The sequence below is a fragment of the Schistocerca piceifrons genome, chromosome 1 (assembly GCF_021461385.2).
Source record: "Schistocerca piceifrons isolate TAMUIC-IGC-003096 chromosome 1, iqSchPice1.1, whole genome shotgun sequence".
NCBI classification, from domain to species: domain Eukaryota; kingdom Metazoa; phylum Arthropoda; class Insecta; order Orthoptera; family Acrididae; genus Schistocerca; species Schistocerca piceifrons.
Genome location: NC_060138.1, coordinates 112,421,720 through 112,565,898, shown reverse-complemented (window position 1 = coordinate 112,565,898; position 144,179 = coordinate 112,421,720). Strand labels below are relative to the sequence as shown.

The window sequence follows — 144,179 nt, the reverse complement described above, 5'->3', positions numbered from 1 at the left end:
CTCCATAAAGATGAATACATATAGTTTTAATACAAACAGTATGGGATTGGAAAAATCAACATTTTGTACCAGTGTCATTTATTACATAAATGAGGAGAACCTTATTATTGTCCAAGCTGAACTCAACAATGTACTATGATGAGCCAGAGTTAACAGGTTAATGTTGACATATTAAGTTTTCTGAGTGTTGTACAGCATAATAATTTAAAATAAATTTTGCCTGAGTGCATTGGACAGGAAACATATACTACGCATTGAAAAATTACCTGGGACACATTCAACTAACTTCAGTTATGAACAGTACCACTCCATAGTACTGTTGGCATGCAGTGATACTGATGGTTTATTCATTATCATTGAAACTGATTATGCAGGTAGAAGTAGTGATGGAGGGAGATTTCGTGCTTCAGGAAACCAAACACTGGATTACAAATGGAAGATCAAAGTTGCCATTGCCTTTGAGATTACCAAATGATGAAAACGAATATGATTGCCCTTAATTCTGGTAGGCGATGAAGCGTTTCCATTATCACGCTACTTGATGTGACCGTACCCACAAAAAACACTTGATAATGCGAAGAGAATTTATTATCATAGAGTAAGCAGAGGTAGAAAATCTGTGTAATGCTCATTTGGAATGCTGACACAGAAGTTCCAAGTCCTATTCGTTTTCGAGCTACAGAAAGAGTGGTGACATAATAAAATTCATGTGCATACCGCATAATTTCATTTGGAAACCTTAAGATACTGCACACAGTTGTGGTCAACAACAGTGCAACAACTGTGGGAAGCCAACTGTCAAAATACGGCCAAGGAAAGACGTTGCACTGCATCCTCATTTTACTGCTTATGAAGTAAGGAATTATTTTGCAAACTACTTTCTGACACATCATGCTTCCCTTCCATGGCACTGGAAGTACTGAATCAACAACAATCAGGAGCTATTACAATTGTCTTCCTTTACAAAATTTTTATGTGTAATATGTATTTCTGAAAAACGTACAAATGAATTTCTGTACATTTTTATTTACGTATTAATACATAATTAAAAACGTTTTAGTATGTGTTTATCACATTTATTGTATAGTTGGTGCTTATAAATCATTGATCACTTTTTCAGTAAAATGGATCCTAAAGTGTAGTGAGTAGAGCGTATTTATTGTACATTAAAATTTTTTATTAATGATGACTTACCTGATAGATTAATCTCCTTGGCTACTTCATGCCATGTTCTCTCTGTCACCTCCTTCCCTGAATCCCTTTCAATTTGTAATTTTATAATTCTGGATATTTCTCCACTTCTTCCATGAATTTCAAATTAAACATTTGTTTGCACATAGTGCAACCCTATGATATGAATACAAGTGAGAGACTGGGAGACTCAGCTACTAGCACATCGGGTCACGTAGTGTTAAGTAGCAGTGACTCTGGGACAGCGCTACCGAAGTATCCCTGTCTTTAATGATCCCACCTAATTGCACATGCCAGGCCTCTTGGTTGCAGAGTAGCTCAGTCACTCAGAGACTAAAGTGTCCCTGTGTGAATAGGGCCATAGTGTTATCATCAAGTGTAGGCTTAAACTAAATTGTGCTATTATGAAAATTTTAGGAACAGTATGCCTATCCTCATTCAAAACAATCTTTCTCTAACTAGATTAGTTTCAGAATTTTTGGACGCTTACAAAACTATTAATATATTTTTGTAAGTTAGTAGCACGAGTGTTATGGATACGTAATTTACTTCATAGCAAATCAGTGTATGTATGTCACAGTTCAGTCAAAATATACTTCACCTCTGTATTTCATTGTACATCAATGCAAAAATATGCATTTTTGAGAATTTTTGGAAGCTACCATTGTCCTTTGCATAATCCATGAGCAATTTGTAACAAATTGGGGTTTGTGATTTGGCTAATGTAGCAGATTTTCTAACTTTGTGTTGCATCTTGCTGTCATTTAAAGAAGAGTGGTCCTGTATGTTATCAGCATTTATTGCAAATTAACTCTGTTTTTGAGTTTGTTAACAACTATAATTAACATAAAAATGTTGTACAAAACTAGTAATTTTTACCACGGGTTTTTGTGTTGCTTCATAAGAAATCTTATTTTGTGTGTCTGCTTCAATTCTTATGGTGAGTTAGCAACAGGTTAAAAGATAATCAGGAGGTTTCATTTAAAGACTTTTGTTCACTGCTTTGTAATACATTGCACCAGACAGAATGCAGCCACACTGTGAATGCTATTCTCAAACACAAACTGAGTTGGTCAACATTCATAAGCAGCTGAAAAATGCCCCGACTACTGTCAAACGATTGACACCTGAAACTTCCTGGCAGATTAAAACTGTGTGCCGGACTGAGACTCGAGCTGCTTGGGATGTTTGCCTTTTCCGGGCAACTGCTCTACCAACTGAGCTACCCAAGCATGACCCATGCCCCATCCTCACAGTTTTAACTCCACCAGTACCTTGTCTCCTAATTTCCAAACTTTACAGAAGCTCTCCTGCGAACTTTGCAGAAATAGCACTTCTGAAAGAAAGGATATTGTAGAGACATGGCTTAGCCACAGCCTTGGGGATGTTTCCAGAATGAGATTTTCACTCTGCAGCAGAGTGTGCGCTGACATGAAACTTCCTGGCAGATTAGAACTGCGTGCCGGACCAAGACTCAAACTCAGGACGTTTGCCTTTCGCGGGCAAGTGCTCTACCAGCTGAGCTACCCAAGCACAAATCATGCCCTGTCCTCACAGATTTAACTCCGCTAGTACCTCGTTCCAGTTTGGAAGGTAGGAGATGAGGTACTGGCAAAGTTAAAGCTGTGAGGATGCGGCATGAGTTGTGCTTGGGTAGCTCAGTTGGTAGAGCACTTGCCCGCAAAAGTCAAACGTCCCGAGATCGAGTCTCGGTCCGGCACACAGTTTTAATCTGACAGGAAGTTTCATATCAGTGCACACTCTGCTGCAGAGTGAAAATCTCATTATGGATTGACACCTGCTGCAAATCAGTGTGTTGGAAGAGCTCCCGAGAGTTATGTACATGTGATACCTGTCCCAGAGGTACATCAAGTACTATCTTTTCCTGTGAATCCTGTCTCCTCTGCAGAAAGTACAGGTTTTGTAATTACATATCCACTTGACTGCATGTGGCATGTCAATGGTAGATCTAGGCATCCTGTACAGGGTGGACCAGGGAGGACTCAGGGTGTTGTACCAATCCCTGTAACCAACAAGTTTGTGGTGCTGTCTTTCGGTGAAGCTGAAACTGAGCGAGTAGTACTCACCTGTTTTGAGCAAACCTGTGTTGTCTGGTGTCAGGAGGAGGCAAAAGAAAAGAGTAGGGGTACATTATTCGATGGCAGTTCAAAGGGATTATGAATGGCGGAACTCCTTTAGGGAAATGGCGGCAAGGAACAGGAAAGGACCCCAGGTGCTTTCAATATGTATGCCTTGGGGCATCATTCAACACGTTTAAGAGGCAGCCGTTGAGGGAACAGGTTGCAACCAACTGCAGATTGTGGCACACATTGGAACAAATGATGCCCATCATCTGGGCTCTGAAGTCATTCCTGGGTCATTCTAACAACTGGCAGAGAAAGTTGAGAGGACCTGCCTTGCGCATGGAGTTCCAATGAAGCTCACAATTAGCAGCATTGTCCCAGAATTGATCATGGCCCTTTGGTTCTGAGTCAAGTGGAAGGACTGAACCAGACACTTTGAAGGTTCTGTGACAACCTAGGCTGTGACTTCCTGGAGTGAGCCATAGGGTGCAGAATTGTAGGATCCCTCTAAATAGGTCAGGTGCACGTCATAGGCTGCTACTCAGGTAGCTGGCTGTGTGTGGGGTGCGCATGAAGGTTTTTTAGATTAGGCGACTCTCCATCCAATCAATATAATGATAGCTGTAGGAAAACCAGAAGTATCAGAGTAAGATCAAAAAAAATGTCTCCCACAGATGAGAGAATCAAAATCCTAATGGTAAACTGCCAAAGCATTTGCATCAAAGTGCCAGAGTTTCAAATGCTCATGAAAAGCAATGAAGCTCACATAATACTAGGTACAGAAAGCTGAGTGAAACCTGAAATTGATAGCAGCATGACTTTAGAGAAACATTTAAGTATATATCAAAACGAGAGGCAAATGGGGAAAGAAGGTGGTGTATTTGTCACAGTAGAAAGAAAACTCAAATCCACTGAGATACACTACTGGCCATTAAAATTGATACACCAAGAAGAAATGCAGATGATAAATGGGTATTCATTGGACAAATGTATTATACTAGAACTGACATGTGATTACATTTTCACACAATTTGGGTGCATAGATCTTGAGATATCAGTACCCAGAACAACCACCTCTGGCCATAATAACGGCCTTGATACGCCTGGGCATTGAGTCAAACAGAGCTTGGATGGCGTGTACAGGTACAGCTGCCCATGCAGCTTCAACACGATATCACAGTTCATCAAGAGTAGTGACTGGTGTATTGTGACGAGCCAGTTGCACAGCCACCATTGACCAGACATTTTCAGTTGGTGAGAGATCTGGAGAATGTGCTGGCCAGGGCAGCAGTTGAACATTTTCTATATCCAGAAAGGCCCATACAGGACCTGCAACATGCGGTCGTGCATTATCCTGCTGAAATGTAGGGTTTCGCAGGGTTCGAATGAACGGTAGAACCACGGGTCATAACACATCTGAAATGTAACGTCCACTGTTCAAAGTGCCGTCAATGCGAATAAGAGGTGACTTAGATGTGTAACCAATGGCACCCCATACCATCGCGCCGGGTGATACGCGAGTACGGCGATGACGAATACATGCCTCCAATGTGCGTTCACCGCGATGTCGCCAAACCTGGATTCATCAAAAAAGAATGACGTTTTGCCATTCGTGCACCCAGGTTCGTCATTAAGTACACCATCACAGGCGCTCCTGTCTGTGATGCAGCGTCAAGGGTCTCCGAGCTGAAAGTCCATGCTGCTGCAAATGTCGTCAAACTGTTCATGCAGATGGTTGTTGTCTTGCAAAAGTCCCCATTTGTTGACTCAGGGTTGAGACGTGGCTGCACGATCTGTTACAACCATGAGGATAAGATGCCTATCATCTCGACTGCTAGTGATAGGAGACCGTTGTGATCCAGCATGGCATTCCGTATTACCCTCCAGAACCCACCGATTCCATATTCTGCTAGCAGTCATATATATATAAAAAAATAGAGGGAAACATTCCATGTGGGAAAAATATATCTAAAAACAAAGATGATGTGACTTACCAAACGAAAGTGCTGGCGGGTCGATAGACACACAAACAAACACAAACAAACATACATACAAAATTCAAGCTTTCGCAACAAACGGTTGCTTCATCAGGAAAGAGGGAAGGAGAGGGAAAGACGAAAGGATGTGGGTTTTAAGGGAGAGGGTAAGGAGTCATTCAAATCCCGAGAGAGAAAAGAGTTACCTTAGGGGGAAAAAAGGACAGGTATACACTCGCACACACACACACACACACACACACACACACATATCTGTCCGCACATACACAGACACAAGCAGAAATTTGTAAAGGCCTGGAGGCAAAGATGTTGTTGAAAGACAGGTGAGGTATGAGCGGCGGCAAATTGCAATTAGAAATTAGCGGAGATTGAGGCCTGGCGGATAACGAGAAGAGAGGATATACTGAAGGGCAAGTTCCCATCTCCGGAGTTCTGACAGGTTGGTGTTAGTGGGAAGTATCCAGGTAACCTGGACAGTGCAACACTATGCCAAGATGTGCTGGCCGTGCACCAAGGCATGTTTAGCCGCAGGGTGATCCTCATTACCAACAAACACTGTCTGCCTATGTCCATTCATGCGAATGGACAGTTTGTTGCTGGTCATTCTCACATAGAAAGCTTCACAGTGTAGGCAGGTCAGTTGGTAAATCATGTCGGTGCTTTCACACGTGGCTCTGCCTTTGATCATGTACATCTTCCGGGTTACAGGACTGGAGTAGGTGGTGGTGGAAGGGTGCATGGGACAGGTTTTACACCAGGGGCGGTTACAAGGGTAGGAGCCAGAGGGTAGGGAAGGTGGTTTGGGGATTTCATAGGGATGAACTAAGAGGTTACGAAGATTAGGTGGACGGCAGAAAGACACTCTTGGTGGAGTGGGGAGGATTTCATGAAGGATGGATCTCATTTCAGGGCAGGATTTGAGGAAGTCATATCCCTGCTGGAGAGCCACATTCAGAGTCTGATCCAGTCCCGGAAAGTATCCTGTCACAAGTGGGGCACTTTTGGGGTTCTTCTGTGGGAGGTTCTGGGTTTGAGGAGATGAGGAAGTGGCTCTGGTTATTTGCTTCTGTACCAGGTCAGGAGGGTAGTTGCGCGATGCAAAAGCTGTTTTCAGGTTGTTGGTGTAATGGTTCAGGGATTCTGGACTGTAGCAGATTCATTTGCCACGAAGACCTAGGCTGTAGGAAAGGAACCGTTTGATGTGGAATGGCTGGCAACTGTCATAATGGAGGTACTGTTGCTTGTTGGTGGGTTTGATGTGGACGGACGTGTGAAGCTGGCCGTTGGACAGGTGGAGGTCAATGTCAAGGAAAGTGACATGGGATTTGGAGTAGGACCAGGTGAATCTGATGGAACCAAAGGAGTTGAGGTTGGAGAGGAAATTCTGGAGTTGTTCTTCACTGTGTCCAGATCATGAAAATGTCATCAATAAATCTGTACCAAACTTTGGGTTGGCAGGCCTGGGTAACCAAGAAGGCTTCCTCTAAGTGACCCATGAATAGGTTGGTGTACGAGGGGGCCATCCTGGTACCCATGGCTGTTCCGTTTAATTGTTGGTATGTCTGGCCTTCGAAAGTGAAGAAGTTGTGGGTCAGGTAATGAGGAAAGAGGTTTTAGATATGGTGGCAGGTGATTGGCTGAAAGGAAGTGCTTCATTGCAGCGAGGCCCTGGACATGCGGAATATTTGTGTATAAGGAAGTGGCATCAATGGTTACAAGGATGGTTTCCGGGGGTAACAGACTGGGTAAGGATTCCAGGCGTTTGAGAAAGTGGTTGGTGTCTTTGATGAAGGATGGGAGACTGCATGTAATGGGTTGAAGGTGTTGATCTACGTAGGCAGAGATACGTTCTGTGGGGGCTTGGTAACCAGTTACAATGGGACGGCCAGGAGGATTGGGTTTGTGAATTTTAGGAAGAAGGTAGAAGGTAGGGGTGCGGGGTGTTGGTGGGGTCAGGAGGTTGATGGAGTCAGGTGAAAGGTTTTGCAGGGGGCCTAAGGTTCTGAGGATTCCTTGAAGCTCCGCCTGGACATCAGAATGGGTTTACCTTGGCAAACTTTGTATGTAGTGTTGTCTGAAAGCTGACGCAGCCCCTCAGCCACATACTCCCGATGATCAAGTGCCACGGTCATGGAACCCTTGTCCGCCAGAAGAATGACGATGGATCGGTCAGCCTTCAGATCACGGATAGCCTGGGCTTCAGCAGTGGTGATGTCGGGAGTAGGATTAAGGTTTTTTAAGAAGGATTGAGAGGCAAGGCTGGAAGTCAGAAATTCCTGGAAAGTTTGGAGAGGGTGATCTTGAGGAAGAGGAGGTGGGTCCCACTGTGACGGAGGACGGAACTGTTCCAGGCAGGGTTCAATTTGAATAATATCTTGGGGAGTTGGATCATTAGGAGTAGGATTAGGATCATTTTTCTTCGTGGCAAAGTGATATTTCCAGCAGAGAGTACGGGTGTAGGACAGTAAATCTTTGACAAGGGCTGTTTGGTTGAATCTGGGAGTGGGGCTGAAGGTGAGGTCTTTGGATAGGACAGAGGTTTCGGATTGGGAGAGGTTTGGAGGAAAGGTTAACTACTGAATTAGGGTGTTGTGGTGCCAGATTGTGTTGATTGGAATTTTGAGGTTTTGGGGGGAGTGGAGCTGGAAGTGGGAGATTGAGTACATAGGAGAGACTGGGTCTGTGTGCAATGAGAGGAGGTTGAGGTTTGCTGGAAAGGTTGTGAAGGGTGAGTGAGTTGCCTTTCCGGAGGTGGGAAACCAAGAGATTGGATTGGCCTTTACAAATGTCTGCTTGTGTCTGTGTATGTGCGGATGGATATGTGTGTGTGTGCGAGTGTATACCTGTCCTTTTTTCCCCCTAGGGTAAATCTTTCCGCTCCCGGGATTGGAATGACTCCTTCGATGTTGTCAAATTGGTGTCCTTTCGTGCCCCTTTCCATGTGTGGAAATAATAAAAAGTTACTTGGAGCCAGGTCAGGTGAGTAAGATTCATGGGGCACAGAACCATGCCATTTTTAGCCAAAAACTGTCTAACAGAGATGACTGTGCATGCTGGTGCGTTGTCATGGTGGAAGAATCAGTCTCCTGTTTACCCAAATCTTCTGTTAAAATACGCTGAACCAAGCTCCAAGATAACCCACTAATCTCTGGCAGTTGATCAATTCTATGTTGATGGTCTGCGAGCACAAGTTCTCAAATTTTGTCAATATTTTCGTCAATTTGGGCAGTTGATGGAAATGCGGAATGAGGTTTGTCATCAATCGACATGTCACCATTTTTAAATCAAGCAAACCATACAGACACTTTAGTTTTTCTCATAGTGCCATCTTCGTAAGCTGTTTTCAACATTAAAACAGTTTCAGCAGCATTTTTACCAAGTAGAAAATAAAATTTCACAGCTGAACATTGTTCACTTAAACTCGCCATATTAAAAAATGCACAAGGTCACCCCACTGCAATGTTATTCCAGTTTTTTTGGTCTCCCCTTGGTTGTAAGCATCCAGCAGAGCAGTTAATAATGGGAAGTAACATCCATGGTATACAGTCACTGTAAGGAAACTTCTAAAGAAACAGAGAGGTGTAAAACATGGCATCGGGCTATAGATAGAGAATGCTGAATGAAATGCATTTGGCTGTCAAGAGAGCAATGTGTGTTGCCTTCAGTGGTTACCATAGCAGAATATTGTCAAATGACATTTTACAAAACCCAAAGAAATCCTGGTCATATGTAATAGCTGTTAGTGGCACCAAATTTAGTGTCCAGTCCCTAGTGAATGAGACAGGAACTAATTCCAGTTTCAAATGTTCCTTTACAAAGGAAAAGTCAGGAGAACTGCCCCAATTTAATCCTCCTCATACAACTGCAAAGATGAATGAAATCAGTATTAGTGTCAGTGGTGTTGAGAAACAGCTGAAATTGTTAAAACTGAACAAAGCTCCAGGCCCCGATGGAATCCCTCTCAAATTCTGTATTGAATTTGTAGGTCCCTTTAACAAAAGACCATTCCCAGTTCTTGGAAAAAGGCACAGGCCACACCTGTCTATGAGAAGGGTAGTAGAAGTGAGCCACAAAACTACTGTCCAGTATCCTTGACACAGGTTTGTTGTAAAGTCTTAGAACATACTCTGAGCTCAAACATAATGAGGTATCTTGAGCAGAATGACCTCCTCGATACCAACCAGTATGGATTTTGAAACATCGATCATGTGAAAAACAACTCCTAGTTTTCTGACATGACATACTGAAGGCCTTGGATCAAGGCAGCCAGGTACATGCAGTGTTTCTTGATTTCCAAAAAACATTTGAACCAGTACCAAACCCATGCTCATTGTTAAAAATATGATCATATGGGGTATCATGTGAAATCTGTGACTGGGTTGTGGACTTTTCAGTAGTAATGACACAGCATGTTATCTTGGATGGAGAGTCATCGTCAGACGTAGAAGTAACTTTGAATGGCCTCAGGGAAGTGTGTTGGGACCATTGCTGTTCATATTGTATATTAATGACCTTGCAGACAATATTAAATGAGGATTTTTCCAGATGATAGAGTTATCTACAATGAACTACTATCTGAGAGAAGCTGCATAAATATCCAGGTAGATCTTGATAAGATTTCAACGTGGTTCAGAGATTGGCAACTTGCTTTAAATTTTCAGAAATGTAAAATTGTGCACTTCATAAAATGAAAAAACATAGTATCCTATGACTATAATATCAATGAGTCATTGTTGGAATTGGCCAACTCATACAAATACCCAGGTGTAAGACTTTTGTAGGAATATGAAATGGAATGATCACAAAAGTTCAGTCGTGGGTAGAGGAGGTGGTTGTTTTTGGTTTATTGGTAGAATATTGGGAAAGTGAAATCACTCCACATAAGAGATTGCTTACAAGTCACTTGTACAATCCATCCTAGAATACTGCTCAAGTGTGTGGGACCTATAGCAGATAGGACTAAAAGGGATATTGAACATATACCAAGAAGGGCGGCATGAATGGTCACAGGTTTGTTTAATCGATGGGAGAGTCTCGCAGAGATACTGAAGGAACTGAACTAGCAGATCTTGGAGACAGATGTAAACTATCCAGAGAAAGTCTATTAACAGAGTTTCAAGAACTGGCTTTAAATGACTGCTATAAGGATATACTACAACTCCCTATGTATTGCTCACATAGGGATCATGAGAATAAGATTACAATAATTACTACATGCACAGAGGCATTGAAGCGATCATTCTTTCCATGCTCCATACATAAATGGAACAGGAAGAAACCCTAAAATTGGTACAATGGGAGTACCTGCTGACACGCATGTCATGGCGGCTTATAGAGTGTAGATGTCGATGTTTACTTTGTTTTGGGTATTAAAATTCATAATTTTGTTTTTCTATGAAAGTGCAGAAAGACAGGTTTCTAATTACAGCAGTGACACTGAAAGTTAAATTTCCGCCTCCAGCACATATGGTTTTTCAAGAAAATTTTCTGTGTTCTCATTTGTGATTTCACATAAATTTTCAGTCAGAATTAGAACAAATTGAGGTACCTACAAATTTAAGTAATGTTTATAAATGTCTTTGCAATTTTCTTTAGGTTCAAATACACTGACAGACAAAAATAACAACACCAAAAAATAATGTAGAGTAATGTAGTTTCAGGAATACATTTGTCTAGGTAACATATTTAAGTTAATGATATCAATATAATGGAAGGAAACATTCCACGTGGGAAAAATTATATATAAAAACAAAGATGAGGTGACTTACCGAACAAAAGCGCTGGCAGGTCGATAGACACACAAACAAACACAAACACACACACAAAATTCAAGCTTTCGCAACCAACTGTTGCCTCATCAGGAAAGAGGGAAGGAGAGGGGAAGACGAAAGGAAGTGGGTTTTAAGGGAGAGGGTAAGGAGTCATTCCAATCCCGGGAGCGGAAAGACTTACCTTAGGGGGAAAAAAGGACAGGTATACACTCGCACACACACACATATCCATCCACACATACAGACACAAGCAGACATATGTCTGCTTGTGTCTGTATGTGTGGATGGATATGTGTGTGTGTGCGAGTGTATACCTGTCCTTTTTTCCCCCTAAGGTAAGTCTTTCCGCTCCCGGGATTGGAATGACTCCTTACCCTCTCCCTTAAAACCCACTTCCTTTCGTCTTCCCCTCTCCTTCCCTCTTTCCTGATGAGGCAACAGTTTGTTGCGAAAGCTTGAATTTTGTGTGTGTGTTTGTGTTTGTTTGTGTGTCTATCGACCTGCCAGCGCTTTTGTTCGGTAAGTCACCTCATCTTTGTTTTTATATATAACATATTTAAGTGATTAACGTTGCAAGCTAACAGGTTAATGTAAGCATGAGATGAGAAATTGGAAATGTAATAAGCTGGTACATTAATAACTAGTGTAACCAACAGAATGTTGAATGCCAGCATGCAAATGTGCATGCATTATGTGGTACAGGTACCAGATGTCCGTGTATATGATGGAGTTCCAAGCATATTGCACTTGATCAGTCACTACACGAACAGTTAATGATGTTTGTGGATGACACTGGAGTTGTCTTCTGACACTGTCCCATACATGCTTGATTGGAGACAGATCTGGTGATTGAGCATGACAGGCAGAGTATGTTGGGTTACAACAGTGGTATGAGGGTGATTGTTGTTATGTTGGAAAATATCTGCTGGAATGCTGTTAATGAATGGAAGCACAACAGGTCAAATCACCACATTAATGAACCAATTTGCATAAGGATGCTGGGAATAACCTGAATGTGTTCCTGCTGTCATATGAAATCATACCCCAGGCCTTAACTCCTGAAGTATGTCCAGTACGTCAAGCATGCAGACAGGTTGGTTGCTGGCCCTCAACTGGCCTCTTTCAGCCATCACTGGCACCAAGGCAGAACCAGCATTCATCAGGAAACACAACAGATCTACACTGTGCCTCCCAATGAGCTCTTGCTTGGCACTACCGAAGTCGCAAATAGCAGTAGTTTGGGGTCAGTGGAATGCACGTTATGGGGCATGTGGCTCAGAGCTGTCCTTAAAGTAATCAATTTGTAATAGTTTGTTGTGTCACTGTGGCGCCAACTGCTGCATAAATTGCTGCTGCAGATGCAGTATGATGAGCTGGAACCATATGCCAAACACAGATATAAACTTCCCCCTAGGTATCACCATGTGGGCCTCTGAAGTCTGGTCTTGGTGCAACTGTACATTCTCATGGTCCCTGCTGCCAGAAATCATGTACAGTGGCTACATTCCTGCCAAGTCTGTCTGCACTATCACAGAAGGGATACCCAGCTTCTTATAACCGTATAACACGACCTCATTCAAACTCAGTGAGGTGTTGATGATGGCATCTTTGTTGCTGTAAAGGCTTGTTTACTAACATCACCTCACCAAACTCTAAGGTAACTAATGTTCATGACTGTCATGGCAAGTATTTAAAGCAAACCTGATTTGCATCATCCTAGTAGTACTACTAGTACCACTCTTAAATGACTGGCTTGAAATCTGAACAGATATCATCTTTCAGATGTAGAAACACACTGTGATATTCGCTATTTTTGGCTTAATTTAAACAGCAAATACGAGTAGTTAATACTTTCAGCCAGAAGGCAAATACTTGTTTGTAAATAATGATTAATGTATAATGAGGCGTCGCATAGCGACGGTGGAATTTTCTAGTGATGTAATTTGTCGTCTTTGGGCGGCAATAAAAACAGAAAAATACGGATAGATATACGATCCTTCACTATTTTGTTCGCTGGAGAACAAATGAAGCCTTGAGCGCTAAGAAGACTTTTACTGTTTTTCTCGAGTAAGACGGACGCAGATTTGTGGCGGTCTGATCTAATTATTTTTACTAAATAAATAAAAACGTGTTCCGTCTAAGTTTTGAGTGAAGTGTAGGAAGAAGAACTGTTGTAACTTACCGTGACGAAGCATGAGCGACTCAAGAGGACAATGGCTATATAAAAGAGCGCTCAATGGACATGATATGGACATAAAAATCTACCGTCATTGTAGTATTAAGCTTAAGACACCAAGATCAGCAGTCTAATGTGTGTGTTACATTGATAAAAAGGAAACTGTTTTATCGTCTTCTTGCATCAGCTTTAATATTGAATTTCTCTTTTGTGTGATGTTACAGTTGTTTTTGTGCCCTTAAGAACTTTCTGGTCCCTTAGGAAATTGTTTTGTCATAACAATAACTTCACAACCGGGTATGATCGTATCTACGATCATGAAGTAATTAGAAAGACGATAACGCAATTTCTTATTCAACAGCACGCTAGTTGTGACTGCCTCAAGCCACGCGAAACTGCAAGTAAAAACTATTCACATCTCATAATGCAATATTTTATGACAATGGTCAATCCATGATTCTTACGCCAATTGTGATTGATAAAACAGTTAGTTAAATCTCAATTTCCAACTTTCCATTGAATAGCAACATCACTTCTATTTTGTAACATCACACTTGGCGCCCGAACAGGGACTTGACCAAAAATTAGTTCAAATTCTTGGAAAATTTTCTATGTGCTTGTGTTAATAAATGTTCTGTCGTTTCATGTACACATCGTCTCTCGGTGAGAATGACGTAAAATATACTGGTCAATAATGCAGTGTAATTACCGAGAGAAAAGAAGAGAAAAGAGACGTGAATTTGCTGAGACAACATAGCGGTATTCAAGCCATCAAAAAGTAAGTCAGAATTTTGCATACGCAGTGTAGTGCTTCAGTAGCAACGTTGCTTTTCCAAGTCGATCCACATCCTTTCTATCTCCTTCCCGCTATAGAAAATCTGCTTTATTTTATCTTTCAAAGTAAAATTCTTCGTAGTCTGATAATAGAAATTATTTCTCCCCATTGTTAGTATAGCTGTATTACATTTTCAACATGGTGGATAGTGTGTGCAATTTGCAGTGAAGAGCATCTTCATTCATTTGTCTGAAACGTTTAGGTTCCATCTTGTCTTCTTGCCAGATAGAATTTCATATGTTGCTCACGCGAGAGCGGTGCTCTTAGCGGACTCACCACGTCACTGACAAACGACGAAAGCCTTGCGTAGCATGGTTTACTGACGAAAATGGCAGATAGTAAACAGAGACAGGTGACAGCAGGAGACGGGAGTGAAGACGTTAATAGTATCCCATACCCTTTACGATCGCGAACGGTAGGTTCCCGTGTGGAAACTGAACTGACCATGTCTGTAACAGGGGAAAGTGACCCTAAAGTCCAAATTCTTCCCGCTGCAGCTACAAATGACCTCGGTGCGTTAATGGAAATGCTGAAACAACAGTTTGACGCAGTAAATGAGACTATAAAAACACAAAATGAGACTGTTAACGCCCGATTAGATGCTGTAAGCGAATCAGTAAAAACACAAAATGAGACTATAAAAACACAAAATGAGACTGTTAACGCCCGATTAGATGCTGTAAGCGAATCATTAAAAACACAGCTAGGCACAATCAAAACAGATCTGCATAAAGAAATTACGGCTGAATTAAATACCCATTTGGGTGAGGTGCAAACCAAGATCAGTGATCAAATTCAGAAAATGCAGAAACAGGTGAAAAGTGAAATAGCTGAAGTATCTGGAACATTAAACACAAAAATTCAGGCAGCTACCAAAGAAATAAACTCAGTTAGAAATGCAGTATCTGACACTGAAGGTGTAGTAGAGGATCTGTCGAGGCAGATAGACTCAATCAATATCGAAGAACAGGTTAAGAGCACCGTGAAAGCACACGCGGAGGCATTGTCGGAACACTACAGTGAATGGATAAAGGGTAAAGATATTTTTATCGAAAAGAAGGTCAGGGAGGAGCTTAGGGAGACTGTCAAGGATGTAACTTATGAAATCTTAGCTGCTCCTGGTAAGTCTGGAGACACAGTGGTTTCTGAATTGGGACAGATTCGGAGGACACTTACACGGGATCTTCCCGAGTGGAAGCAGCAAGTAGTGGACGAAGTCAGAATGCTGAGAAACTGGGTAGAAAATCCGCACACACATACGCAAACTATAGGGAACAACTCTTTAGACGGTGACGAATGTCAGTCAACTCCTTATTGTTCACCGCCTGATTACATGCAAAACAACAGTCCTGTTGAGTCCCGAGTAGGGAAAATAAATGATCCGCCCACAATCGTGAGTTTAATGCAAGAGGAAAGTGTGATTAAGCATCGCACTTTTCCTGTTTTTCATCCGCAGAAGCGAGAAATACACCCCATCGTGTTCCTAAAGAATTTTTCCGGCATATTTCCCAGGAGCTGGACAGACAGACAGCGTATTCAGTTCGTCACTGGCTTTATTTCTGGTGATGCAGCATTATGGGGAACGGAAATGGTAGACACGTGTAGGAATTATGAAGAGTTTGAGAAAATGTTCTTGGCAAAATTTTGGAGTAATGGGGTACAGCAAAGATTAAGGAAGGAGGTGTATGGTGCGGAAATTTTCAATGAGAAGCATGGAAGTCTCCGGCGATACTTCGAGAAGTATCTAGCAAAAATTAAATTCTGGGATTCTCCGATTTCTTCCAAGGACGTAATTATGATTCTCAAAAGCAAACTCCCTGTGTCTATTAGAGAGAAATTAGTAAATGTGTCCGAAGAAGACACGGATGTATTCCTTTCTGTGCTGGATTCCTTAGATTTAATTAGCGAGGATGTGCGCTCCAAGGTTGGCAGCGGCAAATTCTTCCCTGGCAGCCAGCAGAATGCATCGCACGCGGACAACAATGCGCCCAAGGAGAGAGCGAGCTACTGCGACCGCTGTTACCAACCTGCCAGCCGTTATCAAAACGCAAACGGCAATAACTTTAAACGGAAGCAGAAAACCAATTACAGTAATCAGCAGAGATACCACCCAATTTACAACCACCAGGTACAACATCAGTACGGAAACCCATCCTTTAATTCTGCGCCTGAGCAGTATGGAAATTCTCCACAAACGATTGGTAATTTTTCAAATGGACCAGCGTACAATCAAAGTTATAGGTCGAAATATAGCAAGTGGCATGGGCAAGGCGGAGGCCACCCAGCACATCAGAACAACTTTTCACAGAATAGAGGACCGCGGAACAATTTTCAAACGGTACCAAATGCGAACTTTCCTTCACAAGGAAATGATTCTGCCGGCAACCAAAAGATCGGGCGACAGCAGACGTCTCAAGTATTCTATTCACAAGTGAATGCACCCAGTGGATTTTACCCCTCTACACCGGCATTTGTACCACATAACCAGCACCAATATGAAACGGAACAAACACTTAAGGCCATGAATGACAAACAGGTTAAACATCCTGCGGAAAATTAGAGGTAGCGCCTTTCAGCCTCCAAGAGGTCGCTGCGGATTTTGAGTGGGGGCACTAATGAATACTCTGATTCTGAGCATGCTAATGCGATACGGTACGGCTATGAGACCGACTTACGAGATGACCTTGCACGTGACAAAGAAGCTCAAGATATTAACAACATTTATAATGAACAGGTCCAGGCTGCGATTAAGATATCTATTGCCAACATTCCTTTCACAGCAGTTGTTGATACAGGAGCAAACATCAATGTCATGTCACCATGTCTCTTCAGACAGGTGTCTTCTATTTCAAAAGTTTTATCATTGCCGATTCAGGGCTGCTCCATATCGGGAGCGATTGGTCCATTGAAACAGAGAGTTAGTTTACAGACACAGCCTCAACTGCAGATAGAATCTCTTGCGTACTGGAAATTCCCTTGTGTGAACTGTTAATGATAAGTATTGTGTTGAACAGCGCACTGACTACATGGTAACGGCTACTACATGTCATCTTTAAGTATTAAATGCTATGTATGGAAAAATTGTTTATAGTGATGGACATGAACTGATATTTCTTCAACAAGCTGAAGCAGGAAATTGGGGTTGCACCAAGAATTTCAATTTAATTTTAAGTTAGTATTAAGAAAAAAAAAGTGCTTGAGAGGCGATTGCCCGGAGCTATATAAATATGTAAAGGTGAGAAATGGAGAAGGATGCGTAAATAAGCACTTCTCTCAAGGTACAAGAAGATAGATTTATTTTTAGTAATGTAAGTACTTGAAGTTCTGTAGTAAAAGCCCAAATTACCTGCTTAAAAAAAAGGGTACATGTTCAAACAGTCCAGACAGTGGACAGGAGTAGAAGAAATAGCTTAAAGTTCAGTTAAAGCGTGCTGTTAAATGGAAAAACAAGTGGTAACCCGCATGTGTTCACGCAAGGAGACAATAAGCTGTAGTAAACTAAGTAAGGTGAAATACAGTACAAATGGAGGCAAACCATGAAGCATCAATAATGTAGCGTAAGTACTCCACGAGGCCATTAATTGCTATGAAAGTAAACTATTTCCCTGTGATCTGAGCCCAATGTAAAGAGTATATGAGGAATGTTAGCTGACGAATTGATTTCAGTAGAATCAAGTTACTAAATAACCACACAGCAAGCCCCCTGTATCATAAATAAGTCCAAGTAAAGATCTTCAGAAGATTTGTAGTGTAATCTAGCGACCATTCAATACCCTAATTGAAGGCTAATCTAAAGAACAAGCAATGCAGTGATATTTAAACTTAATATTGACTATAACCAGAGTAAGACGTAGAAGTAGCAAAGCATGCTGTAATGAAAGAGGTTGAAATTTATATATGTGCCTATGTTTATTATGATAATTTTATTTACATGCAGATTTTATTGCAAAAATGTCTCCTGAGACACTCCTCTTATGAAATCCATTTTCCTTGTGCCCGTTCCTTTTGATCCTGGTTCATTAACCCAGACCAAGGGTCGACTTGTAAAAGGCACGGGTGCTTCGAAGCAAAGCAGTGCTTATGAGAAATGAGACACGTAGCGTGATGAACTTCGCTAGCTTTGGTAATGTTTGTTATGGACCGGTTGCGTAAACCCAGTGAACTGTCGGTAATTCCATTCATGCAAAAAAATAGTAGACACGCGTTACCCTATTTTTTTTTAACAGAGAACGATTGCTGAGTACATGAAGCGAAGAGGGAGACCTATTGTTATCCAGTCTGCCCTCAAATTTATATAAAAAAAAAAAAAAAGATTCAGCGTTAAATGCGTACTCGTTAAGTAGTAGATATGCTGCGTGGCAGTAGAAAATGATCTTGGGTGCACTAAAGAATAAATGCAACGAGTGTTGCGAAGCCTGTAGTTCTCATAATGAGGAGATGAGCCCTTAAAAGAAAGTTTGAAAGAATATTTTTAGGTTCACTAGTGAAAGTAAACCTTGAGATATAAAGAGTCCATTCATAAAGCAGTTGTTCACTGGACTTAACAAAAGGAGTGACCATTAATTGTAAATATTAGCTCGTAAGTGATCTTTTGTAAATAGTAGAATATAAGTCTTTCTGTACCAATGGAGGAAACCTGCAAAATTAATTGTTTTGTAAATGAACTCCATCGGCGAAGGAACTAAGCACGAATGCTGTGTGAAGATGCACACTAAAGTGCGACGTGCATAATAAAAATAACTGTTCACTGTATACTAGTGGTAGTGTTGTACTGCAAGTGTAAAAAAAGAAGTCAAGGCTACGACAACAGGTGCAACGCAAAGTTCAGTGTTGTTCTAAGTGCAGCGACAGCTAAAACATTCGTCGTCACTTACCTGTGAGCCTCATGGGAGGCAGTTGACAGAGAAGTATGGAGGCAGCGTCAGTGTCCAGCTCCTCCGATGGAAAACGCGCGCGAGGTGTTTGTATCGATGCACTCGTGTGATACGAAGTTCACAAAAAAAAGGAGCAATCTACGACCAGCAGCTCTGATACAGCCTTAGCGCGAACGGATACTGAGTATTGGAGCTCACGCAGCACTGTGCAGCCGCTGTGAGTGGCTGACGTGTGGGTGACGAAACAATCCAAACTTTAAACTGCTAACCGCCATGACTTCCATCGTACATACTGGAGGAAAGACATTTGTACACTTGTGTGACTACATTTTCATATGTAAATTATGCAATTTTCTTGAGTTAAAGTTAAGATGAGTGAGAAGTAGATTGTTAGATTACTCAGACCTTAAAGCCATTAATACCGGCACTCCTGAACACTGCTAAAATGAATTATAATTCTGTCTCTTGATGGACAAAGAAAATGAATGTGCACTATAGGAAGACCCTAAACTCCAGACCAGTCCCGATCCTTAACAAATGTATCCAATAGGTTGTAAGTTATACTAATAATTTTCCACTTCTTCTGTTTCATATTGTAAATAAAAACCCGGGAAGCCACTTGAATTCCTGGCACCACAATGGAAAGGACAGATGTACTGCATGATGAACGCCGTAGACAGCTAACACAGAAAGTGAAAGCATCACGAAGTGTAGTGCTACGTTATTAAACTGTAATTGAACCACAAGGAGTCAACAGATGCTCGAACATTGTCCACTCTAGTTTAGTGAAAATAAGCACTCACTGTACTCATGTATTAGTTGTTAAGCTCAAGAGAAAGTAATTTCTGAATTCTATCCCCTGCAGAGCGAAATGAACGTTCACTTATTGTTATAAGCAAATATGGACCAAACTAAAAAATGCACATAAATGTTAGTCTTGGTATTATGGAATGAAGTGACTGATGAACAAAGAATGAAAAACTTTATTTTGAAAAATGATAAATATCTGATATATGTTTATAAATGTAATTTCAATTTAAGTACATAGTACGCCAGTAACATTATGTAAATGTCACACCAAAAATCACGAATATCTCATGAGGACATGAGGATCGAGGTAATCCTTCGGCATTCCCTCTCTCCTCATGGGAGGCAATGTGATATTCGCTATTTTTGGCTTAATTTAAACAGCAAATACGAGTAGTTAATACTTTCAGCCAGAAGGCAAATACTTGTTTGTAAATAATGATTAATGTATAATGAGGCGTCGCATAGCGACGGTGGAATTTTCTAGTGATGTAATTTGTCGTCTTTGGGCGGCAATAAAAACAGAAAAATACGGATAGATATACGATCCTTCACTATTTTGTTCGCTGGAGAACAAATGAAGCCTTGAGCGCTAAGAAGACTTTTACTGTTTTTCTCGAGTAAGACGGACGCAGATTTGTGGCGGTCTGATCTAATTATTTTTACTAAATAAATAAAAACGTGTTCCGTCTAAGTTTTGAGTGAAGTGTAGGAAGAAGAACTGTTGTAACTTACCGTGACGAAGCATGAGCGACTCAAGAGGACAATGGCTATATAAAAGAGCGCTCAATGGACATGATATGGACATAAAAATCTACCGTCATTGTAGTATTAAGCTTAAGACACCAAGATCAGCAGTATAATGTGTGTGTTACATTGATAAAAAGGAAACTGTTTTATCGTCTTCTTGCATCAGCTTTAATATTGAATTTCTCTTTTGTGTGATGTTACAGTTGTTTTTGTGCCCTTAAGAACTTTCTGGTCCCTTAGGAAATTGTTTTGTCATAACAATAACTTCACAACCGGGTATGATCGTATCTACGATCATGAAGTAATTAGAAAGACGATAACGCAATTTCTTATTCAACAGCACGCTAGTTGTGACTGCCTCAAGCCACGCGAAACTGCAAGTAAAAACTATTCACATCTCATAATGCAATATTTTATGACAATGGTCAATCCATGATTCTTACGCCAATTGTGATTGATAAAACAGTTAGTTAAATCTCAATTTCCAACTTTCCATTGAATAGCAACATCACTTCTATTTTGTAACATCACAACACCTACCAACTTTCATTTATGGTGCACAACTCCTTCTTCGTGATGCAATTCTTTCTCCGTCAGTGTATAATAAATTTGTACTAAGAAATCAATTTATAGAAGACATGCATGACATGCCATTTTTAAGATCTTGCTCTAAATTTCACGCTCATTTTGCAATTAAGTCCTTCTGGCACTTTTATTACAATAAACAGTTTTCTTCATCCAAGTAAAAATTTGAAATGACACATTACTGGACATTGCTTTATTACGAAAAATGTTTAATTTCAAGCCCTCTATTATTTCAGAAAACTATAAATAGTTATCATGACACACCTTGTATAATGCTCTGTTACAATCAAAATAATTTGGAATGAGGAGAAACAAAAATTGTCATAATCCATGGCTCCTGTTTTCCATTGTAGCTTTGAAGAATGCACCAGTCAGATGAATCATGAATGAGTGTGCTAAGGTTAAATACAAGTATACTGAGAATGAATACCACCACGATGACACTTTCATGGAGCAGGAGACTGAAAGAATAGTAATAAATATTGATTTGAAAAATAGTGATGAAGACAGTTATCAGGAACCCAAAATCACTACAACTAGGGAACTGGATGGTAGCTTGACCAAGACCTGCATGGCAAGAGAGGAAACTGATATGACTGATGAACTTACAACTTTGACTTCAGATGCTACTTAGTACTGAATTACTGTAATATGTTTGTATGCGCCATTTAATTTTTAATTTTTTGGATTGCTTTAGTTTACTTTAACATCACTTGTAAACAAAAGGCTAAATATTACACTGCCTTGCACATTGATGAAATATTTGGTGCCAGTAATGCTGCAATGTGGAGTGTTCCATCCCCACTCATTGCTTAGCATTCCCACACATTTCAGTAAACAGACATCAGTGCACTCATACATAATCTGGGTAACACAGTATAATATACTGACTATAATATTGTCAACGGTGCTTTGCGAGACTTTCACTCAGCAAATATACGAATCACAGCATCGAAGTCTAGTTGCCTTGCCAAAATATATTCAATCGTCACGACCCCCAAATCTGTGAGACATTGTTGATCCTTAATTGATCTGACACAGTTTTTAACACAAGCCAGAGTGCTGAATGGCCTTTCTGTTTTAGCTACAGCCTTGAAAGAGTGTAAAAGATGCACATAGCTATATGTTTGTTCAGAAATTAGCTTGAAATTTTAAGCTTATGATTCTTATTCAAGAAGTCTAATTGTTTCAGAGCAAGTACACATAGTTGGAAGTATGAACAGTTTTCAAATATGTAAGTTCTTCTTGTATTCATTGTTAAATAACTTGCAGGAGGTTAGCAACCTGATCATCAATCATCTTCAAGTATTTCCATAAACCCCAAATATTTCATTATAATCTTCACTGTTTCACGTCAGGTTTTCAAGTTAGACACTAGATTGCCAATTATGGCATAAAATTTTTTATCTTGAATAGATCTTCTGTGACTTCATACCTAGTTTCATCATGAAATGATTTCCTCTTCTTAGTGCACACCTCCAGAAATTTAGGATAAGTGTTAAATGCACTGACAACACTTTATATTCAGTGACAGTACTGTCCCAATTTCCATGAAGATATTTTAGTTAATAAGCTGTCAAGGTGTCTCACTTCAGTATCGATGGCAGTATTTCGAGCTTGTAACAATTTGATTCCGTGGTCAATTGGTGCCAAGAACTTTACCCAAATTGATGTCATGATTAAACATTTGAAAGATCCGCTATAACCCAAAGAAACCTGTACTACAGAATGTTTTTCAGCTCACAAATTGAGCTTAATTTATTGTGAGCAGTGGCAATCTTACTCAAGTCAGCTGCAATTGGTCTTACAGCATCAACCTCAGCACTCCAGTGGGTATCAGACATGGAATATGAAGAACTGCCAACATACTTTTTCAGAATATCCCATCATTGTGCACTGCAACTGAACAGGCCGTATAGAAGTTGAATCACTCCAAAAAAGTATCTGCTTCATGACAACTGTCAGCTGCATTTCCACTGCATAAAAGTGATTACAAGCAGACAGAGAGAATTTTGCAAGAGAGCTCCACTGAAGGAAATGTGTCTGATCTCCTTTATAACACCCTCTTATATTCTTATCCATGGCATTCACTGATAGGAATTGAGTGTTTCACAAGTATGGATTGGATTAAATGTTCAATAGTAACTCCTGTTTGTGATTACAATCTATGAATTCCGAACCCATTCATTTTTTTCTTATTTATACTTGTGAACTTCCTTACTGAAGCAAATATAACATAGGATGAATGTGGACTGTTCAGCATCATTTGAATCACAAGTTGCATCAACAGAAATTGAGTAATAGTGCTCATTTTTCCTCTGTTCCAAAATGGCATTCCTGCTGTGATGAGCATAACTAGAAATAAATCCATTCTTAGTATCAATTGACAGATGACACACTTGTAATCCTTTACAGCTTCTTTCCCATCTAAGGCCTGCTAATGTATTTTGTAACAAGGATATTAGAGTGACTCAAGAGTTCTAATGTTCTGAGGAAATTTCTATTATGTGGATCTCCAATTTTGTGAGATGAACCACTGAAAGCCAAATTTCTTTGAGAAAGTAATAATGTAACATCAAGTAACATGGTGGTTCCCATGTAAATTGACTCTTCTACAAACAAATAAAATTTGAACATTACATCTTTACTTCTCACAATTACTATGGCCAATATATAGCTCATTCATGTCATTTCATTTCTTCACTTTTACGATTTACGAGAGGGATCAGGACTGACCCCCCCTCCCCTCATACTTTGCTGCTTAGCCAAGCACATGAATTCCTGTATGGGCTTTCACACACTTTCACAACAGCATACTAAAAGTTTTGATAACAAAACAATTTAACTTGTTTTACTTGGATGGTCCAGAAATGTAAATGTAATCAATCCTGTGTCTGAACCACCTCAGTTCAACAGTTTTTCTTAAAAAAAATTGTTATAAACAGTTTCATGTATGCTGAAATTTTAAGATACTAAGTTGAATTTTAATGGAAAATGTAGTTTAGTATAAAACTATTGTATAAAAGTTTCTATAGAACTTGTTAACTAGTTTACAAGTTATCAATGGTTTACCAAAATTTCACATCACTGAAACAATATATGAAAGTTTCTATACTCTTATGTTCAATATTTTGAAAGTTATTCCAAAAATGATAGATTTCGGTTGTGAATGTGGTGAAGCATAATAGCATCTAGTCTTTATAATCATTTTGTGCCCTAGATATTACAGCACTGTACTCTGGCTATAAAACAACAGAGATAAAGTTAGTTGGGAGAGGCTTTAGAAATTTTTGCAGTATAAGGGTGATTTTCAAGTGCTTATCTAGGTGCTAAAGCTGTCAAAAAGCATTTCATTTGCCATCCACACTGGGGCCATGCATAAGCAGAGCAGAGAGACTGCGTGTTGCTGTCAGTCAGGGAATGAGTATCAATCTGTCAGTGCCTCGCAGTGTAGTGATTTGTGGCAGACTTCAAATGGCTGTATGCAATGGAACTAAATTGTGGTGAGAGAGACTACAGTTGTACTTCATGCACCGTTTATAGAACTGAACTTTTGCATGAATATTTGCCTCGTCCATTCCAGTTTAGTGAGTTTGTGTGTGCTGCTTGTATCAAAATATGCATAGTGAATAGAGCATTAAGCTTCCAACTGTTAGCTAAGCTAAACTATCCTTGACAGGTCCAGCTGATGTTTAATAGAGGCAGACTTTGGAGAATAGGATTTTGATTCCAAACAGTGCTAGATGTTGAGGATAGGAAACAGTGTTCAGTAGCTACTTCCTCATTATGCCATAGTAGCAAGTAAGTTTCTTTTCAGCTATGGAGAGCTGTAAATGTTGACAAGAGAAATGCACATGACAAGTAACTTGTATACAGCTATTTTCAGGTTACCTACCACAGTAGTTCACAGGTCCTTGCTGCATGGTGGACAGTAGGTAGTGGGATAAAACTGAATAGATAAGATATAAATCTAACCCTTGCCCCACCATATGTGGTGCCGAATGACCAGGAATATAGTACAAATAGTGAGTTAAAAAAATGAACTGGGCTAGCATAGAGAATTATACAGATCACGCAAAAATGAGGCAAAAAATGGATAAAATAGTTGAAACAGGCAATAATTTCTTGCAAGTGTCTCAACTTGACTGTGGTTGTCACCTGTAATGACCTTGAACGTTATGAGAAGGAGGAAGAAAACAAGTTGCTGTCATTGCCACCAATGCCAAGAGCTGTGGGAACTGGAGACATTGCCATCACCTGCTGCAGCCCCTGCCCCATTGTTACTGCAGTATGTGATACCAGAACCATTTGGCACTGCCACAGCAGCTGCTGCTGATTCCATCATGTGTCACTTTGCTACACGATACCTGGTGTATCCTTCCAGCATCACATATTAATACAGACAACACAAGTCAAGAAAAGACTACTCATATCATTTGATATTACTTCTAAGCAATTTGGCTAGTCAGGATTACTGACAAGTCAAACAATGCAGGAAAATCCATTACAATGGATTGAAATCCAAATTAAGATGTGGGAATGCCAGACTGGATCCCGTAACTGTGTTCCAAAATTCAGGCTGGCAATAATGAAGTAAAATTACAGATGAGTACTTTAAAATGGAATCCAGTAATGAGGTATTAAAGAAGGAAATGAAATTGGAAATCAGCAGTTTGAACTTTAAAATGGAGCCCTGTAGTAAGCATTGGACTGGACTAATGGAGTTAAAGAGACCAAACTATGAGGCCATCAGCCCCTCCAGCCTATTTGCATCAAGCTAGAAACAGTCCTCAGAGAGAAAGGACACAGAATGCCAACCCTGATGAACCTGATTGCAACCAAGAATCAATAAAGCCAAGAAATGAGAAGCAAATAGAAGTGAGAAAGTGTGAGAAGGAATAAGGTGGGTTAGTGTGCTTGTAACGTCTACGCTCGGGCATACGTTAACTCTTTAAAGCCTGTGCTATGATAAGTTGACGGGCTTCACCTTATAAGAAAGGATTTTAGTAAATATGTTGACCGCGTGTACCTGAATGGAGGCAAAATCAGACTTACGCCCACTCAGAAACAACAATGATATGGCAAACAAGTCTAAAGTGCAACTACACGTTAGGACAGGCAAGAAACATACACAGCAGATGCTACCAATTGTTAATAATACGGTCGCCAGCCTAATTAGGCATTAAGTGAGTTTTTTCCTTGTACAAGTGGATGTACGTACAAGCATAACAACATGCAGTAATACTGCATTATATGGTAAATTTTAGAACCAGAAAAATCTACTGAACTAATATTTTCCCTTTCTGTACTAATTTGGACAAGCTATAAATACACAACATTACACTATAATGATTACTACAAACTGCATTTTGTCTATTGATCTGACTGAAATTGGGCATAGGTTACCCTAGAAATAGCACTTTTGAAACACACAAACTATGTCAATTTTAAGGGTAAAACACTGATAAATTTAGGTTTTATATTGACTTTAACCTTGCAGGTCAAATCAGTTCAGTACACTCCAGAATTTAAATGAATAGAAAAGAAAAGAGTGGAAGGGGGGGGGGGCCTGAAACTGTTATGATCACTGTGTTGCAACTATTAACTATTGGAAACATTAATCACTCAAGATTTACAAAATATGAGTTACTACTCTTTTTGTCTTATTACTTCCTCATTTAACTACCATTATTTTTGTCTCAAATTAATTAAGCTTCATTACTAAACCAGTTCCAAAATTAACTTCCAACTTTGTCAGACCTTTGTTCTTTGCTTATATTTTCATTAACAATAAAGCTCCTTAAAATTCATTCTAGCATAAAAAGGTCTGCAGGAAATTCTTATTAACATAAACTTTAAATCTTCATTTCGGGGCACTCGGATTGCACAACATGTGGAAAGGACCCTGTCTAGGTTAGTGATAAGGATAATTAATTGATAGGACAATTCTGGTAAAAGTTAAGTTGTTATTGAACAGTCAGGAACAAAATTAACACCGGTCCACACGAATACAATTCTAAAGATTCAACCTGTTCGTGTCGGTGCGGCGGTTGACGGGCGGCGAGATGACGAGGCGCACAGACCACATACAATCACAGCCATGGCTCTCAGTGTATCGGCACTTTGCTTCTTCCTAGTGTCGCAATCCCTTTCAATTTAGTGCCTATAGAATATAGCCATGCTGTATAGTCGTCGGAAACGGCACATCCGAGGCTCAATGAAACCACTTTTTCCAGGATAGCCTCCTCGATCAGGAACGTGTTTATCAGACCAATGCCCAACTCCGACTGTATTGCTGAGCCCGTTATGCCGTGCCGCGCCCGTGTGCATTTTCCCGCGCTCGCCTGTCATCCACCCTTTACCGCTCCCCTACAGATAGGGTATTCACCAAAGGTTTTACATTCCACATATCCTAATACATTGCCTACGTATGGACCAGGTGCACAATTACAATTTTAAACATGTTACAATAGATTCAACATGTGTTACACTTCAATTCTGTTATAGCATTTCTTGAAATTTGACATAAATATTAATATTCACATCGAAAGTTGCTTACATTTTCTTTAACATAATGACACGAAAAGAAAAAGAAATGAAATCGAAACATTGCTTACACTAATTTATCGACAATCAGATGAAAAAAAAATTATTATATGTACAGTTGCTGTTACACATGCCCCTGTTTCCAGTAAATTTTTACTAAGTATAAATTTAATGGGAACACTACATTTTACAATTATACAGTGGTTCTGAATCTTTATGTGAATGTCCCAAAAAAAATTTATACCACATACTTTCTTTTCATTCACATTATATAGGTCTATACTTTTTAACATATCAAGAACATTTACTTGTTATTTACTTAAGTGCCTTTTGCACAGTCCAACCTCCCATCACAACGTTATTAAAATAGCAAATTACTAATTTTTACTAAATTTCTCAAAGAAATAGTTTCAAAATCTGGAACACAACCACTTAACTACAAAAGCAAACACAAATATCTATATACACTATGAGACAATTTATTGCTGCTTGCACTGAATGGCAGTCCATTTCCTTATTTACAAAAAAAAAAAAAAAACACACACACAATAGTATTTAGAAAATTACTACACACATTTGCTGCGTATTATTCAGATTTGGGTCCCTCTCAGGGGACACCGCCTTGTAGTAGGCACCTTCAGTGCCGGGCGGGAGGGTTTGCGTGCTTCGGTGAAGTCGAGAGCTATGCCGGCGGTAGCATAGCTACTGGCAGGGTCTCCCAAGCCGGACTGGTCCCGACAGAGGAGCCAGACAAAGTGTGTCCCACAACATAGGGCAGGGAGGGCTCTAGAGGCGTAGTGAAGCCAGCTTCCCTAGAGGAGTAAACCTCATACAAATCCTGGTCCTCCAGTTTGGGGGTTGGGCATGGGGCTAATAACCCCATACTGTAAAAGAAAAGAATATTACGGAAATTCAACAGAAGCCTCGGAAACTGGATGGAAAGCATGTATCACGACCCCGGCAAAGGAAACGGATAAAGGATCTAACAGTAGCATCATGGAATGTGAGGACAATGCTTCAGCCTGGAAAGATGAAAGAAATAGCTAATGAAATTTTAAAATTCAAATATGATATTGTAGGGCTACAGGAAATAAGATGGCAGGGGAATGGGCAGATAGATAAACCTGAGTACTCGTTGGTATATAGTGGACCAGAAGAAAGAACGGGCCAACTTGGAACAGGGTTTATAATAACTAGGGAGGTTAGGAAAAGCCTTCTAGAATTTGAACCCATAAATGAAAGGATGTGCAGACTCAGACTAAAAGGTAAATTTAGGAATATATCAATAGTTAATGCACATGCACCAACAGAGGAAAAAGAGGATATAATTAAAGAACATTTCTACGAAGACTTGGAAAAAGTATACGGTGCAGTACCTAAATATGACCTGATGCTAGTAATAGGAGATTTTAATGCAAAAATAGGGAGGAATGAACATCTGTATGGAGTTTCTGGAAAATATTCACTACATGAAGAAAACAATGAGAATGGAGACTTATTATGCCAATTCGCAGCAAGGAATAATATGATTATTAAAAGTACCTGCTTTCCACATAAAAGGATCCATCTGGGAACCTGGAAGTCTGCAGCCAATGGAGTAGTCAATCAGATTGATCATATTTTAGTGATTGCACGCCACTCCACGTCAGTTACGGATGTACGGAGCTGCAGAGGACCAAACTGTGATTCAGACCACTTTCTGATAAAATCAGTCTTGAGAGAGAAACTGTCACTAACAAATGGCAACAGAATGGGAAAGATGATGAAATGGAATACAGACAAACTGAACATCCCCGATGAAGTAAAAAAATACCAAGCAACACTAAGCAGCAAGTTGAGCAATGAAGAGACCACAGAAGGAGTAGATGGAAGGTGGAACAGGTTTGAAAAAGCCATTAAGGATGCTGCAGAGGAAATAATAGGCATAAGAAGGAACAGAAGAACCCAGGAGTGGTTTGATGAAGATTGCAGGTCAGCAATAGAGGAAAAGAACAGGGCAAGAACAAAAATGCTACAGAGAGAAACCAGAAATAATGTGGAACAATATAGAGAATTAAGGAGAAGAGCTAACAGACTGTGCAAGAGAAAGAAAAGAGAGTGGAATAAGAAGAAATTTCAAGAACTAGAAGAACTAAAGGAACAGAGTGAAATAAGAAAGTTCTATCATGCCATAGGCAAAATGAAGAATAGATTCCAACCAAAAACAATGGCCTGTTCCAGTAAAGATGGGAAAATGATAAGGGAGGAAGAACAGATAGTGGGAAGATGGGCAGAATATTTCAAAGATACACTAAGCACCAGCCTAGAAGGTGAAGAGACAGCTGCACAGGAGGGAAGAGTGGAGCTGGAAGTAGACAATGAAACCAATGAGGCAAGAAAACCAACACTACAAGAGGTCTCCCAGGCTGTGCACAAGTCAAAAAACAATCGAGCCCCTGGGGAAGACAGCATAATTGCTGAATTAATAAAAACTGGTGGTGAGGCTGTAATAAAGGAACTGCACACATTAATATCAGATATATGGGAAACAGAAACTATGCCAGATAATTGGAAAATTGGAATAATAGTCCCCATTTATAAGAAAGGGGACAGAACAGCATGTGAAAACTATAGAGGTGTAACACTCCTAAGTACAGCTTATAAGATCTTCACAAGTATATTAAACGAAAGGATACGGAAGTGTGCAGAAGGCATACTAGGGGAATATCAGTGTGGCTTTCGACCGGGCAGAGGAACAACTGATCAAATATTTGTGATAAGGCAAATGATGGAAAAGTTCTATGAATATGATATAGATCTGCATTTCTTATTCATCGATTTCAAACAAGCCTTTGACAGCATAATTCGGCAAGAACTATACAGAGTACTGAAAGAAGTTGGTATATGTGCTAAATTAATAAGACTAATCAGAATGACAATGACAGAGACAAGAGCAAAAGTAAAGGTCCTTAGCAGAACAAGTGAGAGCTTTGACTTTAATAAAGGTGTGAAGCAAGGGGATAGCCTCTCCACTGTCCTATTCAACATTGCCCTGCATAGTGCAGTAAATAAAATCAACAAAAGAGGCACCATATTTATGAAAACTAGCCAGATATGTGCATACGCTGATGACATTGCTATAGTAGGAAGAAATACCAATACACTCCTAGAAACATACCGGGCAATGGAAACAGAAGCCTTAAAAATTGGCCTCATAGTAAATGTAAACAAAACAAAATATATGGTAATGTCACAATCTGAGGCCAGAAGAACCCCTAAAAACCTAAACATCAATGGGAAATGCTTCAATGGAGTGTCCTCTTTTAACTATTTGGGAGCCCTAATAACAAATGATAACAGTATTGGAAAGGCTATAAGGGAAAGAATACAAGCAGGAAACAGAGCTTACTTTGCAAATATGCAGCTTTTCAAAAGTAGCCTTGTTACAAGAAAAACTAAATTGCTAATATATAATTCCCTAGTCCGCCCAGTTATCACATACGGCTCAGAGGTATGGACATTGACAGAACACGATAAAAATGCTCTAAGAAGCGTTGAGCGGAAAATACTACGCAAAATCTATGGGCCAATAAGGGAGGAAGAAGGCTGGAGAATACGCTACAATGCTGAATTACAGGAGTTAATACAAGGCAGGGACATAGTAAAATTTGTTAAATCACAGCGAATACGATGGCTAGGACACTTGGAGAGAATGGCAGAGGATAGAATGCCAAAGAAAATGATGAAAGGTATGATCCATTCAGTTAGGCGAAAAGGGAGACCTAGAAGAAGATGGATCGATGAGGTAATAATGGATATCAACAATATGGGAGTCCGGGGGTGGAAAAGAGCAGCAAATAACCGAGAAGTGTGGAGGAAGATTGTTGAAGAAGCCAAGGCTCACCAAGGGCTGTAGAGCTACTGAAGAAGAAGAAGATTCAGATTTGGGCAGTCCGTTTCGCATCATTTTACCACATCACCTGTACCACACTTACAATTCTCCATTGACCATTTATCTGCCCTCATTGGTGTTTGGCAGTCCTTTCTTTTATCTGGCTTACAGCATTTATCCTTTCTTTTCAGTCCTTTTCTCCACACCCCTTTACATTTATAGTACATTTGGTAATCTGAAACTCACATAACTACATTAGCACACTGACATTGGTATAAATACATTTACTGCAAATTATTTTCTGAGTGTACTTATGTCACTCACTCCTAGGAACATACAGTTTCAGGTCCACAACATTTCTTACACCTAAAGGTTTTTTGGATTTTGGGTAGATCAGGTAGTAAGCATTATCGTGTGGAATGTTCTGTATTATATACGGCCCATTATAAATATATTTAAATTTGGAAATTTCGTGGTTCATTTCACTGGACTTTTCGTGGATTTTTAAAAGAACATAATCCCCAATTTTAAAATTTGAAACTTTCAGATTTTTATCATGTCTTTTAGATCTAGATTCAGCTTTTTGCTTTCCCCTTTTTCTGACTAATTCTTTCTTTTGACTCAACCCCAAACTTGTACAAGGTGGAAACTCTAGTTTTTCTTCAATTAAACTTTTACTTCTGCTGCCTAACAAAATTTCTTCTGGCGGGAATCCAGTAGTTTCATGATGTAATGTGTTCATGACAGTCTCGAAGTCCGATATAAACTTGCCCCATGCCCTATGGTTATGACTGCAGTACGTTCTACACAATCTTCCGATTTCTCGCATGTACCTTTCAACCGGGTTGCTAGCAGGATGGTAGGCTGCGATATATTTAACCTCTACTTCATTTTGCTCCATCCCTTCTTTCCAAATTTTGGATATGAACTGGGGACCATTGTCAGATAGTACTGCCTTGGGTTTGTCAATGGTTCTGAAGTATTCAACCATCCTACTAAATACAGCTTTTGCTGTTGCTTTTTCCAAGGGGTATAATTTCACAAATTTTGAGAATACTTCCAAAATTACTAAAATATATGCACAATTTCCCGAAGTCTTTGGGGGGGGGGGGGGGTACCATATAAATCTACCGATAATAAGTCTAGGGTGTCTTCAGGTAATGTACTTTGCATTGGACCCCTACTAGTCTTGTTCGGTACTTTGGCCTTTTGACAGACATCACACGACTTAACCCATTCCTTTACCTTCTTACTGATACTACCAGCAATCACTACTACATTATTCAATTTATCCAAACATTTCTTCGGCCCACTATGCCCCAATGCTAAATGAAAATAATCTATGACATCAGTATCAAACTGGTGTGGCCAACATACTCTCCATTCCTCAGTGACCAAATCTTTCCTCCTATATAAAATGCCTTTAAAAATTTTGTAATATTTCTTAATTTGAGGATACTGCACACTGTCAAAATTTACCTTCACAGATTTCCATGTCGGATCCTCATTCTGATGGTATCTCATATTTTTACATATTTGCTCAATTTTCCTTTTTCCTGAAACCTCTTTCATATACCTTATCTGAAAAGTACCCTCTTCACCATTTCCATTGGGCACTTCACTCACACCATTAGGCAATCGAGATAAAGCATCTGCCACATAATTCTCAGTACCCTTAACATAGCAAATATCGTAATCAAAATGTTGCAGGTACAAAGCCCAACGAGTTAGCCTACCATTAAGTAAACGACAATCTTTAAGAAAAGTTAAAGCTTTGTGGTCAGTATGTATGATGAGCTTATGGCCCCACAGATAATTTCTGAACTTCTTTAAGCCCCATGTAATGGCTAAAGCTTCCTTTTCCGATATAGTGTAGTTTCTCTCGTATTTTGTTAGAGTCCTACTTGCAAATGCGATAGTCCTGTGTTCAATTTCTTTGCCATCACAGATTTCTTGGAAAACTTCTATACCAATTCCATAAGCACTGCTGTCAGTACTCATATGGAAAGGTTTTGACAGTATGGGGTGATGCAAAATTTTGTCGTTCAAAAGTTCACTTTTTAAATTTTCAAAATCTTTCGCGCACCCTCCGGTCCACACAAAAGCACTATTTTTCTTAAGTAGATTATTCAAATGAGGACTATTAAAAACTTGCCCCTTGACGAATTTTCTATAGAACCCACATAAACCCAAAAAGGCTTTCAACTGTTTTCTATTTCTAGGAGCTGGACACTGTGCTATTGCACTTAACTTCTCCGGGTCCTTGCCAATACCGGTCGTAGTAATAATGTGCCCCAGAAACTTTATCTCCGATTTCACAAATTCACATTTCTTCCACTTAAGCGTCATGCCACCTGCTTGTAGAGCAATGAAAACTTTATGCAATAATTCACAATGCTCTTGCCATTCTTCTGCAGCAATCAGTAAATCATCTACATAAATGGTTAGCCGGGAACTCAGTTCTCTCCCTAATACAATGTCCAGTGCCCTAATAAATACTGCCACCGAAGTGCTAAGCCCAAATGGTACTACTTTATACTGATAGCATTTCCCGGCAAATAGAAAAGCGGTATATTTACGGGATTCTTTACTCAAAAGAATTTGCCAGTATTCGGCGGTCATGTCCAGACTGGATAAATACTTCACATTATAAAATTTTTGAAGCATTTCGTCCAGATTTTCAGGTCTGTCTATTTCCTTCTTTACAATTTTGTTCAAAGTTCTGGCGTCGATAACTACTCTCACTCCCCCATCCCTTTTGTTCACGATGATAAGGGGACCATTATATTCGCTGCTACTCCATTCGATTACACCCCATTCTATCATTTTATCTATTTCCACTTGAACAGCCTGCCTCTTTGATATGGGTATCGAAAATGGTCTTACAAAGAAAGGTTTATGCTCTATTGTCTCAATCTGGTATTCAAAGTTCTTAACTAGGCCAGGTTTGTCCGAAAATACGGTACTGTTACTATCTAAAACATCAAGCAATTCTGTTTTCTGTTCGGGAGATATTCCCTTCAAATTTTCCACCATTTCTTTAAAATTATGCCCCTGCTTGTCACTCTCATCTATTAACCTCTGGACATGGTACACCTCATACTTGTTTGTCAAACCATCATTCCCTTGGTCGATCTCCAACAATAAAGAATCAATTTCTGAACCGAACACCTTCCCATTTTCCTCAAATTTTAACTCCAAATTCCTAGATGGATTATTAATTTTTATCACTTCCTGGCTACAATCAATAATCACCTTTTCTTTATCTAACCAATCTATTCCCAGAAACATTTCAGTACTCAAGTCTGGCACAACCAAAAAATCGTGTTCAAACTTTTGTCCTTTTATACTAAATTCAACCAAAACCTGGTTCTTTACCAGCTTGCTAGTTTTGCCAGTAGCACCAACAATTTTTACACCCGTCACTGACATAATTACTAGTCCAGGCTTATCACAAATGTGTTCGAAAAACGACTGGGAGATTGCGCTTATCTGAGATCCAGTATCAAGAAGTACTTGCAATTCCACATTATAAATTTCAACTGGTATTACAGTTTGTTTAACCGTCGAATGTTTTTCATTATTGTGATCTTCCCTAAGCAAATCCGGGTCGACGATAACTTCGTCCCAAGATATGGTTTTAACATTCACCCCACATATATCTGGCGGTTTCTTTGGTTCCGGGAGTTCAAAGTCATTAATTACTTGAACTCTTTGTAAAATAGGTTTTGAGCCGTCAGGTGGCTCTTTCTTTCTTTGTTCGGTCTCAACATCTGGATTTTGTTTTGAAACTTCGTCATCATTAGGTACAATATCACAATTAGCTGCATCCCCATTATTTTCACCAGTACCGAAATATTCGCCATCTGAACTATCGTCAGAATCCGACCATTCTGGATCGCTTTCAGGTTCTAACATAAAAGCTTTTCTGAGACAGGCATTAAGTTCTCCCTCTGCATTTTCGTCACGCTTTAATTTTAACCCAGTATCCTCTTTTGGCAAAACGGCCTCATCATCAGCTTTACTCACATCTACTGCTAATTCATATTTCGTGTAATCCTCGTGGACTTCAATTACTTTTAGGTAATCATCTACCCCTTCTCCACGGAGCCTTTCGGTAGCAGCTTGTGCTGTTGGCGGATCATTAACAGAAGTTACTTCCTCGTCAATGCTAAGGATTTCGTCCTCCAATTCCTTCCTATTTTTCACCTTCGTCCTATCGGCAGCACGCGTGACTTTGCGCGGCGCTATTTACTCTCCCCTCCTTAAATTCAGGCCACGTCACCTTATCGACGACCCTTCTATCTCCTTTTCCACTAACTAATTTCTTTGCCTCATACTCCTTCTTAAAATCCTCCCACTCACATTGCTTTAGGCCCTTGTACAGATCGTCGATCTGCACACGCCAATTATTTACTTCCGCTAATTCATTCTCGCCTTTTACTTCATTGCAAACACTGCTAACCGCACCTCTCTGTGTATTCACAGTTTCATCTATTATTTCCTTCGCCATGGAATTATCACTCGTAATATGTTCATCAGCTCTTACGGCTATGTTCGTATCTAATGCTGCCGCATTGCTAGCGGCTTCTCTCTGAACAGCTGTTTTGCTAGGCTGGGCCGTTGCCCTCTGATGCTCCACTCGCCTGGTTAACATGTTGCGCTCTGCGCGGCAACGATGACTCATTTATGTCCGCCGCACCTGACGCTTGTTTCGCAACAACACGTTGCGTCGTTCCATGCCTGTCTCTAACCTGTCTCATAACATTACTATCAGTTCGGTAACTTTTCTTAAATCGGGGCCGGTATATATTGTCCGCTTCCGTTTGGCCCACAACGTTCGCGGAAATCAGTTTCCAGCGTCGTTATTATTTTGCGCGGTATATCCTCTACCGCGACCTGGATAACTTCCTCTTCCTCTGCGTCTACCTCTACCTCTCTGTATCCTATTGACGTGAAACCCTTCGCCGTCATTTCTTTCGTCATTATTACGGTTATTTCAATTACCAAAATTTTGATAATTGGCACGACTTTCGCGCCAATGGTCTTCGTCTTCGACCCTTTCGAGAAATGCTTGGAAGCTGCGATGATTGCTTCCCACGTATCTCTTTGAGTCTTCTGGAAGCTTTTTATATAATTCCCAGATGATTTCTGAATTGGATCTTCTTCCTCTTAAATGCGTCAACTTCCTGTACCAATATTCGCAGAAATCTTTCAAAGAATTCCTGCCCCTGTTATCATGAAGCTTGACCATGATAAACTCGCGCCATAAATGATCCTGTTTTTGTTCGGACCAATATTCTTCCATAAACCTTTGCTTAAATTCTTCGAACGTCATTCGTTCGGTATTAAAATTAATTCCCCAGCGCTTAGCGTCACCTGCTAAGGTGCTAATTACTACGTTTATCTTTTCCTGATCAGACAAGTGTTCAGGAAATATCCTCTCGCAATTTTTGATGAAATCTAACGGATGCCATCCGTTATGTTTCTTGGTGGGATCGAAGCGTTCCTCACCTTCTAATAGCTTCGTAATTGGTGTGCCATTACAGACAACACCAGGTCTATCTTTAATTTTACTCTCAAGATCGAAAATTTTGCCTTGAATTTTCGAAGCATTTTGTTCACATTTTTGTACACATCCGGTAACTTTCTCACCTAAATCTCTTTCAGTGTCTGAAACTGCCCTTTTCAACTGTGAGATTCCGTGGTGACATTCGTTTACGATTTCAGTTTTAAGACCGAAAACTTTTTCGTCTGCTTTTGTTTCAACCAGAGGCTCTAATTTCTCTTGGATGTTGAGAATTTCAACATCAAACCTACTGTTAATGTTGTCAATTTCCCCCTGCATAGTATCCATATTTTTGTTAATGGTGTCAATTTCAAATTTCATAGTATTTACCACAGAACTTAAATTACCCACTTTTTGTTTACTAATTTTAATTCCTTGCTCTTCGACCTGTGCTTTAAGCTGATCATTCTGTGTTTTGAGCTGATGGCTCTGTGTTTTAAGCTGCTCGTCAACGTGTGTTTTAAGCTGATTATTCTGCCCTGAAATTTGTTTGGTTAATTGTTCAAATAAATCGTTCATGCTTAAAATTTTCACACTGTTTTGTTCTACTGAATCGGTGTATTCTGATCCTACTTCAGAAGTTTCTTTCGGTTCTTTCTTTATCTGTGGTGAATCAAACATGTCAGTGGATTCATTCACATACCAACGATCATCTACAAAGCCACCCTCTACTTCCTGTTTTATCCCTTGCTGTGTTCGAGACGATCTCGACATTTCAATCTGTTCGTTAACGTGTTCATGATATTGTATGTACGCCAATTGTCTTCTGCTAACGTCATCTGTTATCTGGCCGCGTAAACTCCTGCTACTGCCAGCCGCATTTTCCATTACGCTCGGCACATCTACCGTGTCTACGTTCCTGTCCATACTGAATGCCAATTACACCTCTCCACTGTACTTGACGTTCACTGCTATTTCCTTTACTGACTATTATTGCAATTCGAGCCACTGAACATCCACTGTTCGGTATTCACTTTAATTTGTGACCAACAACAAACAGAAATCTCCACAAATGATTGACAATGTTCAGTTTCAGCAAGACAAATCAACATCACACACAACCTAAATATTGGTGGTTGCTGTATGCAAGTTGTTTGAGAATCATATAATTTCAAGAAATGGGACTTTCCCTGGCCTCCCAGATCCCCTGAGCTAGCAGTATGCAATTTCTTCTTGTGGGGTTACCTTAAAAATTCAGTGTATCATAGTCCATCAGCTAAATCAGAATTGAAAGCTAAGATCCATGAAGCAATTGTCAGAATTTCTTTTGAAATATTGCTCTGGTCCAAGCATAGTTTATCTAACAGACTGCAGGAATGTTTGTAAAAAAAGTGAAGCTCAGTTGCGAGATATCTCCCAAGAGATAAATTTACATTGTGTGTTCTGAAATAGCATTTCTTCCATGAATAAATTGATTTAAAAACAGTCTTTCAATTTCTTGTTTTTCTGAATCTTTCTGTATTTTGCTGACTCTCACCTTTGTGGGGAGAAATAAGACCATCTTAATAAATCAAGATAACTCAGAAGCTTCATAAAGAAATTTAGACTTTAATTTCTTCCCCCACATGCTGTTTGAAAGTGGAATTGATTAGAAATAGTAAAAATGGTTCTATGAACACTCTGCCAAACCCATAAGTGGTGATTGTAGAGTAGTCATGTAGATGTATGTGTGGGTGTAGATAAGTAAGTCAGCATCTGCAAGGCTGTTGAGGCACTTCAATGAAGCTACTCAGACTGTAAGTGATTCCAGAATCCTCATAAAGTTCTCGGATAATATCAACAGCCTCCATTGCATATATGTTCAATGTATACAATATTTGTCTGTGCAACACTGTTCAATGGTTTGCTCCATCTCAACCCTTCAGGCAAACACTGGCACAATCTATGTATTCCAAAGGCTTGGGAGGACAATGATTCAAACACATGCCCAGACGTCCTTATTTAGGTTTCCAGTGACTTCCCTAAATCACTTCATCAAATTTCAGGATGCTTACTTTGAAAGGACAAAGCCAATTTCCTTCCCCTTCCTTCGCTAAGCTGAGCTTGTGCTCCATCTCTAATGGCCTTGTTGTCAACATGACATTAAACACTAATCTCCTCCCCCTCCTCCTCCTCCTCCTCTTCCAAAGGTTTGGGAGGGGGAAAAGGGGGGGGGGGGGACAACAACTGAGATACATCATAGTACATACATGGAATAATTTCTTGAGGAAATTCAACATTGAAGGATAGTTCTTTCAAAATACAAATACTTATATTTTTATAACTGTTTCACTAGACATGTATTCTTTAATATTGCCAATACTTCATTTTTGTAAAAATAGAGCATGAACAAAATACTATGACATCTACAACAAGTTTAAGGGCTTAATATTATTACAGAAAGAAATCATGTACATGGTACAAGTGTATTTAACAGTCTGCAGATCTTAAAATGATCTTATGAATTAGCTGGTCAAGTTTAACATTGAAATAAAGAATTTTCAATTCAACAACTCTTACTCTAGTAATAGTATCCTCCCAGAATTTAAAATTAATGTTTTAGGGTATGCTGTATTTAATGTTTGCACTATAATACTAAAGAATTTAAAGTGTTAAGTAATTTTGTTTATTAGACCCAAATAAAATATATGTCCTCTCCAGGTCCCAGAGATCACTTGTCATAGGATCCTAAGAATATGACTGATGTAATTTATAGCCTATACAACTTCCAATTGACTGGGAAATCTGTCTTGATAATTATTAGATGTATATGGTGAAACATTACAACAAATAATATCAGTGCTAGATGGAATATTATGATCTCTGTAGTAAAACAGTGTATATGTTAAGGTTCATCTTGTTTTGCATTGTTCTGGTATCTTCACATTTTTAGTGTTGAATAGAATTTGGGCAGAGGGGAGTATGTCCATTCATATTTAATAATAACCACTCAAGTGAAGAAATTAGGTTACATAATTATCATTATAGTCCTGTGGCACCTTTCACAGTAGAGAAGATGAAGCAATTTAGCAGTTGTTCATATCTGTAAAAGGAGGTAAGTGAAATCAGTTTCATTCCTGGCTGGCTTGAACTGTGTGAAAACGGTCATTGGTGCATTATGTAAAAATTAAGAGAGTCATTCTCACCCTTTTCAAGAGTGTGCAGTTTTTAACTTCCCAAATTCATAGTCAGAACATAAAAGGAGTAATAGTTTTCTCCAGGTCAGCTCATCAGAGAAGCCCTCTGCCTCATGCATACCTATCTAAAGTGAGGCAGGTTATTTTTTTCCTAGATCGTAAAACTAACCATAATCATGAAATATGGCACTAGGAGATAACCCATTCATACCTCTCTCACTACTGCGAATCCCTTTCATTTGCTGTGATTAATTGTTCCATTAAGAATCACCCTCAAACTGGGGTCTTTCTGATTTTCAAAATTATTAAATTATTTTTCTCTCACCAAGCAGTCAACAATTTTTGCATCCCCCTCAGTCAACCCAAATCACATGGAAGAAAATTTTACAATGTTAAGGTATAAAGCAACTGCTTGCTGTGCAAAATAAACTGTAGGCAGTTTCAAACAAGAAGATGCAACAAGTCCACTAAAGAGACAGCTTACACTACACTCGTTCATCCTCTGTTAGAATATTGCTGCACGGTGCGGGATCCTCACCAGGTGGGATTGATGGAGGACATCAAAAGGGTGCAAAAAAGGGCAGCTCGTTCTGTATTATCACATAATAGGGGAGAGAGTGTGACAGATATGATACGCGAGTTGGGATGGAAATCATTAAAGGAAAGACGTTTTTCGTCGCGGCGAGATCTATTTACGAAATTTCAGTCACCAACTTCCTCTTCCGAATGCGAAAATATTTTGTTGAGCCCAACCTACATAGGTAGGAATGATCATCAAAATAAAATAAGGGAAATCAGAGCTCGAACAGAAAGGTTTAGGTGTTTGTTTTTCCCACGCGCTGTTCGGGAGTGGAATGGTAGAGATAGTATGATTGTGGTTCGATGAACCCTCTGTCAAGCACTTAAAATGTGAACTGCAGAGTAATCATGTAGATGTAGATGTAGATGTAGAAGAACAAAATAGGTGGAAAGTCACAATAAAAAAAGATCAAGGATTCAGTTCCTTTATTTAGAAATCACATTCACCATTTACAATAGTTTTTAATTCAATTACAAAATTGTAAAAACTGGTAAAGCAATGTGATTGAAATATCATGGTCTTTTATGAGATTTATAACTTCTGAAACCACTGCATTAGTATCTACTTTGCTTCTTGTAAACATTCTCTATCTCATATTTTATTTAGTGTTTGCTGTAGTCACTATAAAGCTGTAAAAATTGACATGGAAATGGCAGTGTAGAAATGGGCTGCAAAAATAAGTATGAGCCCATATTAAATATCTGACAGATGTTTTTTTCTGGTTTTTTGCTTACCAATAATAAATTCCAAGTCACAGATGCAACAGTTGCATTTTTACTGTCTTCCAATAATACTTTTAACACTCCACCCTATTCATCTGCAGTTCATTAAATACACTGCGTAGTAAACTGTCAAGAGTTGTCTGCAGTGCTGAGTACCACTTTTCATATCTGAATAATACTTTCATCTCTCACACTGATACCCAATATTTAAGGCCAAACAACAGACTCTATCCACTCTAAGTATTCAGCAATGCTAGTATACACGGCAGGGACACCTGGCTTCCCACAGAGCACTGATCCAAAAGAACGTAATCCAGCAACACTGAACTGACAGTGAGGTTTGTCAAGCCGAACTTGAAGGGGGCTTCCCAAATCATCCTGAAACAAAATGTAATGAAAAATATGTTCAGTTTTCCAAATCCTGAAATAAATTATCATTTTTGAAAATGAAATATAAGTGGCTCATTACCCCTTGATCTGTTATGTGTTTCTCGATTTGCAGTACAACAGCATCAAAACCCTTAAATCTAGAATTTGGTCAGATGTGATGGAGCAGTTTTGGACTACTTTATTCTATAACTAAATGCAGAAAGTTCTAATATTTCATAAATTATCTTATTTTGTCAATGTGAAAATCTCTCTGCATTTTTACTCCATGCTAACTGTTCTTTAATAAACTGTTGAAAATGCTGTGTCATTATGGGAAACTGATGGAACTATTTTGGATATTTTTCCTCTTTTTCATTTATGAATTTATCGCACGCTATTCACTTCTGATTTTAATACTTTTTGGCAAACTCACATCTTGAGATATACTGTACATAAAAAGCTTTTTTATAAATTTTCATCCATAATACTTATTTTGACATGAAGTTTATAATGGCATTAACATAGTTAATTCCAAAAATATTCACAATAGGTCTCTTCACCCTGTCCAAGGACATAAAGCAACAGACTGGGAATCCTCAATGTAAATTATATGACCAAATTATTAACCCATCCATTTCATAAATCACTTGATTAATTACATTTAGGTTTACACATCTCCTTTAAACCAGTGATAATTAGTTGTAAGTAGTTTTTCCCCCATCTATTATAACTCCCTCTTTCACAATTATATGCGCATATCAGTAAATATCCAGGAAGCAGGACTAAATAAATACTGGTGTGTGTGTGTGTGTGTGTGTGTGTGTGTGTGTGCACGGGTGCAGGCACACACACACACACACACACACACACACACACACACACACACACACACACACACACACAAAATTTACTTCATGAGGTGATCAATGAAACAACATATGTTTTCAACAGATGAACGAAAACATGACTGCATTTATGAGAGCCATCTTACCCTGCAAGAGTCACGGCCACCAGCTTCATCTGCAGCGCATATCAGTGACTCATTAGCTTTGACACCCATGAGAGTCAGTTGTGGGAGTGCTTTTTGGCACTGTAATGCAGGTATTTCAGTGACATCCACATAGCGTGCTGTGCCTGTAGGAAAGAAAGTGAGTAAGTATAACTTAGACGAAATGAATTACAAATTTTAAAGGATGTATTTTTAAAAAATCAACCTATTTTAGCAGGACCTTATGCCCTGTTGTTTAAATATATAGAAATGTATGAGTTGTAGGCTACATCAACTAATATTATCTCAGTGATAAAGTTTATGAAAAGCTATAAAGTCTATTTATCAATCAATTGTAAGTTTACAATAATGTAAACATTTATAGACTTTAATGTTATTTAATGATCCATGTAAAGTATTTATAACAATAAAAATTAATACTAAATTAAATAAAATAATATAAATAAAAATTTATATTAAATTAAATTAATTTACAATAGCTAGAAATAATGATACAATGTTGTTGACACACTAGATGATTAGTAGTCTGAACAATATAAAAACAAGCTGCATGAAGTATAAGATCTATTATTGAAATCTCGAACAATAATTTTTGAGTAAGTTGTACACATGACCAAATAGTTCATTCTCAGCTGCTTCACCAATTATTCAGATACAGCTAAAGGACTCATGAATCAAATCTCTTCTCATCAACATGGCAGAATTATTTAATGAGTATTTGGAGGTAACATTATCACTTATGTGAAATGCTGTCAACATTGTCAATCTGATTGAAACCTCATTCCAAATTGTTAGAGATTCTCTGAATGTCTCAATATCCAAGAAAAACTGATTTCATGTACTAATGTCTTAACAGTGAGCCTCTTTGTTAGTTCCGCCAATGACAAAAGCATTTTATGAACAAAGCTGTCTAGATGAATGGAAAACAAAACTGAGCATCTGTTACATGATGATCAGTTTGACTTTAGGAAAGGTGAAGGCGGTTCTGATGCTGCAGTTGATAATAGGACCAAGACTTATCAAAAATCAAGATGAATTCATATTATTTGTTGACCTAGAAAATGTGTGAAAATTTAAAATGGTGCAAGATGGCTAAATATCTCAGAAAAATACAAGGCCTGTTAAAGAAGTAAGGTTACTTTTCGAATTGCATGGCCAACATAATTCGATTATTGATCTTTTTTTCAGTATGTTGGTACATATGTCCCAAACATATGTTCACAGTTTCAAGTGTACAGGATACTTTATTTGTTTTTGACAGATAGAAAGTTTAGGAGTGTTTTAGTGTGCTCAGGAATTTTCAATTATTATAAAAAATGGAGCAAAGAATCTGCATCAAATTTTGTGTGAAAAATGGAATCAAGTGCTCTAAAACACTTTACATGTTGACAATGGCATACGGTGAGTCTGCTCCAAGTTAAGAAACAAAAATGTTTACAAGTGGTACAAGCTCTTCCACGATGGCCGAGAAGATGCCAATGATGAACCTCGCTCTGGACGCCCCAGCACATCAACAACAGATGATAACATTGAAGCTGTGAAGAAAATCATTTTGGAAAATCATCAAATTACCATAAGAGAAGTTGCTGAGGATGTTGGCATATTAGTTGACTCGTGTCATGTAATTTTTTTGGATATGTTGGGCATGAGACGTGTGTCAGCAAAGTTTGTTCCAAAACTTCTCAATTTTGATCAGAAGAACCGTCTCATGAGCATCACTCAAGAGCTCTTGAATGATGCCAATGATAATCCTGATTTGCTCAAAAGGGTCATAACTTGTGACGAAACATAGGTTTATGGTTATGACATCAAAACCAAAGTCAGACAATCCCAATGGAAACATCCCAGAGAGTCAAAGCATGCCAAGTTCAATCAAATGTCAAAGTTTTACTCACTGTTTTTTTCAGTTACCGAGGTGTAGTGAATCATGATTTTTTTGCCTCAAGGTTGTTTGTTCAATGAGTATTACCTTGATGTTATGTGCCGTTTGCGAGAAGCGATACACAAACACCTCAGGAATTGTGGAAAAACAATTCATGGCTTTTGCATGACAGTGCACCTGCTCATTCATCATTGCTTGTGAGAAATTTTTTGCCAAAAACAACACGACAATCATGCCTCAGCCACTATATTCACCAGATTTGCCCCCCTGTGACTTTTTCCTGTTCCCAAAACTGAAGGGACCTTTGAAAGGACAAAGATTCTGATTGAGGAAACAAAAACTGCATCACTGGAAGTACTCAAAGCTATACCAAAAAGTGCTTGTGAGAAGTGCTTCAAGGATTGGAAGAAGCGTTGGCACAAGTGTATTGTATCTGAGGGGAACAACATGAATAAATAAATATTTTTTGCATAAAAATATAAAGTCACCTTGCTTTTTGAACACACCTCGTAAGTGTAAGTTACAGTTAAAGATGGACAGTGTACGATACATCCCAGAACTTATGGGTGAAAATAAGAATGGAAGGCCGAGAACAAAGTGCTCAGATTTGGAAGGTTGTAAGATAGGGTTGCAGTCTTTTGCCACTGTTGTTCAATGTATGAATCAAAGCATCAACAACACAATGCCACATTTGTAAAACAGTAATTTATATTTCTGAAGAAAGGTGTAAGATTAATAAAAGGCGTTCCTTTCAAAGAATCATATAGAGGCATTCTTAAAAAATTAAAATTATTATCCTCCAGTCTAAATTTATTCTTGAGAGTATCTATTCCATTAGGACTCAAGAGTATTCAACATCATTCAGTGATGCCAAAAATTATGCAACAAGGAATAGAAGTTACTTTCACAAAATCAATATACCAATACAGTGTATTATATAAACCAAAAATCCTCTTCAGTTCGTTGCCAGATAAGATCAAAGGAATACCAAACTTTAATGCATTTAAAAGAGAGGTGAAAGGTCTACTAATAATCCACAACTACTATACCATTAATGGATTTTGGAATATTACTCAAATTTGTGGGTTCTGCCTCGTGTTTTCTGTATTCAGAAATTTATATCAATCAAAGTATTTCCAGAAAAAATTAAACTCCTTTTCCAAACGTACTCCCTGTTAATTGATGTGTGTAGTTACCCTTCTACGCAGACATCAAATTCTGCATTTTTATACAAATTAAGTAGCATATTTCTTACTTCAGTAAAATCAGTCAATATGTAGCAGTAACTTTTCAGCTATGCATCTTTAGTCTGTATGTATGTACATAGACTTTTACTTTGTATATGTAAATAGAACACTGTTTTTTTGTTTTGTTTTGTTTTTTTATTTTTTTACAACCCATCAAGTTGTGTTTATAAAGAAGCTACCATTCTAAACATAATATTACAACTTAGATGTGCCTATATTTTGTACATGAATGTAAATTTCTAAATTTTTATTCTGGCTTCTATTTTTACAAGTGTTACAACATTAATGTGATAAAATGTGTGCTACATCAACAAATAGATAAATTAAAAACAAAGATGATGTGATTTACTGAACGAAAGCGCTGGCAGGTCGATAGACACACAAACAAACACAAACACACACACAAAATTCAAGCTTTCGCAACAAACTGTTGCCTCATCAGGAAAGAGGGGAAGGAGAGGGAAAGACGAAAGGATGTGGGTTTTAAGGGAGAGGGTAAGGAGTCATTCCAATCACAGGAGCGGAAAGACTTACCTTAGGGGGAAAAAAGGACAGGTATACACTCGCACAGACACACATATCCATCCACACATATACAGACACAAGCAGACATCTGCTTGTGTGTGTGTTTGTGTTTGTTTGTGTGTCTATCGACCTGCCAGCGCTTTCGTTCAGTAAGTCACATCATCTTTGTTTTCAGATATATTTTTTCCCACGTGGAATGTTTCCCTCTATTATATTGATATCAATAGATAAATTAATAAATAAATATAAATGACTAAATAAAGGGAAAGGTTCAAAAGTGGGATTAAAAATCAGGCTGAAAGGGTATCAATGATAATATTTGCTGATAACATTGCTATCATCAGTAAAATTGAATAAGAATTGCAGGACATGTTGAATGGAATGAACAGTCTAATGAGTACAGAATACAGATTGAGAGAAAGTCTAAGAAAAATGAAAATGATGACGAGTAGCAGAAATGTGATCGGCGGTAAACTTTTGAAAACTGGGGGCTAAATTACACAACATACAAAGCACAGAGTATATAAAAGGCAGATTAGCACAGGCAAAGAGGGTATTCCTCACCAAAAGATGTCTACCAGTTTCCAACATACAACATTATTTGAGGAAGAAATTTCTGAGGACATACGTTTTGAGCACAGCATCTCTTTATGGAAGTGGATCATGGACTGTGGGACAAACAAAAAAAGAATAGAACAAAGCATTTGAGATGATGTGCTACAGAAGGATGTTGAAAATAAGATGGAGGGATAAGATAAGAAATGAGGAGGTTCTCTGCAGAATCAGTGAGGAGTGGAACCTGCAGGAAACATTGACAAGAAGGAAGAACATGATGATACGACTTATGTAAGCCATTAAGGGATAGCTTACCATGTTACTTGCAAGAACCGTAGAGGTTAAAAACTGTAGGGGAAGACAGAAGTAAGATGTACAAAACAAATTAAGTGAGGAGGTTAGGTGCAAGTCGTCCTTTGAGACAAAGATGTTGGCATAGGAGAACAAATAACTTTTCATCTTCCCACGTTCTGCTACTTCAGTAGCTGAAGGTGAATATCATTTGTCACGTGCAAATAAGATATAGTATAATTTCTATATTTTATGGATGTATGTATGTTTTCTAACAAATGCAAATACATGATACAGATCTATACTTTTCAGAATAAATAGTAATGGGTGTCAGTGTCTATATTTATAAACGAAGTGAAGAAAATGCACATGAAATAGGGAAAGCCTTTGAAAAGATACAGGAGACGTACCACAAAATTTAAAGAAATATTTGCATTGGATTTCCACTAGGTGACTGTAGGTAACGAGAGAAGTTTATATTTCAGTAACAAATAATACACTCAAAAGTAGATCACAAAGATGCTTTCTGAATAGAAACAAATTTTTTTAACTTTTTTAAATGCCATCCTCTTACAATAATATTCTTGCAGAAAAGTGGCACTTTAAATACTTTTTTAACTTACCAAATTCTGTTGATCGATTGCTTTCTGCTGCAAATCCTGCAATAATTACTCGATTTGTTGGGAGCTGTGTTAATGAATTCAGGCAAGCAGGACGAACTCGTGAGCTAAGTTTAGCTGGTGTGTGTAGATGCAGGACAGCCACATCATGGAACACTCTTAGTTCTTTGTACAAGGGATGTGGGGTTACCTTGTCAACATCGATCACCTGCACAGTTTCATCATCACCATTTGGTGTTGTCAAGTCAACATCACCCAGGCGTACACGTCTCACAATACCACTGTAGAGATTGAATTTTATTTTAGTCTCTGCTGATTGTAAAATGATAAATATTTGTATAAAGCTATCAACAGGCCTTATTCCAGTTTTCCACATTTATCAATAATTTTTTATAACCAAAAACAAATAAAAATAGCCCTTCCTTAGCAACAATAGGTCATTCAGATAATTCTCTCTCGCTCTCTCTCGCTCTCTCTCTCTCTCTCTCTCTCTCTCTCTCTCTCTCTCTCTCTCTCTCTCTCTCTCTCTCTCTCCCCATAATTTTAGTACTTAAATTTGTTTATTTGTCCAAGAATCATTTTAGTACATTGTTTGTATGTGTGATATAGAACGGTGGTAAAGTAGTTAATTTACAATACAGTAGTCATTTTGACTACATTGTTGACATAATCAAAATGCATAATAATGTAGGCTGGTGTACTACATTGCTTCTGTATGTTATAATAGCAGTTATTAAGTAATAAGGTGACATGATAAGCACAGTGTAAACTATATTATGAATTGACAATTGGAAAAATTTCGTAAATAAGGTTTACTTGTTTCGATGTTCCATAAATTCAGACAAAGAATAGAAGCAGTGGTGAAGCAAGAACTGTTTTAACTTTATTTTATATACATTTAATGTTGGTATGCATTTTATGAAAGAAGGCAAATAGTTATGTAACGTAGTTCCAGTATGATACACTCCTATTTGCATAAGTTTGTATTTACTGTGTTCATGTATAGGTTCATCTACTGCCTAGTTTCATATGTGTGTATATCATAGCTGTGTCTGAAGAGATGTTCCTTTTTTAAGATACTCCCTTTTGTGAAAATTAGTATTTCGTATATGTGCAAGCAAGGCAGCAGCAACATTTTGAGTTAAAAAAAATGGTCTACAGGAATTCTTGCATTTAGCTTTTTTTATCACCCTGATAATCATTTTCTGTATTTTAAATGTTTTTGTAGAATTCCCCAAAAAATTATTCCGTACATAAGTAGCGACAGTATGTTACAATGGTACATTGTCAGCACTGGTAAGCAGCTTGTATTCTGAGTGAGGATCCTAACAGCATATGTTAATGAATTCAATCTCTAATTTAAATTGTGTAGGTACACCTTCCACTTCAGCTCTGCCTGGACATGAATGCCTAGAAATTTTGTATGACTGACCTTCAACACAATTTTTTTTCTTCAATAGTGAAAACAGGGTTTGCTGGCTGGAGGTTGTGGGTGGTATGAAAGTTAACTGCCACAGCTTTTTCAGAATTTATGATGAGCCTATTGGTCTGAAACAGTGCACTACAGTATGCATAACTGATATTGCAGCCTCCTGCAGATTTTACTCATTCTGTGATTTAATTAGAATATTAGTGTCATCTGCAAAGAGTACAGTGGTTCCATCGTGTATTTTATGAATCAAGTCATTTATGTACACCAGAAATAGGACAGGCCCCAAAACTAACCCTTGTGGGACTCCATACTTTATTTTCTCCTCATCACTGTAAAAACTAGAAATTTTTTGTGTTTCACTAACTTTGTGTTTTATTTCTGTAATCTGCTGATGATTACTGAGGTACGACAGGAGCACGTTTTCAGACTGGCCTCTAATTCCGCAGTTACTTAATTTACCCAAGAGAATGCCATGATCAATAACACTGAACGCTTTACTTAGATCTAGAAATATCCCTGATTCTGTACGTGTTGCTTATCATCCACTGATTTTAATATTATTTAAGAAGGCAAAATTTGCTGTCTGCATTGACTTCCCAGCTCTGAACCCATGTTGGGAGTTGCTTATTAGCCTCTCTTTATTTAAGAAAACTGTTAATCTCCTAAGGAACATTTTAACCCATAATTTTGATGAAGCCTGACAATACTGAAACTGGCCTACAATTAATAATATCACTTTTTGCACCCTTCTTACACAAATGTGTTACTTTTACAGTTTTTATATTATTTGGAAACACACTACTCTCAAAAGATGAATTTACTATGTCTGTTAGTGGTTCCACAAGAAATGTTGCACTAACTTTAATAATAGCATCTGGTTTTTCATCAACACCCACTGAATATTTATTAGGTAATTCTTTTAGGATTCTTGACAGTTCCTTAGGTGTTGCTGGATACATGAATAATGTGTTTGGATGAATATTTTGATCTGAATGACTGGCTGGCTGTTTGTCAAGGTGTGTATTTATTAACCGCTGTGCTATATTAGAGAAATAATTGTTGAAAGTACTAGCTACATGTTTGGGATCAATTAGTTTATTTTTATTCATAATCAGCTCTATATTACTGTGATTAACTGGCCTGGTGCCCATTTCTTTCCTTATAATTTGCCAGGTTGCTTTAGTTTTGTATCTTTTGAAATATGTAATAAAGTCAGGTTAGTATTCTCCTAGGAGTACTCATACAATCTCCTTTTATTTTGACATGATATCCTTATCACTTTTGTAATCCACTTGTTTGTTTTTTGAGTAGAATTAGATGTAGGTATTTTCTTGGGAAAAGCCATTAAAAATGTTTGAATGTAGCCATAGACTTATCATATTTCTCATTGGTATCATTACAGTCATTTACATCTTTCCAACTTCCACCCTTCAGGAGTGAACAAAAATATTCCAAATTTTTTGTACTGAAATTCCTTACAGTGTGTTGTATTCTACTGGGAATTGAGTGTCCTGAAATATTCTTTTTCAAAAATTTGAGCATTGTGATCACTAAAACTTGTGTTTACAACTTGTATGTTATAGGCATATTTGCACTATTTATCAAGATCTGATCAATAATAGATGCAGAGATTGGTGTTTCTTGAGTTGGTTCAGTTACTGTTGCACTGATGTTGAACAATTGTAGTAGATTTAAATTGTCATCTCTGAAATTATTGGATTTCAAGAAATCAATATTAGTTGCCACATATATTTATATTCTTCTTGGGAGAGTGAATTTCTTCCAAGAGATCCTCCATGCAATTGTAAAACACTTTTTTGTTTCCATCTGGTGATCTGTATGCACAAATAATAACTGTATTTTGCCTCAGTACTTCAGCTGTAGAATGTTCCACATCTTTATCAAAGGACAGTTTATGGTGTTTAGTTACACTATTGAATTCAACATTTTCTCTAATAAATACACAAGTACCCCCATGACTCAATATTTTCCTACAAAACATGCTTGCAGGTTTGAACTGAGGAATGTGTGTTTGCTCCAACATATCTTGTTTGAGCCAGTGTTCTGTAAAGATAGTACAGAAATATATTTTAGGTCATTTAACATTATTTCTATTTCATTTAGTTTATTTGAGAGTGACTGAACATTTTGATGGCGTAATTTCAAATTATGTACAGGTAGTAAATCGTTTCTTGCCTGACCACTTACCTCACTTATTTGAGTTTGTGTACTTAGTGGAAAAAAATCCTGATGTTTTCCAGGGATGGCATTCATCGTGTTTGACATACAGCTTGCTGGTTCACTGTATGTGGGTTCCTGCCTTTCTTCTGTTGAAATGTTCGCAATTTCCACTCTTTTTTTTCATCCTTTTTCACCCATCTGTCCGTTGATAACTGCCTTGTTGCTGCATTTGATGGTTTGAAATTTAACCAAGTGTGTTGTTGTAACTTTCTTTGAGCTTATTTTTTGTAATATACTGGTCCATAACTGTTTGTTTTCTCATGGGTGGCATTTTCACTTTGAGACTGTGTCTCTTGTGTGATATTCAGGCTTAAGATGGTGTTATAAGGTATTTTTATTTATAGGAAAAAAATAGTTTTATTCTATAACTTTTTATCTTTGTCCCACCCATGCACATCACAGAGAATACACCAATAAGCCAGTGAACCACAGTTACATGTTAGAAATTTAGCCTAGAAAAAGTTAGAGCACTGTAACTTTCTTGGCAAATAATATTGTTTTGTTCACTTGGCCCGCACTTCACGTTTTGTAAGATAAAGGCGATATGATAAGATTTTCAGAAGGCAGAAGGAAGTATGCAGAAAGTTAAGTCCCATGGTGCCCAGAGCCATTTGAACCATTTGAAGTATGCAGAGAGACTTAAAGGTTGGCCAACTTTATTACACTGCTTCTAAATTAAGAGGTCATGAAATTTTTTTGCCACATCATGAGAATAATAGTGTGCTTGACAACTCCAAGGCTGAATACAAGAAAGAATTACAAATAAGTGTCTCAATATTTGAACGATTTCAGGAGTTTCTTGGAGTTTACGAAATTCAGAAGTAGGCTGGCAGACCATCTGCACTTAGGAGGCAAGCCATGGGCCTCTAGGTGCAGTTTATGATGTCTAGCAGTAAATATTGTTGATATCTATTTGTGATTCACAATGGTCTATAGAACAATTCTTCCAGCATGTGAAACATAGCTGTGCAGTTATATAGGATTTTGTTTACGTAAGTGTTTCAGGTAAGCGTGTGCACATGTAACTAATAAGCAGCAGGGTTTAAGTTTATGGTGCTATTACCAAGCTAGAGGCAGTGATGATGGAAGAGGTTGAAGAGCAGAGTATAGTTAATGGTAACAAACAATTTCTTTCTAGTGGCAAACTGGAGCTGGTAACCATATTATGGTTGTTTTAACATGACAAGAATTGATCCAGATCTGTTGACAAATGTTCCCCTTCCTGATGAGTGGTGTAACACACTGCATTACTTTGTTCCTTCACTGCATATTACAAGGAGCATGTAACTTCTGACCCCAAATACACATGAGAGTCTGTGCAACAGTATGTCACCATGGAGAGTGATGGAAAGATTGTTTCACAGCGAAGTATTGTACATTGTCCAAGGTATGTATGATGTACTGATACTTTGTGAGAAACTGCTGTTTCATAAATAATGAAGTACATTATTAGTTTTTGTAATATTTAAGGTGAACTTGCTCTATAATTCAGCTAACCAGGCCAGGAGAGAGTTTCCTGAAAAGAGAGAATTTGGTGCTGCAAAGTGAGTTCTCCCATTTTTTATTGTCCCTTTCAGCCTTTCACAAATATGACATTGATATCAATGAAGTTTTGTTTCTGTTATGTTGGTAGGCATTCCACAGTGGAATTAGTCAACTGCATATTTTTTCTGTAGAATTGTTTTGTTTATAAAGCATCATTTTTAAGAAAACCCAACCAACCTAAAAATATCTGCAGCTACAACCACTCATTTTAAACTATGGAATTGTGTGTAAAAGGGAACTTTCTGTAGTACCATGTATGGCACCCCGCCCAGTTGGCCATGCGGTCTAACGCACGGCTTTCTGAGCAGGAAGGAGCGTCTGGACCCTGGCATAAATCCGACTGGTGGATTTGTGTCAAGGTCCGGTGAACCAGCCAGACTGTGGATGGTTTTCCATCTGCCTCAGCGAATGTAAGCTAGTTACCCTTATTCCGCTTTCAGTTACACTATGTCGGCGATTGCTGCACAAACAAGTTCTCCACGTACACATACACCACCATTACTCTACCACACAAACATAGGGGTTACACTCGTCTGGTGTGAGACGTTCCCTGGGGGGTCTACCGGGGGCCGAACTGCACAATAACCCTGGGTTCGGCATGGGGCGGTGGAGGGGTGAAGTGACTGCGGTAGTAGTCGTGGCGTTGCGGACCACTGCGACTGCGGCGGGGACAGAGCCTCTCCGTCGTTTCTAGGTCCCCGGTTAACATACAATACAATACAATATAATACAATACCATGTATGGTATTAAGTTTCCTACCAGTGCATTTGAGTACAGTGTGTGGAAAGTGCTCACTTAAATGCACAATATGATTAGTCTAATCTTGTCTTTGTGGCACCATTGGGTACAACACGGATGGTTTTAGTATATTCCTCTCTTTATACTGGTCCTCTAAATTGTGCCTCTATTTTCAAGTGTTTGGCAGTTCAGATGCATTTCCATGAGGCTCTCCTGTGAGTGAAACAAATTGTGCTTCCTTCTTTGTATGCATTCAATATCCCCTGCTATTTGGGGAGCAAAATAACTGATGATGGTCGAAGTAGAGAGGATATAAAATGTAGGCTGGCAATGGCAAGGAAAGCGTTTCTGAAGAAGAGAAATTTGTTAACATCCAGTGTTGATTTAAGTGTCAGGAAGTCATTTCTGAAAGTATTCGTATGGAGTGTAGCCATGTATGGAAGTGAAACATGGACGATAAATAGTTTGGACAAGAAGAGAATAGAAGCTTTCGAAATGTGGTGCTACAGAAGAACGCTGAAGATTAGATGGATAGATCACATAACTAATGAGGAAGTATTGAATAGGATTGGGGAGAAGAGAAGTTTGTGGCACAACTTGACCAGAAGAAGGGATCGGTTGGTAGGACATGTTCTGAGGCATCAAGGGATCACCAATTTAGTATTGGAGGGCAGCATGGAGGGTAAAAATCGTAGAGGGAGACCAAGAGATGAATACACTAAGCAGATTCAGAAGGATGTAGGTTGCAGTAGGTACTGGGAGATGAAAAAGCTTGCACAGGATAGAGTAGCATGGAGAGCTGCATCAAACCAGTCTCAGGACTGAAGACCACAACAAAAACAATCCCTGTCAGTCTTATCAGGTATGGGTTCCACACACTTGAGCACTGGGTAAGCAGTTTCCTAAGTAACTGGCATTACTTCCACAATATCCTATCCATGATCTGAGGACTGCTATCACCTTCAGTTACATCTGAGCCTATGTGATTGATTATTCCATTTCATGTACCCACAGACTGTTTCACCCAAGAGTCTGATTCCAATTGTGACTCATGAGATTAAAGTGCTACAATTTTCCATTTCTGCATTTTGTGAAGGGCATAAATTCAAATTTATGGTCATTTGAAGCGAGTTGCCAGTTTTTCCAACATTTTGAAATCTCTTCAAAATTTGATTTTCATGCAGCTTTTTTCTGACAGCACTTCCGTATAGTTAAATGTATTGTTTGCAAAACGTCTGAGATTATTTTTGTTTGCTAAGTCATTTATATAAAGCACTCAACTGGGGTCCAACACACTCCCCTGGGGCATGCATGGAGTTATTTCTGCATCTGGTAATGACTGTCCAAAATGACATGCTGCATCCTCCCTACAAGAAATCCTGAATCCTATCACAAATTTGGTTTGATGTCAGATCATTGATGTTTTGTTAATAAGCATTGGTAAGCCAAATGATTTTCAGAAATCATGTGAGAAAAGTGCAAGGTATGTTTCACATAAGTGATGTCTTTGGAATCCATGCTAGCTAGTGTGGAGGAAGTCATTCTCGATGAGATACCTCATTACATGTGATTTCAGAATAAGTCCTCAGATTCTCTGCAACCATTCTCATAGACTGGTGTGAACCGTGCTTTGTTCCAACTATTGTGCACAATTTTTTGTTCAAGATATCTGTGGTATATTATGATTTGAAGGGGGTGGGGGGGGTGTTGATAACTCAGCTGTAAATTCTATGTATAAATGGAGACCAAATACAAACCTGAATTCTTTTTTGTAAACTTTACTGAATTGTTGCGGAAAGAACAAAAACAGCATGCCAAATTTAAACAAATGCAAAATCTCCAAGATTGGCAATTTTTCAAAAAAGCTTGAAATTTATTGCAGACTTTAATGTGAGATAGTTATTATAGTTTCCACAACAGAACATTGTCCCAAAACCTGGCAGGTAATCAAAAGTGATTCTTGTAGTGTTTAAAGTATGCTAGCAGCAAGACAGAATCAATGCCTTCTCTGCACAACAGCAATGGAAATACTATCAACAACAGTGCTGCCAAAGCACAGTTACTAAACATAGCTGTCTGAAATTCCTTCACCAAAGAAGACTAAGTAAACATTCCAGAATTTGAATCAAGAACAGCTGCCAACATGAGTAATGTAGACGTAGACATCCTCACAGTAGTGAAACAACTTCAATCACTTAATAAAAGCAACACTTCTGATCACAACTGTAAAACAATTAGGTTTCTTTCAGAGTATGCTGATGCAATAGCTCCATACTTAACAATCATATACAAACACCTGCTTGACGGAAAATCCATACTCAAGAACTGGAAAGTTGCAAAGGTCACACCAATATTCAAGAAAGGTAGTAGGAATCATCCACTAAATTACAGGCCCATATCATTAACATCAGTATTTAGCAGGATTTTTGAACATATATTGAGCTCAAATGTTATGAATTACCTCATAGGGAATGGTCTATTGATGCGCAGTCAACACAGATTTAGAAAACATAGTTCATGTGAAACACAAATAGCTCCTTATTCTCACAAAGTGTTGAGTGTTATTGACAAGGGATTTCAAATTTATTCTGTATTTCTAGATGTGCAGAAGGCTTTTGACACGGTACCACACAAGCAGCTTGTAGCGAAATTGGGTGCTTATGGAATATCATCTTAGTTATTTGACTCAATTTGTGATTTCCTCTCAGACAGGTCACAGTTCGTAGGAATTGATGGAAAGTCATCAAGTAAAACAGAAGTGATTTCTGGCACTCCCCATGATAGTGTCCAGCCCTTTGCTGTTTCTGATGTATATACACAATTTACGAGAAAATCTGAGCAGTTGTCTTAGGTTGTTTGCAGATGATGCTGTTGTTTATCATCTAGTACAGTCGTCAGAAGATCAAAACCAATTGCAAAACATTTGGAAAAAGAGATCTGCATGGTGCAAAAATTGTCAATTGGTCACTCACATAAGTGCTAAAAGGAATCCATTAAACTTTGGTTACACAATCAGTCAATTAAATCTAAATGCCATAAATCCAGTTAAATACCTAGGAATTACAATTACAACCAACTTAAATTGGAAAGAACAATGAGAAAATGATGTTGGTAAGGTAAACTAAAGACTGTAGGCTTCTGGCAGAACACTTGTAAAATGCAACAGATCTACCGAAGAAACTGCCTACACTACACTTTTCCATCCTCTTTTTAAGTACTGCTGCACCGCCTGGGATCCTTACCAGACAATATTAATGAAATACATCAAAAAAGTTTAAAGAAGAGCAGCATGTTTTGTGTTATCATGAAATAGGGGAGAGAGAGTCACTGACATGATACTGTATTTGGGGTGGGCATCATTAAAACAAAGGCGTTTTTCATTGCGGTGGGATCTTCTCACGAAATTTCAATCACCAACTTTCTCCTCCAAATGTGAAAACATTTTTTTGATGCCAACCTACATATGGAAAAATGATCATCATAATAAAATAAGGGAAATCAGAGCTCACATGAAAAGATATAGGTGTTCATTTTTTCTGCGCACTGTTTGATATTGGAATAATACAAAATTATTGTGAAGGTGGTTTGATGAATCCTCTGCCAGGCACTTAAGTGTGATTTGCAGAGTATCCATTTAGATATAGATGGATGTTATCATTCTATTTCACATTTTCACATCCATACAAATAATTATATCCTGGTATTTATACGAGTTAACTGATTCCATTTATCTCTCATTGATATTGTAGCTGCAGCATGCCACACATTTGCGTTCTGTGATGTGCTCAGTTTTACATTTCTGAACACCACTTCTTTTTTCTATGTACTGTCCTGAATTTTTTACAAAAATTTTCCCATCACATTGGCACTTTTTTAATAGTAACCCCCCCCCCCCCCCTCAAGAAAGAACAACAACATGTGCACAGTGACTTGTGCATGAACTCCTAAACCTCTGCAGTGTTATCAAACCAGTGTCCTCCAAGTCATTCCTTCAGTGGTCCAAACATGGGGTAATGCAGTATCATGACTCTGGACTCTGAGGACGTTCCACAGTTATTAATTGAATTTCCTACTGTTTTCCCCCATTAAAGTATCAGATTGCATAGTAGACAAGTTCCTGTAGTTGATCTTATCAGCAATGGTGGCTTGAGCACTTCCATAGCTTATTCCTACTCTAGAAGCAACGTTTGAAAGGTTTAAGCACTGATCTTTTGCAATAAGATCTTGTATGGGATGAATGTTTAGTGTGATGCTCGTCCATGGTCACCTTTTGTGGGATGCACTTTCCACAGCTACCTGCCCTGTTACAAATGTTTTATGCCATTCATATATTTGTGTCTTTCAAAGGATTTCTTCCTCAAAATGTACCTGAAGCCTCCTCAAAATTTCTGCACATCTGGTGCCCTATTTCACGAGAAGCTTCAAGATTACACTCTGCACAACAGACTTCAAGATTACACTCTGCACAACAGACTTCTGTATCAGAGAGATGGTGTCATGCTAACATCACAATGCTATTTAGACATCCCCACTGTGCTGCAACATCTCTATTCTGTAGAGTAACATGTTCAGCTTCTGGCCACTTGTTGTTGTTGTTGTTGATGTTGTTGTCATGGTCTTGAGTCCAAAGACTGGTTTGATGCAGCTCTCCATGCTACTCTATCTTGTGCAAGCCTCTTCATCTCCAAGTAACTACTGTAACCTATGTTCTTCTGAATCTGCTTACAGTATTCATCTCTTGGTCTCCCTCTATGATTTACAACCTCCACACCCCTCCAACAGAAATATTGGCCATCCCTTCATGTCTCAGAATGCAAACTATAAACCAATCTTGGTTAAGTTATGCCACAAATTTCTTGCCTCCCAAATTCTACTCAGTACTTTCTCATTATTTTTGTGATCGACTGATCTAATCTTCTGCATTCTTCTGTAGCACCAAATTTTGAAAACTTCTATTGTTTTATATCTAAACTGTTTATCGTCAGTGTTTCACTTCCATACATGGCTACGCTCTACACAAATACCTTCAGAAAGGTCTTGTAACACTTAATTCTATATTCGATGTTAACAAATTTATCTTCTTTAGAAATATTAACAGAATCTTCTGTCAGTTCTTGGTAGAACAACATTATAATAATAAATGAAAAGCACCAGTTTGCTTTTGTTCTACAATATTATTTTTATTGCTAACATTTAATGTCTGAAGATGGCCTTCTAAGCCGAAAACCGGTTAGCAATAAAAATAATATTGTAGAACAAAAGCAAACTGGTGCTTTAGAAATGGTTTTTTTTAAATTTTTTTAATTAATTAATTAATTTTTTTTTACTATAACCAGTCTACAATTTATATCCTCTCTACTTCAGCCATAATCTGTTATTTTACTGCCCAAATAGCAAAACTCATCTAATCTGCACCCGTTAGCATCACATGATTTAATTTAACTACATTCCATTATCATTCTTTTGCTTTTGTTGATGTTCATCTTATACCCTCATTTCAATATACTATCCATTCCATTCAACTGCTCTTCCAAGTCCTTTGCTGTCTGTGACAGAATTACAGTGCCATCGGCAAACATCAGAGTTTTTATTTCCTGTCTCTGAACTTTAATTCTTACTCCAAATTTTTCTATGGTTTCCTTTACTGTTTGTTCAATGTACAGATTGAATAACATCAGGACAAGGCTACAATCCTGCCTCACTTACTTTCCAACCACTGCATCCCTTTAATGCCCCTCAACTCATAAGTGCCATCTGCTTCCTGTACAAGTTGTAAATAACCTTTCGCTCCCTGTATTTTACCCCTGCTACCTTCAGAATTTCAAAAGAGAGCATTCCAATCAACATTGTCACAAACTTTCTCTAAGTCTACAAATGCTATAAATGCAGGCTTGCCTTTCCTTAAACTATCCTCTAAGATAGGTCATGGGATCAGTTTTTCCTCGCATGTTCCCACATTTTTCCAGAATCAAACTGATCTTCCTGAAGGTCTGCTTGTATCAGTTTTTCCATTCTTCCGTAAAGAATTCACATTAGTATTTTGCAAGCTTGAATTACTAAACTGATAGTTTGGTAAATTTTACACCTGTGAGAAAGTACTTTCTATGGAATGGGAATTACTCCATTCTAACCACTTAGGCCATTGAAACCAGAAAAGTTGTTTGGGTAGTCAAGTGTGGAGCGTCCTACTGTGTGCACTCTGGTTTGTCATACGTGCAGATTTTGTGCATAAAATGTCAGTTCAGACCATTGATAGAGTGCAATGGGAGTGCCTTGGAAGCCACAGAGCAAAGGGTGCAGGCGATAATGCCAATATGTGAACAGTTTAAGATTATACATAAAGGTAGATGTAGATGTATGTTTACACTAACATACATCTATCAAAGCTTGTAGGAGCACCATGTCTCTCTGGCATGTGGCAACACATTATCTCATATGAAAGGTCACCCATCCTGCTTGCGGACCTTCCCACATATACAAGTCACACATACATTTTGCATATAGCTTTCTTGCAATATACTTCACAAGTCTCAGAAGTTGCACACGCACAGCACCAGTCTTCCATGGCACTGCTTACAAATGCCTATTTGATCTTTAGTGTTCTATGGAGCTTGTTTTTGTATTGATGGTGCTTTGTTGATTTTCCTTTCTTCAACCACAAGAGCATTGCACCAGCACATGGAAATGTAATGCCTTCTGTGCTGGCATCAGCACACCATGCAGCAAAGAGGTTGCCAGAAGATCAATAGAGGCCAAAGACAGACTCGCAAAAAATGCACCGCCAATGTCCTCTCGGCTGCCAATATTTGGGTTGTGCTCTGACCAATAACAGCTGTTGTGGAGATTGAAAATACTTTCATGAGTGAAGCTAGATTCATCACTCCATATCACATTGTTTATAAAATGTTTGTTATCTTCCACTTGGTGCGAAGGTCATTCATAAAACTGTACTTGTTGAATGTGGTTTTCCAGTTGCTGGTGTTGTTTAAAGTGTTATTAGATGCACCCAGCATGAAAAGCATATTGAAATTTATTCATCCTTTGTATACTCCATCAGGAAGCTGCCCCATATGAATTTGACAAGACCAGTTACAGTTTCATGAATTCCACTGTCTTGTGATAGGCTATTGTCATTTGCATGGTGGCCTGCTTATAAATGATGAGGACTACAGATTGGATGTCTAAAAAATAGAAAATGATTGTGACAAGAATTCAACCATAGTCTGAAGGTGGATGTGGGTTTGATGTTCCAGCAGCCCACTCAGTGAGCTACGACAGCAGGTACGGTAGTGTGGGATGATACACATTCCCCTGTACATTCCAATGTGCTGCACAATGTGACAGTGTTACCATCTCCTCGTTTACCCAATATGATTTTGCTAGATAAACTTATCTTCAATCTGGATGAGGAAATGCATACTGGTCTCCAAGTGTGGCATTTTTTCTTCACCCTGTATTTAATCAATCTGGCATGCAACACACCACTAATCCTGTATTCGAACATTACATGACTGTTTTTCTTCTGCACCAATTTACATTTTTCTACATTTAGGGCATTCTGCCATTCATCCCACCAAACAGAAATTCTGCCTAAGTCATCTTTTATTCTTCCACAGCCAGTCAACCACAATACTTTCCCATATACTACCATGTCATCAGCAAAGAGGTGCATTTTTCTGTTCACCTCAATCTATCCGGTTATTTATGTATATAGAGAACAAGAGCATTCATATCACACTTCACTGGGCCACTCGCATATCAGGGAAGCTATTTAGTATGCTCAGACTTCTAACAGTCTGCAGGGGGCAATGCGTCAAACTCTTTCCAGAAATCTAGAGATTTGTAACCTGCCCATTGCTCTTAATCCATTGTTAGCAAGATATCATGTGAGATAATTACATGATGAGTTTCACAAGAGCTGTGCTTTCTAAACCTGTGCTAGTTTGTTGACATCTTTTCTGACTTAGGTATACTTTAAATATGAATATTGTCAAGAAATCTGCAGCAAATTAATTAATGATATTGGTCATTAATTCTGGGAGTCCATTCTTTTACCCTTCTTATATACAAGAGTCATTTGCACTGTTTTTCAGTCCTTGCGGACTTTGTGCTAGATGAGAGACTGGTGATAAATGCAGACCAAGTAAGGGGCCAATCTCAGAGTAATCTCTGTAAATCCAAACTCAGATTCTATCTGGACGTGGTGACTTATTTTCAACTCAGTTGCTTCTCTATGCCAGTGATGGTTCTTACCATAGTAAGTGAAGTGAAGTGAAGTGAAATGTCCACCATACAACAGTCTGTGTGATGTTCAAACAATGGTATTTTTAACAATCATCCTGTGTGAACGATTTCTTACACGGAAAATTTAAATCCTCATCTTTCCCTTTGCTGTCTTCTTTTGGCAAGCCAGACTGGGCAATGGATGATAGGATAGAAGCTTTCAATCTGTGTAGTGATTTTATGTAGAACCAGAATTTTCTTGTGTTCTCAGGAAGATATTTCATTAAGGTATGATGGTGGTAGTTGTAAGCTTCACACATTAGTCCTTTTACAAACACACTTATTTCTAACTTTTGCCTGTTGTCATTTTCACATCTTACTCTGAACTGAGAGTGCAACGGCCTTTGCTTCCTCAGCTTTTTCCCAGTTTAATAAACCAGTCTAATAGACCATGGTGAGCCTCTTCCGTGCTTAATACATCTACTTCTTCAGAGAGTAATTTACAATCAGTTTAAACTTTTATCATAATTCCTTCACATCCATCATTCACAAATAATGACAACTGCTTACCTGCTCTTTCTAGCAGAAATACTCTCACAGCTTCCTCAATGGCTTTATTAACTTTGTTAACCACTATCACAACAATGAAATGATAAGTAACCTGTGTGTCTCTACTGTCACTGTCGATAAGGTCAGGCCTGTTTTTAGCTACAAGGTCTAAAATATTTTCATTGCATGTGGGCTATCTAACCAGCTGTTGAAGACAGTTTTCAGGAAACTGTTCAAAACTGCTTCACAAAACTGACTGACTACACCATCTGCAATTAATCCATAGATTCAATAGGTTAAAATTGCCTCAAACTAATTTTGCACACTTTGGGTATTTTTGCACCACTGAGTGTACCCTTTCTTTGAATGATTCTGAAAATGTCATGGTAAAATAGGGTGGCTGGTGAAAACATCCAAGAACTAACTTTAGTTCCCACAGGCCTTTTACTCATGTCTACATAACTTCACCATCAGACTCAATTTCAAACTTGATAGACAATATTTTTGTCAGCCGCAATGAACACTCTCTCCAACAATCCCCCACCCCCATGCCATCTAATCACTCTTTTTGATACACATTCCATGCCATAATTAATATTTCAGAGCTTTCCACTCTGGGTTTCAGCCAGCTCTCTGTTCTGAGAATAATTTGACTGCAACAAATTTCCTGAAAGGAAGTAAATTCTGCTTCTTTGATACAAATACTTCACAATTTATTGTTAAAATTTTGACTGCTGCAGTGTCTTTACTTTATATACAGTCTAATTTCACTCTGCATACTGCGTGGTGAGTGTTTGGAGGATGTCAATCTACCGCCTAGCTTAAAAATAAAATCCTTATGCTCTCTACAAGTACCCTGCTATCCATGTAGCTGCTTTCTTTGTGTAGTGAATTCCTGAACTATGACTGAGTTCTATAGTAATTCAGCCGATAATGCAGCTTCAGAAAGCTGCAAAGATCTTCACACAACCCGTGGAGCCTTTGGTTCAGACCCTCTTGTCAGCTCCAAAGCAAATGATCCTGACCAAATCTGGGTATGATGCTGAAAACTGAGTTCTGCTTGCAACCTAGACTATGATGCTGAAAACTGAGTTATACCCTATGAGCAAGGCCAATAGTCTTCATTACTACTGCCAGTCACCTGTATGAACTGAAGATGGTCTCATAACCCAAGTGACAGATGTCATTGGTGTTGACGAGAGCCACAACTTGCAGACAACAGTACCCTGCATCCTCAATAGCTGCTGATAGGATCTCCTCCACACCATGGATGAGACCCCCATACAGACATACTGAGAATACATTGCACTTTGCTATTTCTCTTATTGGCTCCGTAATAAGCCTAACATTCGAGTTAAAAAAAAAATTAAATTAAATAAAATTAAAATTAAAAAAAAAAAACCTGTCCCCATGTGCCTGCTCAGACTCTGCTGGAGGAGTGGCCACCTGTCCACTCAAAGGGTGACTGCGCTGGGCCAGACCGCCTCCTCCTTCATTCTCCATCTCAAGTGGTGCAAGTGTATTCCAGCCTGCCAGTCACCTTGCAGTGATGGCAGCTTCCCTACATTGCACACCCTGCAGCAGAGCCCATGAGCTAAATAAGTAATTACCTGAGGTGTCCCAAGTGATGCAACACATTCTCCACAACCACAACACCTTTAGGCATCAGGCTGAAGACAGCTGACTATGGCCGAAAGAGATTTTGGCTGTTTGGAGCTGCAGCCAACTAGTCCTGTATCCACTTGCTCTATCTACCCTAGTACTATTAACTTAAGAATTAATTATAAAAGCACATGCAGAAAGCAAAATATATAACATATTACTCTCGAAATGTGTCACCAATGGAGGCCAGCACCATACTGAGCCATTTAGATGCTGTTCAAAAGAAATGACAACTGCACTGTAGATTGTGTGCATCTGTACTTTACAGTTACTAAAACTGTAGGCATATAAGAATTAAACTATGAAAGCAACCAAGAAGAGCTAAATAAGTAACTGTCCAATTACATTAAATAAGAAAGTATTCCATTTGGACCTAGTGATTTATTTGTTTCAACTCTTTCAATTGCTTACTACTAACTCCATATGGCAGTCAGTCTGACAGTCAAATGATGGTATCTGCAAAATCCTCCTGCACGAATGATTTCTTGAAGGGGAAATGTAAAACTTCAGCTTTCCTTTTTCTGTCTCCTATTGCCAAACCAGACTGGTCAATGTGTGATTTGATGTAGGACCATACTTTTCTTAGGTTCTTGGCAAGATCTTTCATGTAAATGTGACACATCAATCTTTTAATAAATACATACATTTCTACTAACTTTGGCAGCCAAATTTCCAAGTTCATTTTTGAACTGAGTATTCATGTGAGGGGTTAGGGAGAAGGTAGCCGTTTATTAAATTTGTAATGGATGATGAAGTGATTCTTGTGATTGCTAGCGTACAGTTTTAACAATATTTTTGTTAATCAGTAACAAATTACTTGGCAGAACTTGTAAATAGAGATTTTTATCATATTGATTACATTTTTCTGAGACTGTCAATATCTGAGCCATGGGTATGACTGGATCTGACTGCAGACTTCAAGGAATGTGTGGCAAATTATATTAACTTAATTTTATTTCTGTAGAAAGCTATAATGTACCTGATGACTTAATACTTACAGATCACAATTTCCTAGGCATCGTGCAGAGGTGAGCACAAAAGATTCACTCACTAGCACACCAGCATAAAGCCATTTGCTGTCACTTAGATTACCATACCCTAGTACTGCCTGAAACAGAGAAGACATTTCTTTCTACAAAGACTTCATGATTTTTAAAGGTTATGGCGTAAGAAACATATTGTGATAATGGCCTGACAAGGAAGTCTGCATTTACATAAAATATTAAGAGTATGTACTAAAAACAATAAATCAATAAATAATTGTGAAAATAATTACAAATTTAATGTTCCAAGCATACTCACTAGGTAGGGGAATAGGCCTGGTACTGCTATATTCTTGCCAGGAGTCATTTCAATAGGTGGGCACTCATCCACTGTAGCTAGTTGTGCACTCTTTTCACATTCTGTATAAACAAAAACAAGACAAAAATACTAAGGACTGAAGTTGTTGGTTTTTTTGCCACTGAGCCATACCATAGCTGAACTGCTGATATGCCTTTTGCTACACTGTTTTTATCATAAATATATCTATGCCCCATTGCTTTTGCCAGCCTCAGTGAACACTTGTGAAACTTCATTCATCAGTTCTCAAGAATCCTACCGTTTAAGGCTTATTCACATACTACATGTCAGTAATCACTTATGATTTAGTAACTAATGATAGTAACCCACAAAATTATCCTACAATTAATTACATTGTGCTTAATTATTTTTGGGTAGGGTATTCAAAATCCTTTAATTATGTATTGCAACTGCACTGACAAAACATTCCTCAACACACATGGAACTTTTGAGGTTCATTCATGATGATATCATAATTAAACTGCTTGTTTCATGTTACAGTCTGGAAGAATAAAAAACAATGATGAATTTTAATGGAATAATCGCCTTTTTAAAGAGAAATCAGACATCTTTATATAAGTGGAGTGGATTGTTTAATGAAGGTCGCACACACTCACACACACACACACACACAAGTATGATTTATTGAGGGACAAAACTGTCATATGTGAATTATACCCTACACTACCTCTGTAATGAAAATAAATTTGCATTAATCTTCCAATCCTGTGTTAAGTTAGTACACCTAGATGTAAATAAGCAAGCACTTCTCTGTGTAGAAGGCACTAAGTGAAATGGTTTACATTTTCTAGGTATTTTTGGAAGGGCAACAAGAACATTTTATAGAAAAAAGTGTTGGAATGAAGACATATGGCAGCCCAAAACTATGTTCTGTGTCAGATAGTGCTGACAACAGACAACAGTCTCTTTCAGAGTATTGTCCTGCTGACTTCAAACTGGGTCAAATAATCCATTGTTTTCAACTTCTGGGTTACATTTGTTATGAACAAGTAAGAAACTTTTAGAATTTCTTTACATTTCAGTACTTTTTTTATATGTTTTTACAATGTTTACAACTCTTTCACTGAGCTTGGAACTATTTTTACAGAATTAGTTGTAGTTAAACATAATGAGTTACATACTAAGAAAACTTCAGAATAAATTACACATAAATCTGCCTTCAAGCAGATTTAAATAATCAGTGTTTTACTGAATTCTGAAGTCTCCAGATCAAGTCAATCACTTCATTTAAAATCAAAGGAACAAGATCACTCCATGGGAATGTTGGGGCAGACTGGCATCTCAGTGCAGTTTTTATTAGAAAATAATATTCACTGCTGGTCCATTGCTACATTAATGCATGCATGAGTGGCAATATAAGTCAGATTTTAGTCACTTCACAGTTAGGAAAAACATGAACAACATGCGATATAATGATCTGAACAGAATTATTCTAGATTGGGTGTAAAACAGCAATGAAATTCATTAGTGCAACTGTACCATTGACATGGACTGATTTGTATTTTTTCATACCTTACATTGGCTAAAAAGTGGGTTCTTTCAACAGCTGGGGCAGAGAGAGAGAGAGAGAGAGAGAGAGAGAGAGAGAGAGAGAGAGAGAGAGATATGTGCCCTAATACCCAAAACGAGTATTTAAATTGATAACCTCTAATTATGCTCACACACAACTACTTTCGAAGTTGAAATCTCCACTCAAAAAGTATTTTCTGAAATGTTTAGCAATATTTTCATAGAAAAATTATTAGAAAAGAAACAATCTATTACATATTCCAATTACTCGCTTCAACTGAAAAACTGAGATAGGGAAAGCTCAGTCTTAGTTAGATGAGAACGAAGTTCACATTCAGTTTAATGCAAATAAAATTAGGAGAGTTATAAGCTCTTTTAAGTACTTCAAGCAAAATAACTGCATAAAAGAAAAGGCAATATTACAGTGAAGACACATACCTTGCCTGCTTTTGATGCCAACACCAGTGGCAGGTGCTGGGGATGTTGTGGTGCTGGGGCAGCAGACAAGGCCTTTGGCAACACATGCCTCAGCAGAGGATGCTGACGGACAGTCACTGGCAACACGACACAGACCACCAGAGCCATCGGGCAGCTGACACACCAAGTCTGCACAACACAACCACATACCAAAATACTACCAATACAAGTATGCCAGGCACCATCATAAATTTTTATCAGTAGCAATCCTAAATGCATGTTTTCCTCCAGAGAAAGGAATTAGAGATTCTGCTTTGACAAATTTAACTCTACCTTAGCAATATGTTTGATATCCCAACTTATCAAGAGTGTCATGTAATGAAACAATTTTTATTACATTTTAAATAAAAATATTTTTTTCTTATATTTACTGTAAGTTCCTACTAAGGTAAAGCTGCCCCAATCTGAAAATGAACATATCAGTGCTTTTTTAGGCATGGTAATAATGCCCTTGCATCTCTCCAACCTTTTAACTGACTTACCCAACCAGGTATAGGAGGACCTACAGTTTAATATTGACTGTACAACATGAAGCAACACTGTTTCTTTACTCTAGGTAATGCAGTTTAATTTGCTGGCAGCTAGCTAGTAGCCTTGTGTTCAGCTCAGCCTTGCCAATGGATGGTGGCAGTGCAATTGGTGAAGTAAGAAAATAATGCATATTCACTCACTCAGTTACCCATGCACACAAATATCAAACAAAATATGATTCCTTACCACCTCCTCACTCATCCACTTTTAGATGACCTCTGCATCTCCTTTCTCCCTGTACAGGATGGCAACAATGATATTGTTATGCTTTACTGTCACCAATATAATACCACCCCACTAGAATGAGATTTTCACTCTGCAGCAGAGTGTGCACTGCTGTGAAACTTCCTAGGAGATTAAAATTGTGTGCCTGACCGAGACTCGAACTCGGTACCTTTACCTTTCACAGGCAAGTGCTCTACCTCCTTCCTTCTTCCAGGAGTTCTAGTTCTGCAAGGTTCGCAGGAGAGCTTCTGTGAGGTTTGGAAGGTAAGAGACGAGGTACTGGCAGAAGTAAAGCTGTGAGAACAGGGTGTGAGTCGTGCTTGGGTAGAGCACTTGCCCGTGAAAGGCAAAGGTCCCGCCTTCGAGTCTCGGTCTGGCAAACAGTTTTAATCTGACAGCAAGTTTCTTATCAGCGCACACTCTGCTGCATAGTGCAAATCTCATTCTGGAAACATCCCCCAAGCTGTGGCTAAGCAATGTCTCTGCAATATCCTTTCTTCCAGGAGTGCTAGTTCTGCAAGGTTCACAGGAGAGCTTCTATGGAGACGAGGTACTGGCAGAAGTAAAGCTGTGAGTACAGGGTGCGAGTTGTGCTTGGTTAGCTCAGTTGGTAGAGCACGTGCCCTCAAAAGGCAAAGGTCCTGAGTTCGAGTCTCGGTCCAGCACACGATTTTAATCTGCCAGGAAGTTTCATACCACCCCACTATTTTCCAATGTAATTCTCAATTCTAATTCCACTGGCTGCCTTAAAGAAAGAGCTAAAAAAATCAATCAGCAATTACACTTGCTCTCAAACACAGTGAATCAGTTTTCTAACATTTGCAGGCCAACATGGATAGTTTATTTCTTCTCTCCTGACAAAAGCCATTAAAACAATGACTAAGTTGAAGGAGTCATCTTCCTGTATCAAATTATTGTTTATTATTTATAGACAATATGTTCCACTGATGTGTTATGGAAATAAAAATTTTTACTGTATGTAGCTTCATAATCCCCAAGGGCGAGAAATTAACTAACTGCTAAATAATGAAATAAAGTGTTTGTTTCAAAATAAAATAATAGTCTACAGAGTAAAATTATTTCCTTGAAGGAATTTACAATGGCTGTGGACATGTACATGAAAAAGAATGATGATTAACCTCAAAAATCCAGCTTATCGCTGTCAGTTACACTAACAGCAACAATATTTTTAACAGGAAATTATTTACTATGTTTTACATATTTATTAAAATCAAAGACTGAAGTATGAGCCATCTATCTACAGCATACTATCTGATCGCAATCCTGGATCTGAGTAATTTTTATGTTTACAGTTATGTTTACAGACTGAACTGGAGTAGTTGAACCATAATATTTGTAGCTCATGGTCTAAGCTACGTAGTGAAAAAATGATACTAAAATCAGTACATAAATATTTATTCATTGTGTTAATCTTAACGGTCTTGTATACTAGTCTTGTACACTACTATTACATTTTGTTCTCAGGATATCAAACAGAGACAAAAGAATTTTATCCATGAAGTAAAATAATCAACAGATGCCAACTAATAACACTGCAAATAGGAATAATGTATGCATCAAAGTGTAATAACCTAACAATAAAGAAATTAAATTTTGTCAGAGCAAAGTAGAAAAAAGCTTCCATCTCCTCTGAAGCTCATCCATGCTGCTAATGTAGGACAGTACCAGAGCCTTCATGATCAATTCCCCAGCCATTGTATGCCCACTTGGAGCACTGTGAGAGGTACAGCACAGTGTAGTCCAAGACATTCACATCACGTCTGTTCTTCCAGTTCTGAGCAGACCATGATGCCTCACACCAAACTGACTTGCAGCTGCTAAAGCTGAAATCAAGGCTATGCTTTGGGATGGCATCATTGGCATTTGAGCAGCCCATAGTGCTCTCCTCCTAGTACTGGAGGAGGATGCAGTTTGGTGCCCTCAATCATTTCACCACCCCTGATAAATAACCAGTCTCACACTTCTACCATTTTAACCATTTCTTCAGTGGCACTTTGATGTTTAGCATCCTTGACTGCATGAAAGCATTAACACAGATACTAATCACCATGCCCTTTGGCCTAAGAAATGCTGCATGGACATAGTGGCAATCCATTGACAGTGTGCTATGTGACCTACCATTTTGCTTTACCTATGACATTGTAATTCTGTCAGAGACAGCAAAGGACTTGGAAGAGCAGTTGAACAGAATGAACAGTGTCTTGAAAAGAGAGTATGAGATGAACATCAACAAACGCAAAACGAGGCTAATGGAATGTAGTTGAATTAAGTCGGGTGATGCTGAGGGAATTAGATTAGGAAATGAGACACTTGAAGTAGTAAAGGAGTTTTGCTATTTGGGGAGCAAAATAACTGATGATGGTCGAAGTAGAGAGGATATAAAATGTAGAATGGCAGTGGCAAGGAAAGCGTTTCTGAAGAAGAAAAATTTCTTAACATCGAGTATAGATTTAAATGTCAGGAAGTCGTTTCTGAAAGTATTTGTATGGAGTGTAGCCATGTATGGAAGTGAAACGTGGACGATAAATAGTTTAGGCAAGAAGAGAATAGAAGCTTTAGAAATGTGGTGCTACAGAAGAATGCTGATGGGTAGATGACGTAACTAATGAGGAGGTATTGAATAGAATTGGGGAGAAGAGGAGCTTGTGGCACAACTTGACTAGAAGAAGGGATCGGTTGGTAGGACATGTTCTGAGTCATCGAGGGATCACCAATTTAGTATTGGAGGGCAGTGTGGAGGGTAAAAATCATAGAGGAAGACCAAGAGATGAATACACTAAGCAGATTCAGAAGGATGTTGGCTGCACTAGGTACTGGGAGAGCACAGGATAGAGTAGCATGGAGAGCTGCATCAAACCAGTCTTAGGACTGAAGACCACAACAACAACATCTCTGTAATACGGAATGAAGTGACAAAAATCATGGGATAGCAATACGCACATACACAGATGGCAGTAGCATCGCGTACACAAGGTATAAATGAGCAGTGCATTGGTGGGGCTGTCATTTGTTGTTGTTGGGGGAGGAGATCAGTCTGCAAGGTCATCAGTCTCATCAGATTAGGGAAGGACGGGGAAGGAAGTTGGTCGTGCCCTTTCAAAGGAACCATCCCGGCATTTGTGTGGAGTGATTTAGGGAAATCACGGATCTAAATCAGGATGGCCGGATGCAGGATTGAACTGTCGACCTCCTGAAGCTGTCATTTGTATTCAGGTGATTCGTGTGAAAAGGTTTCCGGCACGTTTATGGCCACACAATGGGTATTAATAGACTTTGAATGTGGAATGGTTGTCTGAACTAGACAAATGGTATCTTCCATTTTGGAAATCGTTAGGAAATTCAGTATTCTGAGATCCACAGTGTCAAGAGTGCACTGAGAACACTAAACTCCGAGCATTATCTCTCACCACACGCAATGCAGTAACTGTCAGCGTTCACTTAACGACCTAGAGCAGTGGCGTTTGCATAGCACTATTACTTTATATAATCGTCTCTCGATAGTGTCAGTAGCCGTATAAATATTTAACATCAGTCCACCAGTAAAACAGAGCTAACTTGAAATACGAAATATTTGGTATTGCTTCTGTGCGTGCAATTATACACTGCGCAAACGATGGGCAAGATACCGAAAAGAAATTCGGCAACTGCGTATCATACAAGCTCGCACACGTACCACCTCGCCTTTAGAACAACCACAGTTTGACTTTCGAAAATATAGCGCCTAATAGCGCAACGTGGCACGCAGGAAGCCGCATCCTCTGTTTATAGTCTGCCTCTTCGATAAAGACAGCTTTTTCTCTATTCTTGCTTGTCGGTTGTTTCTCTTTTTGCTGGATCACCATCTCTTTGCTCTTCGCCCAAAATATATGAAGATTGGAATCTGGAGCTCTCTCTTCGTATGTCCTCTAAGCTCATTCCTACACTCTTCATGAACTCATATCTTGACGTCGTACCTCTATGTAGATACAGGAGTTGAACAAAATTACGGAAACGACTGCGAGAAATGCATGCTTGAACACAAATTCATATGTGGCCTGCACGTTGCGCTGTTGTGTTTGACCACGAACTGCACCTGAACAGTGACCTCAGTACGTTGCCAAGTTTCCTCAGCAGTTTTGAGTGCATCATGTAAACTAAGTCAAACGAGGGCAAATTGTTGGTTCTTGGGTAATTTCCAATATTTATTGCCTATTTAAGTCGCTGTGTCCAAACGATACATATCGATCGTGCGATCTTAAATCGATCGCGCGACTCTGGTGGCGGGCGTTATGAGTATGTTTACGGTGGTCACTACAGCAATGACAAAAGAAGACCGTTACAAAAATACTTGTAATTACAAAGGAGATGACTTACCTGCTCGTCGTTGGTGTTGTCATGCGAAAGACCATGTGATGTGTATGCTACAGGAACAATTCCCTTTTTGCCATTTGATGAAAAATATTATTTAAAGGCAAGAAAACATTTTATTAGCTTTGTAATTACACCCTGGATACGAAAAAAAAAAACACATTTACTGTAAGAAAATACACAGAAGTTACACACAAGCCAAGAATAAAGATATTGACAGCAGAGTCATGGAGCAGCACATAAATAGAGACATCAAGGAATTTTTTCTTTTCTTTTAACACTTCCTCCAAAAGAAAAAATCGTGAAATTATTGCTTTGTCTCTTGCATGCCAATTTCTGAACATAGAAAATTAAATCGAACTCGTTCAAGAGGTTTCGTCAAAATATCTGCCAACTGATTGTGTCCATCAATGTGTTCCAAGAAAATCTCACCGTTCAGATATCTTTCACGAACATAGAAATGTCGGACCTCTATATGTTTAGAACGTCGATGATATTCTGGATTTTTTGCCAACTTCAATGCACTAACATTGTCAATGTAAAGAACTGGAGGCTGCCCCGACGTTTCCACTAATTCTGACAGCAGACGACGTAACCAAACTAACTCTTTTGCTCCTTCACTAGCTGCAATTATTTCCGCCTCGGTTGTGGATGTGGCCACTACTTTCTGCAACTGACTTGTCCATGACACTGCACTACCTGAGTACTTTGCAAGAATTCCAGTTGTTGAGCGCCTTGTCCGGTTATCACCTGCGAAATCTGCATCAGCGTAAATCTTTAACTCTTCTTTTTTATTATATACAATTCCAAAATTTAAGGTCCCTTTCAAATACCGGAAAATGCGCTTTACTCTATTCCAGTCTTCAGTGGTTGGTTTCTCCATAGCTCGAGCAGCTTTATTGACTGCAAAAGTGATGTCTGGACGAGTTACTGTTGAAAGGTACATGAGACAACCAATTGCTTCACGGTAGGGTACAGATGACGAAACTTCTTCGTTTTGATTATTGTCCTCACGTCCAATAGGAGTTGAGATTGTATTGCATTCTGCCATTCGAAATCTTTGCAGAATTTCTTCTGTGTATTTCTCTTGACTTATCATTATTGCTCCATCTTCATATTGCTTTATTTTTATGCCAAGAAAATTGTCAAGACTGCCAGTTGTTATTTCGAATTCATGTTGTAAAACATCCATAAAAACAGCAATTTCTTTCTTGTTACTGCCGACAATCAGGCCATCATCAACGTAGATTGCCACATAAAGGCTATTTCCATTTTGTCTACGATAAAATAGGCATGGGTCTGCATCACTGTTTGAAAAACCAGCTTTCTTCATAAACTCAACAAAACGTTTGTTCCAACAACGTGGCGCTTGCTTCAACCCATAAAGACCTTTTTTTAAGAAACATACTCGGCCTGTACCATCTTCAAAACCTTCTGGTTGTTCCATATATACTTCATCTTCAAGTATTCCATTCAAAAAAGCTGTCTTTACATCGAATTGTTCTAGCAGCATTTTCTTTGAAGCAGCTACAGCCAACAGAGTTCGTATGGTGTCATAACGTGCCACAGGGCTAAAGGCGTCGTCATAATCAATTCCTGCTTTCTGAATACAGACTTTTGCAACCAATCTGGCTTTAAAGCGAGTACCTCCATTGACTGCGACCTTTCGCCGTAGAACCCAGCGGTTTTGCAATACTTTGGCATTCTTCGGACGGTCAACCAGCACCCAGGTATTGTTTTCCTTAAGTCTACATCTACATCTACATCTACATCTACATTGATACTCCGCAAGCCACCCAACGGTGTGTGGCGGAGGGCACTTTACGTGCCACTGTCATTACCTCCCTTTCCTGTTCCAGTCGCGTATGGTTCGCGGGAAGAACGACTGTCTGAAAGCCTCCGTGCGCGCTCTAATCTCTCTAATTTTACATTCGTGATCTCCTCGGGAGGTATAAGTAGGGGGAAGCAATATATTCGATACCTCATCCAGAAACGCACCCTCTCGAAACCTGGCGAGCAAGCTACACCGCGATGCAGAGCACCTCTCTTGCAGAGTCTGCCACTTGAGTTTATTAAACATCTCCGTAACGCTATCACGGTTACCAAATAACCCTGTGACGAAACGCGCCGCTCTTCTTTGGATCTTCTCTATCTCCTCCGTCAGACCGATCTGGTATGGATCCCACACTGATGAGCAATACTCAAGTATAGGTCGAACGAGTGTTTTGTAAGCCACCTCCTTTGTTGATGGACTACATTTTCTAAGCACTCTCCCAATGAATCTCAACCTGGTACCCGCCTTACCAACAATTAATTTTATATGATCATTCCACTTCAAATCGTTCCGCACGCATACTCCCAGATATTTTACAGAAGTAATTGCTACCAGTGTTTGTTCCGCTATCATATAATCATACAATAAAGGATCCTTCTTTCTATGTATTCGCAATACATTACATTTGTCTATGTTAAGGGTCAGTTGCCACTCCCTGCACCAAGTGCCTATCCGCTGCAGATCTTCCTGCATTTCGCTACAATTTTCTAATGCTGCAACTTCTCTGTATACTACAGCATCATCCGCAAAAAGCCGCATGGAACTTCCGACACTATCGACTAGGTCATTTATATATATTGTGAAAAGCAATGGTCCCATAACACTCCCCTGTGGCACGCCAGAGGTTACTTTAACGTCTGTAGACGTCTCTCCATTGATAACAACATGCTGTGTTCTGTTTGCTAAAAACTCTTCAATCCAGCCACACAGCTGGTCTGATATTCCGTAGGCTCTTACTTTGTTTATCAGGCGACAGTGCGGAACTGTATCGAATGCCTTCCGGAAGTCAAGAAAAATAGCATCTACCTGGGAGCCTGTATCTAATATTTTCTGGGTCTCATGAACAAATAAAGCGAGTTGGGTCTCACACGATCGCTGTTTCCGGAATCCATGTTGATTCCTACATAGTAGATTCTGGGTTTCCAGAAATAACATGATACGCGAGCAAAAAACATGTTCTAAAATTCTACAAGAGATCGACGTCAGAGATATAGGTCTATAGTTTTGCGCATCTGCTCGACGACCCTTCTTGAAGACTGGGACTACCTGTGCTCTTTTCCAATCATTTGGAACCCTCCGTTCCTCTAGAGACTTGTGGTACACGGCTGTTAGAAGGGGGACAAGTTCTTTCGCGTACTCTGTGTAGAATCGAATTGGTATCCCATCAGGTCCAGTGGACTTTCCTCTATTGAGTGATTGAAGTTCTTCACTAATAGCTTGCATCCATTCTTCCTTCTCGTTTGACTGCAATATTTCTGAAAAAACAGTTTGAATCTTTGTATCCAAGTGCATCAACTTTTGTTGCCATACAAAATTCACCACTTTCCATCCAGGTTGGTTTTCTTCGTCGTCTTTTATTCTTCTGTTTCTCTTCATTAGAAGATTCAGCAGCTTCTGCTTTTAGAAATTCTGTTAATTCTTTATTTTCTTCAGATTCACTCGACTCTTGACTTTCTCTAGAATCGAGAGTGCCAATTTTTTCTTGAGTTTGGCTTCCTCCAGAAGTGTACAGCCTAGGAGATTTACATTGGTCATCTTTAGATGAATTCGGATCATTAAATTCTTCCCGAGGGACTTCAAATTCAACATGATCACTATGTAAATCACAAACAATTTCTGGCTTAAATTTTACATCGTGACTCAACACCACTTTTCTTTTAGATGGAATCCAAACTCTGAACCCATCTTTGTCATTAACATATCCAACAAGTCGTCCAAAAACTGCCTTATCATCAAACTTGGAACGGAATTGTTTGTTAATGTGAACATAGCAGCCTGTACCAAAAATTCTGAGATGATCAAGTCGTCCTACTGGTCGATTAAACCATAGTTCATAAGGGGTTTTATTTTCAACTGAAGATTTTCCAGTACGATTTATTAGGTAGACTACTGTGTTACATGCCTCTGCCCACAACCCTTTAGGTAATTTACTCGGATTTAGCATTGACCGGGCAGCTTCAACAATGGTCCTATTTTCCCGTTCAGCCACACCATTTTGTTCAGGAGTGTAAGGAGGAGGAATCAGTAGCTCTATTCCCCTGTCTGCAAGCAGTTCACTGACATTCTTATTGTTAAATTCTTTGCCACCATCACATCTAAATTGTTTCACAACGTGTCCATTAGTTCGTGCTTCATTTAAAAACTGCTTGAGCACAGTACACACTTCACTTTTGTGTCTTAAAAAGAAAATTCGTCGAAATTTACTAAAATCGTCTTTGAAACATACATAATAATGCTTGCCTCCAAAAGATTTCGTGCTCATTGGTCCATTTTCATCTGCGTGGATTAATTCACCAGTACTGGTAGCGCGTATTGTTCGTGTTTTGAATGGCAGCCTATGCATCTTTCCAACCGCACAGCCGTCACAAAATTCACTCTTGGCATCTTCCACATTAATGTTCATTCCTTTTAAAATATTCTTCACATGTTGTTTATTCTGATGACCAAACCTTTCATGGTACACTTGCAATGTTTCGGATGAAGTCATCAAGCTCATACGATTCATTTTTGCATTTCTAACAACACGCATGTTCAACACATAAAGTCCATTTTTCACATAACCTGTCATAACAATATTGCCACTGACTTGTTTTCGAACACAGACATTATTATAACTAAAATTAGTACTGTAGCCTCTGCAGGCAATGGCTCTCACAGAGAACAGATTAGCACTTGCATCAGGGACGTATAAAACATTGTCCATTCTAGCATTGTACCATTTATTGTTTCGTCGGATTTGGATGTAAACTGTTCCTTGACCGTACGCACACATTTTCACATCTTGTTTTCCCAATGAAATTACATGAGGAACATCAAATTCACTATACGAAACAAAATACTGTTTGTTTGGAGTGATATGATTTGTAGCGCCACTGTCGCAATACCATTTATTTAGGTCACTGTGATTACTGGTACACACACCCATAGCGTATGAAGTAAATGCAGCGTGTTCACTGTCTCGCTTCTTCTCTTTTCTTTTATTGCTGTCACGAGTGTTCTGTGGACACTCTGCTGCCCAGTGACCTAATTGTTTGCATTTATTACACGGAAACTTCTGTTTTAATTCTGACTTCGTCATCTTTACTTGCTGATTACTTGTTTGCCGTTTTCTTGTTTTAGAAACGACAAAAGCTGCACTTCCATTAACCTCTTGTTCACGCAGTTCAATAGTACAGAGTTTTTCAATCAATAAATTCAAGCTTTGCTTTTCTGTCGGTATCGTATCCCAGAGATCCTTAAAATTGTCGTAGTCTTTTCCCAGTGTAGACAAAATTCGACCACTTAAGATTCTTTCAGATGGCGTATTTTCTTCATGTTTTGATAATTCATCGTTCAGGTCCACAAATAACTTTTGCAGTTTGGCCACATGTGCACTAATATCTTCCGATTCATCACGTTTAACACGGAAAAATGTTTCAATCAACATATTCAAACGCTGAGTACTGCTACGTTCAAATCGGGCGCGTAATTTTTCCCAGATTTCTTTAGCATTCTTGCACGTAAGACGAGTTCTGCAACAGGTTTACTTAGCGCACTTGCTATAAGATTTGCTGCCTTTGCGTCGTCCTTGAGCCATTCCACATACCCTTCTTTTTGTTCACTTGTCACATCTTGCGGCAACTCTACACGTTCACGTGTACCGTTAATAATATCTTCTAGTCAATATGAACGTAGCATCATAGAAATATGCCATTTCCATTTGGCCCAGTCGTCAGGTCCTTCAAGCTTATCAATGCTGACCTTATAATCGCCGCTAGCAGTCATGTTTCTTTACAGACATACGCTCATTTCAAATATTGTTTTAATTAAACTGTGTTGTTTGCCTTTACACGTGTACTGGGCCCATAACCTGATGAAAAATATTATTTAAAGGCAAGAAAACATTTTATTAGCTTTGTAATTACACCCTGGATACGAAAAAAAAACACATTTACTGTAAGAAAATACACAGAAGTTACACACAAGCCAAGAATAAAGATATTGATAGCAGAGTCATGGAGCAGCACATAAATAGAGACGTCAAGGAATTTTTTCTTTTCTTTTAACACCATTAATTTCGGGAGGTATGTAATTCACAGCAATTAAAGGAACGACGGAAAACAGATAAAAATGACGATCACAAATAATTGATCATAACGCCCGCCACCACAGTCGCGTGATCGATTTAGGATCGTGCGTTCGATATGTATAGTTTGGACCCCGCGACTTCGATTGGCAATCATTCTTGGAAATTACCGGTTCCTATCTAGTGGGTGCTAGGTAACCAAAGTATTTTGAGCTCCAAGAGGCACCGCTTACAAGCAAAACAACAATGTGGAAGAAAGTGTGTATTGATTGAGTGATCCTGAAGGACTGTCACTGGAAAGGACTATGACGAAAAATAAGAGGACGACAGCTGCAAAAGCAGAACGAATGTCGCATTTTTGAATTCTAACACCACCAAAATATCACGGAGGGGGCTCCATAAGCGGAAATTGTAGGCGATTTGGAATTACAAAACCACTCACCAGTACTGCAGATGCCCATAACAGGAAAACGTGGTGCCTAAGCCATTAAAACTGGACTGTGGAGTAATGAAAGAAAGTCATCTGGTCAGATGAATTGTTTCACACGGTTTCCATCTTCTTCTCAAGTGCCCCTGTTCACTCAGCTTACATTGTTCAGAACTGGTTTTGTGATCACGAGGATGTACTGTCGCATCTCACCTGGCCAGCAGATCATATTATTGAGCCTTTGTGATCTACTGTGGTGAGATGTATGCGTCATCGCTTTCCACCTCCATCACCGTTACCTGTAGTTGCCACTATGTTGCAGGAAGGGTGGTATAATATTCCCTTGAAAGCAAAACAGGACATTTATCCATTCCGAGACAACGGGAAGCCGCTTTGAATGACAACGGCTTTCTTAGACCGTATTAGGCATAGAAATATGTCGCGGTTTTGGTACTCCCGTATTTTTGTCAACCCTCTGCACATAATACAGACATTTGCGCAGTTCATTAATATTGGAAGGTAAAATACTGCCAGTGACCGGTTACCTGAATACTTACTGCACTTCATGTCCAGAGCGTCTACGCCACATTTTGTGCCATTATGCAAACGCAATTTCTGGTCTGTTGCTTTCTTCATAAGTATATGCAAGGTGGTGGAGTGAACGAAGCACTATAATTGGATTAGATTTTTTGGAACAATAGGCAATTATGGAAGTTCCTTACTAAAACCATAAATACTGGAAACTGTTTCTTTCTTTTGTCAACTTGTTTTTCACATGAAATAGTATCTGAAGTTTATTCTCAGGTATCATGAGAATAAAAAGCAAAAAAATTACAAACTTCCTACGTAACTTTTCATGGAGCACTAAGTAGTTGGTTCTTCACATTTCACGTACTGTATGCTGTCATTCTGTTCCATTTTAGAGTTCCAACGATGTCAACTTGTTTTTCAGCGGTTGCTTAGCAATTCAGAGGAGGAAGACCAATTATTTGCTTTGATATATAAGAAACTATCAGCCTCGATTTGCGGTAATGAAACCAACCAGCCCAATAATTGAGCCTTCTTCAGAAGATGTACCTGAATCTACAATTTGTCTAACACTAGTATCGCTGAGGCGGACAAGCCTCCCCACCAACGACAAGATCATGGAGCAGGCATTATGCACTCAATTATTGCACTTGAGGTAAGGGTGGTCTACCACTTGTCAGGCAACGCACGTGAATCTTTTAAACTAGCTTGGTTTTTTGGTTTCATTACCGCAATCGAGGCTGATAATTTCTTATGTATTAGATTATCACGATTGCTGTCTGTGCTGCAATGTTGAAAGTACAAATATTTGCCTTGATATTATTGTTTGTTCCACATATATGCCCTACAATTGGAAAGGCAAATCACAGATTGTGTTGGCTTTTGGATCTTTTCTGTTCCTCAGACAATGTTCTTCCATCACTGTCTTTCCCCTCAGATATAGGCATTATATAAATGAGGTATGTGCATCTGTGAGGCACATGACTTATGCCGTATTTAGCAGGTTTCTTGTGTATAAACATTTTAACTTGGGATATGCCCTAAATGAGATGAGATTCAAATCCTGCATGATCCCCATGGAACATACCTTCTGACACAAAAAGATGATGACAATGTTGGGCACCGTTGTTGCAAGATCATATCTGTTCCCTTGTTTGCAAGTAGATGCATTGTCAAATCTGAGACTCACCAGTAAAACTTATCATTCTTGGGTCACGGTTGTACGAAAAATAGGACGTCCAGTACATTCAGCTGCAAAGAATGATGCCTAGTTTTCACGTCCAGGCTTTAAAGTGAAACACAGAACAATCAAACCGTCAATGCCTAAACTTCAGCCATGTCTGTAACTTTATAGTTGGAGGAGGAAGGATTCTGGAGTTTATTCTTTACGAGTTGCAGTTTTGGGTTGGTATGTATATGGTCTCATCCAAAATCTTAGAGCTGAAAAAATAAACGTCATATTTCTTCTTGGTCTAGACCATTACCTAACCGACTGGCAGGGCCTAACCACAAAGAATCTATTATTTATTATATTTTTGTGTAGCATCTTAGTAAGTAGTACAATTGGGCACTAACTCCAAGTGAAAGTTCTGAAGCAGTCATCGTCGGCTGGAGTGGCCAGCGGTTCTAGGCGCTACAGTCTGGAGGCGAGCGACCGCTACGGTCGCAGGTTCGAATCCTGCCTCGGGCATGGACGTGTGTGATGTCCTTAGGTTAGTTAGGTTTAAGTAGTTCTAAGTTCTAGGGGTCTGATGACCTCAGAAGTTAAGTCGCATAGTGTTCAGAGCCATTTTTTGAAGCAGTCATCACCACCTCGTTCATTCTCGGAGAAGACAAGATCACTCTAATCTATTTCGGATGCATGGTGTCGGAATCTGATATGTGATCTTCTCCCAGGACTTAAAGAATCGTCTAAATGCTAGCCATCATCGCTCTCGTCTTTTTGTCCTAAATCCAGCTGCACCAAGCATCTGCTTCTTTGTAACACGTGAGGTATCCTTCTACAATGACGGTTGGGGTTGTTTGGAGGAGGAGACCAGACAGCGAGGTCATCGGTCTCATCGGATTAGGGAAGGACGGGGGAGGAAGCCGGCCGTGCCCTTTCAAAGGGACCATCCCAGAATTTGCCTGCAGCGATTTAGGGAAATCGCGGAAAACCTAAATCAGTATGGCCGGACGCGGTATTGGACCGTCGGCCTCCCGATTGTGAATCCAGTGTGCTAGCCACTGAGCCAGCTCGCTCGGTCCACAATGACGTCCACACAATAATAAGTTCAACTCATAAAGGAAGCATAGCTGAAATACCGGACCTAATTAACAATGCACGTGTGTTCAATATATGTTGAGAAATTTTATACCCAGCTACGAAACTGATGTCACCAAACAACGGCTCCAAATAAAACCTACCACCTAGTCTACTGCGGAATAATTTCTCTGAAACAGTGGAAACAGGGCAGGAATATCCATTTTACCAGGTGAGCGTTACAGAACAAACGTTACATCATTATTTTGATAAAATATATATGCATTGGTTTGTGATTTGTCCAGATACCGTACTAAAAGATATTTAGTTACTTGATGACGTTTATGAAAATAATATAGAAATTAAAGTGCAGGTGCTGGTAACAAAATCACAAAGACAAACTACTGTCTTGGTTCTGATTCAGCAACCATGGTAAGTGGGCCAGTTTGGTACCAGAGTCTAATACGTACAGTTACGACATTCTTTGGTGCAAAAGTTATTCCCGTTTGATAGCTGCAGTGCCACCAGCGTTCCAAGCGTCAAGAAAGCACATACTCCCATGCGTCATACGAATAATGTTCGTTTTTCATTATTTTCTGCTTAATTAGCAAAACAGTTATTATATTTTAGGGTTACAGTCAGTAGTAAAGTGCCACAAGACACGAATTATCGTGAAACGTGTAGAAACAGCTCAATCTCTCTGACTCAGTGACGTAAGCTACAACATTTTTGAGAAGAAATACTTTCGAATATGTGTATATTTGCGGCTTACTCCGCTGAAAGCAAGAGAATGTAAACACATGATTCATCCATGAGGAGCACACATTTCTGCTGTTGTCTGCTGTTATTGTCATAGGCACTGTCTAACAGTAAAAATAAAAAGTGTGGAGCATAATGATTCGACCGTTCTTTGTCTTCACTTGACTTTGTATTAGACGAATATGTTTGCAAAGGTAATTACTTTTGCTCCAAAAGTGAATACATGAGATTTTTGCTGCATTTTGATAGGAATTGTTTCTTCTCTTGACGATTTATTATCACGTCTGTGTCGGTTTCCCTTTTGCTACGAGTGTGATGGCTTATTAGGTGCGTCAAATAATGCAGCTATTTCATTCCATATAGGTTTAGTACATTCCACATTTACTTACTTGGCGGGAAGTATAGCGAACAAAACACTGCTTTGGTGGCTAGATAAATGACGTTTTCTTGCAGCGGGTCAGGTGTTTACTAGCAATTTTTTGTTCTTAAAGGAAAACGACATTATTCAGTAAATATCCGTACAGCATGGTCATCAGCGCCCAAACGCGTAGAAACAGTAACACATGCGGTGAGGGGGCGAAGACGGACAGCGAACAAGGAGAACGGCTAAAAGACACAGACCTGACGCAGTTCCAAATCCTCACATACAGAGGCAAAACAAGAGGAGAAGAAACGCACTAAAAAGGAAAGAAAACACAAGGAAAAGAGAACAGAAATCGAAGTGAAACAAGTAGGTAATCGTGACTGACGGACCACTTAGCTAAAACCTGGGTGAGCCAGTCACCCAGCAGCACATTAGGAAACTTAAAGAATGACAAATGTGATGTCTTTTCTCGGATACTGTCGATTTTTATGGCACTAAATACAATCCATATTGTAAAAGACTATGTTACAAATCAAAATAAACGTTGGTATTTGCACTCATCCAATATCTTATTCAGAAGTGTCGCTTGCTAGCCGCTTGGGGTGCTGCTGTCGCTGTGGGCAACAAAAACAGAGGGAGTGTTGCGACCGTTGTTAGACTGTGTTGGTACTGTCTCCAGTGCAGTGAATCGATTACGATCATCTCTGCGCATTATCAACAGCCCACGTGCGTTGCAGAGACCGCCTAGGTGACGTGTCGTTAGCATTCGAACATGATGATGATTCCATGTCACCAGCGGCGATGCTCTCTTGCAGCCTCGGCCGGTAGCCAGATGCCTCAGCCCCAGTGACTTAAGACGGCTATTCTGAGTGTCAGCGTGTATTTAACGGTGGCCGCAGTGAGATCGCATGTCTGAAAAATGCGTGGTCATCATTATGATTGTTATCGCCACAAGACTGTCAGGTGTGGACTGTGGTAGCCAAGTTCGGCAGACGTCCACCTTCAGAGGTTATCTGTTATTAACTACAGTATAGATCCGTTTACCCGGCATCATTTGATGATTTGTGTGATACGACTGATGTCTAGTGGAGCGAAATAACTTCTGGTCGTGCAGGATGTACCCGACCACGTGTGCAGTGATTTGATGCCTTTTGCAGTCATCACAGCATTTTGACAGTTGATGATTGGTACAGTTTTTGGGAGAAGTCACTGAAATGCACACAAAACTGAGCATCTTATGTGTTCGATGCATCTGCATGTTAATACGAGAGTCATTCAATAATTAAAAAGACAAATTGGTCTGGGGGAAAATCTGTTAGCAGGGCAAGTTTGGTACTTCTATGGCTTTACGATGGCATTACTGGGATGAGCCCTGATCAGCTGATATATCAACAATGTTTTGTTTACAACCTCAAAAATACAATTCTAGATGGCGAGTCCGCATAAAACGTCCACATTAGTCGAACAACATTCTATTATTCGTTTTTTACTTGCAGAAGGCAAGAAACCAGTGAATATATACTGTAGAATGTATAAAGTTTATGGTGAAGGTTGTATGAACCGTGCAAACTTTTACAAGTGGGTATAGAAGTTCAAAAATGGTCGCGACTCAGTGACTGACGAACACCGCTCTGGCCGACCAGTTACAGTTTCAACTCCCTCACTTGAAAGTGGAATTGATGACGTTATTCGTGCCGACCGCCGTGTGACTGTGGAAATGATAGTTGATAAGGTTCGATTTGGTACTGGTACAGTTCATAATATTATCTGTAACGGGCTAAAGTACCGCAAAACATGTGCAAGATGGGTCCCAAAGGAGTTGACGCGACTACACAAGGAAACAAGGTTGAGAGTGAAGGAATGTTATGAAAGAGAAGGTGAGAAGTTCCTCAACAAAATTTTAACTTGTGATGAAACTTGGGTTCACTATTGTGAGCCAGAATCAAAAAGACAAAGCATGAAGGGGAAGCACACCAACTCACCTCTCAAGAAAGAATTCAAAACCCAAGCATCAGCAGGAAAAACCCATGTTGACGGTGTTTTGGGACGCTGAAGGTCCAGTTTTTTGCTATTATCTCGAAGAGCAGCGTACAATGAACAGCCAATACTACTCGGATTTGCTTTTAAACGAGGTGAAGCCAGCCATGAGGGATATATGTCGTGGATCTTAGGGGAGAGGTGTGATTCTCCAACAAGACAACGCACGTCGTCATATTGCTCAACTAACCCGTGGAACCATCAACAAAATGGGCTGGGAATTACTTCCTCATCCCTCTTACAGTTCTGATTTAGCACCGAGTGATTTCCATTTGTTTGGTGCACTGAAGGAGGAATTACGTGAGAAGAGGTTCCAGGACAACGAGGACGTGAAAAAGTTCGTGGGAAACTTGTTCAAACATCAAGATAAAGAGTTCTTTGCAGCTGGAATAAAAAAGTTTGTAACCCGTTGGAAAAAAAGGCATAAATGTTCAAGGGGATTATATTGAAAAGTAGAAAAAGTATTGTTTTGTGAAGATAACAGCTTTTTTCTCCAGACCAATTTGTCTCTTTAATTATTGAATGACCCTCTGAGTATAACTAAAGGTTAATGCCTTAGCCGATCCAGATTCTACTAGATAAAATTGTTTAGATTTTTTTAAAAATGGCTATTTTTTAAGTTCATCATGATTTTTCTTGCAAGTGCTTATAAGGCATTACCATTTAATGTAAACAGTGTATTGCAAAGTCACTCGTTGTTACGCTACGTGTTGTGCTAATAAAGAAAAGAAAGGTTTATAAAACTGTTCCATAGCCTGAGCTATCAGTTTTGTTATAAGTGCTCTCGTCATTTCTGCTACAGAACTAGAATGGTTTTGATACATTAGTGTTTTAAGCTATTGGTTTAAAGCTTCAGTTCAATGCTGATTTGAAGAGAGAATTAAAATGGAATAACCTTTGTGGTTGGGTAATTACTCTGTTTTTAGAGATATAGTATCAGGATTGTTTTGCTTAATGTTCGCTTGCATTAAAAACTTTACGTTCTGACTATTTTGCAGTGTACTTATCTTTTCTCTGTTTTAGTTGTATTATCGAACTGTATCCAACCATTTGATCAGTTGTGTCCATGAGCATAGGTGAAGACGGAACTGTCTTCCGAACTGCTATGACGATAGTCTTTTATAATTACTAAATTCAATATTGTGTTAGACTTCATATTAAAGTCTTTGATGTTACGCTTACTAATTTCAAGTTTTCAAGGCAGCTTGGCCAAGTTGGTTCAACTGGTGTAATTGATTAATGTTTAACGATCTTTGCTATTACTTGTCAACTTTACAAAATCAATAAGTGAAACAAAGGTTTGTGAAATTTGTTTTAAATTAATTTTTTGGTGGCTTGGTCGCTTGTGTTTACCCAAAACGTCGCTAGCAGTTTCAGTAGTGTTTATCTGTAGCCACCACAGATGCACTAAATCATAGTACAAGCCGACTTTTCAATATTGCTTAGCTCGTAATCGTGTCACCCCAGCCCAGGTGCCTTCGTGAATACCTCAACACAAGGGACGAAGAGGGAAGCCTACAAGGAAGCATATCAGACTTCGAGATGAGTTCACGGAAACAGCAGCATCGGACAACGTAGTTAAGTATCATCTAGCTCTGTAGCATCGTTCCAAGAATCGTATGGCTGCCTTCGCGTTAAGGAAAGGTGGCCCCATTTATCGCGAGCATGTTCCCAGTTCTTGCGTCATCAGTAAAGAGCGACCCACGTACCGGAGCGGGGAATCCCGAAACCAACGGTGAGGCACTGACGCACTAATACGCACATTTAAGTCTCCCACTGGGACTTACGACAAATTCTCGCTAATATTGTGTCATACCACTCTTCGAACAGCAAAATACTAAATAGCATTTAACTTCGTGAGAATGTTCAGCAATTTTATAGAAACCAGTGAACCTCAAAAGTATGAACATTATTTGTCACGTCGCAGTCGATTGAAGATACTACGACGTGAACAAATGGGCGACGGAGAACATTTGACGAAAAAAAGAATGTGGTTTGTCTTCTGGATTAACACAACCAAACAAACAGTACTGTTCTTTTTTTTGCATTAATTATTTAGCAATATGCATGGTTGTACGCGGAAATTTATTCAGAGGAGGAAGGTGGCAAGACTAAAACTGCCACTTTACTAATTAACCCATGGGTGCAAAATGATCCCTAACACACTTCTATCTGTAGGTAAATGTGGAAGAGCTGTGAGAACTTCATTCTGCCACCCTTAGCGGATTGATTACATTGTTCTACTTAAGGATGAGCTGGCTAATTTTTTCTTTTCTGTTGGGTTCCTTTACCTGTCGCCGCAACCCACATACATCTGTTGCCATCGATTTCTATCTTTCCATGGTTTGCCTTCTGTTTCTGTTTTCCTCGTGACTTCCTTTACCAGTAAACATTTGGTCTTCCTCTTCTCCTCTAAGGACAGTACGTAAACTGTATCTTCCTTCTGTCATTCGCATTGTATGAAAATTCCAGGCGAGCTGCCGTTGTTCTACCATACCTGCGATGCTTTCTCAAGCTTGCCTCATGTCCGTAGTATCAGTTTTTACATGGTCTAGGTGAGATATCCTACATGGTCTCCTGAGATAGTCCATTTGTACAACTCTCACTCTGTGTTTTTTTTTCTCCAGTAAGCTCCCAGCACTCCCGTCTATAAGTTGTTAAAGGCGCTACAGTACTTCTATAGTTAATCTTCTTTACTTTCTAACTTACCTTAGAAGTCCATGACATAGGATTTCGCTTCTGGATTACTGTCTTCTCAAGGGCTTCTCGTTGCTGTATTCCCCAATTACTTGTTCCATCTTCCGATAGGATGTTATCCAAATATTTAAATTTTTTCTTGCCTTTGTGTCTTTATGTGCTGGCCATCTACTATCATGTTTCCTGCACTTTATCTACTGCGAAGGTATTCAGTCTTTCGAAAATTTACTTTTAATCCTCTCTTATAATATTGTTCTAATAATTCCCTTTGCATAAAACAGATATCACCCTCTTCCATAGCCACGATTACCTGGTGATCTGCGAAGTATACAATGTGTACAAGCGTGGCTCCTTCGCTGCCCGAACGCGCATTCTTGCACATTTCCTACTCCACAAGTTCAAATGTTCAGATGGGTGTGAAATCTTATTGGACTTAACTGCTAAGCTCATCAGTCCCTAAGCTTACACATTACTTAACCTAAATTATCCCAAGGATAAACACACACACCCATGCCCGAGGGAGGACTCAAACCTCTGCCGGGACCAGCCGCAGAGTCCATGACAGCAGCAATCCACAAGTGTAAGGCTTTTTGCACGTATATATTAAACGATGTAGGAGACAAGCAGCACCTCTGCTTTAATCCTTTTGTAATTTTTGAAGGCTGCCTCATTATTTATAAGTTTTAATACTGATAGATAACTGCAATTGTTTTTATAAGGAGGGGAGGAGGGAATTGGTGCATATGTATCAAACATATCGAAGAAGCTAATTCTTACGTCTACTTACTGAATGAAAGTAGTCTCTCTGTGCGAGGAGAATTTGCAGAGTTTGGAAAAAAATAAGTAACACTACAATCACAACACATCATCATCGCTAATACGGTGTAGGAAAACCGTTGGCATACGAAACAGCTTCCAGTCGTCTTGGAAAGAATAAATATAGGACCTATTTTGTTTTCAAGGGAATCTGAGCAGCCTCTTTAGATTGTTTGCAGATGACGCTGTAATTTACCGTCCAGCAAAATCATCAGACGATCAATTCCAATTACAAAATGATCTAGAGAGAATTTCTGTATGGTGCGAAAAATGGCAAATGGCACTAAACAAAGAAAAGTGCGAGATCATCCACATGAGTACTAAAAGAAATCCGATAAATTTTGGGTATACGATAAATCGCACAAATCTAAGGGCTGTCAATTCGACCAAATACTTAGGAATTACAATTACGAGCAACTTAAATTGGAAAGACCATAGATAATATTGTGGGGAAGGCGAAAAAAAAAAAGACTGTGCTTTGTTGGCAGAAAGAAGATGCGACAAACCCACTAAAGAGACAGCCTACATAAGTGTGCGTCCTCTGCTGGAATATTGCTGCGCGGTGTGGGATCCTTACTACGTAGAATTGACGGAGGACATCGAAAAGGTGCAAACAAGGACAGCTCGTTTAGTGTTATCTCGCAATAGGGGTGAGAGTGTCACTGATATGATACGCGAGTTGGGGTAGCAGTCATTGAAACAAAGATGGTTTTCTTTGCGGCGAGATATATTTACGAAATCACCAGCTTTCTCTTTCGAATGCGAAAATATTTTGTTGACACCCACCTACGTTGGTAGAAATGATCATAATAAAATAAGAGAAATCAGAGCTCGAGCGGAAAGATTAAGGTGTTCCTTTTTCCCACGCGCCATTCGAGAGCGGAATGGTAGAGAAGTAATATGAAAGTGGTTCGATGAACCTTCTGCCAGGCACATAAGTTTTTATTGCAGAGTAACCGTGTAGATGTAAGTGTAGATGTAGATGTTATATCATTCTGCCATATTGAGATCCGCTAGCAGGCGTGGCCAGGGGAGATGCAAAAATTTATCCTCGTGTTCACAAAATCAGTCCTGGACGATGTGAGTTGTGTGAACAGGCGGTCTGTCGTCTTGGAAAGCAGCGTCACCTTTGGGGAACGAATATTGTACCTTGGGATGCAGCTAACCAGCCAAAACAGTCTCTGGCAGTAATGCGACCTTGCTGAGCAGTCACAAAAATTAATCAACCTGTGCCAGAGGTTGGAAACAGTGAAATGAGAGTCACCCGACCAAATTACATTTTCCCCTCTGCTCCACAGTCCAGGTTTGATGGCTTCGGCAAAACATTTTCCTGTTACGGGCGTCCGCAGCTCGTGGTCTAGTGCCTAGCGTTGCTGCCTCTGGATCATAGGGTCCCGGGTTCGATTCCTGGCCGGGCTGGGGATTCCCTCTGCCCGAGGACCGGGTGCTTGTTTTGTCATCATATCATCATCATAATTCGTGACAATTGCTCGATCGGACTGTGTAAAAATTGGACTGTGAAAAAATTGGACCTTTGTATGGGCGCTGATGACCGCGCACTTGAGCGCCCCACAAACCAAACATCACCATCCTGTTACGGGCATTTGCGTCACTGATAGTGGTTCTGGAATTGCAGCTTGACCTACAATTTCCCGCTTATGGAGCGCCCTTCGTGTTTTTGTGCTGGCTGGGTTCTCGAGCGCGACATGGCATTTGCAGCTGTAGTCCTCTTATTCTTTTCGTCACGATCCTCTTCAGTAACCGTCCATCGCTATCACTCAAAAACTCACTTTCATCCGCGATGTGACTTAGCGGAAGATGTTTATCCACTTTTCCTGTATGCGGTGTCTATTGAAACACAGAACACTTCGGCTATCTTTGATACTGAAGCACCCATTATACGAGCATCAACAATTTGCCTACGTTCAAAGTCACTTAGTTCCGACGTAACGCACTCACAACTACCCGGAACACTGTGGTGACCACGACAGATTATTACAACGTATCAAGGCCACTGCACAGATGCCGTTCGTGGTTAGTTACAACAGCGTCTGCGTTTATTTCTAAGTATGCATTTCTCACGCTGTTTCCATATTTTTGCCCAACAATTGTAAATTTAAGTTTATTTTTCCACCTGATTGTTGCGGAAAGCATTACAATTCTAGCCCATAGGCCCTGTCGCATCCGATATCTGTCTCAAATATCAGCAGTCTCTTGTTTTTCCAGCAGTTTTTACATCATATCGTTGCACAATGAGAAACTCGAACGCAATACCCAACATCATTACTCACCTTCATCTCTCATCAAGACAGTACGTGACGCTATAATACGTTCATGCTCGATATAAGCAAACGTTTTGCCCTGATAAATAGTCAGAGCACCAATGCTGAAACATCACAACCATCATCAGTATTGCAAAATACCTTTTTTCCCATCTGAGTTTGGTTTCTTTGTGGTACTCATATCATAAGAATATACCACTACTGAATGTCCATGGTGGTATTGCAACCTTCCTTGGTTTCCTACAGTTTACTTTACATAATCCCATTCCCATTAGGAAGCGATGGAAGGGAGGAAAGCGCTAACTACTCATTGTTGTCCATAACGCTATGATTATCCGTGCGCTAAATGCCTATAGCAATGTAGGCCACAGGCTAGGGCTGTATTGTCTACGCGATCGTTGATTTTTGTGCATCACAATCTCTGAATGGGAAAACTATTTAAGCGCACGATTTAAGGGAGACTCGTGATATGCTATCTAAGAGCTACTGTGGTAATGCGACGAGCGATTTAGATATCAAGCTGGATGTAGCAACTTGTGGCGGACATCAAATGAAGTAAATACATAAGTATATCGAAAGAATCAGCAACCACTTGAATAAAAGAAATTTAATTTCTTAACGGGTTTCAGGGTCTCAGTGTTCTTCTTCGGAATATTACAACAATCGCGCTATTTGCGCGCGTTTCAAAATAACACGCATGTAACATACACTCCTGGAAATGGAAAAAAGAACACATTGACACCGGTGTGTCAGACCCACCATACTTGCTCCGGACACTGCGAGAGGGCTGTACAAGCAATGATCACACGCACGGCACAGCGGACACACCAGGAACCGCAGTATTGGCCGTCGAATGGCGCTAGCTGCGCAGCATTTGTGCACCGCCGCCGTCAGTGTCAGCCAGTTTGCCGTGGCATACGGAGCTCCATCGCAGTCTTTACCACTGGTAGCATGCCGCGACAGCGTGGACGTGAACCGTATGTGCAGTTGACAGACTTTGGGCGAGGGCGTATAGTGGGCATGCGGGAGGCCGGGTGGACGTACCGCCGAATTGCTCAACACGTGGGGCGTCAGGTCTCCACAGTACATCGATGTTGTCGCCAGTGGTCGGCGGAAGGTGCACGTGCCCGTCGACCTGGGACCGGACCGCAGCGACGCACGGATGCACGCCAAGACCGTAGGATCCTACGCAGTGCCGTAGGGGACCGCACCGCCACTTCCCAGCAAATTAGGGACACTGTTGCTCCTGGGGTATCGGCGAGGACCATTCGCAACCGTCTCCATGAAGCCGGGCTACGGTCCCGCACACCGTTAGGCCGTCTTCCGCTCACGCCCCAACATCGTGCAGCCCGCCTCCAGTGGTGTCGCGACAGGCGTGAATGGAGGGACGAATGGAGACGTGTCGTCTTCAGCGATGAGAGTCGCTTCTGCCTTGGTGCCAATGATGGTCGTATGCGTGTTTGGCGTCGTGCGGGTGAGCGCCACAATCAGGACTGCATACGACCGAGGCACACAGGGCCAACACCCGGCATCATGGTGTGGGGAGCGATCTCCTACACTGGCCGTACACCACTGGTGATCGTCGAGGGGACACTGAATAGTGCACGGTACATCCAAACCGTCATCGAACCCATCGTTCTACCATTCCTAGACCGGCAAGGGAACTTGCTGTTCCAACAGGACAATGCACGTCCGCATGTATCCCGTGCCACCCAACGTGCTCTAGAAGGTGTAAGTCAACTACCCTGGCCAGCAAGATCTCCGGATCTGTCCCCCATTGAGCATGTTTGGGACTGGATGAAGCGTCGTCTCACGCGGTCTGCACGTCCAGCACGAACGCTGGTCCAACTGAGGCGCCAGGTGGAAATGGCATGGCAAGCCGTTCCACAGGACTACATCCAGCATCTCTACGATCGTCTCCATGGGAGAATAGCAGCCTGCATTGCTGCGAAAGGTGGATATACACTGTACTAGTGCCGACATTGTGCATGCTCTGTTGCCTGTGTCTATGTGCCTGTGGTTCTGTCAGTGTGATCATGTGATGTATCTGACCCCAGGAATGTGTCAATAAAGTTTCCCCTTCCTGGGGCAATGAATTCACGGTGTTCTTATTTCAATTTCCAGGAGCGTATTTTAGTACAGGCACTGTGAACCATATGATCACAGCAATATGCTGCATGCATCTTATTGTTGACACTCGCAAATAATGCGATAGTTATAACCGTCTGAGTAAGGGCACTAAGTGCCTGAAACCGTTTACGAAATTAAATGTCTTTTATGCAGCAGGTTGCTGATTATTTCGATACATACAACTACAGTTGCTGAAGATGGATAAAATATTAACACATAGTTGTAATCGCCGGTAAAGTAGAAAGGGTAAGCGAAAAAGTGAGTAAAATTCTAAATCTGATGTATATTACACAACCAGGAGTACATGAGGGAATTCTTTTATTATTATTATTATTATTATTTCTTTCTTGTCTCAGACGTTATGTCTGGTTAAAAATGGAAGGTGACGTGGACCTTGATCAAGCATGACTTCCTTTTAAGTGTACGGTATATGTTACATTGCATTTAGGAACTTTCGGGTAATTGAACAAGTGTCAATAATTACATATTTCTGTAGTTGTATATATAAGTTTGGATGTATCTGTATTGCATTGATGTACTGGTGGATATTGTGTGGTATGACTCCTGTAGTTGATAGTATAATTGGTATAATGTCAACTTTATCCTGATGCCACATGTCCTTGACTTCCTCAGCCAGTTGGATGTATTTTTCAATTTTTTCTCCTGTTTTCTTTTGTATATTTGTTGTATTGGGTATGGATATTTCGATTAGTTGTGTTAATTTCTTCTTTTTATTGGTGAGTATGATGTCAGGTTTGTTATGTGGTGTTGTTTTTTCTGTTATAATGGTTCTGTTCCAGTATAATTTGTATTCATTGTTCTCCAGTACATTTTGTGGTGCATACTTGTATGTGGGAACATGTTGTTTTATAAGTTTATGTTGTAAGGCAAGCTGTTGATGTATTATTTTTGCTACATTGTCATGTCTTCTGGGGTATTCTGTATTTGCTAGTATTGTACATCCACTTGTGATGTGATCTACTGTTTCTATTTGTTGTTTGCAAATTCTGCATTTATCTGTTGTGGTATTGGGATCTTTAATAATATGCTTGCTGTAATATCTGGTGTTTATTGTTTGATCCTGTATTGCAATCATGAATCCTTCCGTCTCACTGTATATATTGCCTTTTCTTAGCCATGTGTTGGATGCGTCTTGATCGATGTGTGGCTGTGTTAGATGATACGGGTACTTGCCATGTAGTGTTTTCTTTTTCCAATTTACTTTCTTCGTTTCTGTTGATGTTATGTGATCTAAAGGGTTGTAGAAGTGGTTATGGAATTGCAGTGGTGTAGCCGATGTATTTATATGAGTGATTGCTCTGTGTATTTTGCTAGTTTCTGCTCGTTCTATAAAGAATTTTCTTAAATTGTCTACCTGTCCATAATGTAGGTTTTTTATGTCGATAAATCCCCTTCCTCCTTCCTTTCTGCTTAATGTGAATCTTTCAGTTGCTGAATGTATGTGATGTATTCTATATTTGTGGCATTGTGATCATGTAAGTTATTGAGTGCTTCTAGGTCTGTGTTACTACATTTCACTACTCTGAATGAGTAGGTCAATATTGGTATAGCATAAGTATTTATAGCTTTTGTCTTGTTTCTTGCTGTCAATTCTGTTTTCAGTATTTTTGTTAGTCTTTGTCTATATTTTTCTTTTAGTTCTTCTTTAATATTTGTATTATCTATTCCTATTTTTTGTCTGTATCCTAGATATTTATAGGCATCTCTTTTTTCCATCGCTTCTATGCAGTCGCTGTGGTTATCCAATATGTAATCTTCTTGTTTAGTGTTTTTTCCCTTGACTATGCTATTTTTCTTACATTTGTCTGTTCCAAAAGCCATATTTACATCATTGCTGGATACTTCTGTTATCTTTAGTAATTGGTTGAGTTGTTGATTTGTTGCCGCCAGTAGTTTTAGATCATCCATGTATAGCAGATGTGTGATTTTGTGTAGGTATGTTCCAGTAATATTGTATCCATAATTTGTATTATTTAGCATGTTGGATAGTGGGTTCATAGCAAGGCAGAACCAGAAAGGACTTAATGAGTCTCCTTGGTATATTCCATGCTTAATCTGTATTGGTTGTGATTTGATATTATTTGAATTTGTTTGGATATTAAGTGTGGTTTTCCAATTTTTCATTACTATGTTTAGGAACTGTATCAATGTTGGATCTACTTTGTATATTTCCAATATTTGTAGTAACCATGAGTGGGGTACACTATCAAAAGCTTTTTGGTAATCAATGTATGCGTAGTGTAGCGACCTTTGTTTAGTTTTAGCTGGATATGTCACCTCTGCATCTATTATCAGTTTCTCTTTACATTCTCGTGCTCCTTTGCAGCAGCCTTTTTGTTCTTCATTTATAAGTTTGTTCTGTGTTGTATATGTCATTAATTTCTGTGCAATGACTAAAGTTAATATTTTGTAGATTGTTGGTAGGCATGTTATGGGGCGATATTTATCTGGGTTTGCTGGTTGATCTATAGGTTTCAGATAAGTTATTCCTTGTGTAAGTGTATCAGGGAATGTGTATGGGTCTGCAATGTAACTGTTAAATAATTTAGTTAGATGTGAATGTGTTGAGGTGAATTTCTTTAGCCAGAAATTTGCTATTTTATCTTTTCCAGGGGCTTTCCAATTGTGAGTAGAATTAATTGCTTGGGTGACTTCATGTTGCAAAATTATCACTTCAGGCATTTCTGGTATCATCTTGTATGTATCTGTTTCTGCTTGTATTATTATTATTATTTCTATTTTTCTCAGACCTTAGGTCTAGTTAAAAATGGAAAGTGACACGGACCTTCATCAAGCGTGACTTCCCTTTAACTGTATGGTATATGTTACATTGTATTTAGGATCTTTCGGGTTATTGAACACGTATCAATAATTACGGATTTCTGTAGTTGTATATATACGTTTGGATATAACTGTATTGCATTGATGTACTGGTGGATATTGTGTGGTATGACTCCTGTTGTTGGTAGTATAATTGGTATAACGTCAACTTTATCCTGATGCCACATGTCCTTGACTTCCTCAGCCAGTTGGATGTATTTTTCAATTTTTTCTCCTGTTTTCTTCTGTATATATGTTGTATTGGGTATGGATATTTCGATTAGTTGTGTTAATTTCTTCTTTTTATTGGTGAGTATGATGTCAGGTTTGTTATGTGGTGTTGTTTTTTCTGTTATAATGGTTCTGTTCCAGTATAATTTGTATTCATCATTCTCCAGTACATTTTGTGGTGCATACTTGTATGTGGGAACGTGTTGTTTTATTAGTTTATGTTTTATGGCGAGTTGTTGATGTATTATTTTTGCTACATTGTCATGTCTTCTGGGGTATTCTGTATTTGCTAGTATTGTACATCCACTTGTGATGTGATCTACTGTTTCTATTTGTTGTTTGCAAAGTCTGCATTTATCTGTTGTGGTATTGGGATCTTTAATAATATGCTTGCTGTAATATCTGGTGTTTATTGTTTGATCCTGTATTGCAATCATGAATTCTTCCGTCTCACTGTATATATTGCCTTTTCTTAGCCATGTGTTGGATGCGTCTTGATCGATGTGTGGCTGTGTTAGATCATACGGGTGCTTGCCATGTAGTGTTTTCTTTTTCCAATTTACTTTCTTCGTATCTGTTGATATTATGTGATCTAAAGGGTTGTAGAAGTGGTTATAAAATTGCAGTGGTGTAGCCGATGTATTTATATGAGTGATTGCTTTGTGTATTTTGCTAGTTTCTGCTCGTTCTATAAAGAATTTTCTTAAATTGTCTACCTGACCATAATGTAGGTTTCTTATGTCGATGAATCCCCTTCCTCCTTCCTTTCTGCTTAATGTGAATCTTTCAGTTGCTGAATGTATGTGATGTATTCTATATTTGTGGCATTGTGAGCGTGTAAGTGTATTGAGTGCTTCTAGGTCTGTGTTACTACAGTTCACTACTCTGAATGAGTAGGTCAATATTGGTATAGCATAAGTATTTATAGCTTTTGTCTTGTTTCTTGCTGTCAATTCTGTTTTCAGTATTTTTGTTAGTCTTTGTCTATATTTTTCTTTTAGTTCTTCTTTAATATTTGTATTATCTATTGCTATTTTTTGTCTGTATCCTAGATATGTATAGGCATCTGTTTTTTCCATCGCCTCTATGGAGTCACTGTGGTTATTCAATATGTAATCTTCTTGTTTAGTGTTTTTTCCCTTGACTATGCTACTTTTCTTACATTTGTCTGTTCCAAAAGCCATATTTATATCATTGCTGAATACTTCTGTTATCTTTAGTAATTGGTTGAGTTGTTGATTTGTTGCTGCCAGTAGTTTTAGATCATCCATGTATAGCAAATGTGTGATTTTGTGTGGGTATGTTCCAGTAATATTGTATCCATAATTTGTATTATTTAGCATGTTGGATAGTGGGTTCATAGCAAGACAGAACCAGAAAGGACTTTATGAGTCTCCTTGATATATTCCACGCTTAATCTGTATTGGCTATGATGTGATATTATCTGAATTAGTTTGGATATTAAGTGTGGTTTTTTAGTTTTTCATTACTATGTTTAGAAACTGTATCAATTTAGGATCTACTTTGTATATTTCCAGTATCTGTAGTAACCATGAGTGGGGTACACTATCAAAAGCTTTTTGGTAATTAATGTATGCATAGTGTAGCGACCTTTGTTTAGTTTTAGCTTGATATGTCACCTCTGCATCTATTATCAGTTTCTCTTTACATCCTCGTGCTCCTTTGCAGCAGCCTTTTTGTTCTTCATTTATAAGTTTGTTCTGTGTTGTATGTGTCATTAATTTCTGTGTAATGACTAAAGTTAATATTTTGTAGATTGTTGGTAGGCATGTTATGGGGCGATATTTATCTGGGTTTGCTGCTTGATCTATAGGTTTCAGATAAGTTATTCCATGTGTAAGTGTATCAGGGAATGTGTATGGGTCTGCAATGTAACTGTTAAATAATTTAGTTAGATGTGAATGTGTTGAGGCGAACTTCTTTAGCCAGAAATTTGCTATTTTATTATTTCCAGGGGCTTTCCAATTGTGTATAGAATTAATTGCTTGGGTGACTTCATGTTGCAAAATTATCACTTCAGGCAATTGTGGTATCATCTTGTATGAGTCTGTTTCTGCTTGTATCCACCGTGCATGCCTGTTATGTTGTACCGGGTGTGACCATATGTTGCTCCAGAAGTGTTCCATGTCTGTTATGTTTGGTGGAATGTCTATTTTAATGTGTGTGTTATCTATTGTTTGGTAAAATCTCTTTTGGTTTGTGTTGAATGTTTGGTTTTGTTTCCTTCTATTTTCACTTTCTTTGTACCTTTTAAATCGTTTGGCCAATGCTCGTAATTTCTGCTTGTTTTCATCTAATTGCTCTATTGCTTCTTGTTGTGAGATTTTACCTAACCTTCTTCGTTTTTTGTCTGATATTTCATTTCTTATAAATTGTGTTAGCTGTCCGATGTCTTTTCTCAGTTTTTCTATTCTGATCTGTAGCCTGTGTTGCCATGCTGGTTTTGTGGGTTTCTTCTGTGTGTTGGTTGGTTCTGATCTCTGCCTAGTGTGTATATTTAGTGTAGTGAGTGCTCCTACATAAACCAGTAGTTGTAACTCTCCCATAGTTGTATTTTCATTTATTTTGTTGTGTATGATTGTGTTGATAGTTGTTATTGTTGTTTCGACTTGTGGGTAATTTGGTAGTCTATGCAAGATTGGTCTAATGTCTGTATTTGTGTCTTTGTATTCTATATATGTCAGCTGAAATTTCTCTTCTATATCTAATATGTGTGTCACTTCGTGTTCTATTTGTGCTTGTTCTGGTGGCTGTCTTAAGATTTCGTTTTCCTCTGATTGTTTAATTGACGCATTTTGTTCTTTGTTTGTTTTCTCTGGGATGTTTGAGTCCATTACTGTATTTTCTTCTTCTTCTGATTGCACATAATTTTGTTCCAGTATTTGTTGTACTTGTTGTTTGATGTTTTCTAATTCTGACTGGGGTATCCTGTTATTTTTTATTATTACACGGATCTGATCAGCTAGTCGTTGTTCTGTTAAAAATTTTAATTCCGGGCTATCTGGTAATAAATATTGTGTATGCTTGTGATCTGTATCCAGTTGTGTTGGTTCCTAGGTTTGTTGCTTGGTAATAACAGAACATGAGGTGTCGATTAACTTCATTTGATCATCTCATCCTCTGTCTTTGTTTTCCTTCTAGGGTGGTTGCAGGAAGCATATCCTGCAAAACACCTCTATTTGGATTTAAATCATTTTCCAGTTGGCTAGCAGTGTCGTTACCATTGTGGGCGGGCATAGGGTTCAAGCATCGTCCCCGACCATGACGGCGCTTGTCCGAGGCTTCTTTAGTTCTGTCCTGAACCAAGTAATCACACTAAAAGGGGGGTTAGCCCTATTAGTGGTTTGTTCTTTTCGTCGCCTTTTACAACTGGCAGAACATACCGGAGGCCTATTCTTTTCCCGGGCCTCCACGGGGATCCCGGGCCTCCATTATTATTATTATTATTATTATTATTACGGTCTATGCAGTTGGATAGAAACTTTTCCAACAGACAAGGAGCACTATGTCGTCCTGAACGGGATTACTTAAACAGAAACAAGCGTAACATCAGGTGTGCCCCAGGGCACCGTAATAGGTCCTCTGCTTTTTACGTTTTACATAAACGATCTGGTTGATGGCATTGACAGCGGCCTTAGACTGCTTGCCGATTTTCCTGTAGTCTACAGGAAAGTAGGGAAGGTAGTGTCACACGAAATCAATGAACAAATCAATGAGGATTTGCAGAAAATAAATGCGTGGTGTAATGACTGGCAGTTATCTCTCAATATTAGTAGGTGTAACCTACTGCGTATAACAAGGCGAAAATCCCCATTAATGTACGAGTACAGAATAAATGCCCAGTCTTTGGAAGCGGTAACATCCGTCAAGCATCTGGGTGTGACTATTCGAGATGATCTCAAGTGGAATGATCAGATTACTCAAGTAACGGGTCAGGCGAACTCTAGATTGCGGTTTATAGGTAGAATCCTGAAGCGATGCAGTCTTTCAGCAAAGGAAATAGCTTACAATACATTGCAGTAATTATTCGGAGATGAAGAGGCTTGCATTGGATACAATACCGCGGAGAGCTGCATCACATCTGTCTTCGGACTGAAGATAACGATTAGAATAGCAACGTTCCTATGGTGAGGATTGTGATTGTTGAAATATCCTGCAATTTGTTACCCACGACGTTAGTTTAAAAGAATGAGAGTCTCCAAAACATAAATACGAGATAAAGGTAGAGTAAAATGGCTCTGAGCACTATGCGACTTAACTTCTGAGGTCATCAGTCGCCTAGAACTTAGAACTAATTAAACCTAACTAACCTAAGGACATCACACACATCCATGCCCGAGGCAGGATTTGACCCTACGGCCGTTGCGGTCACTCGGCTCCAGACTGTAGCGCCTAGAACCGCACAGCCACTCCGGCCGGCCTTTGTAATACTAATGGCCTTTTTTGTACTCCGGAAACTCATTTTAGCTGCTGCCAAATTAGCCCAGAATATGACTCCATATTTAAGGTGGGAAAGAAAGTAGGCATAACAGGTACTCTTAATTGTTTTTCATACGACATCCATATTTTAAATAACATCAAGGCTGCTGCTATTTACATATTCCATGACAAACTCAGTGACCAAATAAGTATGCTGAGTCAAACGGTGGTCATACACATAGATCTCAAATTGACATGCTAAGCGAGCGCGCGCACACACACACACACACACACACACACACACACACAAGGTATGTAACACGCTATTAACAGAATCAGGAATCGCAGTGTAACGTAAGAGTCGCGTCACTACGTGTCGTTTTGTTACCACTAGCGATAGCAGTGACCCAAGCAACCAGAAAGCAACATTTCTGAATACGACATTGGAAGAGTGAGAGTACTAACGTTTATATTGATTTGTATCACAATTTTTATAATAGCAAGTGTATTTAGTGCCATAAAAGTCGACAATAAATAAAAAATTACAGCACGTTTCTGATTATTTAGTTTTCTAAGGACCCTGGGTGATACGAAACGGTGCATAAAGGACAGTTTCTTTGCGATTCCCTTGTAACGTACAAACATCTACTGAATAATGTAGTTTTCCCTTAATAACAATAAATTGCTAGTAAACGCCAAAAAATCTGGCCTTTTAAAGAAAGACGTCATATATCCATCCAACAAAGTAGAGTTTTGTTTCCTACACTTTCAGCCAAGTCAGTGAATGTGGAACAAAGGAAACCTATATAAATGTAATACCTACATTATTTAATGTATTAAATACGCCATCACAACTATAGCTTAAGGGAAAACGACATAGACGTGATAATAAATCGTTAAAAGCAATAAAACTGTTTCCCTACATAGGAGAAAACAATTCTACAGTTGCCGCAAAATCTGAGGCACAAAGGGCAAGAATCTTCAACACATTCCCTTTCGAAGCAAAAGCAATTACAGTTACAACAATGTTCGTGTAGCAGAAAATCAAGTGAAGTGTAAAAAAAGGCGAATAAATGGACTCCATAAAAAGTTTACGTGTCGAGGAAAAAGCCAATGATATTAACAACAGACAACAGAAATATGTTTCTCACGCATGAAATGTGTTTATATTCTGTTGCTCTCAGCGGAATAAACTGCAGATACAGACATATTCGAAAAGATTTCTTCTTTTGTCACTGAATCAGTGTGATTCTTTTTTTTCATGTATTTTACAATAACTTACGTCTCTTTATAACTTACTAACGCATGGAATGCAAAAACCATTATTCCGTTAACGAAGCAGAAGATTTTTAAAAACGAGCAGTATCCTTATGACACATGTGACTGCTTTCTCGCCGCTTGGAGCGCTAGTGTCGCTCCAGCTGTCAACAACTTTCACACCAGAGGGAGTAGTGACTGTGTTACAAACCGGTATAAGTGAAAAACAGTTGCTTACATACACTTTATTCTATTGACATTTTCTTCTTTGTATTATCTATGTGGAAACTATTCTGTACACTAATATTTCAGAGGAAAAAATCTCTCAAAGGAGTATTCGGCACTGCATATGGCAATCATAAAGGCCACTCAATGATTTAGAACATTAACTATATTATCATTGTTCGCTAAAAAGATGCCTTATTCCAAAAGTGAACAAAAGTTGGATGAGTCATTATCACAAAGGCGTGAGATACACACACATGTCCTTACATGTGGTACTAATCTGGATTTCTGTTTTAGACTGAAAGTTTTAAGTTTTAACTTCGCTGGGATGAAGATGTCAATGGACTACCCTTACCAGTGATACAAACGCCTAAAACAATATGATAGTTTCGTGTCCTACCCAAAGCGTTAACAGAGAAGTGTTTATGAAATTCGAAGGCTTTTGTACTTGATTTAAGTGGACTATCATTCAACGTTACAGTAATTTATGGGCTCATAATAATAACTGCGTTTAAAATATCTGTATAAATGTATGTAAGGCAATCCTCAATGTATTAGTAGCGTGTGGTATGGTCTTCTTGTAACAATTTTATCGGGAAAAGCTTCAATAGAGTAACACATTTCTCAATATTTACTGCACAGTGATAATTAACTTTACCATGAACGTTACGACAAATGTTGACTACTGTTCAATATTGAGTCTACTTCAACAAGGGGGTCACACATGTGTTACAAAAGTAGCAATCACATGCTTTCTGCCTGTCAGGGGAAAATCCTTAAGCACAACTGAAATGTAACTGGCACCATATTTTTCCTTTTAAAAGGAGCTAGCCATTACAGTATCCTCGCTAATTTGTTTAGTGCATATAGACAACTGAGGGGTCGAAACGAGGAAAAGTAAACGAATTTTAAAGCTACTTGTATACAGTCATATTCCACGCGATCATAGTTTCGCGTCAGGTGTTCTGTCATTGCAGGCAGGCGCGTACAGCAGCTAGTCACGTGATACCGATTTCCGGGGTTCCGGTCCGAAACGTGAACGAAGCCAGGCGTTTTACTGGCCCGAGACACTCCCCAGGTCGTGGAGCTTCTGAATTGTGGACAGATTAACTCTGGTGGCACATGTGTGAAGAAAAACAGGAAAGCAGGAGCCGTTATGGTATCGCGTGCGTCACTCGCTAACGACCAGGAGAACTGGGCGCGCTCGACACCGCTATAAGGAGACACACTTCTGGAATTCCCGACCCCAGTGCGCTGCGACAGATTCTGCTATTCTGGACGTCTGGCAACTTTCGTGGACTACGGGGAGGTGCGATCGAAAGTTGTGCGAAGCCGCCTAACGGCTAGTCTACATCGGAATTTCCCTTGTTGACCGCGCTGTCTGATGACAGTATACTACCAGTAAACATGCACGCCCCGTTTCTTTGACGAATGCTGCGATGTGTTTAATACCTTCAGGCGTCTGATTACTTCACAAATGAGTTAATGTGTCAAATATGTGACGTTACGCGTGTAGACGAGAAAAATTATAGAACGGGTTTGAAATTATGTTTACCGTTTTTTGGAAGTTGCTAAGGGCTCTCTCACTCTCAGCTACTGGATGAATGTCGACAGGGCATTCGCGCGCTGTAATTAATGCTATCTCAATGCGTACACCCCATTACTAGCTTTAATATTTGGCTTATCTTATACATTTAACGTAATTTTATACACTACTGGCGATTAAAATTGCACACCACGAAGATGACGTGCTACAGACGCAAAATTTAACCGACAGGAAGAAGATGCTCTGATATGCAAATGATTAGCTTTTCAGAGCAATCACACAAGGCTGGCGCCGGTGGCGACACCTACAACGTGCTGACATGAGGAAATTTTCCAACCGATTTCTCATAGTCAAACATCAGTTGACCGGCGTTGCCTGGTGAAACGTCGTTGTGATGCCTCGTGTAAGGAGGAGAAATGCGTACCATCACGTTTCCGACTTCGATAAAGGTCGGAAGGTAGCCTATCACAATTGCGGTTTATTGTATCGCGACATTGCTGCTCGCGTTGGTCGAGATGCAATGACTCTCACCAGAATATGGAATCGGTGGGTTCACGAGGGTAATACGGAACGCCGTGCTGGATCCCAACGACCTCGTATCAAAATGGTTCAAATGGCTCTGAACACTGTGGGACTTAACTTCTGAGGTCATCAGTCCCCTAGAACTTCGAACTACTTAAACCTAACTAACCTAAGGACATCACACACATCCATGCCCAAGGCAGGATTCGAACCTGCGACCGTAGCCGTTGCGCGGTTCCAGACTGTAGCGCCTAGAACCGCTCGGCCACCCCAGCCGGCGGCCTCGTATCACTATCAATCGAACTGACAGGCGTCTTATCCGCATGGCTGTAACGGATCGCCTATGATGGTGTACTCAACGACGAACCTGGGTGCACGAATGGGAAAACGTAATTTTTTCGGATGAATCCAGGTTCTGTTTACAGCATCATGATGGTCCCATCCGTGTTTGGCGACATGGCGGTGAATGCACATTGGAAGTGTGTATTCGTCGTCGCCATACTGACGTTATCACCCGGCGTGATGGTATGGGGTGCCAATGGTTACACGTCTCTGTCACCTCTTGTTCACATTGACGGCTCTTTGAACAGTGGACGTTACATTTCAGATGCGTTACGACCCGTGGCTCTATCCTTCATTCAATACCTGCGAAACCCTACATTTCAGTAAGATAATGCACGACCGCATGTTGCAGGTCCTGTACGGGCCTTTCTGGATACAGAAAATGTTCGACTGCTGCCGTGGCCAGTACATTCTCCGGATCTCTCACCAATTGAAAACGTCTGGTCAATGGTGGCCGAGCAACTAGCTCGTCACAATACGCCAGTCACTACTCTTGATGAACTATGGTATCGTGTTGAAGCTGCGTGGGCAGCTGTACCTGCACACGCCATCCAAGCTCTGTTTGACTCAATGCCCAGGCGTATCAAGGCTGTTATTGCGGCCAGAAGTGGGTGTTCTGGGTACTGATTTCTCAGGATCTAAGCACCCAAATTGCGTGAAATGTAATCACATGTCAGTTCTAGTAGAACATATTTATCCAATGAATAGCAGTTTATCATTTGCATTTCTTCTTGGTGTAGCAATTTTAACGGCCTGTAGCGTACTTGTAGCTAGAAATGAGCTGATTATGACACCGTTTTAAATTTTTGCATTTCGGTCAGTAATTAAATGAAATGCTGATAATGTAATTTTTGTTGTCCTTGGAAGCTGTTAGATAGGCGACAGCAACTGTTACCAGATGACTGTTTTAGCTCTTTCGAAGTGTGGATAGAGAACAACACTTTTCAGAGGGACCGAATCCACAGTAAGTATGGGAAAAACCGACCGCTTAAAACCGATATTTTAGGTCTGAATAACTGGTATTTTCGGTATTTGTGTGCTCTCTTGTATAATGGGTGTTTTTCCTTTTTTTACTAATAACCGTGGATAAAACCGAAATATCAATAAGCAATAACAGCAGTGCTTAACTTTTTTGTTTTTAAATAAACCTTTTTTTTTAAAGAAAAGGTGTAATTTTGATTCGTACAATTTACGTTCCTTTGAAATATTGCGTTATAATAGAAAATGGGAAAAGCAACCAATGCTATTTTAACAATGATGCCGTCAAACACATGGGATAAGAATTGGTACAGCGTCGCTTAGAGTATATCGGGTACCTTGTGGCATGGCCTATTAGATGATACGCGTGTACATGGGGTGTGCAAGATTTGCCTCCGTATGCTCTGACTGTCATCGTCGGACAACGGAATGGCACTATGCCTACTCTGGAAGTATTTTGCAAAGTGCGGTATCGGTGAAGTACAATGCTCAATTTGCTTTAATAGATTAAAAACAGGAGGAGCCACGACAAACTTACGACATCATGCGAGAATAAAACTTAAAATTTTACAATTTATTCGTACTTTACGATACAAATAGAAAGTAGCTCATCTGCAGCCTGTGTCTACATAATATACTTTTATCTGCTTATACTCTTTGAAAACTGTCAAATTAACATGAAAATTATAGGTCTGCACATTCATTGTCATCCTCGTTCAGTGATTATTCATAACACCCAAACAGTGGTATGATCCTCGATTACAGTATTGTTCTTGAGAGGAGTTTCAAAAAGTTAGAATCAATAGGAGAATATCTGTGGTTTTTTTGCAGTATTCATCCACTTATCACCTTTCGAGGATCGAACAGTGAACAGACTGTTCTTTTTTATGCCTATTTAATTTAATATTTTTATTCTATATATCTTGAAAGTGAAGGACCCAAAATTTTTCAATCTTTGTTGGAGTTCTGCGTTTATAATAGGAAATAATAATAAAAAAACAGAAAATAGTTTATTTCTGAAAACGGTTATTTCGGGCTATTTTAACAGTCACGTTAAACTGGCGTTGAAAAAAAGAAACGATATAACCGAATGTTGGTTGTATGAGCGATAACCGCCATCCCTAATCCATAGAAATATCACAAAAGATGGAGTCCTTGCAGTTTCCCACGTGAAGTCAGATTTCTGCGTTCTCAGTGGAAGATTAAGGAAAATCAAAGGGAACTTAGGTCGGTATTGGTGGAATGAAAATACGACTTATGTGACATCATTAATTTAACCATACGTTACGAGTTTCCATATTCTACATTTACATCTAAACTCTTAATGCTGTCAGGTGCATGGCTGACGGTACTTATTGTTGCATTATTTGTTAGCGTTTCTTTGTTCCATTAGCGTGTGAGGAGCAAGAAGAATAACTGATTAAATGTCTCAGCGTGCTGTGATTAGGTAAGAAACGTGTTGATTACTGAAAGATTATAAATACAATAGGGCCTATAACCATGTCAGGCAGTGTGTTTGATAGGCTAATTATTATTTTAGGCTCACTTTATTTGTCAGCCAGAGTATTTTGCTCATTTGTTGTTCGAATTTATTAGAAAGTGTTATAATGGGATGTTGTAATATAAGTTTTAAGTTATTTGTAGTAGAAATGTTTTTATTTCCGTCTCTTAGTCATGCACAATGTTCCCTTGACTAGAGTAAGTTAACTGCGCATTATTTGATTTGATTTTATGAAGTGCCGCTCTGCAAACAATTTTAATGCATTAGATTAGCAGTTGTATGAATTTTGCTAGAAAGTGTTCAAGTTTGAAAGTTATTTAAAATGAAAAACATGTGGTTGGTTGGTCTGGAGTGAAAGAACTAAATGGCAAGGTCATCAGTCCCTTCATCCAGTAACTGACAAACCAGGAGTAGTAGTCAAAGGAAGGAAGCGAAAGGCAAATCCTGGAAAAACTAAGTGTAACTAAGACTGTACAATAAAAAGCAGAGAAAAATCCCAGAGAAAAGACAACACAGACAAGCCAACACAAGGCATTAAAACCAACAAATGATAAGGAATAAATAGAAGAAAATGTTGGAAAGGTAGAGGTCAGTCTGGGCCAGCTAGCAAGGGCCACTAAGGGACCCGTAGGGGGTGGGGATGGGGGGGGGGGAGCCAGAGAGGGATGGCCATAGGCTGTCAATGATCCCAAAAAGCCCTACCTTACAGGGATGAATAGAAACCATCTTCGCTGGCAAAACTTAACACCTCGGCTGAGTTAGCACCAGAGGAATCGTGTCAGGAAGATTAAGATGCCACCTCAAAGCAACCGAATTAGGGCAGTATATGATTCACAGCCAGGTGGGCTCCGCATCTGCAGTGAGGGAGATCCGCATGTCTGAGAATGTGGTCTTAGGTCAGCCAAGTATTGCCAATGTGGAGTCTACAGAGGACAGAGGACAGAGGATTCATTGCAAGAAGCACACCGGGAAGACTGCCACGTGGTAATAGTTTCCTTAATTGTCCTCAGTTTATTTGGGAGATCAGGGCAGACCATCACGGGTTCCACACTTCCAGAAATCAATGGGATATAAACAACTAAAAGTCTAGTTATAGGACCCGCATTTCCAGAATCAACCTCCTGGTGGCCAGCTTGGCCAACTGGTGAGCTCGTTCATTTCCTGAAATCCCAACATAACCAGGGCTCCAATGAAAACTACTGGGTGCCTAGTCTGATGGTGGTCAGAGACAACATCCTGGATAACTGTAACCAGTGGGTGAAGGCTGCTGAAGTTAAGGGCTAATTTAATGGCCATCAATTCAGCAGTGAAGACACTGCACCTGTTTGGCAAAGAGTGGAGTTCACTGAATTGTGCATGTGTGTATGCAAAGCCTTTTCATCCATCGACTGTTGAGCTATCAGTGAATCCCAAACCCAGTCACTTCTCAAGAACGCCGACAACAGGCGGCGATAAATCGTGGGGTTAACGGAATCTTTTTGACCAAAGGAGACTTCAAGGCAAATCCAAGATCGGGGCACAAGTCTTTGGGGTAGAGCAATGTTTCCCTGACCAGAAGGGACAGTAGAGGACATTGCAGTGCCAAACAGAGACAATGGAGGCATGCAGCAATTGCAAACCCTTTTCTGGGTCGCTGCTGCAGGAGGTGAAGCTCCCTTCCAGGGATAAGGACATGGTAGTTGGGATCTTCAAGGAAGCTACAAATGCATGTAGCATAATTCAGCAGATGTTGTTGGCGCCTGAGAGGTAATGAAGGGACTCCATTCTCGATTAGTTGGTTGCTCACAGGACTAGTATGGAAGACTCATTCTGCAATTGGGACCCCCAATGATGAATGGGGTCCAGTAGCAGCAATGCTGAGAGTGATGCTGAATCATATGCAAGACTCCGGTAGTCAAGAAGGGACTGAACCAGGGCTTTATAGAGCTGCAAAAGGGCAGAGTGGTCTGCAGCCTAGCTAGGGCTACTGAGGCAGCGACATGTATTGAGATGTCGCCAGCACTTTTGCTTAAGTTGGCGAAGGCGGGGAAGCCATGTCAGCTGGGAATTGAAGACCATTCAGAAAAGTGGTGTGTCTCAACTACAGGAAGTAAATGACTGTCTAGGAAAAGCTCTGGGTATAGGTGGGCAGCAGAGCAGTGACAGAAGTGCATGACATGAGTCTTGGCAGCTGAAAACTGAAAGCCATGGGTGAGGGCCCATGACTCTCAGCGACAACCGTACTATAAGAGCAACAATAAAAGCAAAAATCGTCAGCTTATGAGGAGGGCAATACCGAAGACACTACAGCTGCCACTAGACTATTGATGGCCACCAGAAAGAGGGGTACACTCAGAACAGAGCCCTGCAGGACCTCTTTCTCTTGGATATAGGGGGTACCGAGTGAAGCGCCCACTTGAACATGGAATGTATGGTGTGACAGGAAGTCCTGGACAAAAATCGGGAGTGGACCCCTGAGATCCCATTTAGGTAACGTAGTTATGATGTGGTGACACCATGTAGTGTCATAAGCCTTCTGTGGGTCAAAAAAGACAGCAATGAAGTGCAAAGGGCAGCTGGATGGTGGACTCCAGGTGAACCAATTATCAGTAGTGTAGCGGCCTTTGTAAAAACTGCCCTGAGATGCAGCCAAAGGGCCCTGAGACTCAAGAGCCAACACAACTGCTTGCTCATCATGCATTTGAGCAACTTACAGAGAATATCAGTAAGGCTGATTGGGCAGTATCTGTCCAGCTAGAAGGGGTTCCTACTCAGTACCAGTACTAGAACTATCCCACTTTTTTGCCACACAGATGGCAGCTCCGATTAAAGAGGATGTGGTGCTGAAGGTCCACTGATAGATGTTTCAGCATTTGGCTGTCAGAGCTGCCTGATGTTGGGGCCATATCAGGGAAATGGGCTAGGGCACTGGAGAGTTCCCTTTCACTGAATAGAGCATAATTTGGCTCCAGATGGCAAGTAGTAAAAGATGTGCACATTTGCTCCTTAAGTTATTTTATGAGCTGAACGGCAGAGTGGTAGTTCTCACATGTGTGTGCAAGAGCGTAATGCTCAGCAAAATGCTCGGTGACAGTGTTTGGATCAGTATAAATGGCACCATCTAAGGAAATATTTGGTACTCCGGCAGTCATCTCATCTTTGCCCATACCTGTGATGGAGAGGTACATGATACAAAGGTGGAAACATACAATTCCCAGGAGTCTTGCTTTTGTCATTTTGTGAGGTAGCAGACTCGAGCACAGAGTCGTTTATAGGCAAGGAGATGCTGTCTTTACCAGGGCCAGTGATCATTGCTCCACCCCACAAAGGGTTATGGGCGTTGAAGTCACCCAAGACTATAAAGGCTGGGGGGGAGCTGAGAGGGTAATGCAGACAGTATATATTGGGACATGACATCAGGAGGGAGATAAACATTAAAGATTAAAATCCTGATGTGCCCATACCCAAACAACCACGGCCTTCAATGGTGTATCAAGAGGCACGAGGTCACTGTATGCAGAGTTCAGCACATGCGTACAAACCCCAACCAATACCGTCTCATACTCTGTGTGATTCCTAAAATAACCTTCGTAGCCATGAAGGGCAGGGATCCAAGTTGCTGGAAACCATGCTTCCTGGATGGCAATACAGAATGCCGGGTAAGTGCTTAAAAGCTGTTACAATTCCGTTGGAGGATAAGACTGTCAAATACTGTGGGCGCATGAAGCGACTGGGGAGGGGCAGGAACGTATGACCCAGAGTCATGTACTGCCACAAGTTGAGATGTCAGGGGATCCACTTACATAGGTTCTGTGGCACATTGCCTGGGAAGATCTGGTGCTTCGGGCCACCAGGATGTCCACCTTGGCCACAGAAGTTGTACATGCACAGCCCAGTCACGTGGGGACCAAAAGAGTTCCTTTCATCTTGGTGGACTTCTTTTTGTCCTTTTCCTTAGAAGATAAGGACTGAAGGTTTTCCTGAATTGGTTCCAGGGGCAGAGGAAGAATGAGAACTTCCTTGGCCACAGCCTGCAGTTCCTTCAGCCACTGGTTCGTATCTGGCTGTGGACAAGCAGGAACAAGAGACTTCTTCCTATCTAGAGAAGCTGGAGGAGGGTGAAGTGCCTCCAGCCAGAGGGATGGGGACTGGCGTCCCCAGCAGGTGGGGAGCCAATAGTTCCAGAGTGAGTGTGTTGGTAGTACCAGAAGGGTCTCAACTAATTGGGGTGCAGGGGCAGGTATCAGAGAGTAGCTCTGAGGGACTACTGTAAGAGACCTAACAGAGGAAGGCACTGTCAACAGAGAAGGCAACGACATTGCATCTGTAGCATAAGATTGTGTCATTCGTCTGGTATTTAGATGCTCATACTTTATTCTGACCTCTTGATATGTGAGCTTGTCCAGGGCCTTGTACTCTTGGATTTTCTTCTCACACTTAAAAATGGAGCAATTTGGTGAGCAAGGAGAGTGGAGCTCGCTGCAGTTTATGCAGATGAGGAAAGGGGTACAAGGAATGTTCGAGTGCAACGGATGGTCACAATCTCAGCAGACATACGTCCAGACTTCATACACCTAAAGCACCCCATAGGAGGAGGAACATAGGGTTTGACATCACACTGGAACACCATTACTTTGACCTTCTCAGCCAACATATCACCCTTGAAAGTCAAGATGAAGGACCTGGTAACAACTCTGTTTCCCTTGATTCCCTACAGAAGTGAACACCTTGTTGCTGTTAGTCGGTCCACAACGCATCATCAGACTGCAGAAGAAGATCAGTGAAAGATAATTCCCTGGACCATATTGAGACTCTTGTGGGGAGTGGCAGTCATGAGAATGTCACCCAGCTTTTCGAAAGACAGCAGCACCTGTGACTGGGCAGGAGGAGGAAACTGCTCTTCATGTTGGAGATGGCTGCAACTTCCCCTTAATTTCCCTCAATGTTTTTCACGGAAAATAAAGGCTTTGTGGCCAAAAAAGGTGTCGCCATCAGTTCTGGTACAGACCAGGTATTGGGGGAGGAGTTTGCTCCTTGTTGTTTAGTCCTCCATTACTCCCACAGTGTGGCAAGGGAAGGGAATGCATTGGGATCATAGTTTGTTGCATTGTATGAGGCCTTTCCATTTGAAGAGACTTATGGGGCCGTGTGACCTCCAGCAAGAGAAAGTTTAAGTCGCTTCATGTGCTAACTATCTGACAAGGTGTCAACCATTCCAAACAGGGGCTCTCCCTCATAGGCACCACCCAGCCACAGCAATGGCTACCGGGCCAGTACTCCATTGCTGGGAGTCCCTGTGCCCCAGTCATGATAGGTACATACTTCATGGCATACATGGAGAGTGTGCAGCACAGGCGCAAAGAGTGCGATCCCTGTGTGGTCGGCTACCATCGTGCAGGCATTCGACGATTCCCCTGCAAGGGGATGGCTACTGTGCTGGGTTTTGGGCGTACTGTGACAACAGGAAGGAAGGGTGGAAGAGCACAGAGGCTGACCATACACCACAATGGGTGACCTTCGCTGCACGACACGCACTTCTGAAAATTTGGGAAAGATGGCAGGTCAAATCTAATAATGGGGACCATGTAATCGTTAATGGAAGGTGAAGACAACGCCGGGAGTGAAGCTACAAATCGTGAACCATGTCCAAGCAAAGTCTGCACCAGAAGTACCATTCAAAAGAAAGTGAGAGGATGAAAGAGATAGTCGAAGTGTAGGTTTGCAGCACAGAAAGAGGAAGCAATTCTGCTATGGCTGGGCCACCTTGGTAGCCAAGCACATACTCACCAAAGAGTGGTAAGCCCTGAGGAGAAAAATGTGTGTGTAGTATTTGAGGCACTAGCTGTTTTGTGAGCAAACTTCTTTCCCAGTATCCCAGCAACGGCGAACTGCATTCTGCCACCTGGTTTACCTAGGAACCTGACCATGTGATCATTCCATTTCATGAAACGTATTCACAATTGCGAATATGGATAACCACCAGCTATATAATGGAATGACGACAGTGAAAATTTGTGCTTGACCTGGTCTAGAACCCGGATTTCTCGCTTATCGCGAGCGGTCGCCTTACCATTTGGCTACACGAGCACAACTCATGACCAGAACCAAACATGTGTGTGTCGTCAGCCATATGCATGCATGTCTGAAGGAACTTAGCATCATAATTCAGGATAACACAGGCACTACAATGCTGTATTCCATTTCAGATTTACTTTTTTATGTAGGAGTATTTGTGTGCGATAAGATGTTTAATAAGAGGAGACTACGTCTTGCGATGATGAAGTGCACTGCTTTAAGTTTCTGAAGGTTTAAAGCAAGTTAACAGTACGTGCATCACTTTGAAAGCTTTTCTCAGAGGATAATTCAACACAGATAACAGCATCATCTGCAAAAACTCTGAGATAAATATTAACATTATTCGCCAGATCATTAAAATGAACGACAAGGGTCACAAGGAACTTCCCTGGGAGAGTTTTCTTCAATCGATGGCTCTCCGTCTAAGACAATATGCTACATCGCCCCTACGATGAAATCCGCTAGTCACAAATTTCCTATGATACCCTTATATGATCGTACTTCCGTTAATAAGCATTAGAACGATATTGAGACAAATGCTTTTAGGTACTTCCGATAATAAGCATTAGAACGGTATTGAGACAAATGCTTTTGGGTAGTGAAAAAATAGACCATCCACCTCACTGCTTTAAACGATTACCTTGTACGTATGCTGGCCGGTGTGGCCGAACGGTTCTAGGCGTTTCAGTCTGGAACCGCGCGACTGATACCGTCGCAGGTTCGAATCCTGCCTTGGGCATGGATGTGTGTGATGTCCTTAGGTTAGTTAGGTTTAAGTAGTTCCAAGTTCTAGGGGACTGATGACCTCAGATGTTAAGTCCCATAGTGCTCAGAGCCATTTGAACCATTTTTGAACCTCCTGCGTGCAAGTTGCCCAGTGGTTATATTGTGGTTTGCATGTGCACCAAGTAGATGATGGGCACTGCATTCTTATGTGTAATATTGCGTTGGATTTTGTTGTACTTTTACACTTTCAACACGACCAAAATATTGTGATATTTAAATTGCAGCGAACAAGATCTTGCACGCGGACTCGACTGGAGGGATAGAAGGCTCATTAAGAACCAATACCTCTAACAGGAAATACTCTGTAAAATATATTTGTCGCATATTATTCAGAAATGTTTGAAAGGAAAAAGAGGAGTTCGGGTTGGTGGTAGGAGGATAGAATGCATTCGATTTACAGATCGTATGGTGTTTTTGGAAGAGAACTACAGAACTACGACTGGAATGTTGAAAGAAATAAGACCTTTGAGCAATTCGGAATGAGAATTAATAAGAAAAAGAGAATTATGGTGTTAAGTGCAAGAAAATAAGGACAACTAAAAAGCTAGGACAGGAAGATTATAACAAGTTAGTGCTTACAGAGATCTGGGAAGCATAACTACGAACGGCATGAGATGCAACAAGTAGGTAAAAACATGCATAACAATGGCCAAAAAGGCATTTAAAAAGGAGGCTTCTATGTGGGTGCATGGACAGGGATACGAGGAAGAGCCTGGCAACGAGCTTTTTACAGAGCGTGGCATTATACAGAGCTGAGGCATGGACACCGAGGAAAGAGGAAGAAAGAAGAGTGCAAGTATTTGAGATGTGGATTTGGAAGAGGACAGAATGGATAAAATGGGTAGACAAAGTGATAAATGATGTGCAGAGAAGAGTGGGGTTAGAGAGAGAAATTTTATACACACATCAAAAAAAGTTTTGCATCACCCTGGTTCCCAGGAGTTCTGAAGATAGACAATGGCTGTGGATAATGTATCAAGACACAGTCCCTTTGACTGTTCAGAGATGTCACTAAACCCGCCCATAGATGTAAACAACCATGCATGAGCAGCCTATTAGTCGGAGGGGTCCGTCAGCCGATCAGTTCCAGTCATTCCACCAGGAAGGAAGTACATGGCTCTTGTTGTCTGTAGTTCAACCATGCCTAGACGGTCAATACCGCGGTTCGATCGCGTCCGCATTGTTACTTTGTGCCAGAATGTCTCAACAAGGGAAGTGTCCAGGTAACTCGGGGTGAAAGAAAGCGATGTTGTCCGGACGTGCAGGACATACGGAGAGACAGGAACTGTCGATGGCATGCCTCGCTCAGGCCGCCCAAGGGCCACTATGGCAGTGGATGACCCTTAACTACGGATTATGGGTCGGGGGAACCCTGACAGCGACGCGACCATATTGAATAATTCTTTTCGTGCAGCCGCAGGACGTCATGTTACGACTCAAACTGTGCACAATAGGCTGTACGATGCGCAACTTCACTCCTAACGCCCTGGCGAGGTCCATCTTTGCAACCACGACACCGTGCAGCGCGGTACAGACGGGCCCAAAAATGTGCAGAGAAGGATTAACACCACCACCAGGTTTCAGGGTCACAGCTTGATTTTTCCAGATGAGAAATTTTATGACTACCTCTCATACAGCTTCCATATCAGAGCTTAAATGTCCTACTGTGGAATTGTCAATATGAACAAACTTTTCATTGAGGTATGAACATGAAAGTCTAAGGATATGAAAGGGAAGCAATGGTTCACAAGGGAGTGGGACAGGGTTTTAGCATGTACCCAATGTTATTCAATCTGGATATTGAAGAAGATTAAAAAATTCAAGAAGAAATTTGGAAAGAAGATTAAGGTTCAAGGAGAAGATTAAGCATGAATTTTGCTGATGAAATTGTAATCCTATCAGAGGCACAAAAGTACTCTGAAGAGCACTTGGATGGAATGGGTAGTGTCTTTAAAAAGGGTTATAAGATGGACATCGACCAAAGCAAAGCAAGTCTAATGAAATGTAGTCGAATTAACTCAGGTAATGCTGAAGGAATGACAGTAGGAGAGGGGACGCTAAAAGAAATGGATGAGTTTTGCTATTTGGGTAGTAAAATACCTTAATGATGGCCACAGTAGAGAAGGTATAAAATGCATACTGACAATAGCAAAAAGGCTTTCCTGAAAAGATAAATATCAAACACAAGGAAGTCTTTTTCTGCAGGTATTTACTTGGAGTGTAGCCATGACAGAAGTGAAAAATGGGAAATAAATAGAAAATAGAAGCTTTTCAAATGTGGTGCTATAGCTGAATGTTTAGGATTACATGGATAGATCGAGTAACTAATGGTGAGGTACTGAATCGAATTGGGAGAAAAAGATTTATGGCAAAACTGACTAAAACAACGAATCGTTTGACGGGACGCATCCTGAGCCATCAAGCAATCATCAGTTTGATAATGGAGGGAAGTGGGGGGGGGGGGTAAAAATTGTGGAACAGACCAGGGCGTGAATATTGTCAGCAGGCTCAAATGGATGCCGGGTGCTGTAGTTTTCGGAGATGAAGAGGTTTGCACAGGATAGAGTGGTGCGAAAAGTTGCATAGAACCAGACCAGAACAACAACAAAGGTGAAAACACCTTCATTAAACAGGAATTGTGTTTTCACTGGCTTATATTTCTTTTCTCTCTTCTTAAAGCATCAGATGTAGCTTTTTCTCCCATGAATTTGTTTTGCAAGTGAAATGATCAACAGCCGTCTCCCATCATACTGGTATTCCGGAGACCCTGGTATTGTCTTTAGATCGCTTTGATGCCGCCTCCTCACCGGCATCGCCCCAGCTTTCGGAAAAAGTCAAGGTTACTGTTCAAAGGATGGATCTTGAGCCTCGTGATTCAGTGTAACTTCTTGGATTTTTCCAATTAGTTGGCTGCACAGAAAAATAGTATGGACCCTTTTTGCAGGCTAAAAACACAGAACAACATCCTTGATTGATACCTAGTCCTTGTTCTCATTCATATTCATTTTTTATTCAAAGCTGGAATCTAACATTTTTCGAACGTCAGGTACAACAAACACGCCATCTTTGAATTTCGCTTCTGATAGGTGAGGTAACCTCCCAGAGATATGTGCGTAATTCTCCATCTTTGGGCCACTCATGATATTTTTCATTAGTCCAAAGTTAGAAGGTGGTAGTAGAAATGTTTTCAGATCCACGAGTTTCTTGCGGCGCAAAACTTTTTCTCCACGATTCAACAATTTACTAGGAGGCCAGTTTATAGTAGACCAATTTTGACCCGTTGCCGTAGTGTATCACTCACACAAGAAAAAGAAAAGTCGTCATAATGCCCTCTTTAAAAGGCCTGAGTGTTAAGCGATGGTGGGTGACAAGCCAGTTTTGTTTCCATATTAGGATACAGCACACTATAAAACGACATAAGATGTTACTCCCATTAAAAACGTTACTTCATCGTCAGTCTTATGCAACGTGCACACTATCTTCGGTCGATACTCATGGAGAACATTATTTCAACATATCTTGCAGATTAGCGAATATTTAATGCGTTGACCATACGTTACGATGCAGTGCAGTTAAATGTTAGTCGCTCTTGACTGCTGCATCTTCTTCTAATACCCAGCGATACGAGAGTTTCAAGAGGGAGTGCGTGTTGCTCGAATGATGTCGGACTGCGTATCTGCGCAGCATTTTGTGGTCGTTTCAGAGCAATTAGCTCAGTAAACTTCCTCTATTTTCCTTTGTGAAATAATTTAAATTATCAGTTTGTTATTCCGCTATGGTCAGAGAAAGCGAAGAAAAAAAGAAGGAAATATTACGTTCGGAGAAAAATTTCGTGAGGAATGTGTCTCATGAACCTGGATGGTAACATTTTTCGTGGTGCAAGTTTGTAGATCGTGTTTTAAAAGTTGGCTGCGTTGTAACTATAACTTAATTACTTGTCTTTTCTCCCATGACTCTCTTTTTTCAAGTGAAATGACCAACAGTCGTATGAGCTTTCTCTCAGCATCCATTGACCGTGGTATTGTCTTCACATCACTTTAATGTCTCCTCCTCGCTGGTATCGTCCCAACACTCGGAAAAAAAAATCAACGTTACTGTTCAATGGATGGATCTTGAGCCTTTTGATACAATGTAACTTCTTGAACTTTTCCAATTCACTGCCTGCACAAAAAAGTATAGATCCTTTCTGCAGGCTAAAAACATGGTAACAACCTCCTTGCCTTTATTGGTTCCAGTAGTGCACAAATAAATATATGAGGTGTGTGAGAAAAGTAATGAGACAGATTTTTTCCTAACAATGTTTTTTTCCAAACAATAACATTGTCCCCTACAAGATAGTTTCCTTCGGCAGCTATACACTGGCGGAGTCGTTGTTCCCTGTCTTTGTAGCAGTGCTGAAAGTCTTCAACTGGTAAGCCGTTTAACATGTCGGTCGCATTCTTTTGAATGTTTTTAAAAGATCCAAAATGACGTCCTTTTAAGACGTTTCTCAATTTCGGGAAAAGAAAAAAGTCAAGGATTCATCAGGTGAATAGGGGGGGCTGTGGAACAACTGATGCAGTATCCACTTCTCTGCAATTTCAGTCTCGCCCTATTCATCCTTTCCCTCAGCTTTTCAGGGACATATTTGTAGAACACGGACTGGACTTACTGTTAAACGTCAGATTGATCTCGCAAGAGCACACACACATTCGACGCTTTCTTTCTTTTTAGACGTTGAAGGTCTCCCCGAGTGAGGTACCTCTTCGACGTGTTTTGATTTGTGCCAGCGAAAAACTTGTGCTCTTGATACTTTCCGTATGTCACACTCACGGATTCCCAAAGTTTAACACAAGACTTAGCGTAACATTGCTCTAAATTCCGCTGTTCCATTTTCACAACACGCAACAGAAAAGCGACTTCATTTCAACACTCACGTGACGCCTGTGTGGAGCTGCAGCTTCACTGAGCGCCTGGAAGGGATGAACACACCAGTCTAGACAAGTACAACAACACGGCGTCGCCAGACCGTTCACATTGTTGTCAGTCTGTTTACTTTTCTCACATACCTCGTGAGGTTGCATCTTTCATAATTTCAAAACCGTCGTCTAATCATTATAGTGGGAGAGCAAAAAACAGGCATAAAATTTGTTTATTGTGGTGTCACCGCCAGACACCACACTTGCTAGGTGGTAGCCTTTAAATCGGCCGCGGTCCATTAGTATACGTCGGACCCGCGTGTCGCCACTGTCAGTGATTGCAGACCGAGCGCCGCCACACGGCAGGTCTAGAGAGACGTACTCGCACTCGCCCCGGTTGTACAGCCGACTTGCAAGGAAAGGTTCACTGACAAATACGCTCTCATTTGCCGGGGCGATAGTTAGCATAGCCTTCAGCTACATTTGCCACGACCTAGCAAGGCGCCGTATTCAATTGATATTGAGATTCTATTAATGTATCATCAAGAGCGATGTTCTACAAATGTGGATTAAAGTTAAGTATTCCAGAAGCTACGTACTTTTATTTATAGCATTCATTACGTATCCTGTTTCAGACCTCACGCCAGCCTGCGTGAGTTTAAGCGTGTGCCTTTCGGCTTCCTCTCATTGTGTCTAGGCTGTCTGGTCTAGACACAACATTTATTAAAAAATCCCTATGAAGCTGTGGGTTCAGCTTTACTCGGTATTTTCGCTTACGGTTTTCTTCAGTTGGTTTATTCGAGAGCGTTATTCGTGCAGCTTGCTAGCGTTTGAACAGAGATCCTACGAGCTATTCTTCAGGAGCGGTGCATTCCAAACAGCTGAAGGAGATTCTGTGTGGGGGTTTCATAAGAAGAACAACCCGAAAAATGCAGTGGTGAAGACAATGGACGCTTCGAGAACTGCTATCACATCTCAGTCGGGTCATCCCGATGTAAGTCGGCTTCCTCCCCCCCCCCCCTCCCCTCCCTGCTCCCCCCCACACACACACGTATTTCCATGTTTGTATGGCATAGGCGATTGACTACTAACGTCTTCTCAATTGTGATGCAGGCTGCTTCGCTTGCTATCCACGAACGCTTGTATGTTTCGTGGATAGCATAATTAATCTTCTACCCTACCGACCAAACAGATTTAGATCTCTCACTGTTTCCTTAAATTGCTTATTCAAAAGTCAGGACGGCTTCTTCAGCAAGGCCACGGAAAGTTTCTTATCCTGTCTTCTTGAAAGTGAACATGTACCAAGCCTGTCATAACTCCGTTGCTTCTACCTTGGTGGACAGTAGTAGTTTCTTCATTGCCATCTTATTCAGTAACCACAATGGCTTTCTGAATATGACTGTGTTGAACAATTCTGTTATCGTGGAATTCTATCTGCGGATAAGGTATTTAATTATGTGATCAAAAGTATCCACACTCCCTCCCCCCCCCTAAAAAAAAGCACATTTTTTTCATACCAGGGGTACCGTGCTGCCAACTACTGCCAGGTACTCCATATCAGCGACCTCAGCAGTCATTAGATATCGCGAGAGAGGAGAATGGAGCGCTTAGCGGAACTCAGGGATTTCGAACTTAGTCAGGTGATTGGGTGTCACTTGTGTCATACGTCTGTACGCGAGATTTCCACACTCCTTAACATACCTAGTGTGGTGTCACCGCCAGACACCACACTTGCTAGGTGGTAGCCTTTAAATCGGCCGCGGTCCATTAGTATACGTCGGACCCGCGTGCCGCCACTGTCAGTGATAGCAGACCGAGCGCCACCACACGGCAGGTCTAGAGAGACGTACTGGCACTCGCCCCAGTTGTACAGCCGACGTTCATAGCAATGGTTCACTGACAAATACGCTCTCATTTGCCGAGACGATAGTTAGCATAGCCTTCAGCTACATTTGCCACGACCTAGCAAGGCGCCGTATTCAATTGATATTGAGATTCTATTAATGTATCATCAAGAGCGATGTTCTACAAATGTGGATTAAAGTTAAGTATTCCAGAAGCTTCGTACTTTTCTTTATAGCATTCATTACGTATCCTGTTTCAGACCTCACGCCAGCCTGCGTGAGTTTAAGCGCGTGCCTGTCGGCTTCCTCTCATTGTGTCTAGGCTGTCTTGTCTAGACACAACGTATTTGGTGACGACGATTTAACGGTCGCATTGCTCTAATTTACTTGTGTCATGGCTTCGCCACAATCTCCAGATGTACTGTCCGAATTTTATCGCTTGCAGAATCAGCAGACGCAGGTGTTATTGGATGCCCTTGGACAGCTCGTCCAGGGTCAACGTGCAATGCAAAACGATGCGGCAGCCGCCGCTCCACCACTACCGCAGCCACAACACGCAGTTGCACCACCTTTTCGTCAATTCGATGCGGCGATGGAAAGCTGGACGGAGTGGTCACGCCAATTTGGATTCCCTCTCGCCGCCTACAGAATTGAAGGTAACGAGCGGCAGCCTCACTTATTGGCGTGTGTAGGGGTGCAGACGTACCGTGTGATAGTGAAATTATTTCCCCTCCGCGAAGTAGCAACTCTGTCCTACGACCAAATTTTGTCTGCATTAGATGCATATTTCAAGGAATCAGTCAATGTAGTTGCAAAAAGGTATACGTTCTTTCGTACAAAACGTATGGCCGGTCAAACTAATCGGGAGTGGGTTGCAACTTTGCAAGGCCTTACTAGGGATTGTGCTTTTGAGTGTGAATGTGGACTCCCTTATTCAGATACTATGGTGCGTGATGCAATTGCACAGAACGTTTCTGATGTTTGTATACGGGAGCAAATTTTGAAACTAGTCAATCTCTCCGTTCAACAAGTGATAGACATCTTGGATAGGCAAGACACACTTGACTTTGCTCAGGAATCATTTGAATCTTCCCCAGCCGTGTGTCACATTAACCGGCCCGCCGGGCAAGCTGCACGGAACTGTAAACAGCCCTCGCGCCCGTCAGCGCAGCTGCCGCCACGATCTCAACCACGCGTCCCGCGGCAGCAAGCAAATGCAGTGAAATCATGCCTGCGGTGTGCTACTAGACATTCGCGTGAGAATTGCCCGTCACGCCAAGCTATTTGCTTTTTCTGTAATGAAAAAGGACATGTTCAGAGTGTTTGCCAGAAAAAGCTCAGATCGGACACTAAAAACCATTCCAGGCCCTTTGCTTCGCGCCGGAATCGAACCATGAATACTCCGGCTCGTGAACCTTCGCCCATGGACATTCATGTAGTTAATGCCACTCCGCCCAGTGCCACTCTCTCTAACAGTGACTGTGTTCGTCCCAGAAAATGTGTGCGTCGACGTTGCAGGAAATCCCGTCAAGTCGCAAGTGATTCTGTACCAGTGTCTGTTCAAACTGCACGAGACAGTCGCTCTTGTCGTCAGCAGGACAATAAACTTTTTGTGCTCTTGGACATTCATGGCAACGTGATCCCATTCCAGCTCGATACCGGAGCTGCAGTTTCATTGATCAATAAAGGCACGTACAAACAACTGGGCACACCTCCGTTGCGTGCCGCAAATGTTACGTTAAATAGTTATTCAGGTCAGAATATCCCTGTGTTAGGACAGTGCAGCCTTCTTGCAACATACAAGGGACAAACAAAACTTGTGTCATTTTACGTACTTCGTTCTTCTTCTGCAGTGAACTTGTTTAGTTTAGATTTATTTCAGTTGTTTACCATGTCTATAGTCAATCAGGTCCTATCAGTGAACCAGACTGTGCCTTCAGCCAGTGTTTCTCGTCTATGTGAAGAATTTGCAGACATTTTTGCACCGGGCCTTGGTTGTGCTAAGAACTATAAAGCACATTTGGAACTGAAAGTAAACGCGCAACCAAAATTTTTCAGAGCGCGCAATGTTCCCCACGCATTGCGTGATGAGGTAGCAAGAACATTACACGATTTAGAATCACAAGGTGTGATAGAACGTATGCAGGCTTCTCTCTGGGCATCACCCTTAGTAATTTTGCCAAAACCTTCCGGTAAATTGAGACTTTATGTGGACTTCAAGCCAATGGTGAATCCACAACTAGTGATTGCAACTTATCCTTTACCCCGCCCGGAAGATCTTTTTGACAAACTGTGCCCGGGTAAATATTTTTCGAAGTTGGACCTGGCAGATGCGTACTTGCAAATACCTGTGGACGACGAATCTCAGCGCGTCTTTAGGTGGTTAACACGCATCTTGGTTTGTATCGGTTCAAAAGACTGCCATTCGGGTGTGCATCCGCCCCTGCATTGTTTCAGCAATATCTGCAAACTGTTTGTGCGTCGGTCCCTACTGCAGCAAACTATCTGGACGATATTGTGATCTCCGGAAAGACGGAAGAAGAACATTTAGCCAATCTCAGGACATTATTTCAGGTCTTGCGACAAAATGGTCTTCGCTTGCGGAAGGACAAATGTGTGTTTCTTGCTCGTGATTTACCATATCTGGGACATGTAATCAATGCCCAAGGCATACATCCTAGTCCAGAGCACCTCCGTGCCATACAAGACTTGCCTTCGCCGCAGAATTTGAAGCAGCTACAGAGTGTGCTGGGAAAAATTAATTATTATAAAAAATTTGTGCCACGCGCTTCTTCCATTTCAGCTCCACTTCATCGCTTACGCCGTAAAGGTGTTCCGTTCATCTGGACGACGGAATGCGAACGCGCCTTTCGCCAGTTGAAATCGGCGTTGCTTTCAAATACTTGCCTTACGCCATTCGATCCCCAGAAACCCCTTTTGTTGATGGTAGATGCATCGGATTTCGGGATCGGTGCTGTGCTTGCGCACAAAGATGGATCGCAGGATCGCCCTATTGCCTTTGCGTCCAAATTGCTCTCGTCTGCGCAAAGAAATTATTCCCAGATCGAGAAAGAAGCTTTGGCTCTCGTCTTTGGTGTTACTAAGTTCCATGATTTCTTGTATGGTCGTCACTTTACCATCATCACAGACCACAAACCTTTGACATCGCTTTTTCATCCGAACAAGCCTGTACCTCCACGTACAGCGCAGAAATTCATTCGCTGGTCTATTTTCCTCTCGCAGTACCGCTACGATATCTTGTATCGGTCCACTGCTAAGCACGGAAACGCCGATACGTTGACCCGTTTGCCTGTTGCTGAGGATAGAGCATTCGATTCTTCCGAACTTGCTTGCATGTTCATTGATGCGGACACCGATGAAGTGGTCGACTCGTTTCCGATTGATTTTCGTCGTGTAGCTACAGCCACAGCTGCTGACCCGGTCCTTGCTACAGTTTTGCGTTTTGTTGCTACTCAATGGCCCTTGTCAAAGTCACGGATCGAGGATCCGTTGGTTCGCCGATTTTTTGTTCACAAGGAGAGACTTTTTGTACGACGTGGTGTTTTGTTGTTGCGTTCTGATAATGATCAGTCCAGAGTCGTGGTTCCACGTTCGTTACAGTCCTCTGTCTTACAGCTTCTCCACCAAGGACATTGGGGTATAGTGCGAACGAAACAACTTGCTCGTCAGCACTGTACTTGGTTCGGAATCGATGCTGCGATTACGAATATGTGCTCTTCTTGCATGGCGTGTGCCGAACAACAATCCGCACCACCGCGGAAATTCTTTGCATGGCCGAAAGCCACTTCCCCTTGGCAACGCTTACACATAGATTTTGCTGGTCCATTCTGGAATGCTCGATGGTTGGTTGTGGTCGATTCTTTCAGTAATTTCCCTTTTGTTGTCCGGATGTCTTCAACGATGTCATCTGCCACCATCCAAGCATTATCCGCTATCTTTTGCATTGAAGGTCTTCCACAGACTATTGTTTCCGACAATGGCCCACACTTCATGTCCGCAGATTTCAGTCATTCTGCAAGGCCAATGGTATTCAACATCTGACATCCGCGCCGTTTTCGCCTCAGTCAAACGGTGCCGCTGAACGATTGGTCCGGACTTTCAAGTCGCAGATGTTGAAGTTGAAAGAGTCGCATTCTCGGGAGGACGCGTTGTTGCTCTTTTTGTCTTCGTATCGCTCTCAACCCCGAGATGGTCGCTCGCCGGCTGAGTTGCTCCACGGTCGTCCTCATCGAACCTTGATGTCTTTGCTGCATCCGCCGCATCAGGTTCCTGTGCAGCGGCAGACACCTGCTTTTGCTCCAGGCGACGTTGTATACTATCGCCACTATCGCGGTTCACGGCGTTGGCTCGCAGGGCGCATTCTTCGCTGCCTCGGCCGCGCTATGTATTTGGTTTTGGGGGCCTCTGGTGAGGTGCGTTGGCATCTCAATCAACTGCGCCTCTGTCGTCGCACGGGTTCTGCCGCTCCCCGTCAGGCTTTCAGCGACGGTGCCGTCCGGTCGGCGCCCTGGGGACCCATCTACTGGCTCGCCTCATCCCCAGGTGTTACCGACGCTGCCTTCCATTTTGCCCCATGGCGACGCGCCGCCGCTGCCGCCGCCGCCGCCGCCGCCTGTTCTCCCGCCGGCGACGCCCGCAGTGGACGCTTCGCTGCAGCCGCCAAGCGCCTCCCTGGGTCACGCGCCGCCGATCGCTTCCCGTGACCAGCTGTCCTCCGACAGGGAACTCTTGCCCGCTCCGGACCAGATGTCGTCTTCGTCCGTCGGCTGCCCCGACGCGATGGAGGTCGACCCTACGGCCCCTCCTGTCTCTTTACGGGCGCATACACCGCATGTTGGCGTGCACCCTGGACTAGGTTTTCAGGCGTTTCCTAGCTCCCCTCAGACCGAATGGCAGGGTGCGGGTGACACAGCCTCGCCTGTTGTTAGGCTCCCCGCCTCGTCGCATACGTCAACATGGGGTCCTCCCCACGGCGGGCGGAAGCGTTATAACACCACCGTTCGCCGATTTGCGGGGGAGGAATGTGGTGTCACCGCCAGACACCACACTTGCTAGGTGGTAGCCTTTAAATCGGCCGCGGTCCATTAGTATACGTCGGACCCGCGTGTCGCCACTGTCAGTGATCGCAGACCGAGCGCCACCACACGGCAGGTCTAGAGAGACGTACTGGCACTCGCCCCAGTTGTACAGCCGACGTTCATAGCAATGGTTCACTGACAAATACGCTCTCATTTGCCGAGACGATAGTTAGCATAGCCTTCAGCTACATTTGCCACGACCTAGCAAGGCGCCGTATTCAATTGATATTGAGATTCTATTAATGTATCATCAAGAGCGATGTTCTACAAATGTGGGTTAAAGTTAAGTATTCCAGAAGCTTCGTACTTTTCTTTATAGCATTCATTACGTATCATGTTTCAGACCTCACGCCAGCCTGCGTGAGTTTAAGCGCGTGCCTGTCGGCTTCCTCTCATTGTGTCTAGGCTGTCTTGTCTAGACACAACACCTAGTTCCACTGTTGCCGATGTGATAGTGAAGTGCAAACGTGAAGGGACACGTAAAGCACAAAAGCGTACAGGCCGACTTCGTCTGTTGACTGACAGAGACCACCGACAGTTGAAGAGGGTCGTAATGTGTAATAGGCACACATCTATCCAGACCATCACACAGGAATTCCAAACTGCATCAGGATCCACTGCAAGTCCTATGACAGTTAGGCGGGAGGTGAGAATACTTGGAATTCATGGTCGAGCGGCTTCTCATAACCCACACATCACGCCGATAAAATACCAAACGACGCCACGCTTGGTGTAAGGAGCGTAAACATTGGACGATTGAACAGTGGAAAAATGTTGTTTGGAGTGACGAATCACGCTACACAACGTGGCGATCAGATGGCAGGGTTTGGGTATGGCTAATGCCTGGTGAACGTTATATGCCAGCGTGCGTAGTGCCAACAGTAAAATTCGGGGGCGATGGTGTTATGGTGTGGTCGTGTTTTTCATGGAGGGGGCTTGCAGCCCTTGTTGTTTTGCGTGGCACTATCACAGCACAGCCCTACATTAATGTTTTAAGCACCTTCTTGCTTTGTTGAAGAGCAATTCGAGGATGGCTATTGCATCGTTCAACACGATCGAGGACCTGTTAATAATGCACGGTCTGTACCGGAGTGATTACACGACAATAACATGCGTGTAATGTACTGGCCTGCACAGAGTCCTGACCTGAACCCTATAGAACCCCTTTGGGATGTTTTGGAACGCCGCCTTCGTACCAGGCCTCACAGATCGACATCGATACCTCTCCTCAGTGCAGCACTCCGTGAAGAACGGGCTGCCATTCCGCAAGAAACCTTCCAGCACCTGATTGAACGTATGTCTGCGAGAGTGGAAGGTATCATCAAGGATAAGGGTGGGCCAACACAATATTGAATTCCAGCATTACCGATGGAGGGCGCCACGAACTTTTAAGTCATTTTCAGCCAGGTTTCCGGACACTTTTGATCACATAGTGTATTTCCTGCCATATATACACATTCTTCTTTCTTTGGCCAAACGCGAAGTGCTTCAAAATATAACAGAGCAGTTACGAATTCAATGTTTAAAAGCCCCAAGTAATTTAGTAGATAAACAGTGAGAGAATAAATACATCTCAATATTCAGTTTTTCAATCTGATTCACGACTGCTGGTTATGCGTAGCTTCCAAGCCAATGCAATTAAAAGATACGACCCTTTATGTCACTTATTTTGATATTCACAAACTCACTCATTAAAACCTGTAGAGCACTTCCTGTTGACCTAGAACTGTGAAATTTTGCAAGAAGCAAGGTTTTACAGAGCAAGTAAAAGAATAAATCCGAAAATTGTTAATTCGTAGCTATACAATTACAGTATCAAATGCTAAAATAAACCAGAAATGTTAACCTAAAATTAATACATTTTCAAAAATCTTAAAATTTCCAGGACCGATATCTTGCCAGAATAGTTATCGATAAACGGCAAAAATTGTCGAGCCTTAGGACAACTATGGGTATATATACGTAATGAAGTTTGTGTGGAACCCTCAGAGCATTTTTACCGACAGAGGGACGAAACCCTTCAATTGTACGTTTGGAGCTTGCAATTCGCCGTATCCAAAGCAATCGGTTAGATGTCCGTCATTCATATGTTTTAAAAGTATATTAAAACTGCGGCAGAACAAATAGTACGGCATTTAAATGCTGAAACTTCATGAAAGAACGAATCTTTTGGAGCACTTGAGGTATAATTTTAGCGAGAACAATATAAGTCTGTCGTAATAAATAGGACTCTGAGTGCTAACGTTAGGACGTCGCGGTTATGTATGAAGTAACGGTGCCTGTCGCGATGTGTAGAATATAGTGTGCAAATTTTCTAAAGTGGGTTTCTGCGTCTGCGTATGCGCTTAAAATGCTGCTTTGGCTGCGATGAATTCCCAGTACTGTGATGCAGGCCGCAACATGGTCACAGCTGCCCTCATAAACGAACACAAGTATTAAATAAGACAAGTTGATTGTAGTTTTTCCGAACACTGACTGTCAACTGTTTAAAATGCATTATAACCTGACGAATCTTGTCATATGCCAACCTAACGATTGGAAGCACTCCTTCGAACTTCCTGCTAGTCACCTTCAGAAGTAGTCTATTTGCCGAGAAAGCCTACTTTCCCCTTACGGTTGGGGGTGGGGGAAATCCAACGCAGCTTCAAAATGGTGTGTAAACTATGACGCTGTACCTGAAGATAAAAAAGCAGGAAAGTCGTTGTAACGTTGCTTCAAGAGGACGCTGCAACATGGCTAACACGAGAAGATACAATGTGTGAAATTCACCGAGATGACCTGCATTTTCACGCACGTATTATGAAAAATTTGTATCATGAGGAATAAAAAACGAGAACTAGTAAACAATTGGGTGCGTTAATCTCGGACACCACTAGAAGTAGACCACATGTCTGAACTATTTTATTTCAAATTACTAATTTTGTCCTCTTATACCTGATTATAGCGTGCACAGCGCATGATGGCGAATGTCTCCAAACATTTCAATCGCTGAATTCGATTTCTGCGTTGACGTGTAGACCTAGGAAGCTATGAATACCGATGCAGTTTCGCTAATTACGTTCTTCGTACGAAATATCTGTTTAGATTGCGGCACTTGGTACGTAGCTACACGCACTGGCCCGTTCATCTGTTTCAGCGTCACATTCAACAGCCTTTTTAGCGAAACACGCTTACGTGTTCCATAGTATTCTAACGCATGTCATTTAGACGTTGTGTACGGCACAGATGCCGGTTACAGCGCCGCGTGGCGTTCAAATAAGGAACTGATTCGTTCGTCATCTACATAGTTTCATGGTCATTGGCCGCAGTCGCAATAGCGAACAGTGAAATGTTCCGTAGCAGCAACAAATGTTCCGGAACAACACTCACCGTTGTATACGGAGGGCTTGGCGTCTTCGCTGAATACGATAGCGCTGGCCGTGGCGCACGCTGCCAGCACTACGAAGGCAATCGTTCCGGAGCCCATCTCTGATGCACAACTGCGAGCCGCCAATCGTCTTCACCTCCCACTGCGGCGCCTGGCGAAGAGCTGGACTCGGAAGACAGTTTACCTGCGGCCGTTGGCTCCCACCGGCCGGGTCAGGGCCCGTGACGTCATTACGAGCTGCGGTCAATGGCAAGCGCCATCAAGGTTACAGACGCTGCAGGCGCTGGGATGCCCCGACAGCTTCCCGCAGATGGTCATTTCGCTCTGCGGGCTGTCTTCTTTCACCAGCAGTCCCGTATTCTGTTACTTTTCAGTTTTCTTAACTGTCGATTTGTACCACCTCATTTTTTTTCAACTGACCTTCATTGACACACAAATGTTGACCAAAAAGTAGACAAAATACTGAACTTTCGTCCGATATCATTGACACAAATCTGTTGCACAGTCTTAGACCATACTCTTGTGTCCAGACTTAGTGACGTATCTCGAACAGAATGATCTTCTCCATGCCAACCAGCATGGATTCAGAAAACAACGATCATGCGAAACCCAACTCGCACTATCCTCATTTACATCTTGAAAGCCATGGATCTAGGCGGCCAGAGAGACGCACCAATTCGTGACTTCCAAAAAGCATTTCACTCAGCACAGCACTGCTTACTCTCGAAAGCTCGATCATATCATGTGTCATGCGAAATTTGCGACAGGATAGAAGTTTTCTGGATAAGGAGTATTCAGCATGTTTTCTGGGATGGAGAACCATCGACAAATTAATAGTTTTTTTTTTTAAGGGCACCAGTCAAGTTTTGTTCCAATTCCTACTAGTTTCCTGTTTTGTGTTCTCCATACGCAACTTTACAAATTACGAAGATGGATGTACGTATGTAAAGGGTGACAATTAATGAACTATATGAAAAACGTAAATTAGTTATAGATCACGGCCCACACAGACTTTATTCAACGTGTAAACGTCACTACAGATATTCGGATTTAGCTTATGACATGTTCGACATGCCTGCCATCATTGGTGATGATGTAGCGCACACGAATATCGAAATTCTGCAGACCCGCTGAAGTGTCGGAACATCAATGCTGTCGATGACCTCCTGAATGGATGTTTTCAGCTCAGCAATAGTTTTGGGGTTATTGCGGTACACCTTGTCTTTAATGTAGCCCCACAAAAAGGAGTCGGATGTATTCAGATCCGGAGAATATGGCGGCCAATCGAGGCCCATGCCAGTGGCCTCTGGATACCCCACAGCCAGAATGCGGTCCCTGAAGTGCTCCTCCACGATATCAAACACTCTCCTGCTTCGATGGTGTCGAGTTCCGTCTTGCATGAGCCACATCTTGTCGAAACTGGGGTCACTTTGGATAATGCGGATGAAATCATCTCTCCGTGACTGGACATTGGACACTACACAGTCACCCGTTGAGGGTGAAGAAACCTCTCGATCACGAAATCCGGATCCTCTCTGTCCCCCAAATGCGCCAATTTTGCTTATTGAGGAACCCATCCAAATGAGAGTGGGCTTCTTTGCTAAACCAAACCATATTCGAATAAAAATTCCCATCATGACTCACGGCCAGCCGTACAGTTTGAACGTCCTAACGCAAACCGTTCAGAAGTTATGACGATTTTATTTCATATAGTTCAATAACTATCACCCTGTATGTGTGTATGTTCCACATCCCTAAAAAAAAAAAAAAATAAATAAAATAAAAAAGAAAATTCGGGACCGATTTCAACCATACTGGGTACACGTATCATTTACTGTCTTGAAAGAATCGCTGTGAGGTTAAGAACCACCTTCCTGTTAAAGGAGGGGGGGGGGGGGGTGAAAAAGTAGCGTAGCTCACGACGCGCAAATCGTCAGACTATATTCATCCAGTATTTGAGAATGAGAGCAGTTACTGACTTAGAACAAAGTTTAAACATAATTTCATACCTTTTCGGAATTGTTCCTCATTGACACCCCCACAAAATGATGAAAGGGAAAAAGTTTACTGCTTACTACATGTTCGCTGTTCATGCAATAAAACTGCCCCATCAGATATGCCATTTTAATTCATTATTTCTTTATTACTAACAGTATTGTGGACACATTTTGCAGACAATATATTGCGAAAATTATGTGACTATACAAAGCATAGTTGGGGAGTTGTGACGTCATAAACACTGAGATGCTTGAAAAACTGCCGCATCTTGCATGACGGTTTAGTCTATAGCTTCTTTGCTGCTAACTCTATCGCAAATTGCTGCACGGCACATAGTTTACGAGTTATGTCGTAATAAACACTGAGCTGCGTGAAAACGAAACAGCAGGGCGAATTTCGATCCAGATAGAGGGGAAATTTGTATACAAATATGGGTGAAATATGTTCGTTGTATGAGAAATATATGAGACATGTGCGCATGCAGGCAAAGCCACGTCTAAAAAGCTCGTCTTAAACCCTGGGCCGGCATGGGTGGCTGAGCGGTTCTAGGCGCTACAGTCTGGAACCGGGCGACCGCTACGGTCGCAGGTTCGAATCCTGCCTCGGGCATGGATGTGTGTGATGTCCTTAGTTTAGTTAGGTTTAAGTACTTCTAAGTTCTAGGGGACTGATGACCTCAGAAGTTAAATCCCATAGTGCTCAGAGCCATTTGAACCAAACCCCTGGATCGATTTCAACCAACACATATGACTTACTATCTGAAAAGAAATAGTGTGGGTACAAGAACCAGCAACTTCCTATTGGGGTGGGGTGCTAATTTGGGGAGAGAAGAGAAGAGGAGTAGGTGGAGAAACAGAGAGGGGAAGTAGATGGAAAAAAACAGGGGGAAGAGGTATAGAGAGAGGGGAGGAGGAAATGGACAGAAAAAGGGAAGAGATGGACAAAACGGGGGAGGGGGGAGGAGGACGGAAAAGAGGCAACCGGCAGAGTAAGGAGAAAGGAGAAGATGGACTGCGGCAGAGGGACGAAGAGATGGGCAGAGAGAGCAGGAGGAGTACATGGACAGAGAGAGGAAGTGAAGAGCTGATGGACCATAGGGAGAGGGGGAGGAGTAGATGAAGGGGAGGAGTGGATGGACTTAGAGGGGAAGGAGGAGATAAACAGAGAGATGATGATGATGATGATGATTGGTTTGTGAGGCGCTCAATTGCGCGGTTATCAGCGCCCGTACAAATTCCCAACCCTTGCTCAGTCCAATATCGCCACTCTCGTGAATGATGATGAAATGATGAGGACAACACAAACATCCAGTCATCTCGTGGCAGGTGAAAATCCCTGACCCCACCAGGAATCGAACCCGGGACCCCGTGCATAGACAGAGAGAGAGGTAGGAGCAGATGGACGGGAAGTGTGTGGTGGAGGAGGTGGACAGAGAGATGGAGTGAAGTACACGATGTTATATGTAAAAGAAAAATATATCGCGACACATACAAAAGCAACATAATCACGACAGCGAGGCGTAAAGGTGTGAAGTACGTAAACCAAAGTGCAAAAGAGATTCGAGCAAAACGATTGGGATTAACACAAGTGCAGGTGTGCTTCTCTCTTCAATGTTCCTTTCATGTGCATGTCTGATAACAGCTCTGTCTCAAAATACCCGACTTAAGGAAACTACAGGAAACCTTAATTTTAATCCAGTTGACAGAGATGTAAGTAGTCAACCCACGTTTATCGTCTTAGAAACAAGAAGAAATGCTTGGAGTCATTTGGAGAGGAAAATTATTTTGAAATTTTCAACAAATTATATGCTATTACCCAAAACTGCGCAAGAAATATATCTTTAGCTACTAATTTATATACGTGAAGTAAAGCAAAGGTGTCCACGGGGCGAGGAAAGCTGATCATACTTAGACTCTTTCAAGTATAATTTGTGCAGCGGGACGAACAAAGAGGAGGTATGTCTCGGTGCATTTATCTCATCTCTTGCTATAATCATTAAGCGAATAGGGATGTTATGCTATTTGAAGATACCTAGCGATACGTTTACACCGCCCGAGCGAAGTTCCGCAGTCGTTAGCACAATGGACTCGCACTCGGGAGGACGACGGTTCAAACCCGCGTCCGGCCATCTTGATTTAGGTTTTCCGAGATTTCCCTAAACCGCTTCAGGCAAATACCGGGATGGTACCTTTGGAAGGGCACGACCGACTTCCTTCCCCGTCCCTCCCCGTGCCGAAGGGCCCGATGACCTCGCTTTTTGTCCCCTCCCCCAAATCAACCAACCAACCGTCTACACCGCATGACCAAAAAGTTCTGAGACTGATTATGTTCATCAGCGCAGTAACTACGGTGGCAGCTTGGATAAACAACTGTAAAAACAGATGTGTATTCAGTCAGTCAGTAGTGAACCGCCAATGCTAAGTTGTGGATGTGCTGCCATAGTGTGGCATCGATGTTTTGTCGCAAGTCGTAATGTAGCAACGTCTCTAACTCAAGTGTTCAGGAATGTTTTGAAGAATAGAGACCTGTGTACCAAGTTTGTCCCGCACATCTTGACTTCTGAACAAAAATAACTTGTCTGAAATACACTCCTGGAAATTGAAATAAGAACACCGTGAATTCATTGTCCCAGGAAGGGGAAACTTTATTGACACATTCCTGGGGTCAGATACATCACATGATCACACTGACAGAACCACAGGCACATAGACACAGGCCACAGAGCATGCACAATGTCGGCACTAGTACAGTGTATATCCACCTTTCGCAGCAATGCAGGCTGCTATTCTCCCATGGAGACGATCGTAGAGATGCTGGATGTAGTCCTGTGGAACGGCTTGCCATGCCATTTCCACCTGGCGCCTCAGTTGGACTAGCGTTCGTGCTGGACGTGCAGACCGCGTGAGACGACGCTTCATCCAGTCCCAAACATGCTCAATGGGGGACAGATCCGGAGATCTTGCTGGCCAGGGTAGTTGACTTACACCTTCTAGAGCACGTTGGGTGGCACGGGATACATGCGGACGTGCATTGTCCTGTTGGAACAGCAAGTTCCCTTGCCGGTCTAGGAATGGTAGAACGATGGGTTCGATGACGGTTTGGATGTACCGTGCACTATTCAGTGTCCCCTCGACGATCACCAGTGGTGTACGGCCAGTGTAGGAGATCGTTCCCCACACCATGATGCCGGGTGTTGGCCCTGTGTGCCTCGGTCGTATGCAGTCCTGATTGTGGCGCTCACCTGCACGGCGCCAAACACGCATACGACCATCATTGGCACCAAGGCAGAAGCGACCCTCATCGCTGAAGACGCCACGTCTCCATTCGTCCCTCCATTCACGCCTGTCGCGACACCACTGGAGGCGGGCTGCACGATGTTGGAGCGTGAGCGGAAGACGGCCTAACGGTGTGCGGGACCGTAGCCCAGCTTCATGGAGACGGTTGCGAATGGTCCTCGCCGATACCCCAGGAGCAACAGTGTCCCTAATTTGCTGGGAAGTGGCGGTGCGGTCCCCTACGGCACTGCGTAGGATCCTACGGTCTTGGCGTGCATCCGTGCGTCGCTGCGGTCCGGTCCCAGGTCGACGGGCACGTGCACCTTCCGCCGACCACTGGCGACAACATCGATGTACTGTGGAGACCTCACGCCCCACGTGTTGAGCAATTCGGCGGTACGTCCACCCGGCCTCCCGCATGCCCACTATACGCCCTCGCTCAAAGTCCGTCAACTGCACATACGGTTCACGTCCACGCTGTCGCGGCATGCTACCAGTGTTAAAGACTGCGATGGAGCTCCGTATGCCACGGCAAACTGGCTGACACTGACGGCGGCGGTGCACAAATGCTGCGCAGCTAGCGCCATTCGACGGCCAACACCGCGGTTCCTGGTGTGTCCGCTGTGCCGTGCGTGTGATCATTGCTTGTACAGCCCTCTCGCAGTGTCCGGAGCAAGTATGGTGGGTCTGACGCACCGGTGTCAATGTGTTCTTTGTTCCATTTCCAGGAGTGTATTTCGTAAACCACATCAAATACTGAGGAACCGATTCCACAGACCGAACGTGAGGAGAGGGGCTAGTGTAATTGTTTAATACAAACCATACAAAAATGCACGGAAGTATGTTTTTTAACACAAACCTATGCTTTTTTAAATGGAACCACGTTAGTTTTGTTAGCACATCTGAACATATAAACAAATACGTAATCAGTGCCGTTTGTTGCATTGTAAAATGTTAATTACATCCGGAGATATTGTAATCTAAAGATGACGCTTGAAACCTCCGATGTTCAGTTGCGTGGTTTAACAAACACGGGCCACGGTCGGCGAGCAGCATCTGTAGGGACATGTTTACGATGACGACCGTGTTTAGGAGTGTGGCTGTAGTGCACTGTTGTGGTTTGGTCTAGCTGTCGCAGTGTCCGCATGTAGCGCTTGCTGCTATTGTTATTCTGCATTCGTCTCCGCACGCAGACCAACCGTAGTACACCGTGTTACCAGACGTCTGTGATAGTGTAGTGTTGTAGGAACTGTGACCATGGTGTATTCGAACTCTGAAAAGGAGGAGATGATACTCATCTATGGCGAGTGTCGACGAAATGCAGCTGAAGCCTGCAGGGTTTATGCAGAACGGTACCCGGATAGAGAGCATCCAACGTGCCGCACATTGCAAAACATCTACCGCCAACTGTATGCAACAGGTATGGTCGAAGCACGCAAACGGGTCCGTAACAGACACGTCACAGGAGAATCGGGTGCAGTTGGTGTGTTAGCTGCTGTTGCCATGAACCCACACATGAGTACACGGGACATTGAGAGAGGCGGTGTACTGAGTCAAAGCAGTGTCATGCGCATACTGCATCGTCACCGCTTTCACCCGTTTCATGTGTCGCTACATCAGCAATTACATGGTGATGACTTTAATCATCGAGTGCAATTCTGTCAATGGGCATTAACAGAGAATGCGTTGCAGTTCTACCTGTTTACCGATGAAGCGGGTTTCACAAACCACGGGGCAGTGAATCTACGGAACATGCATTACTGGTCCGTGGACAATCCTCGCTGGCTCAGACAGGTAGAGCGACAGCGACCGTGGACTGTAAATGTATGGTGCGGAATCATTGGCGACCACCTCATTGGTCCTCACTTCATTGCAGGAGCCCAAACAGCTGCAACATACATCGCGTTTCTACAGAATGATCTGCCAACGTCGCTCGAAAATGTCTCACTGGAAACGCGTCGACGTATGTGGTATCCGCATGATTGTGCACCTGCACATTCCGCAATTAACACTAGGCTGACACTTGACAGGATGTTCGACGGGCGTTTCATAGGACGTGGAGGACGCATAAATTTGCCAGCCCGTTCTCCTGATCTTACACCTCTGGACTTCTTTCTGTGGGGTACGTTAAAGGAGAATGTGTACCGTGATGTGCCTACAACCTCAGAGGATATGAAACAACGTATTGTGGCAGCCTGCGGCGACATTACACCAGATGTACTGCGGCGTGTACGACATTCATTACGCCAGAGATTGCAATTGTGTGCAGCAAATGATGGCCACCACATTGAACATCTATTGGCCTGCCATATCGGGACACACTCTATTCCACTCCGTAATTGAAAACGGAAACCACGTGTGTACGTGTACCTCACCCCTCATGGTAATGTACATGTGCGTCAGTGAAAAAGACCAATAAAAAGGTGTTAGCATGTGGACGTAATGTGCTGTTCCAGTCTCTTCTGTACCTAATGTCCATCACCGTTCCCTTTGGATCCCTACGTAATTCGGTGCTCTCCGATACACACGATCGAACAGCGGAGGAGTGGTACTCAAGCGTCAACTTTAGGGTACAATATCTCCGGATGTAATTAACATTTTACAATGAAACAAACGGCACTGATTACGTATTTGTTTATATGTTCAGATGTGCTAACAAAACTAAAGGGGTTCCATTTAAAAAAACGTAGGTTTGTGTTAAAAAACATAGCTCCGTGCATTTTTGTATGGTTTGTATTAGCCAATTACACTAGCCCCTCTCCCCACGTTCGACCTGTGGAATCGATTCGTCAGTATTTGATGTGGTTTACGAAATATATCCAGCGGTAATGTTAGGTGACCTACCCTGTATAAGGCAACCAGTGTCGAGCGCAGTTGTTAGATCGGCTACAATGGCGGGTTATCAAAATTTAAGCGATTTTGAACATGGTGTTATAGTCGGCGCACGAGCAATGGGACACAGCGTCTCCGAGGTAGCGATGAAGTGGACATTTTCCCGCACGACCGTTTCACGAGTGTACCGGGAATATCAGAAATCCGATAAAACATCAAATCTTCGACATCGCTGCGGCCGGAAAAAGATCCTGCAAGACCGGGACCAACGATGACTGAAGAGAATCACTCAATGTGACAGAAGTGATAACCTTCCGCAAATTGCTGCAGATTTCAATGCTGGGCCAAGAACAAGTGTCAGCGTGCTAGCCATTCAACGAAGCAACATCGATATGGGCTTTCGGAGGCGAAGGCTTACTCGTGTACCCTTGATGACTCCACGACACAAAGCTTTACGCCTCGCCTACGTCCATCACACCTACATTGGACCGTTGGTGACAAGAAACATGTTGCCTGGTCGGACGAGTCTCGTTTCAAATTGTTTCGAGCGGATGGACGTGTACAAGTATGAAGACAACCATATCAATCGATGGACCCTGAATATCGGCAGGGGACTGTTCAAACTGATGGACGCTCTATAATGGTGTGGGGTGTGTGCAGTTGGGACCCCTGATACGATTAGATACGATTCTGACAGGTGACACGTACGCAAGCCCCCTGTCTGATCACGTGCATTCATTTAGTCCAGTGTGCATTCCAACGGACTTGGGCAATTCCATCAGGACAATGCGACACCCCACGCATCCAGAATTGCTACAGAGTGGCTCCAGGAAACTTTTCTGAGTTTAAACTCTTCCGTGGACCACCAAACTCCCCGGACATGAACATTATTGAGCATATCTGGGGTGGCTTGCAACGTGCTGTTCGGAAGAGATCTCCACTCCCTCGTACTCTTACGTATTTGTGGACAGCCCTGCAAGATTCATGGTGTCAGTTCCCCCCAGCACTACTTCAGACATTAGTCGAGTCCATGTCATGTCGTGTTGTGGCACATATGCGTGCTCGCGAGGCCCCTACACAATATTGGTCAGGTGTACCAGTTTCTTTGGCTCTTCAGTGTAATTAAAGTGCACTTACTCACAGAGGTCCAGTGTCGGCTGTAATTCCCGTGTGGCAGCGAAACTCGCCAGATATTCTAATGCGTTAATGAATAACCGATCTACGCTGGAAAAGAATTAGTTCCAATTTTGGTCACCATGTGCAAATCTGGCGCTTTGAATGCAAGAAAGATGTACTGAAATGTTTCCGTATGTAATGGATTAGGTACGGGACTTGGGCAGAAAAGGTCAAACATATGCGAAAGGCATAATGTTGGTGTTATTATTAACTGCCGCTTACACAGTTTGTCCAATACGAGCACCGACGAGATGCTGTATAGCGCCAGGTTTGCACCTGGTGGCCAAAATTTGAACTAATTTTTTCTAGTGTAAATCAGTTCCACATCAACACATAAGAATGTCTACCCACAATGGACTTCCGTGAGTAGCTGCTCTTTAATTATAACCACCTAGTACTTGAGTGGCATACTATCGATAGAGCGAACGGGGAAGTGTTTTTGTCCAAGAGAGCCAGGTGTTAACGTCACTTATTGGAAGCACTCGGGCTGGGACCACTGAAACTACTCACGTTTGGGAGTCCTCAGGCAGACACACGTTGTACTTGCGAAACGCTGAATGCAAAATTGAAGTTTCCGCATCTGGAAAATATAGCCCAGTGTAACTGCTTCAACTGAATTAATGGATCACATACGGAAAAGTAAAGTAAATTTACAATGAATGAAATATGAACGCTCTTAGAAGGGCAAAAGTAATATCTCAGTGTATTGACGTCATGCAGAGTGTTTCTCTTCCTAGAATATCTGTACACAAGGGCTTTTAATTTATACAGCTGACACTGGATGTCTTCTGTAAGGAAAGCACTACCTATATCTACGAGTAAATGTACCACGAAGTTACTGACCCAAAGGTCCTTACCAAGTACGTAGCTTTTAGTCGACTACTTAAACGAAATCGCCAAATACATTACTGAATGGAGAATATTTTCCCGTAAGTGCACAGTATAAAATAAACATCATACATAATACAGTTATTTGCCCTCATTCACAGATTTTGGAAAATTCTATGATGGATTTTTTTACTTAGGTGAGAGCTAGGGACCAGTCCACGTTAGAAATCACTGAGCTTTCCTAATTGAATCATTCTGCTGTTACCGCTTCTCATCTGAGAAGACTATACACCATGCCTCCCTTTTTGCTGGCGGGTCCGGCTCTTGCGAGACATAGTGGTCAGTTCCGCATTACGTGGTGCAGTCCGGATACTTTTGATGAGATAGTGTATAATGCAGATCGTCGCCCGTGTGTGATGTACCAGCTCTCCATCTACATCTGTACCCTGCAAGTCACCCTGAGACGTGTAGCGCAAAGTACTTCTGGTAGCAATACCACCTCCCCCTCCCCTGTTCCATTCGCGAATTGTGCGTGGTAGGAACGACTTTCAAGTAAACCTCCGTATGAATTCCAATTTCCCTGATTGTTGCGTCGTGGTCGTTCCGCGAAATGTATGTAGGAGGAAGTAAATGCTGCCCGATTCTTCTTGGAACGTACCTTCCCGGAAATTCAGTCTGGGACGCACGAAGTCTCTCCGCGTGCGTCTTTGACGTTAACAAACGAAATTTGTAACAATATGAGAATATAATTATTTGATGATGCTAATGACAACATACACTCCTGGCCATTAAAATTGCTACACCAAGAAGAAATGCAGATGAAACGGGTATTCATTGGACAAATATATTATACTAGAACTGACATGTGATTACATTTTCGCGCAATTTGGGTGCATAGATCTTGAGAAATCAGTACCCAGAACAACCACCTCTGGCCGTAATAACGGCCTTGATAAGCCTGGGCATTGAGTGAAGCAGAGCTTGGATGGCGTTTACAGGTACAGCAGCCCACGCAGCTTCAACACGATACCACAGTTCATCAAGAGTAGTGACTCGCGTATTGTGACGAGCCAGTTGCTCGGCCACCATTGACCAGACGATTTCAATTGGTGAGAGATCTGGAGAATGTGCTGGCCAGGGCAGCAGTCGAACATTTTCTGTATCCAGTAAGGCCCATACAGGACCTGCAACATGCGGTCGTGCATTATCCTGCTGAAATGTAGGGTTTCGCAGGGATCGAATGAAGGGTAGAGCCACGGGTCGTAACATCTGAAATGTAACGTCCACTGTTCAAAGTGCCGTCGATGCGAACAAGAGGTGACCGAGACGTGTAACCAATGGCACGCCGTACCATCACGCAGGGTGATGGCAATGACGAATACACGCTTCCAACGTGCTTTCACCGCGATGTCGCCAAACACGGATGCAACCATCATGATGCTGTAAACAGAACCTATATTCATCCGAAAAAATTGACGTTTTGCCATTCGTGCAGCCAGGTTCGTCGTTGAGTACACCATCGCAGGCGCTCCTGTCTGTGATGCAGCGTCAAGCAGATAGACCATGCTGCTGCAAACGTCATCGAACTGTTCGTGCAGATGGTTGTTGTCTTGCAAACGTCCCCATTTGTTGACTCTGGAATCGAGACGTGGTTGCACGATCCGTTACAGCCATGCGGATAAGATGCTTGTCATCTCGACTCCTAGTGATACGAGGCCGTTGGGATCCAGCACGGCGTTCCGTATTACCCTCCTGAACCCACCGATTCCATATTCTGCTAACAGTCATTGGATCTCGAGCAACGCGAGCAGCAATGTCGCGATACGATAAACCGCAATCGCAATAGGCTACAATCCGACCTTTATCAAAGTCGGAAACGTGATGGTACGTTTTCTCCTCCTTACACGAGGCGTCACAACAACGTTTCACCAGGCAACGCCAGTCAACTGCTGTTTGTGTATGAGAAATCAGTTGGAAACTTTCCTCATGTCAGCACGTTGTATGTGTCGCCACCGGCGCCAACCTTGTGTAAATGCTCTGAAAAGCTAATCATTTGCATATCACATTATCTTCTTCCTGTCGGTTAAATATCGCATCTGCGGCTGCTAGAAGAGAGAAATCAGCTAAACGTCCTGGTCGTTTAAAATCTTTGCCAGTTGGTCAAATGGTGTTAATTAAGTCTCATCGTTTGTCTCACAAAGGAAAAAGCTTGTGTCGCAAATTTTTTCTGCTTTATAACGGTCCATATAGAATTCGCAAAATTATTCATGATAACACTGTTGAAGTAGAAACTCTTAAATCTCGGCGCTCTAAGGGAGTACATCATATATCTAACGTTAAAATTTTTGTGGAATGATATTCTTTCGCGAAACTAACAGTTATACGTAAACACATGGAGAGTACAAGGATACCGCGCTGTGTTTTGGCGGCGGCACATACTCAAAGCAACAGTCAAGTCTGCGCGCCGCACAAGGCAGTCGTTGACCGCAAACAATTACTTCCTACGTCACGCGTACCTACAGCTGATCGAGCGCTCAGTGCGAATACACTGACAGCCGTAAACAAATACACAGTCTAATTTCTCCGATTAAATTCAGTATAAAGCTATAGTGACTTGATAAATTATGTTATTAACGTTCAGTATTTTTCAGGATACGGTTGTATAAAATATTTAAGACCTTCCGGTAAATTCTGTGTGTGTCCGACGTTAAGAGGACTTGCTATCGAGAAAATTTCAGGAAGAATGTCATTTCGAAGAAGAAAGTAATAAACTAAAAAGGTAACTATTAATTGAGTTTATTTTTCAGGTAACATATTTCCACTTAGGTACGTACTTTAGACGTAATTTGCTGCTCGCGATTACGTGATTCATACTTTGTACTAAATTTCATGTTCTATAGATTTACTTGTGAAGCGACGTGCTTGCGTACATTAACTGATTTTGACAATGATTGATTAATGAACAGGGTTGTTACTTATGTATATTATGCATCGCTTGGCTGCACTGCTTTTTCACTGATGTCATTTTCTTATGTGCCTGCTGTGCTTGTTTATTTAAATTATAATTGTCACCTGATTAGTTGTGCTGATATGGTTATGTATGTAAGTTATACTTTGTGATTTATCTACTTGCGCCTTCATGTTTACTTATTAAGATTACATATGAACATTTATTTGCTTATGACCTGTTTATTATGTAAGATACCTATTTGCTGCTTTTCGTATGGACTGCATATTAACACATTTCTGTTTTTTTTGTTATAACTACTCTTTAATTTGGTATATAGAAATGCTGATATGAGGTGTACGAACATGGAGTTTAGGTCACATTATGGTATTAATTGTAGATTGTTCGCTTGGCAGAGCCTCGTTGTAGGGATTGTGTTGCATCCACTTGTTGACATTCTGTTCTCTGCTGGTATATTTACTCGCTATTGCATGTTTTGCTTACGCTCAGTGCCTTATATTTTTAAGATAATAAAATGAACTGCTATAATTCGACGAACGACATTAGTACAAGAAACTTCATAGAAGTCACATGAGCTGGGGGTTTTATGGAAGCTGTATAAATTTATGCTAATAGGAAGAAAGCTAACGACATGACATACCAACACTAGGGTTAGATCATTGACAGTTATTACACTGCATTCTTCGTGAGCAATTGAAACAGGAAGTGACACTTGACACAAGAAATACTCCACATGTATGTTTCTGATTTGCCATGATTCTTGAAGTGGTGTACACACTGTGAAATATTACGATTTATTCACTCAAAGTCTTATGTGATCTTTCATACTACGTACTCGTGCTTACTTACTGAGAGTTATTCAAACTAAAGGCTGTTAGAGGTCATGTTTGCATTTCTCTTATTTAATGATGGCCAAGGTAACCAAAATGTATTTTATAATTCATAATGAGTAGAAGATATGGGTCAGATGGATTACACAGAGGTTGTGTGTGGACATTGTGTCTTTGGATTGTATGGGATGATGAATTGAAGTTTGCACTAGAAGTTTATCTGTACTTGTTCGAGGAGACTGACTAGAGGAAAGAGTTATTAGGGAAGTAAAATGATAATGGCGATAAGGTTTATATGTATCGACGTATTGAAGAGGTATTATTGAGGTATTGAGATTGTGTGGAGTTGATGATTATTGGAGTTTTGGTGAACAAGAGGTAAGATAAATGATATTGATGATAAGATTTATATGTATCGATGTAAGAGGTATTATTGGAGTATTAAGATTATGTGATGCTGATGATTATTGGAGTTTTGGTGGATAAGAGGTAAAGTAAGTGAGGAGCATATTTTTTTTGTTGGTTTATACGGAACAAGGAGGATGAAGATGGCAGACTAGAACACTCAAGTAGAAGGAAGATTGTCTACACACACACTTTGTTAAATCACTAAGCAGTATATACTTTTTTTTGGAGAGAGGAAGTAATTGCATATCTTGGCACACTGACAGTTGTTCAGCAACCGCACATTTTGATCTGGCTTGGCAAACATTGGTCTTGACATGATGACTATGACGTTGACTAACTATTATTGACTGTTTTACATTGCTGCCACTACTACTTGATACACATGATGAACATCAAATTTTGACAGAATTGCATTTACACAGTTAACACTATTCAATTACACAGTAGTACTTAAATGTGGATGAAGGATGAGTGAGTGTGTTTTGTGTGTTTTCCCTTCCTAATCCCAGATAAGTGGTACCGACTTATCTCCTAAATATTATTTTACTTGTTTGTTGTGGCTTGCACTGACACCCATAAATATTATAGGTTTACTGATATTTGTGTATTTGTAATAGTTAATATGACAATTATCTGACATCATTTGTGTGTTTGTTATAATTTGTATGTTTAGTGTAAGAGCATTGAGAATAATTTT

At 40.8% G+C, this 144,179-nt stretch overlaps 1 protein-coding gene across 1 annotated transcript; it reads right to left on the bottom strand.

The window, feature by feature from the left end:
- Positions 1-41,162: 41,162 nt before the first annotated feature.
- On the bottom strand, positions 41,163-129,333 carry LOC124795806 (serine protease snake-like). The gene is made up of 7 exons (XM_047259891.1): positions 129,170-129,333; positions 67,673-67,840; positions 65,666-65,766; positions 65,362-65,471; positions 47,976-48,253; positions 42,835-42,977; positions 41,163-41,852 (listed from the first exon to the last, which is right to left on the bottom strand). Exons 1-7 carry the CDS (start codon positions 129,264-129,266, stop codon positions 41,682-41,684), a joined length of 1,068 nt encoding a protein of 355 aa, XP_047115847.1. The 5' UTR covers positions 129,267-129,333; the 3' UTR covers positions 41,163-41,681.
- Positions 129,334-144,179: the final 14,846 nt, after the last annotated feature.

Coding starts and splice junctions, on each gene's coding strand:
- LOC124795806 (XM_047259891.1), bottom strand. CDS start 129,266: ATGGGCTCCGGAACGATTGCCTTCGTAGTGCTGGCAGCGTGCGCCACG. Junction 65,472..65,665: donor CAGGCCTATTCCCCTACCTA/GTGAGTATGCTT, acceptor TCTCTGTTTCAG/GCAGTACTAGGGTATGGTAA. Junction 42,978..47,975: donor CAATCGATCAACAGAATTTG/GTAAGTTAAAAA, acceptor TCTTTCCTACAG/GCACAGCACGCTATGTGGAT.